Consider the following 130,242-nt stretch of genomic DNA (forward strand, 5'->3'; position numbering starts at 1 on the left):
ATAATTAAAAATCACATTGTTTCATGCAAGTCTACACCAATAGATACCACGTGCTCCATGACATTTTAAATTCTAAACTATAGAGTGAAATCATCCTTACATTGACATCAAAGAGTGATGTTTCTTCTCTTATGCAAGTACAGACTATTTTACCACAAATGCAAATTTAAATTCCCTGCATATCTTTCCTGTTTTCTCATTTATTACCCAGTTACACATTTTGGAAACTGAGATGGAGATTGTTTTTTTGAAAGATTAAATGAGAAAATAAAAATTCATCACTGCTTGAGTGTGAAATGGCTCAAGTCGCTGATAGGTTAATGGGGAGCATTATTATTGTTACAGTTCAACAAACATGTCACTTTGACATAACCAAAGGTGATTTCTCCCCAGCTGGTCATAGGCAGGTGAGACTAAATGTAGATTATCTAAAGAGAATGACTGACATCTGCTGGACAATGAGAGAAATGAAAAGAAAATAATAGGAGTATATAAATGCTCTCGGTTTCAGAATCCTTCAATGTTTGCGATCTTTATACTAACATACTCATGTTAGTATAAATCCTCAGGAATAGAAGGGGCAAAGGAGAACCACGTGCAAGTCTGTGCTGTTGCACTGTGGTGAGTGTAATCAAGGTGCCTTCACCCTAGAGCAGCTATACAACTTCTATAAATAGTACATTTCCATCGCCTGTGAATTGTCTACATCTTACTGATTTCTGTAGTCTGTGGGTTTCCATTAGCTTGATTCTGGCCAGGTCTGTGCAATCAATCAAATGGGCTCTACAAATGTAGGGCCAAAAAAGTAATCAGCATTGATCATTAGGAGTCAGAATACAGTTTAGCCCCCAAAGGGGACCAATCCATGCCATCGAACATTGCTGCTCCGTACCTTAAATTGGGCTTTAACATAGTTCTCATTTTTAAAATGACTTATTAAGGCAGTGAGAGGAGCACTGTTAACGAAGAGCCTACTCTTATTTCACTCAGCTTTGCTACAATTCCATGAGGCTGGTATTTTTAACTCCCTTTTATAGACGAGAAGACTGGACATCAGAGAGGTGCAGAAACTTTCCAAAGGTTACACAGGTTGTAAGGGACAGGGCTGTAATTCATTGTTTAGTTCCACCTGATTCCAGGGTTGCTGCTTGTCACTATGCATGCTGACTCAAGGGACGCGGTAGTTTTCTACCTTCCAATGCCAATACCATTTTACTCCACTTTTTAAGTGTGTAACTTTCATTACAGATGATGGGGACTGCCCACAAACACTGACTGGAGACTCACGATCTGGTCCTGCTTTGGGACACTCGGTAAGCAGGTATCTGGGAAAGAGAGAAATACCTGGAGACCAGCCGGACACACTCGAGAGAGGCCATCTTTCCTTTCTTGCTCAAGTACAGTTTAAAACGTGCTCCTGTTTCTCCTTAGGGATAATGATGGCGATGGATTCATTAACTCCTGAGATCTCTTCCAGCTGTGCATCTAGTTAGGACTGCAGCACAGAAAAACAGACCGAGTGGTTCAGTTCATTACTATTCTGCAACAACATACGAAATCACTGTAATTAGTTCCATATTGTACTCAGGATTCATTAATGGAAAGGAGTGTTATTTTGTAGAATTTTTGTTCTGGTGTATAATACCTCATGGATACTGAAGTGAAAATATGTATTCAGAGGTAGTCTGTTTTTACATGCAAACACTCCCACTCAAGAGGTTATCTTGCCTGATAACTATTTGAAGAAATTTAGCTTCATGTCATTTTCTCCTACTCTTTCAAAAGTCTGAAAATGAAATCTAAACTTTGCCAACAAAGGGAAACAGCTATCATCAGAATGTAAAACACATGCAAAAATGACCAAAAAACTGTTTTATAATAAAAGATCATTTCTATGAATTACAATAGAAAATATCAGATATCATACCAGCTCCTTAAGAAGTTGACAGTGTTTTCAAATTTCTAGAGGTTATAAATGTTGCTTGTTTTACTTCCAAAATGAATAAAAGTAGTCTGAATATTGTTTTAAATATTAACATAGAAGGGAAAAGTCACACAATAGGTCTTCTATAATTAGTCAAATTCTTACGTTAAAATATACAGCCTGTTGAATCCTAAACTCAATAACACCATCTAGTGGAAATCAACCAGAAATGCTACAGGTAATGCTGATTTTCTTTAACGAGTACAACTGCTATTTTCCTAGTGCCTAGCAATAACTAATCAGTGCTCAAAGGACTGGTGAGAACCTCTTTAAGTATTTATTTGCAACAAAAATGTTATTTTCTTTATTGTGTAAACACACTTATAGGATATGCTAAACAATATAACTGATTATAAACATATAAAGTAACCATGGGCTTATTATTGATGACCAACCTCTCATTATACAAGACATTGATATACATTGCTTAGCTAAGAAGTGGCCCAGGTGACATAATATGGGCTATAGAATGAAATGGACCTGGATAAACATTTGCATATCATCACTTACTAGCCAAGGAATACTGGGTTTCAATTCTCTCATTGAAGTATGAAATAGTACTTAATTTGGGGGAGATTTATAAGGGATTAAAGTGTGCATGTGTGTGTGTGTGTGTGTTTGTGTGTGTACCACTCACTCATTCACTTATTTACTAGCAACTGTTCTTGTAGTTTCTTTTATTTTTCACTTCTGTTGCTGTGTGTTTAGCCACGGTAGACTTGCATAAACTCCAGAGGCTGCTTTGTCCTCGGCTGACAGACACTAAACTAACTAAAGCCCGGTGTTTCACCAACTTTTCTTTTTTGCTGTCTCTATTACCGGTGCTTCCTAAATTACCCTCGTCTCGTGCTGTGCTCACTTCTACAGGGATCTGTCCTTACTGCTGTATTAAAAAGATATCCCTTCTTGGACAGGGTAGCTCTGAACTCTCTTCTAAGTTAATTCTGGGTAGTGGTAAGGCCAAGTCAGTGAAGGTGAGCAGCAAACCGGCTTTTTGATAAAGAGTCACCAGAAAGAACAGCCTTCCAGGAAGAAGCAGCCTTGTTACCATCGTCAAGATGAAAGAAGATATAGGCCCATGGGAGTTTCTGCTGGTAACTCCGTAGTGTTCTCATTGTACAGCTTATAAATAAGTTCCCTACTCAAAGATCGTCATCTGACAAGCTGGCATCACTTAATTCACCATATTCTTTTTTAAAAAAATTTTAATTTATTTCCCAGCCTCAGAAATCCCCAAAGTCTGTGCTGAGATTGAGTCTCCAGCTGCCAAGGTCAGGCTCTCTGATTACAAAGATCAGAGCCCCTGCTACCCTCCTAGACATGCTTCATGAGTGAAAAATAAACACGTATTGTTATTAAGCCACTGGAATTTTGTGGCTGTTTGCATTTGCAGCATAAGCCAGCCAAGCCTGGTGGCAAAAAATGATTAAATGTAAAACACATAAGGCAACTCATAAATGCATTTAGCTGGATTAACAGAACTACATTTTAATATGCTGAAAGCAAACGAGTGACGGTATCCCCCAGTACCTGTCTGTTGTGGATTCCCACATTCCCTGAGATTGCTGTATGTGTTTTGTGTGGCGTCTGACTTGCTGACACATCGACTGAACAAAGGTGCCAGAGTCAATAGATACTTCCCCTCTCTGACCCCAACCGCTTCATCTATAAAATGATGCCAATAATACCCCTTGCCTGCCTAAAAGTAGGCTTAATGACCATTGAGGTCCCTTCCAATCATAACATTTATGATTCTTATATACAAAATGGTAGATAGAAATCCCCAATATCAATGCGCTGCCATGTGTGGAGTTGTTTGTCCGTGACAGGATGCACATAAAACGCGCTCCCAAGAAGACAAAACCATCTGGAGAATCAGTGGCTAAAGAAATGGGGTGTTGGGATTAAATCCTGATTTGATTGTTCTAAACTGTTGTTAGGAGAAAAACCATTTAATTCCAATCTTATCAGTGACTTTCTCTTCAGTGCCTTGGTAGCCCTCTTCTTTCTTCTTTCTTCACCTCACCAGCTCCCGACTCTGCAGGCCCCCAGACCCGAGTGGTAACTCACCGCAGTTTCCCAACTGTGCCGCTAAAGTCCTAGATACAGGAAATCAAAGTATAAAGGGAAGAAAGGAAACATTAGTTGGATAGCTATTATGGAAGGGACACTCTGATAGAAAATTTAAATACATTATTTCACTTAATCTCCACAATAACATTATATAGTGGGTATTATTGTAAACAGAAAAACTGAAGCTAAGAATGATTAATGCACAAGTAGGAGGTGCAATAGCCCACGATATTTTCCACTATATAAATACATTATTTCACTTACTCTCCACAATAACATTATATAGTGGGTATTATTGTAAACAGTAAGACTGAAGCTAAGAATGATTAATGCACAAGTAGTAGGTGCAATAGCCCACGATATTTTCCACTATATGACAGAAGGAACAATTAAATGTTATTTAATTTAAATCTTTTTTAAATCATGGGACATTAGCAGATGACATTATAAAGCAATTCACTAAAGAAGAAACACAAGTAGAAAAGAAATGAATTATTGAAATTTTACAATAAATGTATCAATTTAAAAATTAGGTGAATTTTTCCACCAATAGATTAGAAATTAAAAAAAAAATAAAACTAGCATTGGCAAGGGTGCAAAGAAATGAATAAATTGCAGGTGACTTAAAAATTGCCACAACTTCTCTGGAAGGCAACTTGATAATACGTAATGCAAAAAATTCCAAAATATTTTTAATCTCATAATCCTGCTATTTCCTGCCTATGGATTTATCCTAGGGAAATAATTATATATATATATGTGTGCAAACATATGCAAATACGTATAGGCTAGGATACTCATTGAAGTGTTTCTAATATTAGACTTCAAATATCCTAAATGTCAAATAATAAATTGATTATGTTGGTAATCCATATAAATTGATATTGCAGAAGAATATTTAACAATATAGTAAATGAACTTTAGGTTGAAAAATAGTAAATTTTTAAAAATACATAAAACATATATTTATAAATATTTTATATATAACTTCAAATTTACATTTTATATAACTACAAAGTATAACATATAATATATACTATAAATGTACTATAAATATACTTTATTTATTATATATTTATAGTATATATACTATAAATATACTATAAATATAATAAATACTATATACGTAGATGTGTGTATTCAAATGACAAATTCTCTCTTCTCTTTGGCAATCATTTTGGGAATGGGATGCAGCCATATCATGCCTACTCAGGATCAACCCCTTGACCACTGCTCTTCCAGGTTGCATGGAGGCTACCACTTCCCTTATTTCTGGTTATTGTCTGGAACTCATGAACTGTGGTTACTTCTAAACAAGGTTTCCAAGTATACAGTGTCATATGAAAGGGATCTCATTTATCCTTAGAGCTCAGTCTTTCACTCCCTTGACAATATTGAATTAAAAGTATCTGTCAGGGGGCGGAGCAAGATGGCGGACGAATAACACCGCTAGACAGAGGTCTCTGCAGAAAAGACAGATTCTAGCAGAAATTAGAGGAAAGAAGCAAGAAGACGAGCATACAGCGGACAAGGGCCGGAAGGAGGGGTACCTGAACCCCGGGAGACTCCACGGGAGGAGGCTGCGGAGGAGAACTGGAGGCTGAGACCACCGGAGCAGCCCGGAGACCAGCGGCAAGGGTAGGTGGATTTGCTGTTTCCCCTCCCCTGCACTCAGGACTGCTGGAGGGCTCCCCAGTGGGTGGAAAGACCTTCGGACACCAGCCCAGAGACCGCCGCCGCCCGCCAACGGTGAGCCTGTAGCAGACGTGGCACCAGGTTCCCAACTTCCTCCGGGCATCTCCGGGTGCACAGACCCGAGCCGCGAGGCAGGCGCCATATTGCCTCCTCCTCCCCTCCGCCGACCCTACCCGCGGCTGCCCAGAGAGACAATACAGCCACCAGCCGGAGGCACCTCCAGGGAACGGGACCTTCCCGTTTGGGACCCTACACCTGACTCAGGGGAACTCAGACTGTGAGCTCCCTACCCGCCCGCCCTCCCAGGTGCTGCTGGCACCGTGTTCCCAGGAGAACGGTGCCGACTCAGAGGCTGAGAGACATAGACCCAGCTTGGGCTCCCTGTGGGTGAATTGGGACTGGAAATCCTCTCCCTGGTGGGGATACAGTTTGAACTCTGGGACCCAGAGGTCGGACCTGCAGACCAGATCCCCTGCACTGAGGGCTAGCATTGCCTGGGGCACAGAAGGGTTATACGTGAACAGCCTACTGAGGTGTGTGTGCCTCCAGGGGCGGATCGGCGTCCTAGAGGGCAACCCTCCTCCCAGGAGGAGGCCGTGCTCCCAACTCTGGTGGCGTTCCTGTGCAGGGAACCTTCCCGCCGGCATCACAGTACGGGGAGGCCTGGTGGCTTGTGGTCTGGCCTGCTGGCAGAGGCCCAGGAGTAGCTGCGGAGTTGGGGAGGGTGGAAAGAAGCAAGGCCCGCTCCAGACTGCGGATCTCAGACAGCCCCACCCCCACACACAGACTTTCTGGCTGAGCGGGACCATTCCAGCCCCGCCCTGACAGCTTTCCCTGGAAGCAGAGAACGGAACTTTGACCCCTGCTAACGGCCTGAGGGCAGGCTTACCCAACCCAGCTCCGCCCAGAACAAGAGCTGTTAACAGGACACAAAATCAACAGTATCGCCTGTTCCTCCAAGCAAACGCAACCTACTGACAGGGACATCTTGCACAGCCTTTCCATGGCACCCACTGACTCAATATACAGGGAGTGGTCCAATTTCACCCACAGACACCACCTAACGCCTCAGAAACTAAACAAGGTGTGTGAATACCCAAACAATAACCTAAGGAAAGAAACAACAACTGATCGACATGGGAAGAAATCAGTGAAAGAACTCAGGAAATATGAAGAACCAAACGGAAAACACACCCCCAAAGAGGAGCACCAGCCCCCTAGAAATGGACACCAACCAAAATTAGGCAACCAATATGACAGAAGAGAAATTTCGTATGTGGAACATAAGAACACTCACCCAGCTGCAACAACAACTCAATAACCAACACAAAGAAACCACAAAAAGTCTCCAGGATATGGGAAAAGAAATAGACACAATGAAGAAAAGTGTAACCGAACTCCTGGAAATGAAGAATCAATTCAAGGAACTACAAAATACAGTGGAAAGTCTCAAGAACAGGGTAGATGAAACAGAAGAAAGAATTTCAGAGCTTGAAGATAACACCCTCCAATTAAATAAATCAGTCACAGAAATAGAGCAGAGAAACAAGAGAAAAGAGCAAAGCCTACAAGAGCTGTGGGATTATGTGAAGAAACTTAATGTGAGGGTCATAGGGTTACAAGAAGGGAAAGAAGACAACACTCAAGGGTTGGACAAGCTGTTTGAAGATATAATAGAGGAAAATTTCCCAGGCCTTGCTCAAAATCTTGATATACAAGTTCAAGAAGCTCAGAGGACCCCTGGGAGATTCAATGCAAACAGGAAGACGTCACGACATGCAGTCATCAGACTGACCAAAGTATCAACTAAAGAGGCCCTTCTAAGAGCTGTAAGACAAAAGAAGCAAGTAACATACAAGGGAAAGCCAATTCGAATAACATCAGACTTCTCTAATGAGACTTTACAAGCAAGGAGAGACTGGGGCCCCATTCTCACTCTTTTGAAACAAAACAATGCCCAGCCTAGAATATTATTCCCTGCAAAACTAAGCTTCGTATATGAAGGAGAAATAAAAACATTCTCAGACAAGCAAAGGCTCAGAGAATTCACCAAGACAAGACCAGCCCTACAAGAAGTACTTAAAATAGCGTTATGCACGGAACATCATAATAATAACCCACGAATATAAAAACAACCAAAACCCAAAGATATTAAAGGCCAGATATTACAATGGCTCAAGACAGAAATCATAGCAACAACATCCAACCCAACAGAATGATCAGTAATCTACCTTACCTATCAGTTCTCTCAATAAATGTGAATGGCTTAAACTCTCCACTCAAGAGACATAGGCTGGCTGAATGGATAAGAAAATACAGGCCAAGTATATGCTGTCTTCAGGAAACACATCTAACCTGCAAGGATGCATATAGACTAAAAATAAAAGGGTGGAGATCAATATTCCAAGCAAATAGAAGCCAAAAGAAGGCTGGTGTGGCAGTTCTAATTTCAGACGATTTAGTTTTTAAACCAACAAAAGTAGTAAAAGACAAAGAGGGTCATTATATAATGGTGAAGGGCACAGTCCAACAAGAAGAGATAACAATTTTAAATATATATGCACCCAACTTAGGTGCACCCAGATTCATAAAGCAAACCTTACTGGAGCTAAGCAAATGGATTAATAGCAACTCCATAATCGCCGGAGATTTCAACACCCCACTGATGGCACGAGACAGATCCTCCAAACAGAAAATTAATAAAGAAATAATGGACTTAAACAAAACTCTAGAACAATTGGGTCTGACAGACATCTACAGAACATTCTACCCAAAATCCACTGAATATACGTTCTTCTCATCAGCTCACGGGACATTCTCTAAGATTGACCATATCCTAGGACACAAAGAAAATCTCAAGAAATTTAAAAAAATAGAAATCAAACCATGTACCTTCTCAGATCACAGTGGAATAAAACTAGAAATCAACCCTAACAGAAATGCACATTTCTACACAAAAATGTGGAAATTAAACAACCTCCTACTAAATGATTACTTCGTAAATGAAGAAATCAAGACGGAAATAAAAAAGTTCTATGAAGAAAACGACAATGGAGAGACAAGTTATCAACTCCTCTGGGACACAGCTAAAGCAGTTCTGAGAGGAAAGTTTATCTCCATAAATGCCTATAACCAAAAGACAAGAAGATTGCAAATAGACAATCTAATGAAATGACTGAAAGAGCTGGAAAAAGAAGAACAGACCAACCCCAAACCCAGCAGAAGAAGTGAAATCAACAAGATCAAATTAGAACTAAATGAAATTGAAAACAGGGAAGCTATTCAGGAGATTAATAAAACAAAAAGTTGGTTCTTTGAAGAAATAAACAAAATTGACACACCATTGGCTAAGCTAACGAAAAGCAGAAAAGAGAAATCTCTAATAAGCTCCATCAGGAATAAAAAAGGAGATATCACAACTGATCCCAAAGAGATACAAGATACAATTTATGAATGCTACAAAAATCTTTATGCACACAAACTGGAAAATGTGGAGGAAATGGACAATTTTCTAGAAACACACAGCCTCCCTAGGCTCAACCAGGAAGAAATAGATTCCCTGAACAGACCAATCTCAACAGCTGAAATAGAAACAGCAATTAAAAATCTCCCTAAAAAGAAAAGTCCCGGTCCAGATGGCTTCACACCTGAATTTTACCATACTTACAAAGAAGAACTAGTACCTATCTTGCAGAAACTATTCCACAACATCGAGAAGAACGGAAACCTCCCCAACACCTTTTATGAAGCGAATATTACTCTGATACCAAAACCAGGAAAGGATGCAACAAAAAAAGAAAACTACAGACCAATATCCCTAATGAATATAGATGCAAAAATTTTCAACAAAATCTTAGCTAACTGAATCCAGACACTTATCAAAAAAATAATCCACCATGACTAAGTGGGCTTCATCCCAGGGATGCAGGGATGGTTCAACATACGGAAATCTATAAATGCAATTCACCACATAAACAGACGCAAAAACAAAGACCACATGATTCTTTCAATAGATGCAGAAAAAGCTTTTGACAAAATTCAACACCCTTTCATGATACGAACACTTAAGAAAATAGGCATAGAAGGGACATACCTAAAAATGATACAAGCCATATATGACAGACCCGTAGCCAACATCATACTGAATGGGGAAAAATTGAAATCATTCCCACTTAGAACTGGAACCAGACAAGGCTGCCCACTATCTCCACTTCTGTTCAACATAGTACTGGAAGTCTTGGCTACAGCAATCAGACAGGAAAATAGAATCAAAGGTATCCAAATAGGGGCAGAAGAGATCAAACTTTCACTGTTTGCTGATGATATGATATTGTATCTAGAAAACCCCAAGGATTCAACCAAGAAACTCCTGGAACTGATCAATGAATTTAGTCAAGTCTCAGGATACAAAATCAATACACAGAAATCAGAGGCATTCATATACGCCAACAACAATCTAATTGAGAAACAAATCAAAGACTCAATTCCCTTCACAATAGCAACAAAGAAATTAAAGTACCTAGGAATATACTTAACCAAGGACGTAAAAGACCTCTACAGGGAGAACTATGAAACACTGAGGAAGGTAATAGCAGAGGATGTAAACAGATGGAAATCCATACCATGCTCGTGGATCAGCAGACTCAATATCATCAAAATGTCTATACTACCCAAACTGATCTACAGATTCAATGCAATACCTATTAAAATCCCATCAGCATTCTTCACAGATATAGAAAAAATAATTTTACGCTTTGTATAGAACCAAAGAAGACCCCGAATATCAAGAGCAATTCTAGGCAACAAAAACAAAATGGGAGGCATTTATATGCCAGATATCAAACTATACTACAAAGCTATAGTAATTAAAACAATATGGTATTGGCACAAAAATAGGAATATTGACCAGTGGAACAGATGTGAGAATCCTGATATAAAACCATCCTCATATAGCCATCTCATCTTTGACAAAGCAGACAAAAACATACGCTGGGGAAAAGAATCCCTCTTCAATAAATGGTGCTGGGAAAACTGGATAGCCACCTGTAGAAGGCTAAAACAGGACCCACACCTTTCACCTCTCACAAAAACCAACTCACGCTGGATAACAGACTTAAACCTAAGGTATGAAACTATTAGAACTCTAGAGGAAAAAGTTGGAAACACTCTCCTAGACATTGGCCTGGGCAAAGAGTTTATGAAGAAGTCCCCAAAGGCAATCACAGCAGCAACAAAAATAAATAAATGGGACATGATCAAACTACAAAGCTTCTGCACAGCCAAAGAAATAGTCATGAAAGTAAACAGACAACCTACAGAATGGGAGAAAATTTTTGCATCCTATGCATCTGATAAGGGACTGATAACTAGAATATACTTAGAACTCATGAAAATTAGGAAGAAAAAATCAAATAACCCCATTAAAAAGTGGGCAAAGGACTTGAACAGAAATTTTTCTAAAGAAGACAGAAGAATGGCCAACAAACATATGAAGAAATGCTCAACATCTCTAATCATCAGGGAAATGCAAATCAAACCACAATGAGATATCACTTAGCCCCAGTGAGAATGGCCTTTATCAAAAAATCTCCAAACAATAAATGCTGGTGTGGTTGCGGAGAGAGAGGAACACTCCTACACTGCTGGTGGGACTGCAAACTAGTTCAACCTCTGTGGAAAGCAATATGGAGATACCTTAAAGCGATACAACTGAATCTACCATTTGATCCAGCAACCCCATTGCTGGGCATCTACCCAAATGATCCAATGACACTCTACAAAAAAGACACCTGCACTCGAATGTTTATAGCAGCACAATTCATAATTGCAAGGCTGTGGAAACAGCCCAAGTGCCCATCAATCCAAGAATGGATTAATAACATGTGGTATATGTATACCATGGAGTACTATTCAGCTCTAAGAAACAATGGTGATATAGCACATCTTATATTTTCCTGGTTAGAGCTGGAACCCATACTACTAAGTGAAGTATCCCAAGAATGGAAAAACAAGCACCAGATATATTCTCCAGCAAACTGGTATTAACTGAGTAGCACCTAAGTGGACACATAGGTACTACAGTAATAGGGTATTGGGCAGGTGGGAGGGGGGAGGGGGGCGGGTATATACATACATAGTGAGATGTGCACCATCTGGGGGATGGTCATGATGGAGACTCAGACTTTTGGGGGGAGGGGGGGAAATGGTCATTTATTGAAACCTTAAAATCTGTACCCCCATAATATGCCGAAATAAAAAAAAAAAAAGTATCTGTCAGAGTGTGGGCACTCACGTATACAATGTTGGCCAGTGTTTTCAACCCCAAACGATATAATCTGCTGTAGTTTAGGCAGAAAGCGAATATAAATAGCTATCTAGATACTTCACAGAACTGGGAGAAAAGCTGAAGAAACAGTCTTCAGGCTAAGTGCGCAGAAACAATTTCCCAAATGGTACCATAAAGCTGGGTAGAGAAAGCAGTTTTTGTCTCTGCCATGGTCAGAACACTGTTGCTATAGCACTTAACTCAGAGATACATCTTAATTTATTGATATAATTTGTGTCTGCAAATGAGTGTCCGACATTTTGCCTCTCTCCTCTGGTGACTCAATTCTGAATCACTCTCACGTGAGTGCATCTGCTTTGTAGAACCTAAATCACGAGCTGCAGTGAATACTGGCTCCCAGCAAGTCTGAGAAATGTAATGTTACTGCTATAGTCTCAGCATGCTAGGAAGTTGTAAGAATGGGTATTGACATAGTCAATCCACAGTTTCCTTGGCAATCCACACCTTTTATAATACAATACCAATACACATCATTCTCCCAACATTTACATTCACAAGACAACATATTTTCCCCGACATAATGTGACTATCCCTTGTAACAAAAATATGCTCACCGTTCCTGAAAAGAAAGACCCAAAGTCTCATCAACAATCACATTCATCATTCACCCTCCAATTTAGTTATGCTCTCACTCTAAAAATTAAATGCTCTCACTCTGTAAATTATGGACTCAGAGTAAAATTAACAAAAAGCAACACAAATAGGAAAGGGAAAATAGGCAAACATATAACTGATCATGCAAAGAAGAAAATATTGGCAGCTACTACAATTCTTATTTCTGTGACCAGTCATGAAGGCTTAGCTAGTATTTATAATTTTCCTTCTACTATCCATTTGTACCTCAACTGGTTGGGGTTCTTTACCTGCCAGGGTGAACCAAGGCTTCTTTCCTTTGTGTCTCAGCTGATCCTGCCTGTATGAAGTTTCTATATTCCTTTGTTAACTTTTACCACAAGTGCTTAGAGACACCTCAGACAGTCTCCTGGTTTCCAGACATCTTCCTCCCTCTACTACGTATCTGTAGCCATAATTCTCCCTGATAATTAGGACAAATATCCTCAGTCAAAGGGGTCCACAGAAAGATGTGGGGAGGGGAGACCTGGAACTCCCATGTTAAGTCATAGTCATTGGAAACATCTAATAAGTTTCCAGGTCAGAACAATAAACTGGGCCCAGGCAGAAGCAAATACAAATTCTCATTGGAAAAAAGTCACCAATTTAGGCACTTGACATTTTTAAGAGTAACCTCTACCAGGCATGAGGCTCACAATTTTTTTTTTAATTCTCCAATAAACAAGGAGTAAAGTACCACTTTAAAAAGTTCTTCAGATATTAGAATTTTCAGACACAAAATTTAAAAATCACAATGTATAAAATGTTCAAAAATAAAAGATGGAATGAAACAAATGAGCAAGGACCAAGAGGTTCAAAAGAGGGTCAAGGAAATTTTAAAAGAACAAAGTAGACGTTTAAGAAATAAAAATAATAATAATAATTCCATGGGTGCATTAAATAGCAGATTAGACCCAGCTGAAAAGAGAAATAGTGGCCTGGAATGTAGATCTTTAGAAAATATACAGAATGAACCAAGAGAGAACAAAAAGAACAAAATCTGAAAGAAAAATAACAGTCATGTAAGATAAGAGTGAGATACAACATATAGCTAATCAGAATTCAACAAGGAGAGAAAAAAAAAAGGACAGAAGAGAGGCAATATTTGAAGAGATAATTAGTGAGAATTTTCCAGACTCCACAAAAGAAATGAATCGATGGACATAGAAAATACAACTTACACCAGAAAGGAAAGAAAAGACCTTATAAGCAGTCACAGAGAACATGCAGAATAAGATACAATGATTAAACTGACAAATTCTTAGAAGCTAAAGAATATGGTGGAAGATAGAAAAACAGTATCTTTAAAGTGCTGAGAAAAAATAACAATCTAGTATCAAGTGCCCAGCAAACTTTTCAAAACATGGACAAAATATCTTTTTTAATAAACAAAAGCTAAGAGCATTACCACCATCAGTCCTTCATCAGAGAAACATCTAATGGGTGGACTTCAAAAACTGTGGAAAGCAAGAAGTAATGGTGAGTCCAGAAAATGGTAAATATGTAAGTAAAGCTAAAAAATATGTTTGTAGTGATGAAGAGGAGGATGATGTTCAATTGTGTTATTAAGTTAAAAAAAACTAAAGTAATGGACAACAGAAGCATGTAGGTGTTAGCAGATGAATATGGCTAAGATGTTCTACGGTCCATGTTTTGCCTGGAACTTTTCTAGCTGCTGGGAATACAGCAGCAGAAAAAGAAAAAAACCTCAGCTAGCATGGAGCTGACATTTTTAATACTTTACATTATTAAGTATTAAAGGATCATTAACTTCAGAATTTGTTACATATGCATGATCATATTTCAAAGTTAACACCATTTTTTTAAGCAAAAAATGAATAATAAAAGCAAATAAACAAAAGGTTCAATTAATTCAAAACAAAACAAAAAAGTATAGAAATACATCATATATAAAGTACAAAGTAAGAGGGGGGAAACAAGTCCAAGTACATTAATAACCACTATAACCACCTATTTAAAAATAGAATTTATCAGATTGGATTTTAAAAATCCAGCTTTATGCTATTTAAAGTAGACATACCTAACTCATAAGGAAGAGTGGCAAGTAAAAATGGTGGAAACTATATGCTATGTAGGGCCAGACAGTCTACTGTTGCCAACCAGTCTGTAGTTCAGATTGTCCAGAAAAAATATCATTCTTTCTGTTAGTGGGTTATTGACTCTTAAATTTACTCATCTCATTTTAGTGAAAGGGGATTTATTGGCAGTGTGCACACAGAAATGATAAGACTGATTTATTTCTGTTAGTCTCATTCTTAAAGATTTATAATTTTTTTCTGTAACACTGGTTTTTAAGCCTAGTTTCAGTTTATGAGTTTAAACGTTGCTTTCTCTTACCTTACCACTCTCAAAGGTTTAGGCAGTTTTATGCAAGGCAAAACTAAATGAACTGACAAGTGTACAATTATTCTTGTGGGTAATTTTTCTTTATGCTTTTAAATGTTGTAAATTGCATACAGTAGACAGCAATTCTATATAGCTTGAGAGAGGAGACTATTAACACATAGAGCACTAGAACTTGTTTTTACCAGCTAAATCACCAGAGGGCACCAAAGGACCAATTATTAGCAAAGACAACAGGCATTTGAGAAAAAGACCATCACAAAGATCGTACTGTTATTTCCAAAGCCTTTGCAAGAATGAATCTGGCCAGCCTGAAGAATTTCCACTTTGCAAAGGTAATATTAAATATCAATACACGGGCTCAATGTATAGAGTCTGCACAGTGTATAGGGCCATACCACAGGCTCTTCAGTACTATCACTTTTCATTGTAAAAAAAATAATTTTAAAATCATGAAACTAGGAAAATTGTATTGCTGGACACTACTTTCCTCTCTAGTGACTTTACTCATACGCTGGATTAAAAAATATTTCATTTATAGAGAAAATGATTCTCCTGTGCTACTGTACTAACCATTTAATTAATTGAAATGGCAATGCGCTGGGATTATTTGCCTCTTTCTCCTACTAATCTTTGAAAAGTTTGCTGGGCCCAAGTGTCTTTCTTCTGTTGACAATTTCCTTTAATGGTGTGATTTCTAACCAGGGAAACCTGACTCCTTCAGTTCACCAGAAAATGTGTTAGGAGGCCACCAAATATTTAGGGCAAGAGTTCGGATGATGACACAGCGCAGGTGGGCAGTAAATAGCCCATGTCGTTATTTGTAATGGAGAAAGCACTGACTTTGGAGTCAGCTAGACCTGTGTTGGGGACCCCTCACAGTCTGACCTTGAATGAAATTTCCTGAGCCCATGTTTTTGCATCTGTATCACACCTCTGTCCTGTCCCTTGAATGCTCCAAGAATTCTCTTGCCTGCACATCTGGCTGCTGCTATTCCCTGGGCCAGGATTTGTCTTCTACCTGGCAATATCCATATAGCTGGCTCCCTCTCTCATCTCCCCTAGGCTTCACTTCATGAAAGAAGCCTGCCTCGGCCACCTTATTTAAACCAGCACCCAAATACTTCTTGTCTCCCTTCCCTGATTATTTTTCTCCACAGTACTTACATAACATTATGACATGTAATGTAGTTTATACTTTCTCATGTGTTTTTTAGAGATTCTCCCCACTAGACTTTAAGTTCCATGAGAGCAGAAATTGTTTCTTCTTTGGTCACTGCTCTGTCTCTAGCAACTAGAACAGTGCCTACCAAGTAGAAGAGCAATTAATACGTGTTGAATAATGAATGAATCCCAGGAATGTTATGATCGATCATATTGTTTGTAAATCATCTACCACACAAGTAGCCAGTGAATTGTACCTGTTGAAAATTTTTGTTAGGTTCTTAATTTCTCATTGATATTATTGTTCGAACGGACATTTCTTATCCTCAGAATCTAAGTATTATTCTATGAAAACTTAATTGCAATTTTAGGTGTGTGGTATGAATGTGTCATGAAAAGCTCAAAAGATGCTGATATAAATCCAGTATCTTTCATAGGTTCTCCTGGAGATCTTTCACCTCTTACAGAATGGGTCTTCTTTGCAGAAAGGGAACTGACCAGCACAGAAAGACTTAGATTTGGAAGGATTAGCCTCTCTGGCCTCAGTTAGTGAACCCAACCAGGTAATGCAGCTCATCTGTCTCATTCTATAAGCATTTTGCTGACATCCTCCAAGTCTTAGCACTTAATGCAGCCTGAAAAATACTTTACAGAAAGAGACGGTAAGATCATTTGTTGGATAATTTTATCTCTTGTAGCAGCCACACTGTGAACGGCTTCTAAGTTTTCTTTTGAAGTTTGAGCAACGACAAGTTCACAGTCACACAATGGCCAACAGCATTCCACTACAACCAGCTGCCCTAAGCCTAAACACAGAAAACAAGTTATCGGGGTAAGTGAAGTTCCTTAGAGTTTTCACTGAGGGTAAGGATTGATTCTCAGCCATCTGGGGACTTACACTTGCTAGCCCATTGCACCTGTCAGGAGAACTTGGGCTACATGATTTAATATGAAAAGTGACATGTTACCCCTCCTGCCTCCACCCATGTTAATGTTTATTTTTTGATAATCACTGCAATTGCAATACTTTAATTTTGACTCTCCAAGACAACTAGAAAAATGAGTAAAAGCAGGGCCTAGAACTTCCCACTTCAGTACAAAACAAAACAAAATGAAGCCTTCCAAGGAAGTGTAAAGTGTTTCAAAGAGCCCTCTGTATTGCCACAACCCATCCCAGAGTGTAAGCACAGTGTCTGGACCATTAAAGATGCTGAAACACACACACAAATATGAAACATAAAATTGATGTAACTTGAAGAAAGTCTATGGATTGTACCAATGTAAAATTCCAGATTTTGTACCAAACCACAGCATGTAAGACGTGACTATGAGGGAAAACTAGATAAGGGTACATGAGACCTCTTAGTGCTGTTTTTGCAATTTCTAGTGAACCTATAATAATTGTTGTAAAGGAGCAATAAAAGTCTTTAAACAATGAATTTAGTCTCCTTCCCATCTACCACCCTTTTCAAAACTGGAATTATTATTCAATTACTTCCCAGAAATGTATTTCTAAATAGTAGGAATGGGTAGACAAAGGAAATTTTAGGAACTGCTAATAGTCTTATAGGAATATTTCACTATTGGAAAGGTTTTTAAGGATTGTTAAACAGATAAATGGAGAGAAATAAATAAAAATACGATGCATTGATTTTTAAATAAAATAAATATTTAAAACTTGGTAGAAAAAAAGATGTTTGATTTTCTTAGTTTATAATCAAGTATAGAGAGCTGCTGGTGAGTGAACTAGCAATCTTTAAGTTATAAATCATTTGAGATTTCAGGCTCCTCATCTCTTTGAGGTGCTTACTCTTCCAATTAGGTTTGTGACTATTACCTTGACCACTGTAACTTCATGGACACTGACCCCACAGCCTTTCTGTAACAGTAGAGGATTCTGCATTTTTCATAGTTCATAGTTCTCCGAGTATCATGACAATGTTGAACATTTTCTGAGCCCTGTGCTCCCAGGAAAAAGCAATGGTTAGAAAAACAAAACAAAACAAAAAAACTCCCATTTTATATTCTGAGAACCTGCTCACTTCAATGGACTACCTCCCCTGGCATTCTTCTGTGCAAATGAATGTTCTCCCTATTGCAATAGCTGGAATAAAATCATCTATTTCATTGTCTGGTGCATTTTGTCTTTCACACCAAGTTCCATTCAAATGTTTATTATTTCTTGCCTTTCTTATGCCAGATGGCTAAAATAAGGGTAAATTTTTCCATACTTTTCCTGATCATTAATAAATTATGATTTAGCTAAGAAATGGAATTTTCTATTTTTACCGGAATAGAACTATTTTTACTAAATATGCTGTTCAGAGAACGTCTGTCTCTTACATTAAAGACACTGGAGCAAGACTCATTGTTTTGCAGCAGGTGAAACAACTATACAATTTGTTCTACAATTATCTGTAAAAGGAAAAACAAAACTGTCTTTGCCAAGAGGCTTTATATTCTGTTCAGTTGTTTCCCCACTCCTCCTACATGCCCTAGATTTCACAGAAATAAAACCTGCTATGTACCAAGCATGCTGGGAAGTCTTTTCCAAAACATATTTATTTCTCAAAGCAATTCTGGAAGAAAGGTATGATTATTTCTATGTTCCTTTGGAAAGAGCAAAGACTGTATATAGGAAAATTCAAAATCTGGCATCCGCAGCAGAGCCTGAACACAGTCTGTGCTGTTTCCTCAGAAACACAGTCTGTGCTGTTTCCTCAGAAACACAGAAATGATATTAGTGCCTACTTCATAGGATTGTTGGGAGCATTAAATGAGCTAAATATATGCAAAGCACACGTAGTAAAGCCAGGCACATACAACTCAGTATCACACCTAATGCTTGGGCAAGTTACTCTCTACTATGAAACTGAGTATAACTTACTCAAATCCACATAGCTAGAAAGTAGCAGTACCAGAATCCAAACCCAGATATCTCTGATTTCAAAGCTGATACCTTTTCAGTTACCTAGGACCACATAAGCAGGGCAATGAGTTAAAAGAGTATTAACCAATAAAGGAAAAAAAATCTAATAAATTTGATTATTGACTTTTGATACCAAAATGCACCATGAAAAGAGTGAAAGCTTTAGGTTAGAGGACTCAAACTGAGAATATAAAGAAATCCGACAAATCAGTAAGACAAATAAAAAATGGGCAAAACTTTTTTTTTTTTTTGGTAGAGACATAGTCTCTTTATGTTGCCCAGGCTGGTCTTGAACTCCTGGCCCCAAGCAATCCTCCCACCTCAGCTTCCCAAAGTACTGGGATTACAGGTGTGAGCCACGTGCCTGGCTAAGATGGGCAAAACTTAAACAGGCACATTTTACAAAAGAAACCCAAATGAGCAATAAACATATGAACAGAAGTCTAAAATTTTAGTAATTAGGCAAATGTTAATTACAACCAGAATAAGATACCATTGGGCATTCATCCCTGTTTGGCAAAAACTAAAGTCTATAAACCCAAATGTAATAAAGTATAAGGAAAGAGAACTCACACATGGAAAAAACACTTTGGGAAAGTTTGGCAATATGTGGTAAAGATGGTGGTATGAATTCCCCAAGACCTAGAAATATCCAATGTTAGGTATATAAGCTACAGCCATGGACGTCAACTGTGAGGGCCTTGACACTTTATACATGGAGACAGACTGTTTTATGGAAATCAGCTCTGCTCTCATGTGTACTTTTCTAAATTGATCTGGTCAATACTGTGCCCAGGATTGAGGTCGTCCTCCTCCATTTTCGCTTTCACAAAAGAAAGACATACCTCATCCAGAATCTTGCTAAGATGCATTGCCACAAGGTATAAAACCTTGGGAGCAGCCAGGTACAGTGGCTCACGTGTTTACTCCTCGCACTTTGGGAGGCCAAGGCAGGAAGACCACTTGAGGCCAGAAGTTCAACATCAGCCTGAACAATTTAGCAAGGCCACATCTCTAGAAAAAATTAGCCACGTGTGGTGGCAGTCACCTGTAGGCCCAGCTACTTGGGAGGCTGAGGCAGGATTGCTTGAGCCTGGGAGTTTGAGGTTACAGTGAACTATGACACCATTGCACTCTAGCCTGGGCAACAGATGGAGACCCTGTCTCAATCAATCAATGAAACCTTGGGGACAAAGAGATCATTTGATAATTGCCTTAATAAAAGCATCATAAATTATCCCCCCACATCTCTAATTCCATCTCATCAAGAGTTACATTTATTCAAATTTCTAATACACTTATTATTTTGATGAACTGTGTACTATTGATAATTACAGAAATAACTTACTCCAGAATAATTCTTAAACACTTAGAACATTAGGGTTGCAGAACATTTTAGAAGATCAATTTCAATTTATGTACACATATTTGTTGCAAAGTGGTAGAATTATCAACAAAAGATTAGAAAATAGCACTCTCTGAACTTCACCCATTAGGATAAAATTTTGTTAGAGGAGGGGAATGTAAATATGATTGGAAGGAGAAAAAAAAAGTTTTGTTCATTAGAAAATGATTGTATCAAATCATTATGCTATTTATATTCCATTGGGTACATTTGGATACATTTTTTAAAGTAATGCAAAAAAAAAGTAATGAATGCAGCAGTCTTGCTTTGAAATGTTAATATTTACAATATGTCAAAAATTACATCCTTTATTAACAAGATGAAACATTTTCAATGTTTAATGATGTTAAAGATTTTTTTTTTCAAAACTCTCTTATGTGTTATGCAAACAAAGAAAGGTGAATATCCCTTTCCTAGGGAAACACTTACACACACACCAGGCTATCCTGTCTAAGAATATTCACATTCACAGCAAATGTCCACCAATACCAAAACACATAATTTACACCTACCGTGGATTGCTATGGATCACTATATAACAATGGATTAGTGCATAACAATGAAAATTAACAAATTACACCTTCACACAAAAATATAAATAAGTCTCTTAAATCTAATCTGAGCCAGAGCAGCAAGACAAAAAATTCCTATGGTAAGATTCCACTCTCGTTCATAACCCAGCAAAACTAAACTATATTGCTTAGGAATGTGTGATAAATCATCACACTTCTCCTTCCCCATAAGAGGATTCCCCAGTGCCACATGACTTGTACTACTCCCTTGTGGAATCTATATCCCCAATTCTTCTACTTTTGGCATTGCCATGTGACATGCTTGAGCCAATTAAGTGAGTACACGTGATGCTTTGCCCATTCAGAGGATTGGTCCAAGAGTTTCCATCCGTTCTCCGCTCTTTGATGTGCCAAAAGGAACTGTCCTCTCACCCTGGGTTCTGGAATGAAGAGACATGTGGAGTATATCCTAAGCCAGCCATAAACTCTCACCGATGCAAGAAATGCAAGTTTGTTTTTGTAAGCCACCGAGATGTCCCTACTGTTCCTAATGGCAGCAAAGCTGACATAGGTGGTAAACCTTCAAGAAAAGCAAGAAAATGACTACCATGAAAGTGAAGACGGTGGAGAGGGATGAGGTTGTGACTTAGAAGAGGAACAGAGGGTGGAAGGGGGATGGTATCGTTCTGTTGATTTGAGTAGTAGTTGCAAAGGTGCATGCTTTATAATTATTCATTAAACTATATATAAACATCCCATGTACTTTTCTGTATTTCCTTTCCCCCATTAAAAACATAAAACAGGCAAAAGATTAAAATTCACAAGGATTTGATTGCCTTGCTAATCCATTTCAAATATAAATTACTCCATATACTTCTCCTTCTGTTATTTAACATTAAGCATTTATCACTGAGATACTATGAGCTCACTTTTACAGTCAAAAACTCAGTTCATTTATCCTTGGAAAATTTGTCATGGAATGTTCTGAAATGCCTTACATAAGACAAAACACCTGTGTAAACCAATGTACCTGAAATTTATTAATCACACTCTCATTTTTTTATTAATTCAAATCACTTAGCAAATATATATCAAGTATCCTGTAATAAAACAGCAAACGGCCCTCCATCATAAAACTGACAGTCAACATGTATGTATATACATACATATATCAGGTGGCAAAAAGAGCTATAGATTATGATGCAAAGTAAGAAAATAATATTGCAGGAAGAGGAAATAAAAAGTGCAAAGATACCGTAGCAGGAATCTGCTTGGCAAGTTTGAGGGTAAGCAAGGAAGTCAACGGTGACTAAAGGGTGTGTGTGTGTGTGTGTTATATGGTGGTGTGGTTCCAGTGAAACAAACTCTACGCTCCTTATATCAAAGCTATGGGGATCCTGGCAATTTTGATGGGACCTCAAATGTTTAAAATTACCTGCACACAACAAAGTTTTACTCCCAAGTATCTCTGTCAAGTCCAAATATTATGAACAACTTTGGATGAAAGTTGGGCAAATGCTTTGAGCAACATTCACCAAGAGAAATGTTTTGCATATCTAAATTGCATTAAGTGATATAAATAACAACAGGGGATGGAGGGGAACAAGATATAAACTGGGTGTTCCATTATGTAACCTAAAATAAATTAATAAATAAATTCTGGATGGAGTACTAGGCTAGAAAGTTCAGATCAAGTTAACTCTCCTGACAGGTGCTTTAAAACCTAACCCATAAAATCTAATATGCTCACCTTCAGAAAATCCTTAATGTATGCACTACAGAGAAGATATAGAAAAAAATATATAAGATGTTAACACTACTCTGCTAGTATTCCCTGCTGGGATATAGCAGGGGGCTGGCCATTTTAAGCTGGTAAGCATAAGCAGTAATTGACAAGTGACTAGCTATGCAAGAAAGATTCTTGCTTGCCACACATCACATAGTTGTTTCTGAGAAGTGATAGCTCAACTAAAGACGGTATTTCCCAGATGCCTCTTGCATCTATGCAGGGATGTGCAATTTGCTGTCACCCCTGGAATATAAATTGGTGGTATAATACTCTGGGCCAAGCTAATTAAGCAGGTGAGCCCTCTCTCCAACCCCACTTAGCCAGCTTGAAATTGAGGGTTGTCAACCCTGAGGCAGTAGTCACAAGACAGAAGGCACCTGGCTTTGGTCACATGAGGAAAGCTGCCTGATGGCCCACACTGGTTTCTTGTATAAGCAAGAAATACACTTTTGTTTTCTGAAGCTACTGAAATTTTGATGTTACCTATTATAGCACTTAGCATTATTTTAACTAATACAGAATACTTAGTTGGGCTCTCAAATGCTGAGCTGAGAGCAAGTCAGGTAGCAATCAGCCTCTCATAAGATAGTATTCACAAACTTTGTATTCAAAGTATGATTCCCAATTAGATTATCAACAAATTGACTACCATACTAGAAATTTTTTTTCCCTCAGGGCCATGGTGTTTTATTATGAAAATAAAAACTTTGAAAACAAAATGATCCTAATTAAGAAGAACAAAATTGACTTCTATTTAATCCACGTTGTTATAATTAATTTGTCAATATTAATTGTAATAATAAGATCAACAAGTAAGGTCTTCACGAACTGCAGGGTTTTGCCCAGGTTTTGCTTCAAGGCCAAGGACTCGAAACTACCATGAGTGTAGCTCACATGGCAGTTAACGTGTTAATAGTCCTTGGTTGTCTCTGCATATGCAGAGTATTAATAGGACTTAGGGGTTCTTACAGCAGAAGCAGAGGCTGCAGCAGTGGGGCAAGATCCAGACTTCCCAAATAAACCTGGAAGATACCCACACAACTTTGAGAAGACTTCTAACAAAATCCCATTCCCTCTAGTTTATGACTTCGTTTCAGATCCCTCAGTGTATCTCAGAACCTTCCTCTTCCCTTCACGTCCATTAGAACCTTCCCATCCCTTGTACTCACTCATTTACAAGGGAGGTTGCAGCCATTCCAAGCCCCTAACAAGCATAATAGGTGTACCTTACTATTTCCAAATAAACTTCAAGCTCGAAGGAGCTTTGAAGCATTTGCTTTTATGTGTGTAATTTATACACATTCCACTTGTGTATCTGTTGAGTGAGGTTGGAAATAGGCACCTGGGAGTTGAGAAGTAAAAGAGCTGTAGTATCATATATTTGAGACAAAAGAGCCTCTGTTCCTTTCTTCTAAAGGCACTTCTGCTTGTTAGGGGTACACCTATTGAAGCAGTAAGTTTTCTTTCTGCTGTGACACTAATAGGGCAAGTCACTCGGAGAGAGAGGGAAAATGACAAAGGGGTGTGAGGGAAAAGGTGCAAGGATTAAAGAAAGTTCTGCCACAGGATTTCCCAAGTTGAGAGAAAACAAAAACAAAATCTAGCTTACATCTTACATCATCCTTTGTAGAATAAACTTAGGTTAAAGAAACTTACCCTCTAAACCCAATGATTTTCTATTGTTTTGAGGGAGTATTTGTTTTCATTGTCTGAGTTCACTGCTAAGCAAATGTTCTTTTTGAGAAACTTCTATCTCTTCTGAAAGAGGAAGAGAATTTCCACAACTCAGTAAGTTCAGAGCAGCCCTACAAGCCAGATGTGCAGCAGCAGTGAGCCAAACCCGCGATGTGCCCAGGGAGCTGCTCGAGGCTCAGCAAACACACTGGGCTTTCAAAGGGAGGCCAGCTGTATATTTTAGCCCATTTCTTATAACATGCATCTGAGATTTTTTTTTTTTAATCAGGCCTATGTGAACGTTTTCCAGTGTTATTTTAAAGTAAAGCAATTAATATTTTATCACCAGCTACTACCGTTTGGCTCTCTTATCCAAAGTTTGGAACAACACAGGTCACAGACACTGGGGCAAGAACAGCATTTACCTTTACTGGACTGCCTGATTGAGCTTGAAAGGAAAGAGTTAGGACAGTCAGATCCAATGTCACCAAGAGTTCAAGAATGAAAAAAAAGCAGCACTTACAAAAAAGGAGAGTGTTAATTACAGTCCCCAAGGTTTGGTTACATTAGAAACACAATGACTTCATTCATCAATATTTATTGGGCGCCTATTATGTGCAAGTCACTAAGCTAGGCACTGGGGAAGATACAAAGATAAATCTAACAAGACTGCCCTCAAAGAGCTTACAGTCTAGTAGTACAGGAGCATATAGTCTCTGAAGAAGACATTTTAGGTGTAATTAACCTCCCCCCTAGCAAAAAAAAAAACAAACCCTCAAGTTTACTAGACTGTTTCTTCCACTTAAAGTTCAGCAGCTTCACATAAAAAGCATAAATCTGAAAGTCTTTTAAAACGCATACTTTCACTCGTAAACAAAATTCATTTTCATTAGAAAAAATGCTGAATATTTATTGCAATTAAGAAAATCCTCCAACATATATTCAGTATTTTCATGAATTTTTCTTATGAATGTGTATTTGTGAAGTAAACGATTTCCCAAGTTGCATCAAAAATATGCAACAAATTTTTGAAACAGATCTTTTTCAACTACTGGTAGTCACATATGATGTACACAGGCTCTCTGCTGAAAGCAAGGAAAGCTTTTGAAATGGATATGTATTTGTTTACTACCAAAGTTCACAGTTTATGAATTTTTTCCCCCATAAACCCACTGCATGTCAATACAAAGTATTATAAAGTAACACCTCCATTGACGTATACCCCCAAAACCTAAAGCTTCATTATCTCTAAGCTTTAGATAGAAAACAATAATGAAAAATGTTCATTGTCACCTTAAAACCCAGCTATTAATTGGCTGACCAGACCCACCAAAGAACTACAGAATAATTTCAGGAAAAGACATTCAAAATAGCCACTTTCCTATTACATTCTTAGGAATTTCTAAAGTTTTTTGTGATTTTCCTTTCAGCAAAAACAAATCAAATGTAATCGTTAGGGAAATAAAAAACACTGATATACATGTTTGTCTAAGTTAAACTATCAGAGAAAAGTACATGTGAGCACTACCTTTTAAAATTCATTTCTAACCATAATTGTCTTGTGATTATTCTCTTTTCTCAGAATCATTTCTAGCACAGACTTTTCTAATCATACTTAGTTTTTTATAAGTCTGAAGCCTTTTATCTTTGTAGAGACTTCAGAAGACTTCTTCAAACCATTGAGAATAAAGTAGATGATATGGTTATAAAATTAAACATGAGTCAATTTTTTATAATGTAGAATTATGGTAAACTAATACTACTGTGCACACTCAAAAATGAGTTCCCAAGACAGAGGTTCCTTATTCTCATGTTGGAGCATTTTTCTCCTGAGCAGTTTCCCTTAGTTGAGTAAAAACAAAAAACTTTATGCACATTGTGCTAATTGGGCCTTTCTACTTCTCTTCCTCCTCAAACAAAAAAGTGGGCTTTTCAAACATACTGTAACTCAAGTAAATTTCAACATTAATCTCTACCAGACTAACAGATCCATTAGTCACAGAAGTATAGTGAACTTAAACTGGTAATTGGGTCTGGTTAACACAGCAGGCTTACTGTACATGCCTTCCTTAATGAGAACATACCTAATTTTTAAGCTTTCACACCTGGAGATTTTAAGCTTTCATGTCTAGTATTTGTACAAAGTAAATAAAATTAAATTTTCTGGGTATAAAATCTAACAAAATAAAATCAGATCAGTATGTGCTAGTCTTTGAATCATATTCCTGTCTTCACATTACTAAGGTGCTTTTCTGTTCAATCTCATTGCTGAACAGATAAACTTTATAGATGTGTGGTGTAAAACAATCACTATTTAAGTGAACTCTGTCATTTTACAGATAAAGAAACCAAGAACCTTAAAAGTTTAATGAAAAAGATGGGACCCAAACCCAGTCTAGTATTCATAATACTATACCTCTGACCTTTCTGCTGGTTCGAAAAACTCATACTCACATGCTGTGACATGTACCGCACAACTACATACAGGAGCTGTTAAAACGAATGTAATTAAATAGTGACATATTTCATATAAGTTAAATATAAGAAATGTTAGTTATTAACTTAAACTATTCTTAGAAAATATTAGCCCTTTTTGGTTACTGTTGATTGTGTAACTACAGTGTTTGGTCTTGCTTCAAAGGGTAATTGACTTGCAGTTGCTACTTTTAAGGATGTTTATTTGTTCACTGCAGAAAAAAAAATGTTAAATATGATCATATATTCAATCACATATTGTGTATTGAATCTCTAAATTATTTTTACATACATTTAGATTTTCTCATACTTTTAACATAAGCTAAATTAACTTATGCAGAGAATGAAATATTACCTCTACATAAGTTGTTGGCAGCTTGAAAATTAGTCACTTCCATACACAATGGGAAACCTCTTATAGGAATGAAAGAAAGGGTGTCCAGGATAATAAAAAATATGAAAATTATAAGAGAAATTTGATTAGTCTATAATCTGAGGTATAAGAAAAAGGATAAGCTTAGAGAATCAGAAGATCTGAGTTCAAGTTTTAACTCCATTCCTTACTAGCTTGTAACCTTGGAGCAACTCAAGAAATTTCTGGGTTTCAGTTTCTTCATCTGCAAAGAGCTAACACTTATTATGCTTACCTCATTAGATTACTGAGGACAGCATACAATAAAATATAAGAGTGCTTTGTAAATGGAAAAGCACACCACAAATATTACTACCTCAGTAATTATTAAAATGTGGATCTATAAAAAATTGTAAATAATCACCACTTAGTGGCACTAGGCATGCTCACTAGAACTTAGAGGGTAAACCATGCAAACATTTCCAACTTTCAATGGCAATGCTACAAAATCATATAAAGATATAATATAAAGGAATGTTTTTAGAGAGAAAGCACTGAAAGACACACACATTTGGTTGACTTAAGAGACTTTAAAATGAGTTAGTATGATTTACAGCATATAAAGAGGTATTTAGTCTTTAAGTGGAGGAAGTTACTAGTCACCTGTAAGAAAAACAAGCGTTATGGGCATTCCTAAGATAAATGGAATAAAATTCCATCACTTTTGGTTTTTTTGGTAAACCAAGCTTCTAACAAATAGCCATATTAATTTTTCCAGTAATCAAACATACCTGAAAAAAAGAGTTAAAAGAGAATGTCTACCTCTAAATCACATCTAATGGGAACTTGCATGAATGCAAGGCATAAAATACAGAGTTCTTATGACTCTACAGGCACCTTAAAGTTTTAACTACCCTTCATGCTTACATTATATCCCATAGAGAATAGTGGAAATAATACAGGGAATACTTCAAATATATATTTTTTACAAATCCTTTTTATGTAGTTCTTATTCTCATAATACTCCATTCTGGTGGCCTTGTTTTTTCGTTTTATTTGTAAAAGTAAGTTTAAGTAGCCTAACTTTTCCCTTCAAATATGTGTTTTTACCTTAGTTCTCATACCAAAAACAAAAAACAAAAGAAAATATAAAGGAAGAAATAAATGAGATACAATTCATTAAGTATAAAAATATGTTGTTTCAAATTCAGAATAATTTAATAACTCTTCGTTATTTCATATGTATCTGGAAATGGGACAGATACATGTCCTGATCCTGTCACAAGAGGTAGAATTCCAGCATTTGGTACAACGTTCCAAGACAGGGTCAAAGTGACATTCCTGTTTCCCCTATAAAAAAATAAAATAATAGTCAGCAGAAATACTTTTAATTAAAAAGAAAAAAATTTAAATTAAGCACTGAGGTGTCAAACACTTTATTTATAATCAGCCATTCCTAATAGGAATCCTAATCTGCAAAAAGAACTATTTTCTCATGTCATCTGAAATCCAAGGATAATGCTGAAGACACAATCATTACATATACAGGTATCCCAAAATGACCAACATAAACTCACAGCTGCAGTTAAGAGAACTATCAACTAAAAAGCTTAAATGAATAAAATGCAGTAAATGTGAAAAGAGACTTGAGCTCAGAATAAGAAAACAATGATCTGAAACCTAATTCTGTCATTATCTAGACGTGCAAACCCTGACCAACCCAAATCTCTCAGAGTATGAAATTTTCATCTACAAACAGAGAAATTTGGTTTGTCAAAATAACTCTCTTCTACTAATGTTTACCCACAGACTGTTTGATGTCAAAATGACCTGAACGATCACTCATTCTGATTCCTTCATTTTGTATACGAATAAACTAAGGTTTAGAAAAGCTAAGTCATGAGAACCCATACTAGTTTTCTTAAGCAGTATCAACTCCTAGACCCAATGTGCTGCTTCCTCATTAAGGTTTCCCTGACTCATATCCAGAAAGGAGCTCTTTAATTTGACAATCACAGCCCTACTACATATGGGCAAGCCCAAGCTCCTTGTACACTTAAGAGGATGCTGTAGGCATTTATTAATTTGACTGTTGCATTTCTACATTTCACATACTGCAAGAGAACTAACTGTCTTAGATCCCAATTTGTATTTTGACCCAATCTTCCAGTTCAAAGTTGCATAAATACTTCCCTCCCAATTGTCCTTTTACCCTCTAATATTTTTCTTTAAAATAAAAATACATTATATTTTTCTCTCCCTTTGACATCTTATTAAATGTAAAACATGACAAAGAATTGCTCACTTGAGACCATTTCCATCATCAAAGAAAAAATATTTTGTTTTCATATCTTTCAGCAGCAGCTTCGGATTATCACCTCTCAGAACAATCTTGTCCCATAGGACAACTTGGTTCAGAGCCTGTATTAAAATGAAAATTCATTAGATAACTCATCAGAAATAGCATCTTATCATTTCAACTTAAAATTATTAGTAAGCAAATAGTTTGACATGTTAATGAATCCAACTCTGAGGGACTTGCTAAAATCTTAAAGCATACAAAATGATACCAAGTAGATAGATATAAGAAAGGGGCAAACATTGCTTGAAGAGAATAATTCCCTAAAGGAATTCATTCATTTGCTAATTCAATTGTATTACTTAGGGCCCTCACAGTTTAATGTAAGGTTTTAAATTGAGAAATATATTAATAGAAACTCTTAACTGTTTTCCTTATATACCTCTGGATTACTTTGCATGCAACCCATTCTGGAGACCCCAATGCTACAGAACTATAGAACAGAAAGAAAAAAAAAAAAAGAGAAGCTATTAAAGGAGATAAAGTTTTCACAAAAGAGTCACCTCTCCATAGGCTTGTAGATTTTTACTAGTCAACTCAGGTCAAGTATTTTAAATATATAAGATTTATATTCTTTCATAAAGAATACAGTTTTAGATAACTATTAAAATGCTTCTAAATATATATACTTACATTATTTTTTGTTGAATATTCTGCTGATAAATAAAGAAACAACTGCTTAACATTCCAATCAAATATATTCTCCAGATGTAAATAAATTAAGGAACATATAAATCATAAAGCAGCATACAACTTTTAAATAGATCTCAATTTATTTAGATTAATTATCCATTAAGTACTAATACTAAAATAGAAAAAAAGGGACCCAAAAACATACTGAGCAACTAATTTAATAAAATATATACAAGATAAATATACTGTAAAATCTACCCATTCCAAAACCAAAAAAAAAATCAGTTTGAAATTATCAGGATACTCCCCTGCTCATGCAAGCATTATTAGCTGAGATACTTTAATTAATAAGAAAGTAACAAAGAAATCCAAAATTCAGTTTTCTGTAATATCTACTACGCCCAAAAGGACATAATATTTCAAACACATACTAAAATATGGAGCTCTAAAGTATAACCAATCACAACTATTTCAATTTAATAATCTATAAACATGTACTATGCTCAAATAAGGAATCAAGTATAAATAAATTGTACATGTAGCTTTTGGTCACACCCAAGGAGAGATCAAGATGTCTCACTACTTGAGTTACTTTGGTAAGATGGAAACATTTGGCTTCCCTCAGCTTCCCTTGGTGGGTCCGAGACTTTACCAGAATTAACTGTAAGATTGGTGCTATTACTGAGAAATGAGCTAATACTTGAATTTTATTAAGTATTACATGTAATTTGTTAAGTTATTTTGAGTTTACACATTGGTTGAGACACCTTTGGTACATTCTGCTTTTAATAATGTTTAACCACTAAAAATCACTTGTTCAGAATTTAGAAGTCTAGGACAAGGCTGGGCACAGCAGCTTACAGTTGTAATTTTAGCAGTCTAGGAGGCCAAGACGGGAGGATTGCTTGAGGCCAGGCGTTCGAGACCAGTCTGAGCAAGAGTGAAACTCTGTCTCTATAAAAAATAGAAAAATTAGCCAAGCGTGCTGGTGCACACCTGTCTGTAGTACCAGCTACTTGGGAAGCTTAGACGAGGGATCGCTTGAGCCCCAAAGTTTGAGGTTGCAATGAGCTATGATGATGCCACTGCACTATAGCCCGGGAGACAGAGTGAGATTCTGTCTCCAAAAAATAAAAGAGAGCTCTTTACAAGAACAGGTACAATTTAAGTAGTATTAGTAGAAGCAATAAGACTATTTGAAACAACTACAAATAATGAGACTGGTAATATAAAAATATAGAACTATTAGGAAATTTCAATGTATACACAAAATTACTACTTTCACACTACAGCTAAACTCCTTGAGATTTTTTTTAATGACATGAACACTTAAAAGTATACAAAGTTTAGCATAAAACTCTTCTGATGGTGTACTCTTTCCTAAAAAGGTGCCTACAGAACTAATTCTTAATCTACTTTTAAATGCAATAACTAATTTCTAAAAAATTAAGTTGAAAGTAATTCCATGGTAGCAGAGAGGCATATCAGGTTAACTACCCAAGTATACAATTTGCTACAACTGTTTAAACAGCTGCTTTACACAAGTTCAGACTGATCAATCTCCATAACCATTTTTAATCATGGGGTCTTAACAAAGGCAGGTAAGATCAAGCTAGCAACAGCAGAGAATACTGCCAAGTTATTAACCTAAGATCCCAGAGAAGATTAACCTGGCCAGAAAGACCAGAGTTGTCAAAAGATGGGACACTCAAGATAGAGAGAAAATATTCAAATTATTTCCACTAAAGGGACTCTTAATTAAGATCTTCTCACTCTTATAAAAGTCATTATAAAAAGAACTATAATGGCAAAATGCTAATATGGTTTACCAATAATCATTTTGATATGGTCTTTCAAACCGTCACAGATATAATCCATTATCTCCGCTATCATAAAATATGGGTATTTTCTTTGGGCCTCTACATGAAATATTTCTAGGTGGGTAAGCACTGGTTGGTAACATTTTTCCTTCTTTTCCAAATGATCTAATTTTATTTTTTCTTTCCAAAACACAGATTTAGATTTTCTTGTCTAGCTTTCGATCAATTTAATGTTTTGGCGAAGAATTTAAAGTATGTTCACACAACTACTTATAAATCTAAAGTTTTCTCAAAGTGTGAATGAGGAGGTATTAACACTATTTTATTGATGAAAACACAGGCACAGGAATTTCCAAGGTTTGGTTGGTACAACGTGATAGTCATACTATCCCCCAAATCACCAAATAACATGTATCTCATTATAAAACTATAGAAAAAGCAAAGAAATCTTTTCTTAAAGGATATCCGCAGTTATATCAAATGTAATGAATCCCAGATCACTTCTTTCTCTAGGTCCAGTGAAGTCTTCTACATTTTTTCTAGAAGTAAAGATAAAAGCTTTACCATCCTTCAAACACAACATACAATCTTACATAATTCCTTAAAGCGAAAAACAGAATCTTATGTGTACAGGTCAAACAGCCACCCCACAAAGTAAGTGTGAAAACAGGATAAACATTCTACTTCAATATACAATAGGTATCCAGCTATTTTCATATACCTTAAGAGAATCTCTTAACAAAATCTAGGGGGAGATAAATACTACTAAAAGGAATTATAAATACTTTGTGTAAAGTAATCTTGTAGAGTGGGCAGAAGAAAGTTACATATAGGACTGCAAGGTGGTACGTAATAATAAGATATGGCAGTACTGTCATCTGAGGTTTCATTTGCTTTTCAGTTTCAGTTATCTGAGATCAACCTAGTGTAAAAATAGGTGAGGACAGTACAATAAGATACCTTCAGAGAGAGGGAGACCACACTCACTTAACTTTTATTATAATATATGGTTAAAATCGTTCTACTTTATTATGTTATTGCTGTTAATCTCTTACTGCGCTTAATTTACAAACTTTATCACAGGTACGTATGTACAGTATTGGAAAAAAACAGTATATATAGAATTCGGTGCAACCTGCGACTGCAGACATACACTGGGGGTCTTGGAATGTGTCTCCCCCATAAGGGGGATTACTGTAAACATTTATTTGCTTACAAAGTGTCAAATTCACTATGTATTTTTCACAGTGAATTCAAATAACTCTCACATCAAGCCTACCAGTTTCCATCTTAAACAGAAGGAAATTAAGGCCCAGAATGGTAAGAAACTTGCTCCGTCAAGACAATAGCTAACATCTGTTCAGTGTCTGACACGTGCCTACCTCTTGCAACCCTCACGGAGCTGACTGAGAGTGGCAGTGCTGATTTCCACCCATGTCTACACGAACCCTGAACAGTTTCTAACAAACATCAATATAGGAAAAAGAACAAAAAAAAAAAAAAAAAAAGGAGGGGCTCGCCATCTGATGACTGGCTTGTTGGTGATTCTGACAAAGAAATAAACTGAGGTTGAAGAACTTGTTGGAAAATGGAATAGAGCAGAGGGTATGAGAACCAGAAAGAAGAAATGTGACGTATCAAAGGCAAAAGTGCTAGAAGATAAAATCAAGGGCAAACTAGGCAAAAGCGAAAATGGTACTGTCATTCCGAAATTCTATTTTTGGCGTTTTCACACATTTATTCAAACGGTTGGCTCTGAAAGAAAAACAAAACACCCAAACAACAGAAAAAAACCCCGCTGCGTCCTGTATCAGAAGGCAAAGATGCTCAATTCCTTCAGTGCATCCTAACGTCTCCTGCCAACTTCAAAGCAGCTGCAACTATTTACCGCCTTCTGAGGGCGGAAAGACAAAAACTGGAAAGGGAATGTCAAGCAGGACAAACTCTGTGATAAATGGCACAAAAGCGGGCGGCTCGTCCAGCCCCCGGCACCGCCGGGCCGCGGAGCAAGCCAGCCCGCGCCCGCCGGGCCAGAGGCGCGGACCCCGACGGGGACCCCCGCCCGCCCGGCCCGGGACTGGCGGCCGCGGGCGGCGGCGCGGCGGTGCTGTTGTGTTGCTCCCTCATTGGCCAGGCGGGGTGGAGGGAAGTGAGGAACAGGAAGGAAGCGGAGGCGCTGACCTGAGGAACGCTCAAATTAAAATTTAAGAGCAAGCCCGGGAATCTGCGGCGGGGGGTGCGAGTCCGGAAAAGCCCGCGAGGTCCGCCCGACGGCCGGCCCCGGGGGGCGACCGGCCGCGCAGGAGCGGGACCCCGGGCGGCGCGGACGGCCCCTGCCCGCGGCCCCGGTGCTGCGGCCCGGCCCCGGCCCCCGCCCCGCCCCGGCCGGTCCCGGCGCCCTGCCCCGCCGGCCGGGCCTCGGCCGCACTCACAGCATGATCCGCGAGACGTGCAGCCGCACCGGGACGCTCCGGTCTTTGAAGGCGGTGGTGATGAAGCAGCCGAAGGTGAGCGCCGCCATCACGCTCAGCGAGAAGGCGAACAGCGAGTTCGCCCGCGACAGAACCGTGTTCATCGCGACCGTCTCCCACCAGCCCCGTCTCCTCACGCACGGACGCCCGGGCTCCGGTTCGGGCGGCGGACCGGCTCCCTGCGATCCGCGCCGCCTGCGGTGCGCGCGTTCCGGGAGCGCGCGGCGCCGCGGTCCCGCCCCCCTTCCGGTCCTCTGAAGCGAGCGCGCGCGCACCCGCCTGCCAGGACACACCCACTGGGCGGGAGGGGCCGCGCCGAAAGGGAGCGACCGAGCCGCGCGCGGGCCCGCCCCGCCTTCGGGCCTGACGCCGCCGCCAATCAGCGACGAGCGAGGGAGGGGCGGAGGTTAGTCACGGAAGACCCGCCTCTTTCCCTTCTCGCTTCCCCTCTATGCGCTTGGTTCACATGTGGGGACACTGGTCCCTTTCACTCCTTTCTGTGTTCTTTGGTCGAGAGGTGTGGATCTGCAGCTTCCTGATGGCTTGTGTGCCATTCCTGTTTTCATTGAAAACAGCAACAAATCGTGGTGCTTTGGGCTCTATCCTGAAACGTCGTGTTTGGAAGCAGCACTTTACAAGACGCCCTGTCCTCTCTCTCCTTTGTCAAACCCTAGTCAAAGTTAGGACTTCAGCTTTTTTTGAGGGTCTGGGGAAAGGGAGGAAATGAGGCCGCCCAGGTCCCTAGAAGTAGTGAAGTGCACCGACATTTTGCTTTCCACTTCCAACTTCAGTCTGATTCTTACTAGTGCTTTGCTGTCTACGTATAGCTAAAGCTGTTTGAGAAGGTAACGGTTGATGCTACCAATTCTAAATGTTTGCATTTTAACATGATGTTTTCCCGATAGCTAAAAGAATAACTTCCCTAGGTTCTTAGGATGAAAAGACATATAATGGCTGCGGAACTGCTGTCACAGCACAATGTATAAGAATTTAACATTAACAATCCATCAATAAATAATGCAACTAATTCATCGCATTTCCAGTACTCTGAGAGGCTTGAGGGTTCAGCCCGTCCCAATTCCTGACCTTGAGTACCCTGTCTGCCAACACCTTTGTTCCTTTCACCACTAAGAGCTTTTGTAATTATAAACATGGGATTCAGAAGGTCCACTGAAATTATTTTCTTAAAAATTTGCATCCATAAGAAGTTAAGAATACCTGTCCTAGAAAATGGTAGGTGCAAACCAGAAGATGATCAAGATCTAACCCTGATGCTGGCTTATATTGTCTATTGTTGAGCCTTTTCTTCTTTGCATTATTCATTACCATTTTATTAGTTTTCATACAGCCATAGAGGTAGGATTATTACTAAATGGCTCATGTGCTAGAAATAGCCTTGAGAATACAGCACCAATAAGGCAAAAATCCCTGCTCACATGGCATAGAGCCAAGTATGAAGAATGGATAAACTATTGGCTAAGGAGAAGTCCTTAGTTGAGTTTAAAATCTTAGTTTTTGTCTTCCAGGCAGCCACAGTTTATTCAATAAAGCAAATATTTACTGAATGCCTACTGTGCTGCAAGTGAAACAGAGATGTGTACTAATCACTTTCTACACTCATGAAGTTTATAATCAAATAGAGTTAATAAAATAAAAACACATAAATATGAAATGTACAACATATAAATATTAAGGGAAGTTACAGAATAAAAGATGAAGAAATACATCTGTGATGATGTGGGACAACACAGTGTATGCACAATATTTAACATAGTGTCTAAACAATGAACATTAGTTATTACTCTTAGTACAAGATGCCTTAGAATAATGATGCTTATATGGTGATGTCTAGGAACAATATTCCCAAAGATCCGGAACAGCAAGTCTGGGTATATCTAAGAGATAGACAGTATCTGGTCCAGACAAAGGATGTATGTATAAAGGATTAGGCAAAAATAAGCCTGGAAAAGCAAATTATTATAGAAAACCAGGTCAAGAAGTTAGGACTTTATATCAAGGAAATTGCATATTAAACAAGATTAGCATCACTAAACAGGCAGCCATTTATCAGTTCTATGTGGAGAGTTGAGGGGCTGGAGATGATGGCAGTGGGAGAGAAGAAAAGAAGATCTGTAAGAGGGACGTGTCAGAGACAAAATCTATGTGACTTAGCAACTGCAAAATATAGAGTGAAAATAGATTGCGAAAGCATAAATGAAATTAATATTATTGTTATGAAACCATGGTTTTGAACTTGATAGCCGGGAGTGCCAAAAACACGTAATGAACAGATAGGGATAGGATAAGGGATTCTCTCAATCTGTTGTATTTTTCTAATTGTTTCTATGGATTTTCTAGATATTTAATTATATCATCTACCTTAGATACCATTTTGCCTTTTCCTTTCCAGTTATTGTATTTCTAATTGTTTTGTGCATTTTAGCAACCTATTTGCAACATAATGCTCAATAATGGAGACAATTGATATCTTTGCCTTGCTCCTAATTTGAACAGGAAATTTCTTTTCATTTCTCTATCAAGGAAGTTGTTGATTTTGAGATGGAAATGTTTGTTATATGTGTACATATATTAATATCATTATATATTGGGTATTGTTATTAAGGAAATGTTTATTTCCTTATTTCTTATTCTTGTTATATTGAGAGGTTTTTAAAAACATGAACAAGTGCTGAATTATTTTCAAATGCATTTTCCATATCTTTGGAGGTGATCATAATAATTTTTTCCTTTACTAATATGATGGGTTATATAAATAGATTTCATAATTTTGAACCATGAGGCATTGCTGAAATAAACTCCGTATGGATATGATGAATTACTTTGTAATATGCTCTTGGGCATATTGCTAATTTTTTAAAATTTTTGTCATTAGTATTCATAGTGAAATTAATATTTGTTTTTCTTTTTTACTATAACACTATACTCAAGAAAATAAATTTGTAAGTTTTCTTTAGTTTTCTATGTACTAGGATATTTTAAGTAGCATTTGGATTATCTGCTCCTTAAAAATTTGGTAGAAATTCCCATGGAATACTATAGTCTTCTATTTTGATGATTATTCATTGTTAATTCTGATTGTGTATATTTGTGCTTTCTACCGTTTTCATTTATTATTGTTGTTGTTATTATGATGATGATGATTCTTTAGAGACAAGGTCTCACTCTGTTGCCCAGGCTGGAGGACAGTGGTGCAGTCACAGTTCACTGTAACCTCTGACTTCCGGTCTCAAGCAAGCCTCCCACCTAGGCCTCCCAAAGTGCTGGGATTACAGGCATGAGCCACCACCCCCCAGCTTTCACTTATTATTTTAATTGGTATTTTTTCTTTGTTGATTTTTTTCAAGGAACTGACATTTGTATTTACTAATTAACTCTATTATTCCTGTTTTCTATTAGTAATTCATTAATTTTTGCTTTTAACTTTATCAAATTTTTTTCATTCCACTTTTTTTTGGTTTGTTAGCTTTGGGAATTGGATATTTAATTGATATATTTTCAGTTTTATTGTTATGATAATTGCTTTACTGTATCCTAAAATTTCTCATATGTTATATTTAAATTTTATATTTCTCCTTTGAAGAGTTAATTTTGTGTGTGTGTATGTGTGTGTGTGTTGCGCGTGTGAATTTCCAAGAGGAAGGACTGTTTTTCCTTTTGATTGATTTTACTTTATGTATTCAGAGAATGTTGTTTATATATTTTTATTCTTTTTTTTTAATTTCAGAATGTTAAAGGGGTACAAACTATTTGGTTACATAAATTGCTTTTGGGCCGGGTGCGGTGGCTCACGCCTGTAATCCTAGCTCTCTGGGAGGCCGAGGCGGGCGGATTGCTCGAGGTCAGGAGTTCGAAACCAGCCTGAGCAAGAGCGAGACCCCCGTCTCTACTATAAATAGAAAGAAATTGGCCAACTAATATATATATACAAAAAATTAGCCGGGCATGGTGGCGAATGCCTGTAGTCCCAGCTACTTGGGAGGCTGAGGCAGGAGGATTGCTTGAGCCAGGAGTTTGAGGTTGCTGTGAGCTAAACTGACGCCACGGCACTCACTCTAGCCTGGGCAATAAAGTGAGACTCTGTCTCAAAAAAAAAAATAAATAAATAAAATAAATAAATAAATTGCTTTTGCACTGTGCTACATAGTGTGCATTGTATCAATTAGGTGTTATTTTATCCATCCCTTCCTCCCTGCCACCTGCTTGATTTCCAGTGAATATATGTACACATAGGTGTTGATCAATTAGTTCCAATTTAATGGTGAGTACAAGTGTTGCTTGTTTTCCATCTTGTATTTCTACTCTTTGGATTATTGAGGTCTTCTTTGCAGCCTAAAATTTCACTTTCGTGAATGTTCAATATGCCTTTGAAAGGTGATGTATTTTTTTGTTATGTATCTATGAGATCTGCCTTATTAATTATATTATTTATGTCTTTTATATCCTTAGTAATTTTTTGTTATCTTGATTTTCTCAGATTGAGAGAGACGAGTTCAAGTCTCCAATGTTAACATATTCTTATGTTTCTCCTTGCATCTCCTGTAGTTTCCACTTTATAAAAGTTGTTATATTATTTGTCAAGTGAGTATTAATAATGGTTACTTCTTCATTATTAATGGTAGTCTTTAGCATTATAAAGTATTCTTCTTTTGCTCTTAATGCTTTTTGATGCAAATTCTAGTTAGAAACACCAAAATAGCAAAGAAGGGGATTGAGATTGTTATTTACCTAAAATGAAAACTACAGACCTCAAATTAAAATTTAGGGCTTTCAAACTAAATATCTTGTACTCTGATCATTTCTATGCAGAACCTAGTGGCCATGATGAGGGAGCAGTTGGCTTGCTTTGCCAACACTTGAATAAATAGTGGTCAATTTATAGTGGGGAAAACATATTTGACTGTATTTCTGAAGGACAGGAAGAGCCCTAGATTAAAGGTCAAGTTTTGATCTTCTTAATTGTAAATAATTATTCTTCGGTAACATCCAGCTAAGAAGCGGAAAGAGGAATAAATCATTTTATGAGGAGATACTTTAAAAACTGTGTGAACGTGAACAGTTAAGCTGTTTAAAAAGGGGGATAAACCTAAAGAGAGAAGCATTCTCATCAAATATATTGTTGCTAGGAATATCTAGAGAGTTCACAAAGCACCAAGCTACCTAAGGAAGTTCCTGCAATGGAGCAAGGTATAGATCTGGCACATTAATGACCCAAACAGTTTCAGAAAGGGACCATGAATTATACTGTCTATCAATCATGGAGAGTCAGGATCATGTCTTGGACATTATTTTTTTTTTATCCTTCAGTGCCCAGGACACTGAACCTGGACATAGCAGACACTCAAAAAAAATTCTTAACAAATGGAAATACCTTGAATTCATAGACTGTGATATTTTTAAAGAAATTTCCATGGAAAGAATACATGTCATGCACAAGAAACAAACATTTAAAGTGTAAATTGGTAAAAAGGTAAAGTGTTTAAAGCTAAATTGGATACGTAGGCCAAGGACAAATTATAAAAGGCTTGAATGCCAGGCTAGTGAGTTTGAGTATTATTCAGGAGACAAAAAGGAACCTTTGAGGAGCTGCGCCCATCAGTTGTGTGTAATGACCATGTAGGCTCTAAATCAGGCGTCCTCAAACTATGGCCCATGGGCCACATGCGGGTATTTTTGCCCGTTTGTTTTTTTACTTCAAAATAAGATATGTGCAGTGTGCATAGGAATTTGTTCATAGATTTTTAAAAACTATAGTCCAGCCCTCCAACAGTCTGAGGGACAGTGAACTGGCCCCCTGTTTAAAAAGTTTGAGTACCCCTGCTCTAAATAGATAGGAAGTTCCTTAGGGAGAGATAAGACTACCAACTTGTAGACCAGGTGAGAGATTAGTGCAGTAGGTTTTTGTTACTGTTGTTTTGGTGAAACTTATTTGGTTAATTATTTTAAAAAGACCCATAATCACTCAAGATTGGTAAATAGACTATGCCAGTGTGATAATTCTAGGAATCTTCTGTTTGTGAATTGTTGGGAAAATAGGCTAAGAGACATGAAAGATTTCAGGAGTTTTTCAGGGCTTTGCCTTGAAGGAATTTGTGGACATGTTAGTTCACAGAATAGAAGCTGCTTCCAACAAAGACAGGCATTGTCTGAGGATGTCTGCAGCAACATTTCTTCTTTGCTGCCGGCCATCGCCTTGAGCTTTTTTACAAAGTAGAAACTTGGTTTGGGTCCTTGGTGGAGAAGCTAATTAAAATGCCTGCCCAGCAGATAATGTGTAGCTGGAACTATCCTAGACTTCAAGGCTATTCCTGCTTCACTCCTGACTACATGTCTCTGTGTTTAGGAGAAGTAGATTAGAGAAGTACACAGACTCAGTGTTCTCATTTTATACATAATTTGTATGCTCAGCCAGGTCTGTTTCTAAGTTAGGGCTTAACATGCTTATGTTAGAAAAATTTTGTAACTATCTATTCTTGTAGAAAGAATTAGGTAAGGTTCCCCTGGAAACCTCAAAGAATGAGCTGTACACATAATTCTTTAACAAAAGACAACTATTTGCTGTAACAATAAATACTGATGTGGAATTTCAGTCGGGGCCTCACAGCTCACGGGAATGCTGGAGGACCCCTAACCTCCCCCATCACTTTAAACTGCACTTTGTGTCTGTCTCAATCATTTCTCTGTGTATATTATTTCTTTCTTTCCTATTACTTCCAAATCCCTTTTGACGATCCTGCTTTGGGGTCTGTTTTGCTGGGAGAGTAGCTAACTCCCAGCAGTGAATCTCTTTGAAAAGAAAACTGAAAAACATAAAACAGGAAAAAGAAGTTAAGCAGAAGGAAGACCATTTTTTGTCTAGCACATACCAAAATTCCAGACTTCCAAAAGAAAAGCAGGTGTTTGGCATAAAGCACATTGTTTCTGCAGTTTAGTCATGGTGAGCCACTCTTATCACTCAGGGAAAGTTTTCTATCAGTGTAGGTAACTGTTTACCAGCCAAGTTCATAGACGCCAGCCAACAGCCAATCTTGCAAGCAGGTCTTTCTAAGGATAGATGATAGCTCAGGCTTGCTGTAGTAGTTTAAAAACTCATTGCTTTCAGGTCATTTAATTTCTACTAAAAGTTTTTCCAAGAGTGATTGCAATAGCACATAAGAAATTTAAGAATATATTTTAGTTTGTGTTACAGTACATTCCATTCATTTATTTTCCTTTTTTCTTACATCAATATTGCCTGTTTGGCCCTAAGCCCTTCAAATGAAGCTAATTTATTCACACAGTAGACCATGGGAAGCTTGTAAAAGCCACTGTTAGCCACAGACCTCCATCTAATATTTCTCCAAACAGCTTGTCTTCCATACTTTTGTCCTCTCATCACTGTCACCCTCTTGCACCTTGGCTTTGTGCTCTGATTCTTCATTCCCATATCTGCTCTCCTTTCTCAGATTTGCTTCTTGAACCTACTCATTTGAGCCACTGTTTCTGGCCCACCTATGTGCACTTGACCATGAGCTTGCTTGAGAAGTTAGCTCATGTGTTCACAGCTGCCTGCCCACATGCACAAGTCAGAATAGTTTCTTGAGCATCCTTAGGTGAGGTATCAGAAATTATACCAGACACCATTGGTTTCTGAGAATCTATACCTCACTCTCCCAAGGAAAACAGACAAGAAGATTCTCAAGACGATCAAAGACATCCAAAAATGACTGTAATTCTTTGGATAGTTTAGGCAATTAATATTTGGCTTCACTGTTCATATTATCTGGACAACTATCCTTTTCAGGAAAGTGAGAGGGTTTACCTGGCTCCTGGTAAAGCCTGTGGCATTCTTTTAGTTGAAAAACCAAATCAACTTTTCTCTCTTCCTGGCTTCTTCTGACTCACCTAGAAACTCACTATTGAAACTATATCTCTAATATGCCATGGTGGACCTCTGGTCACTGGAGAATCCAGGTTCTAACATGTGTCACTGCACATAAATTCCAAGAAAACTAGTCCCAGCCGAGGTTAATGGGCCTACAAAAGAGCTATCAACATCAAGGCTAGCTTTAGGAACATATGTGCTACTTGGAGTTGGGGCAGGCCCCAGTCATAATACATTCAGACAACTGAAACTCTAGAATAAGATGCAGAAATTCAGGTCATACCTGGTGAGGTTAATTATCCTCTTTTACTCAGTTGAATTCCCTGTATTATAGAAAGCTTCTGGATACCCACTGGCAAACAATGCCAGCTATATCTGGAAAGGAAATAAAAGGGGGAAATGATTGTGGGAGCTGTGTAGAAAAGAGTTAAGGTAACAGGCCTCAGGCTTCTATTCTTAGAAAGATCTGCTTGCAAGGTTGGCCCTTGGCCAGCATCTGGGAACTCAACTGTACACAGTTCCCTGCACTGAGGTGAAACCTTCCCTAGATGATGGGAATGGCTCGCTGGACCTAAGCTGTTTGCAGAAACAATGTGTTTATGCCAAACACCTGTCTTCCTTCTTGGAGTCTGGAATTTTGATATGTGCTGGGCAGTGGGTGCCTGTGTGACCACTCCTCAAAAGAAAAACAAAACAATCCTTGAGCACTGAGTCTCTAATGAGCTTCCCTGGTTGAAAACAACTTCACACATGTCACAAATCCACTGCTGGAGGAATGAAGCATGTCCTGTGTGGCCCCACTGGGGAAAAAAACCTCTTGGAACTTGTATCTGGTTTCCTCCAAATTTCTCCCCCTGCACCATTTCCTTTGCTGATTTAGTTGTATATCCTTTAGCTGTGATAGACCTACCTGTGAGTGTGACTACATACTGACTCCTGGGAGTCCTTCCAGTGGGTTAGTATTGGGGGCCCCCGACACAAGGACTATCTCCCATTTCATAAATTTCCATATTCAGAATGTCTCAAGGATTCTTACAGAACCTAGGGAGACTTAACGCATTCTATTCTGTAAGAAGAGGGGGAGTATTTTTTTATCCCAAGTCCTATTGATAAAGTCTTTATTGAGGATGCTGTGCTGCTCACACATTTTGACCCATTGCACCTTGATTTCCTTCTGCCTGGCACTCAGCCCTTGCCTCCTGCCCCTGGTTCCCAATGACCATCTCAGGCCCGACTTGCAATGTTGACTCACGTGGACGTGTTTCCTAGACTCCTGACCTCGAGGAACCTGCTCAGCGTTGATTCCCAGTGTTATTCTTCCACAGGCAACCCCAGAATTGGATGGGTGATGCTTTTCCTGCTTAATCTTAACCACTGAGTTACTCAATAGCTTCATGAGGTCCTCTGACCTCCGTGGAAAGGGAACAAAGCAGGCAAAATCCATCATTGTAGTCAGGTATATTCTTTGTGTGGACCTATTGCCACTTCCATGTTCCTTATTTATGCATATGAGTCTGAAAAGAATTTAAAATCAATATATAACAGAGAAGGTTAGAAGATATCATAGGTATATACATTTTACTACTGAGAATACCTACAAGGATAAAAATCCATATGCAACTCTATTTGCATTTCTATTTATTTGCATTTGGTAATTCAAAAGAAAGTACAAGGAAATATCTGAATTCTTCATATTTACTTAAAAGATTTATTCTGTAAAAAATATTTAAAAATAAATTTATTAAATTTTAGATTCTAGGTGTATCTAGGTGTATTTAGATTCTAGGTGTAAAAAATATTCTAGAAATATTTTTTGCTGTTGTTGTTTTGTTTTGTTTTTTTCCCCCAAGTATTACCTTTCTGCAAATCTTTATATTTGGAAGACAGTAAAAAGTACCATTCAAGGCTGGGTGTGGTGGCTGACACCTGTAATCCTAGTACTTTGGAATCCAAGGAGGGAGAATCCCTTGAGGTCAGGAGTTTGAGATCAGCCTGAACAAAAGCAAGACCCCAGCTCTACAAAAAATAGAAAAATTAGCCAAGCATGGTGGCTCATGCTTGTAGGCCCAGCTACTCTCAGGAAGACTGAAGTGGGAGGATCACTTGAGGCCAGGAGTTTGAGGTTGCAGTGAGCTGTGATGATGCTACTGCACTCTAGCCTGGGTGACAGAGCAAGACTGTTTCACATACACACAAAAAAAGTACCATTCAAATGATGTGAATATACTACTAAAACTTAAATTCTTGAGGCACAAATTCTGCTTCTGTGGCTTAATCATCTGTTACCTTGTGGGAGTCATTCATAAGGTATATGATATTCTACAGTTAGGTAGGGAAGAAAAGAACTTGTGGCCTGGCATGATACCAGATAATAGATGCCAAAAAATGATCTTGCTGTGAGCACCGACTCTACCATATGGGCAGGCAAGACCCAGGGTCCAAGCATGGTGCAAGGAGAATTGTGATTCAGGCAACAATTAGCACATGAGGTCTGAGTTATGCATGAACCCTGTGGATGTCTTTCTGCATTTACGTTGTTCATTTGTGTAGGACACGTTTCACTATAAGTTATCATATTTAGCAGATGGTAATTTTTGTCAAGATTTTCCTGGAAGAGATTCTGAGTGATTCTCGACATGATGATCCTTAGAATAAAGCTGTGAACCAGTCATTTCTTCGTCATTTTCTCAAACGAGGATAAAGAAGAAGTAATATTTAGGCAATCCACAAGCTACATTTCTTCACGTTCAATCCTCACTGAGCCTTTGCACATAAATGTGGACACAGAAAGGTGCACATGTGACACATTCACTTGCCTCTGGTTTAACAGCTTAGAGGGAAGAATTTACAATTCCTCTACCAAGCCTAGAATTAATGTTTTAAGGCAAGAATTATTTCTTATGTAGGTAACACATTATAAAAGTTATAAAAAGGTTTAGGGAGAGAGTTGTTAGAATAAAACAGGTAGATGATGGAGATCTAGGGATATATCTCGACTATTTGCATTAATTCTTCTAGAAATAATCCTTTGCAAATCTTTTCTCAAAAGTTTCATTTTCTAGGCACATAATCTTGACATATTATGTGCACTAATTGGGCTTAATTTTCTGATCATAAGAGAAGAATTCAGTTTTGAGAAACTTACAACAGAGGCAATACCCAGGCATTAGGCTGGTGAATGGAAATCAAGCAAGGTGTGTCTATTTGGGCTATGGGTGTGATTAGTAGGTATGCAGGGCAAGACTCCCAGGGAACTAAATTGAATAATCTGACAATTTAGAAGCAGAGACCGTGGCAGACACTGAATCCTATATAAGGTGGGGGTGACAAGGAAGGGAAGTGGAATGGGAAGGAAAAATTGCACTTTGAGGGTACAACACATGGCTATTCCCTAAGTAGGTTTCGGGAGCAAAGCTGTCATAGCTGGACTCCCAAGTTCTAGTTGAAGATCTTTGCTTAACTATGCTGAACTCCAGGAGCATGAGGCTATTGATGCTGTTCATATCTGCCTTGCCACAGTCAGAGGTGACTAGACAGCTTCAGAATTTAACCTGTAGGTTGGAAGGAGAAATCAGGAAGTCATGGATTATAGTCATAGATAAACAGAGGACAAGAGGGAGAAGATATGGGGGTGGGAGGGCTGACATAAATGCCTATTTTTATTTCCATTTTAAAACAAAATATTCACGAGTAGGTGAGATGAATCAATCAAATTTCAAAACATTTTTTAATACAAGGATATTTGTAAATCTCAAAAATACTCTTATGCATGTAAAAAATGAGTTGTTTTTAATTCTCACAATTATTCTGTGAACTTTATCAAATTTTAAAAATCTGTTTTCAACCTGTGTGTGATATTTAAGTTACTCATTCAATGAGTACCATCATTCAATGAGTACCATCTAAATGCAAATGATAATTCCAAAAATTTCAAATTTAAATAATTTCCTATTATTGAGTCATTGCAACTGCTCATTCTGCATAACACAGAGCAGCCTGTAGTATATAGCTCTTGGCCACTGGTCATTTGATGCATTTTCTGCCTGCATTATATAAGTTATCTATCATAACACTTAGAATAGTGTATGCCCTCAATAAATGATACCTATTAAGTATTATCATTGCTAAAAGTCAAACGATTTTATCTAAACAAATATTTTGAAAGATTTATACATGTTATCAATGATCAGTGTCATGGCGAGACATTTTTTCCCAAGCACCTTTATGTGGTAATTCATCACAGATAGGACAGAGCTCTGAGATAAATAATACAATCGCAAATTGCGTTAACGATGAAGTATACTCTGAGAAAAGCGCTCTTGGCCGACTTCATTGTTGTGTGAACATCCATAGGACGTACTCACTCCACCCCAGGTGGTGTGGCCTGCTAGTCACCTCGGCTCTGCGGTACAGCCTGTTGCTCCCAGGCTGCAGACCTGCACCGCGTGTCGCCATGCTGAATAACACAGCGGAAAGTATTTGTGTATCTAAACATAGAAAAAGGTACAATAAAAACAAGGTATTATAATCTTATTGGACCACTATCCCATATATGGTCTGTCCTTGACTGAAATGTCATTTTGACTGTCATTAAAAATTAATGTCATAAGTGTATAAACAGATAATAGTGAGTGTATGAGACAGAAAGAAGACTTTAGAAGCTTGTCTCCAAGTGGAATGTAAAAGAATTTAGACATTTTCTGCAGGTATTAACTTATCAATTATTTAATTTATTTTCTATTACCTGAATAAAAAAAGAAATGACAGGTTTGGGGGCTGTGGGATGGAGGGTATGAAAAAAAAGGAAATGTATCCAGAAGCATGCCCTCAGGAAGAAAACTACGCGCCTAAAAGCTAGGTGTGAAAAGTTGTGACTAGGGTTGCCGTCTGCGGACAGGAAGGCACGGTCTCCAGGGTTTGGGAAGACATGGCTTGACGTTATGAGGTGACAGAGGAGACTGTTGGGACTGCCCTGGTCCCACGTGGGCACTCGCCACGCGTGCCACCTCTGAGAGCAGCGGCACAAGCCCGGAAGCTGCCGCCGGGACTGACACCTGGACTGACACCTGTGCCCGCAGCTCTGCGCCCGCTCCTTTGAGGACCAAGGCACAGCTCTACGCAGCCTGAAACTCACATCCGAGGTCCCGCCAAAGCTACCATGCAGATGTTTGATGCGGTTGAAATAATATTAATAAATAGTATGTGACAAAATCCTTCGGAATAAAGGAGAGCATGGCTCCCCAGACTGTCCTTCACGGTTCCTTCACGGGGCGTCAGTCCTACCTTTGAGGAGAAGTGATCTCTCCGAAGGTGTGAGGCCTGTTGTGACGGGTGCCACTTGCTCACGAGCCCGTGGTGTGTGCAGGCCGTGTGCCGCGCCTCACGCGTGCACTAGGCGTGCCAGAGTGAGCACAGCAGATCTGGTCCCAAAGCCCGTGGCTTACCGTGCAGGGGAGGAGGGACTTCAAACAAGGCACAAGCACACGATTCACACTTGTAACAAGGGCTGTGAAGGGAGAGCAGAGGTTACCGAGAGAGAATAGCAGAGACTGAGTGTTTAGGAAGCCTACAGGGGACTCAATGAACACGCTTTCAGCTACAAGGAAGAGAAACTCTGAACGGGAGTGGCTTGAACAATAACCAAACGTCTTCTTTCCCAGGACAGGACGGGGGAGAGGTGGAGCGGGTTTTGCAGTTGGTGGATTCAGCGGCTCAACCGTGTCCCCAGGTGCACTTGGGTCCTTCTTGCTCTGCTGCCCCCAGTACCAGTTTCCTTTCAAGCCTGTGTCCAAAATAAATAAATAAATAAACGTTTATTTCTCTCTCACTTAAAGATAGCAGCAACTGGGATTACTGGGATTACTGGCGCTCCTGTCCACACGGGCAGAGAGCGAAGGAGAAGCAGCTCGGGGACTAAGTCCTGCCGTTCGGTCCCGTCGGGCCACTGTGGCCAAAAGGCTGCGTGGGAGCTGGCTGCCAGCGTCCTTACCTTCGGTTTTTTTGCAGGGCTCTTGCATGGCCAGCTGGAATTGCACTGCTCAGCTTTCCCAATAACTGGGTGTGGCCTTGTGAGTAAGTGTTAGCAATGAGAGGTAAGTGGAAGTCATTTGTGTAATTCCGGGCTAAATCCCTACCGGGAAGGATTATGCCCTTCCTTGCTCCTCCTTCTCCCAGCCGCTGCAATGTGACAGTCTGCAGGTGTGTGCTGAGATGACAAAACAACGTGGACCCTGACTGCCTGACAGCCCGTGGACATCCCCCTCCTCACTTCTCTTAAATGAGAAAAACAATGCACTTTGATTTTGTTCAAACCACTAGTCAGGAATGTTTTCTGCCACGTGCAGCTGCAAACTCATACCCTCTCCTTAAGTCCTTGCCCAGGCGGGGGAGCCCGGCGGGGGCTGGTTGACTTACTCCAGTCGGTCCTCTGCAGAGGATGTGGTTCCGGAGTTCCCGAGTGACAGCGGTGGGGTGAGGGACGGCCACGCAGAGTCAAGGTGCCGTCAGGGAGGCAGGGGTCGGGGGGAAGGTTGCCGAGTGACTGGCCTGCCGATCGAGACCACGACAGAGCTTATTAGCTAGCCAGGCGAAGAGCCGGGGACGATCGAGAAGGACTGAAAGTGTGTGCTGGGTCTCCGAATAAGATGAGCCTGGAGGTGGATATGTTCAAAAAACAGAAAGAAAGTCTGGGTGACAAATGACGGGGGGAAACAAGAAGAAGGGTCAGATGAGGCGGGGCCTTATTTATTGCTAAACTGCACATCCGTGTTTGCCCAGAGCTGTCCCGGTTTACCCATGTTCTCCTGGAAAAAATTGTAGCAGCAGTACTTTTCACTTTCAGAAACGTCCTGGCTTGGATCAAAAAAATTCTCGCATTATACTAGGAAGACAGCTCACGTTAAGGAATTTGGACTTTATTCCAAATACAGTGGGAGTTGTCTTTTTCCTCATTTTGTATTGGTGTGGCTTTTACAGCTGGCTCAAACTTTACCTTTTAGCTACTCCCTTGTCCAACATGGAAAATTCTTCCTAAATTGCCTCCAAAGGTTATCCAGCCTCAAAAGAACAGATGGAAGCTCATCTCTGCCTTTTCTGAGTCAGGTGACGTTCTCTGTAAGATCGCTCCTCTCTGCCTGGCCTTCTTATCCAGCCATGCAATCAGGGCAGAAGTTGCGATCTTGCTACGTTGTGATAAACTATATCGCCGTGTTTTAAATATTCTAGCTTGTGGCACTTCTTCCCAAGTCTTTTCTAACTTATTTTGCCTGATCTTATATCCATCCAGTCTGCTGAAAATTCACCTGCCATCTGCTTTGTGATTGAGCAAGATACGGAACCTTTCCCGGGGCCTCTTTCCTTATTTGTAAAATGGAGCTATTGATACTGTTGCCTCACGTAGTGGTCTGCTTGGGCTACCGTAACAAGATGCCACAGACTGAGTGGCTTAAACAACAGAAATTTATTTTGGCACAGTTCTGGAAGTCTGAGATCAAGATGCCCTCAGGCTCAGTCTCTTCCTGGTTTGTAGGTGGCCGCCACCTCCCTGTGCCCGCACATGGCCTTTTCTCTCCGTGCACACAGAGAGACGGGGCTGTCTCGTGTTTCTTCCTCTTCTCATAAGGACACCAGTCCTGCCCGATTAAGAGTCACTCTTGGCCGGGCGCGGTGGCTCACGCCTGTAATCCTAGCTCTCTGGGAGGCCGAGGCGGGCGGATTGCTCGAGTTCAGGAGTTCGAAACCAGCCTGAGCAAGAGCGAGACCCCGTCTCTACTATAAATGGAAAGAAATTAATTGGCGAACTAAAAATATATAGAAAAAATTAGCCGGGCATGGTGGCGCATGCCTGTAGTCCCAGCTACTTGGGAGGCTGAGGCAGGAGGATCGCTTGAGCCCAGGAGTTTGAGGTTGCTGTGAGCTAGGCTGACGCCACGGCACTCACTCTAGCCTGGGCAACAAAGCAAGACTCTGTCTCAAAAAAAAAAAAAAAAAAAAAAAGAGTCACTCTTACGATCTCTCTTAACCTTTATTGCCTTTTCATAGGCCATGCATCTCCAAATACAATCACATTGGGGCCAAGGGGTGAGGTGACAGGTGCAGGCAAAGGGAGAGAAGACGCCAGCAAGGTACCAGAGGGAGAGACATCTGTGTCACTCTGTGGGTGATCTGAGCCACGGGCAGAAAGTACCATTAACGAGAGTGTCCCAGACTGGTTCTGGCATGTGAAAATGGGCTAACAAAACTTTCATAGAGAGACTTGCTTAACAGAGCTTAAATTCCTTTGAGATACCTAGATTGCAAGGAATGGGATGGGCTGAGGCCCTCTGCTATGCAGATGAGAGCTACTGTTAGGAACTAACTCTTAAAGGTAATAAACCTCCCTGGGGTCCATGTACTGGTGAAACCTGGGGGACCTTCTTGCTATTATATTTCCTTCTAGCTAAAAAGCTGTTTACCATTTATGTGAAGGATATGAAGAAAGAAAAAGAAGTGGCGTGGTGCAGACAGATCTCAGAAGCAAGCTGTAGTCTTTAAGAAAAGGGCAAGAAGAAGCAGCTGAACCAATACCAGAGATGCTGTAATAGCTGGTTTTGATAACTGTAGCTGGACAAGTGCATTAAAATGCTATGTAAATTAAACACTCAGCAGCTTTGTGGCACAATGAAAAATAGTAGGCATCATCAAAGCATGTTTACCAATATAGAAGTATACAATATCTGTATGGCATGTTCATTTGGGATTCAAAGAAATAATCTGAGGTAGGAGGTTGTAGAAAATGATACCTCCTTTCTAACTTGTTGCATTCTATTATCGATATTTTAAAGTTTTTGGCTACTTCATATGTTTACCATTTTGTGAGTCATTTTGCTGCTCACTTGCATAGTGCATTTTCAGATGTTGACTAAACCACTACTATTATTTTAAGTGGAGCTATTTGGTAAAGACCTCAAAACAAGAAATATCTATTAGTGTCTGTCATTGTTGCCTAAGTAAACCCAAATATTTAATGATTTCAAATGATTTAAGGTACCTTTTTAGATAATGTAGTATAAGAGTAGCTAAATTGGCATTTTTATTTGTAGTCTACATTCAGCCCACACAATGCTTTTGTTCAATGTGTTATCAGGAGTAAATAAGATAATTTGGAAACTATCATATGTATGCTAACAGAATTATTCTTCCTAAAGAAAACAGCATATTATTAGACTGGGCAAAGCAAAATATAACAATTTTTCAATTAAACCAGGCACCTGAAAGATCAGGAGTCTGTTTTATAGGCCACGAAACACTGGTGTGATGTTTCCACTGTGTTTTTCTTTCTAATCTGATTTGGGGTTGTTACGCCAGAGGGGATTTGTCTCTGTGGAAGACTGCTTTAATGAAGACTTGTTCATCATCTGTTTTATTGCTGCCTAACACAATAATTTTTGGTAACAAAGAAGAGAACCTGTTAAAAAGAAAGTTGCACAGTTGCGGGCAAAATCTGCATTACTATTCAAGGGATAGAGCCTTCTACTGGCAACTCTAGTAGATTCTCTATTCAGAAAGTTGCTTTGGACGATACCAGAAGGACCAATGCCAGTTAGCCTACTTCTGGAAACTCGTCTACTGAAAGATTAACAGTAGAAGCTAAGAAAGCAGAAAGCCCCGAACTCCAGCATTCGGAGTTTGCTGACTGTGGTTAGTGTATGAACAAGTCCTCTGAAAAGATTTCTCACTGCCGCTGATTTATCTTGGAGTTAAGTTATTAATATTTGAGAACCTTGTGGAAGTACAAAAGAAGCATTTCATTAATACTATTGGTCATTTTTAGATCTGACACACTATCAGTTAGTCTCTTATGCAGCAACCCTATCCAGTGAGCTCAAATAATCAAGGATAGTTTTGTTGAAAATCTTTTTAATATCTGACTTTGCTGTAACTGATTTATTACTGAAGATAATAGTGCAGATCTCAAATAATCACTATGCATAAGGAACATTCTAAATCAAGCATACACAATTCTTTAGTTCCTGCATTTTTTTTATATTATATTTCACTGGTCAGTGTGTATTATTCAGTGAAACACTGAGTACATTGATGATATTATCAACAGAACCTAACCAAGAGTGAATATTTTAGATCGTTGATTATGGTGGACATCTATCATTCATGAAGACATTTTTTCAGTGATTTCTCCATGTGGTGATAGTTCCCCACATTGTACATTCTGCCTCCCCAAAGCAGAATAGACAAAAACTACGTTCCCACCTCTCCCCCTGCACACGGTACTAGTAGATTACATGCACGTGACTTGCATTTCACCAATCACACAGGGTTTAAATGAGCCTTCGATTTGACTGGCTACATGAGAAAACAGTGACCGTATTTGCAGGCTTGAGTGTTTCTGAGTTTAAGGATAAGTGAAGCGCTTCTGGAATCACAGCAGAAGAGAGCAGTTTGCGTGGTCATTAGTGGTAGCAGCATGTTCTATCTGTATGAACATGCCGACATATCTGTCTGGCATGTTCACTTGGGATTCAAAGAAATACTCTCAGGTAGGAGGTTGTAGAAAAAGATGCCTCCTTTCTAACTTCATTCTAAGTTAGATTCTAAGATCAGCGGTTCCCAACCTTCTGGCACTGGGAACCGATTTCATGGAAGATACTCTTTCCATGGACTGGGATGGGTGGGAGGTGGGAGGGATGGAGGGGAATTGTTTCGGGATGATTCAAGAGCATTACATTTATTGTGCACTTTATTCCTATTATTATTACATTGTCACTTGCCACTTGTTGATGGGGTTTTGATATGAGTCTGCAAATGATTGATTTGTTCTGGTCTCTGTGCAGTCAAACCTCTCTGCTAATGATAATGTGTATTTGCAGCTGCTCCCCAGAGCCAGCATCACCGCCTCAGCTCCACCTCAGATCGTCAGGCATTCCATTCTCATAAGGAGCTCACGACCTGGATCCCTGGCAGGCACAGTTTACAGTAGGGTTTGCGCTTTTATGAGACCCTAATGCCCACCCCCCTCCCACCCCCGTCCGCACTGATCTGACGGGAGGCGGAGCTGAGGCGGGGATGCGAGTGATGGGGAGCTGCTGTACATACAGGTGGAATTTCCCTGGCTCCACCGCCACTCGCTTCCTGCCGTGCAGCCCAGGTCCTAACTGCGGGCTGGGGACGGCAGTTCTAGATCACAGCACAGGTGTGTAGGTCTGGAATCAGATGAGGCAGCCTCTCTCTTACCAGGCCCGGTCTATGGCGTGGTCTTGGGAGGTGTCCCTAAGTCGGCCTAGGTTAGGTCCACCTGTGCTTCCGGTGATCGCGTGTGCTTCCTAGCATCCCTTAGGAAAGCCCGTTCTGCTCAAACTAGCTGGCAGTGTGTATACCACATGGTAATCAGGAAACTAAGTGAAAAAGAATTGTTAAGCCAGAGCTTTATACAAAAATGTTTCAGAAAGTATGTTTTAGGTTACTGCAAAACTACTCTAAAAATAACTCCTAATTTTTATGGAGCTGTTTAATTTCTACTATCTTTTATTCCACAGTCATTCAGAAATGCAGACTTTCTGTAATACCTATTTAAAAATGACTTTTTGTGGCATTAGGCTTATCAGTATAAAATTATTTTCTGGAATATCAAGCCATTATTGACTTCCGAGCCTGTGCTAGTGCATTATAATGAGCATGAAGCATGTTTTCTTACTTTCAGTAATTCCGTTTACAACACTGAAGCTCAGATTAGCTACCGCGTGCCAGATGGCAATGGATTGGCAATTATTTATTAGGCAAACACCATGTAATATACAGAACTAGAATATGTAACATAATCATCTGTGACTGTGTTTTTCAATTCCTACTGATTACATATTTCTGTGGGGATAATTTCTAAAATGAAGCCCAAATATTATTTCACAAGATGTTTAGAGAATTTCTTTTCTTTGTACTTTCTTTTACACAACTGTATACAAACTTTCCAAAGCAGTGTTGAATTCAGGTGCTCTAAATTTTTGTGCTATCTTTTTGGTGTTGTTCTTTGATGCCTTCCTTTCTCTCACTATTCAATCAGTCACCAAGTTCTGTCAATTCTAAATGTATCTTGCTTTTCTCAGTTTCTACTCCCATTAGCTCAGTCCCAGCCACCATCATCTCACTGGTATTACAGTAATAGCCTCCTAACTGGCCTTCTGATTCTGTTCTTGGCCTCTCTAAATCTAAACATACCAGGTAAAGTGATCCTCTCTTGCTTTTTATTAAAGTCTTGCAGTAGCCTCCCATTAAACTTAGAGTAAAATTCCATGTACTTATTGCAGTGTTGCAGTTTGGGTTCCTCGGGAAGTCAGCATGTGGGAGATGGATTAGGGAGCTTCAAAGGCAATTCCAAAGAGCACCCACAGCGGAGAGCAGTCAGCGGGAAGCGCCATCAGCAGTTGGGAGAGTAAATGCTTCCGTTTGGAGGAAAAATCCAGGCTGTGCATTGCAGGCTCTGTACGTGGTCCCTGCCCACTTCTTCAGTACAGCCACGCCACACTCCCATTACTCATGCTTCAGGCACCAGGAAACCCAAATCCCCTCCCGCCACAGGATCCCTGCACCTTCCCCCCGCGCCTGGAATACTCTTCCCAGCCCTTCACCTGACTTGCTCTCTCAGTCCTCAGCTCTCTGCTTAAATAGTGCTTCCTCCCAAAAGTACCCCCTTGTTTCCCTAATTGTGGGTCACCAGTGTTACTCTTCATCACAACACTGCATTCATTTCTTGCATTGCACTCATAAGTCTTTATTTATCTTTCAAATTATTATTATGTGACTTCTTCGCAAGTATATATAAGCTCTACGACAAAAGGGAAATCAGCTTTGCGGCTTTCTAACATGGTGCTGGCACATAGTAGGCACTTGATAAATTTTTATCAAATGAATGAATATAAATCTTCAGCACACATTTTTGCGTTATGGAAGCTTAATGATTGTCCAGTTCAGACTGATCAAATTGCGTATCAGTAAGACAGTAACAATGATTTTAACACTAATCATGTGTCAGAGCATCCTTAATGTTATTACTAAAAAGGCAAAAGTTATTACAGCAAACTGGCTTACTAGAAAAGCACAATATTGTTACCACTCATTATAACAATGACTAAATAAAAAATGGAGCCCTTCTTGCTAATGGGTTATTCAGGGACAGGACTGAAAAGACAAAAGAAATGGATTGCAAAGAGAGCCTGACGTCTAGGCATGGGGTTACTGGAAGCGTATCTGGTTGAAGAAAATTTAAATGATAATCACCTTACAAGATTGTATCACACAATTATAAAAGGCCCAAACAGAAATTTGATTAGGGAACTTCTCAGACATTTATTGATGAAACAGATCAACACTCCATTAAGACAAAATTTGTTTTGGCCAAGCTGGATGTGAATTGATAAAGTATGTTACGAGATAAAACTGAGTAAGCAAAAAGCCTCTAGATTTGATATTTATATATAAAGCTTCTAAAGTGGCATGTTTGGGGATATTTATTTCAATTAAACTGCCACTAAACATAGCAGCCTCTTGTTTCACTGAGACTTGATTCTATGTTGATTCTTTGCTGTCAGTTTATGAGGATGTATTTTTATATCTACATGCCAATGTGAGAGAGAAAAAGGGGTTGGAAATAATATTTATGATCTGTGACTGTCCAATAATTATCATTTTTACTAGTCACAGTAGTCCCAAGAAATCAAAGCTACTCTTTTTATTCTTAACTTTTTACAAATAGTATTTATTTTGTTTGTTTGTTTGACTATGGGCCCAATGGTAAAATTTCCATTTAGTGTTTGAGCCTTTTGATTCTCTGTTGCTTTAAGATGTAAGAATGTAACTTCCATGAGGACAGAGACTGTCCTATCACTGTATTCCCAGTTAACGCGCAGAAGACCCTTAATGAATATTTTTTGATTGAATAATGAACATCACAGAGATTCAAGAATGGAGTTAGATCAGAATCCTTCTATAACAATAAAGGGAAATTTCATTTAGAGACTTCTCTTTTTTCTGCTTTGTTTTCAGTGCTACTCAATCTAGCAACAGAAGACTGAAGTGCAAAGAATCATTTTCTGACTCTTTATATATATTGTGATTGTTTTTTAAGCTCTACTGAGAATCAATGCTGATTTTCCTATCCTATGTATTGAAGAAAATGATTCAAGTGTTTTTAACCCCCTTTCTTTCAAAGGACTTGGGCATAACCATGTTAATGAGATTATTGTTTCACCGAGTATGTGCCACAAAGCTTTAATTCCTTCATTCTTCTGCTTGTAGAATGCACTTGAAGTGTCAAGATGATACTGAGCATGGTTCCTCTCCTATTCTGCCAGTCCTTTGAGGGCTCCTACACATTCCCACCATCTAACATGCCTCTTTTGAGGGGAACGCATCTTCTGAGCTGATGCGTTTTCGAGGTACAGAGACTCAGTTAGTTGGTATCTCTCTCCGCCTCCGTATCGACTTCCCCTCTCTCCTGCCCCGGCAGCAAGTGCCAAATCTGATCCACAAATGTGTGGAGAAAAATCCGGACGTGCTCACCTCAGCTTTTCCGTTCTGCATTCCCACCTGGCGGGAGCTAGCGCCTCACCTGGAGGCGTCCTCCGCTGTCCCTCAGGGGCAAGCCCTTCCCTGGGCCAGGGGCCACCCGCTTCCGTCCAGCACCGCCTGCCACGGAGGGGATGCGTTTTCCTGATTGTTACAGTAAACGTAAGAGTCAAAGGGAGGGTGTCCTGCACCTATTGGTAATAAAGGCGATATTTAAACCTTCATCTTCCTATCTGTCTTCTTTCTGTGGGAGGATAAAAGGTGTTATTTGCTGGACTCCCTGAAAACTTGACCATTTTGTAACATCACCCCAGATATCTGAGAAATAAGTTGTAAGGAACGAAACCCAGCATGGAGTGATCAAAGCCTGGGCTTGGGGCTTGGGCTTTCATGAGTGGGCAGGGATGGTGACCAGGTGCCAGGGCTGCTTAACCTGTAAAGATGCCAGATACGGTAAATTCATTAGCACCAAAATTGAACTCTTTCTGTGAAATTTCTTGTCTTTAAGTTGAAAATTGTTGATGCTGTACAGTTGGCATCTTTTGACAAGACAATCTGGTGAAGATAAAACCCACATTTTTTCTGCATCCAACTTCCTACTCTCAGATGCTATTGAATTTCTGACTTGGCTTTTGGAAATACTAATACTGGGTTGTAAAACTGTGATTTTTTTCCTGGGATAGGTGCCAGCAGCAGAGAATTGGCTTGTTTTCTGTATTTGTTGGGTAAGGGGCCAGGGTTGTTGATAATCTCATATGTCCTACGAGCTCTTTGAACTTCCTGATAAATGAGGAACACCAGAGACCTGGCATTGAGCTAATGCAACTTTTGATGCCCTAATGAGATTACAGTCATTCGACTGAGAGCCAAGGCTGCGTCTGTTGTAGGAATCCCAGCTCCGTCCTGTCCCCGAGAATTCCTCTGACTGAGGCTGAGTAAGAAATTAGGGAAGTCATATTTGGATCTTCATTTAGCTTAAGAATTGTTTTAGTTTGGTAATTCACAAGAGCAAGTGAATTTGGTTTTAGACTCCAACTCCTTTCTATATTAACATGCTAAAGGATTTTTTCCCTTTTTAAAAAATTTGAAATTCAACAACATCTGGAAAAATTCATAAAACAAATGTGTATTTTAGCAAATTATTATGAAATGATCGCCCAAGTTCAAGAAATAAGACACGGCCCCATACCTTTCGTTCCTCTTGCCCCCCAAAGATGACTACTAAGCTGGTGACCACTATTATGCTATTAGCACTGAAGCAAGTATCCCTAGTCACATGGGTCACTTTCACCTTTATATCAGTGGGTCCCAACCTTTTTGGCACCAGGAGCCAATTTCATGGAAGACAATTTTTCCATGGATGGGGGACGGTGTGAGGGGGTACGGTTGGGGGAAGGGGTAGAGCTCAGGTGGTGACGTGAGCGATGGGGACGGGGAGGGCCTGTAAATACAGATGAACTTTCGCTGCCCACCCCCCACTCACCTCCTGCTGTGTGGCCTGGTTCCTAACAGGCCGCAGATCAGTACTGGTCCTTGGCCTGGGGGTTGGGGACCACAGCTATATATGAATTTTATATAAATTAAATTATATAATACTTTTTTTATTTGGTATGGGGAAATCATTTCCTCAACATGATGTTTATGAAAGTGAAACATATAGCTGCACTTTGTTTTCATAACCAACTAAGTGCCCGGGCCTGGTTCCCCGACGGTTTGGCTAAGCTGACGCCAGATGGTGTCTGCTGGGCTGCTAAAACCGTTCAGCCTCGGTGCCAGCAGTGCAGACTGAAAGTGGACGTGGCGCCTCCACTCGGTGGATGGAATTCAGTTACACCCTCGTAGCTCTGGCCAGTACAGTGCTCCTTCTGATGAACCTGGTTATATTTGTTATATTTGATCCTTGGGCTGTTGCCAATGACCTAGCTGTTGGGTCTGCCACTTGGAAAACTGAAGACTGGCAAATTAAAGACTGGCACTCCTTGTTGGGGCCACAAACTATGGCAACAAAATCACAACTACCAAATGAGCCATCTGTGTCACTCATTTAGATACCCATGGTAAGGCCCATTCGGATGAGACCAATGAGATGAGGATGACTCAAGCTGCTAACTGAGTCTGCACCACCCTGTTTTTTGCAAATATTGCAAATATCGCTGCTGAAATTCATCATCACACCGGACATGGCCACATACCCACCTTCATAGACTGGGGTTGAGCAAAGGAGTGTACACTTTTGCTTGTTTCAAAATATTAAAGGGGTTCAAATGTTTTTGTTACACGGATAGCTTTTATAATGCTTTAGTTAGGGCTGTTAGTGTGCTCATCACCCGAATGGTGTTCATTGTACCCGTTAGGTAGGTTTTTACCCCTCCCCTTTCTCCCTTTTGATTTCCAGTGACTTTTTTTTTTTTTTTTTTTTTTTTTTGAGACAGAGTCTCACTTTGTTGTCCAGGCTAGAGTGAGTGCCGTGGCGTCAGCCTAGCTCACAGCAACCTCAAACTCCTGGGCTCAAGCGATCCTCCTGCCTCAGCCTCCCGAGTAGCTGGGACTACAGGCATGCGCCACCATGCCCGGCTAATTTTTTATATATATATCAGTTGGCCAATTAATTTCTTTCTATTTATAGTAGAGACGGGGTCTCGCTCTTGCTCAGGCTGGTTTTGAACTCCTGACCTTGAGCAATCCACCCGCCTCGGCCTCCCAAGAGCTAGGATTACAGGTGTGAGCCACAGCGCCCGGCCTCCAGTGACTTTTACTTCCCTCTATGCCCTCTTGTGCCCATCAATTAGTTCCAACTTATTGGAGAGAGCGTGTGGTGTTTGTTTTTGCATTCCTGAGATACCGCACTTAGGATAATGGTCTCCAGTTCCATCCATACTGCTACAAAGAGCATTACTTCATTCCTTTGTATGGCTGAGGAGTACTCCATGGCATACATACACCACATTTTGTTAATCCACTAATAGGAGTCTGCATTTTTGTTTTTTTGTTTTTTTTTTTTTTTGAGACAGAGTCTCGCTTTGTTGCCCAGGCTAGAGTGAGTGCCGTGGCGTCAGCCTAGCTCACAGCAACCTCAAACTCCTGGGCTCGAGTGATCCTTCTGCCTCAGCCTCCCGGGTAGCTGGGACTACAGGCATGCGCCACCATGCCCGGCTAATTTTTTATATATATATCAGTTGGCCAATTAATTTCTTTCTATTTATAGTAGAGACGGGGTCTCGCTCTTGCTCAGGTTGGTTTTGAACTCCTGACCTTGAGCAATCTGCCCGCCTCGGCCTCCCAAGAGCTAGGATTACAGGCGTGAGCCACAGCGCCCGGCCGGAGTCTGCATTTTTGATGCAGAGGCTGTCACTGCCTCACACAAGTGGCTCCTGTCAGATGACTCATTTGTCTCCCGGTGAGTAAGGCTGCATGTCACGGGGTGCACCTTTACCCATTCCTAGCACACTGACTGCATCAGACTTTGACCCTCTCCTGGAGATATCAGTGGGTCATGACTCACCACCGTTAGTATTTTTTTCTGTTTATGAAATTGTTTTTCCAATCTGTCTTAGTCCATTTTTGCTGCTATAATAGAATAATGCAGACTGGGTAATTTATAATGAACAGAAATTTATTTCTCACAGTTCTGGAGGCTGGGAAGTTCAAGATCAAGACGCCGGCAGATTTGGTGTCTGGTAAGGGCCCAGTTTCTGCTTCCAAGACAGCGCACTTGAACACTGCCTCCTCCAGAGGGGAGAAATGCTGCTCCTCACATGGCAGAGGAGCCAAAGAGCCAAGAGAGAAAGCCCCCTCCTGAAAGCCCTTTTATTAAGGTATTAAACCCACCAATGAGGTTGGAGCCCTTGTAGTCTAATCACCACTTACAGGTCTCACCTCCCAATATTGTTACATTGCCAATTAAATTTTGACATGAGTTTTGGAGAGGACAAACATTCAAACCATAGAACAATCCAATCAGCTAACCTTTGTGGCCCTTGAAACTAATCCGTGACACGTATTCAGCTTTCTGGACCATTTTCAGTCTGACAGTGGTGTGGTTTTTATCACAAAAGCAACTCAACAGTCAGTGGTTAGACAAGGGATTTTTTTTTTTTTTTGAACGTAAGGTGACAGCAAAATAGACAAGGGATTTGATGGACCCTCCATGCTCCCTACAATCCACAGGCATCTGATGTTGTTAAGCTTTGGAAAACTCTGGATCAATATCTTTCATTGGTTTTAGAAAATTCTCAGCCATTGTCTTTCTAAACTTTGCTCCTGATTGTTCTTTCTTTTCTATCTAGGACCTCCATCAAATATATGTTAGAGTTTATAGTTTTGTCTTATATTTTTCTCGTCCTTTCTGCTGTCTCTTTCATCCTGGATAGTTCCTCCTGACTTATTTCAGAGGTACTAACTTTCAATTACATCTCTCTGCTGATACACCCATCCATGGAGTTACTACTTTTAGACACTGTTTTTCAGTTACAGGATTTTTTTTCCCTTTTTATTTTCTTTGCTTTTAAATCTGTGATGTCTTTTTTAAAGATTCCAGTTTTGTGCTGAAACGTTGAGGTTTGGCTTTTATCTTTATGAACTTAGTAAAATATTTAGTAAAATACGTATCCTTTTTCTGAAAATTTCACTACCTGGAATACCTGTGAGTCTGTATCTGCTGCTTGTTGTTTGTGCTGGTTCACATTCAAGTTGATTATCTTTTTGTGTGTTTCCTTATTTTTGAATGAGTGTTATACATGTTTGAAAAATATGTATAGACATAATTTAAGGCCTAGAGTATTACCTTCCCACAGAGAGTATTGTTTCTTTCTCTCAGATGCCTACGGGTACCAGCAATCTCCAACCACCTTAAACCGACTTCAGAGACTGAAATTTCCTAGACCATGTAGATTGCAGTCATTGAAAGGGGCCAGTTTACTTCTGGTTCATTCTTACTCTTAGATCTCAGCTCCTTTGCACGTCAAGCCGAAGTGTGCAGCACTTGATTTTACCATGGTCCCCAGTCTTGGTCGTCCTTGTCCTGCAGCTTTTATTTCTCCTTTCCCCAAAAGACTGTTAGAAGGACTGCGATCCCTGCCATCCCTTCCTCATAGGGAAAGTGTTCCTGGGCAAAAGTGGTCCCAGATTCCATGCTCTCCTTTCTAGATTTTTCTCTTGTCCTGAATTCTTGGTACAGAGATTTCTCACTTTCTATATAGCTTGTTGATGCCATTAGGAACAAGGTTTTTAATATTTCATCCAGAAACTTTTGTTGTCTGCAACGGGAGGTTTGTTCTATATTTAACTAGCCTGCCATTGCCAGAAATGAGGATGGATTTATTTTTTCAGTGTAATTTTTATTTTATTGTGATATAATTCACATAGAATAAAATGCACAGATTTAAATGAATATGTAATGAAGGTTTATTTTTTTCCCCAAAACTGTATCTTCCCATGTTACTATTGTTCAAATAAAGACAGATGATGTTCCCATTTTCCTGGAAAGTTATCTCATTCCCCTTTCCTATCCACCTTCTACCTCACCTACCCCCAGAAATCAGTCTTTTAATTTCTAACATCATATATTTATATTGTTGACCTTAAACTTCATATAAAAGAAATCACATAACATGTACTCATTTGCTCAACATATGTATTTGAAATTCATCCATGTTTTGCACATATTAGTAGCTTATTCCTTTTACTGTTCAACTGTACTACCTTACATAAATACACCATTGTTAGTTCATTTCTCCAGTTCCTGTTGATGGCAATTTCAGTTGCTTCCAGTTTGGGTTCATATGAATATATTCTTTATGAACAGTCTCAGGATTCATCCTTTGAATTTTAATTCTTCATGGTCAATAAGAGGCCATTCACATTTAAATTGAAGGCATAAGCTATATTATTGGAATTTTTTACACTGAGCTACACAGCAAGCTCCATAATCCAACTTAGTCTTCATCAGTTGGCTTTAGCTGTTGTATTTTTTAGTTATTTGAAATTGTACTTATTTAGCAAATTCTTATAAAATGCTTAGTATGTGCTAGACAGTGTTCAGAACACTTTGAAATGTTGACTTGTTTAATAATCCTGACCACCCATTGAGGTAGTTATCATTAGCATTCGCGTTTTCCAAATGAAGAAACGGAGGCCCAGAAAGGCTAATTAACTTTCTGGGGTTGCAGGACTAGAAGTAGGAGAGTAAGGATTCACACCCAGAGACTCCGGTTCCAGAGACAACACTGCCTCTCTGGAGATATTCCTTTGTATGGGAGCAGGGAACACCTCCAACACAGAGTCACCCACCTAAGGATAAGTAACGAGGCCCGTTAAATACACTGCAGGTGTTCTTTACAGTCAGCCAAGTTGTACAAATATTAGGCAAATACGAAATGTGCTTGTGTGAGTAGGAAGGTTGTTAAGCAGAAGGGACACACTACAAGTAAAAGATGGGGAAAGCACACAGTTTAAATACTCATTGACCCCCATCAACTCCTCACTAACATTTGCTCACTTATTCAGAGAGTGATCTTTCGTTTTCTCCGGCGTAGGAGTTGTCAAATTCATGAGACAAGCATATGAGGGGATAAAGAGTGCCCTTAACTTGCTGGTGTCCCCAGTGTTCTTGTGGGGCCTGCCTTCCCTGGCCATTTAGGAAAAATCCTGATCTTGCCTCCCTGTGCCTCAGTGTAGCATGCATTCATCTTTGTCCTTGCAAAATGTTTTCAAAGCCCAGGCTGCCTCTGGTGATGTTACAGACGAGGCCAGGTGGGGGCGCTCCCCAGAGGACACTGCCGTGAAAGTTTGATGAGCTGAGCTTGGAGGCAGTTACCATGAAAACATAAAGTCAAAATGTTAACTGGAAAGAAAAATTGCGGCATGGGAATTGTTCACACAGCAAGTGAGAAAGACAAGGAGAGAACATAAATGCGAAACAGATGCTGAGGTTGGGGGTCAGATGAAGGCTCCTCTTGACTTTTTGTTGATTTCAAATTCTGAGCGTTAGATAAAAAAAAAGAACAAAACTAATTGCAAAATTGAGAGAAAATCTATTGTTTAAAAAACTGGATGTTTTACTTGCTCTGAGCCCAGAGGGATTCTGCTGGTGTCGAGTTTAAGAGGGAGAGCACCGTGGTTATCTGCTTGCTCAGGGCCGTATGCCCAGGGCCGGGCAGTGCCCATGCCCGCCGAGTGCTCAGGAAACGTGAGAGAGTGAAGGAGCCACATCTTGACTTGCAGAGCAGCGGGCTGTGGGTCTTTAGGAGCAGTAAGCTGGAGCTTTAGTTATTACTGGGGCAGGGAGGAGGGGCCTTGTTTATTATTTTAGAAATGGCAATAAAATCAGGGGCTCACCATTGAGGAGTTGTCTTTAAAAGGAAATTGAACAAAATGCAGGGCAAATCCTCATACACCCTTACAAGTCTGCGATATAAATGTTACCCTGTTTTTATAAGTGAGAAAACAGGCTCCTAGGGATTATGGAACTTGCCCACGTTCACACAGGTCATAACTAGAGTAACTGGGACTTCTAAACCGGTTCTTCCAAAGGCCTTGCCCTGGCACCCTCTGCCAACATGCGTGATTATCCCGGACATACGTACTCTCATGTACAGATGCTCATCAGAGCAGACGCCTGGGCAGTAAGGTGGCCACTGAGGTCCCATAGCCTTTGTTCCACTACTGACACCACTTAAGCTAATTCGTGGGCTGGATTAAGGTCACAGTGATATGAAACAAAAGCGTTTTGCCGTTGCCATTCTTATTCTCGTCACCATTCTTATTCTCGTTGCTGTGATCACATCTTCAGGTAAACTTTCGCAGTTCCAGAACTGTGGTTTCTTAAACCAGGAGCCATCAATGCCAGTGTGAGATCAGCTTTATTTCTAAAACCCACAGTTTGGGAAGACAGCAGATACTGTGGGTTTAACCCTGACGACATGGGAAGTAGACGCTTTTATCTTGGAGCTCTTCACAGATGAGGAAGTGGGGGCCCAGGCAGGTCACCCATCTGTCCAGGATCACACAACCGTGGTGGAGGCAGGACTTGCACTTAATTTATTTTCTGCTACACTGGGTAAAATACTTAATGTTAGAAGAAGATCGGGTTTTTAGTATCCTTTTCAGATATTGTTTTATCTTCTGAAGCTCAACAAGGAAAAGATGAGGCTGGCTCATTTTCCCTCCTCCATTCACAGGTAGAAGAATAAACCCTGCCTCCTCCTCACGGGGGGCAGTGATGTAGAGGTAAATCAGCCAGACACTGCCTCCTCCAGGCAGTTGACCTGTCCCCCGCTTCCGGGTTTATGTTACTGCCTGCGAGTGCGAAGGTGTGGGAGGGCGCCTTACGAATGTCACCAGCTAATGCACGAACGGTGCTTACCTGGCGTCCTCCAGGACGGGGGCTCAGGGGGCTCACAGACACAAGCCAGAGGCTGACACGGTGGACCACAGGACCGCGACCCCCACAGCCTCCCCTTTGTGTTCTAAGGCTTCCCTTTCCCATTTTCCGTGTGATGGGAGCAGGGTGGGAAACAGAGCTATGAAGAAGAGAACTAGGTCGACTGTGCAAATCTCTGGGGAAAGATGGACTATGCGCAAGTATTGCTCTCGTCACATACAGAGTATTGGACTGATAAGTCTAATAAAGATATGTTCACAATATGAATGTTTTCTCTAAAATTCACAACCTGATTTAAAAATATATAGATTTGAAAGAGAATTCACAAGGCAGTACATCTGTTGTTAAAGAAATCATAATCTTAGGGTCCTAAACAGGGTCATTCACAGACCCCAATTTTATTAACCAATTGGCCACATTCCAGGCTAAATGATGTATTTTACCTCTTAGAAGAAATGATAATCATTAGTTTCTAAAAGTGTATGAGAATGCTGATCACATTGCCATGCTGGAAGTTCTGGAAGGATCACTGTGACATCAGTTCACTTCTAACATAGCCCATGCTTTGGATCATCAAAATGATGCTTTAGTGAAAGATTTCCCTTTAAGCAGCCTTTTAAGTATATGGTTAGTTAAAATGAGATGGTTAGAACAAATTCTTAATCACAAAGGATTAGGGTGGAGCCCGTCAGCTTCAGCCCGGTGACATACACGAGTATTTGACTAAAGGCTATTTATAATCCACACAGGGCACAAATGCATGCTGTGGATGCCAGGGTGAGGTAGAGTCAGGGGACAGTGGGTAAATGAGGCAATATGAAAGTTTCAACACTAATGTTTGACCAATAACCTGAGAACTTCAGTGAGAAGAACCTGGGTGGAATCCTAGTACATCCACTGCAATTATGTGTGATCTCGTGCTAATTATTTACCTTCTGTGAGTCTCTGTTTTTTCATCTGTTGTACAGAGGAATAATAATACCTACTTTATAAATCTCCAGAAAATATATCAGGATTTTTCTATAAAAAGTGATAGAAACCCTCCATTCAAATTGGCTTAATTAACAGTAACAAAAGGGAATTTATTGCTTCATATTACTTTCAAATCCATATTATTATCAGAGCCAACTGCTTTGGGTACAACTAGCTTCAGGTGATCAAATGAAGGCAGGTAGCATGACGGTGCCTTTCCAAATCTTGGCTCCACTTTCCTACGTGTTGGCGTAATTCCTGGGCAAGCTATTTCTTTACTGTCAGTGATAGCGCCTAGCACATTTAAGCTTAGATATTGCTCTCCTAGCCTCCCCTTTCTGAAACTCTAGCAGAAGTCCTAGAAATATCCTTCATTGGTAGTTTGGTCAAGTGTCCTTCTCTGGAGCCAGGAGATCAAGGACATAGACTGAGTTTAGGCAAAGTATTATCTTTTAAAGAAATTCTGGCTTTACCAAAAGAAAACCACACACACACACACACACACACACACACACACACACACACACACACGAAAAGAAAACACTACAAATCCAAACCAACAACTTCCCTGTAGTAGATAAAATGTCTAGAACGGTGTTTGGCACATAATAGGTATTTAATAAATGTATGTTAATAATGAAAAAGAATCTATTTTTTAAACCCTCAAATATGCAGGGCTACCAGCTTTTAGAGAAGTTTCCTGGACCACACGTACATGACTAGATCCTGGTTAACTTAAGGCAACATATGTTGTTAGGACAGATCCCAACATATGATATTTGATGTGACTCAATTGCTAGGATAGAGACTATTCTGTGTTTTGGAGAAAGCCAGGGATTTTTTTCCCCAAAGAGACTGGCTGCAATCTAAGTTAATGGCAACATTTTCAATAAGTATCCTTTTTATGGATTATCATAATGCTAGCAGAAATTACTTTTGTTCCATTATGCTGGAAGTATGGCTAGAGACCAAACACAAGAATTTGTTCCCAAGTATTACAGTCTAACAAAATAGGTCTCACCCAAACTTTCCCCAGCCAACAATATAAGTAATACAAATATAAATAATAATTATTATATGATTTTAATCTCTTGGATAGTTTATCCTTCATTAATAACTAAGGATATCTCACAGGAACCTAAGGCATTAGCACCTGTCTGCTGTGACTATGTTAATTGTCTATGTCAGAAGTCTTATGTCATAATGTCTAAGTCTATATCAGGAGTTATGACAATGTGCTTTGGTTCACCTTTATGAAGTGTCTATTTCCATGAGTGTGGCTTTTGGGTAAGTGAAGATAAATTAAATAAATCTACTGAATGGAGAATAAGGCTAAATTCCATCATTAATTCCCTTTTAGGATTTCAACTAGAAGTGTAAACTGCTGCTTTTATTTCATGTTCCCATATATTCTAAACATCTAAGGGCTTCATTTGCCTTGTTTTCTCATGAGTGTTCATAAAAGAAAAAAAATGAAAGCTATGTTTTCAATGTTCTTTTAAGTGCAATAGAGAGCTATTTTAATACCAATAACAACTAGGGTGATGTTTTCCCTTTCGTTTTATCAGCCATCAAGGATCTTCAGGTTTGGGAGTAGATAACTTTTCTCGAGTTTGCATTCATTGGGTACAACCTTGTTGCAGGGCCGAACATTAGCAGCCTTGCCTTTTGAAGTGTGTCCCTGTAGTTTTGTTTTTTTGGAATATTGGGAATAAAAAAGTCCATTAGAGCCTTTAAATTTATACCAGAGAAAAAGGGATCACATTTCTTTATTAAAGAAAAAAGAAGGTCACTTCTCTGGTGTCACTATATTTCATGTATGTTAAGGTTTAACAACCAGAAAGCACTAGAAACAGGCACTTTTTTTTTTATCATATCTCATTGACATTTTCAGTCTAACAATTTGAATCAGTACTGTAGCTAAGTCGAAACCATTTAGCCCCCTAATCTCTGGAAATGAATTCTCTCTTTTACGAGAATGTAATGGCTATCTGGTCACATTTGAAAGTCGTTTTCATATTCAATTCCTAAGTGACATGAAACTAAGTCCCTGAACACAATAAAAAAAAAAGTGCCAATTCTTGTAACACCTGGGAAACAGAAAGGGAAGGGTGAAGCAGAGACTTAAAAGTAGAAAGGTCGGGAGTCCCAGGGGTCAACCTCATAGTCTCCTCTCTGATAGCTGCGTGGTGGTGAGAAACAGAGACAATACCTGGAAAGGTGACAACAGGAGGAAGCCAAGGAGACTTTTTCCTTTGGAAGTTGCTTTAAGGATCATCCGTTTATCACGGATGCCCTGATGCCCACTCCACTGTCTTATTAAAATACTGAGTTAAGGTCATCAGCGAACTCCTTCTGGCCCAACCCAATGTTCTTTTCTTTATTCTCATCCTTTTAGTTCTTAATCATGTGACCCTACTTTGAACACTTGCTCTCAGTGTACTAGCTCTTGGCTGCCCTGTTCTGCTTCTCCTCTGTTGTTTCCATGGCAGCCACTCTCCAACGCTTAGCTTTGAATAACCCAAAAGTATCCACCCCACTGTGAAACATTCCTCCCTTCTTTTATTCCCGCTGTTGAGCACACACAGGGTTGCATCTCATTTCATCATCATAGCGTGAACATAGCTTACTCTACTAATTTAAGTTCCTGATTAAATACAATCGTAGATGGATATTTTATGTGTGAGTGTGTATGTGTGTGTGCATATGAATCTGTGTGACTCTGTCCCCATCTCTGTGTACATGAGTCATATTTGCTCAATCAGATTGTAAGTGCTTAAAAATAGAAAGTTTTGGAGGCCGGCTGAGCATGTATTTTAGTCAGAACTATGTTCAAAGAGTGCTGTTCCTCATAACTAACCTTTATAGGTCACTAAGGGTCTCTGAGCCCAGATTTCCTCATCCTTACAATGTGATTAACAATAATACTCACCCCCCTGAAATGGAGTAAAATAGTAAATGTGTATATATATAGGCAGATAGCATATACTGGACTCTCAATAAATAATTTCTTCCTGTGTTTTTAATTTCTCTCACATCACCCATTCTAGTAACACAATGCTGAGTTCAATTTCTACACTTTGAGTTGATTGATTGATCTAAACTGACAAGATGAAGGAAGTTGGGATATATTAAGCTAATCAACCAAATCTCTTTACCACATTCTCTCAGTGTGGTAAATTATGAAGGCATTTATCTCCATAAATCACTTAAATGACTCATCAATATTTTATTTTTCTAAGGAAATTCAAATGCCAGGAAAACAGATGCACAATAATTTTCATGTGGTCACGTGTCTTTTAAATACTAACAGAGTTATTTGTGGTGTTATTTGGAAGGGTCTATAATATGAAAAATACAGCATCTAATTTACATTCGATGAGTTCACTTCCTACGACCTATTTTATTCGGCCTTAATTTTTATTTAGAACCAACAGTCTTAGAGATGGTAAAATTCGCTGAGGGAGAGTGTACCAACAGAAAATAGAAGTGGGAGTCAAGGGATTTATAAAAATAAAACCTGACATCTTGAGATAAAATTCTCAATATTATACAGTAGTATTTTTCTGTTAGTAAAACTGTAAAGATTTAAATGCAGCAGTAATCACTGCATTAAATAATACAGCCTTAGTGAAATGAAAGAGTTTCTTAACTGCAAAGACTCCAGGCTCCCGATTAGCTGACGTGGAGATAATTGTTTATAAGAGCGTTTACTGGTAAAGTGAAAGGAGTGAAAGAAACCTTACACGGGCACTTAGACGTGACTAAGGCGGGTTTTGTTTCTGATTCCAAAGCCCCGGAGCGGAAGTGTGCGGTGACTCAGAGCACGGTGGCAGGCCAGCTGACCACGACACACCTCTCTCCAGTGTGTAGTCAGGCGCCACCGTGCCAGAGGGAAGACTCACTGGAGGACCATCGTCATGTATTGACTTACGTGGCACAACCTCACCACCGATGAAAGAGAGGAACACTGAGTTAATTCATCTGTGATACTTTGAACTTAATTTTCACGGATTCCCAAAGCACTTAGGAAATGGCACACTGGGTGGAATCAACATCTGCTCATCAGCGAGTATCCTGCCTTGGAGCACGATAACAAGGGCCATTTTATCATAAGGGGCTTGGCAATTCCTTTTTAATATATTGATCTAATTTGTTTTTCTGGGAGCTACGCATTCGCCGGGGAAAGAGGTAGCATGCTTTATTTGACCCATTTATTTTATAGCAATTTCTCCCCCATTTTCGCAATGTGTCCTGTGTATTTGTCCTATCAGGTAAGCTACACGGCATAAAAAGTCTACACCAAGGAAGATAAGCACACAACACGTACCAGTATGACCAGTCATTGACAAGCTCCTTCATTCCAAGGAGAGCCACTTCGATTTTCTTATGTGTTTGTTATTATTTGTTATATTGGAACTTTCAGATGAATTGGGAAGCAACACAACAAATATCAGGCCCACAAACCTGTTCATATAAATACATAAACAAACTTCCTGTAGAATGACATATTTTGTATTTTGTCATATTGGTTTTGGACTAAATGCCAAAATGTTGCCACTCTACATCATTTTTCTTAATAATTTATTTCTATTTTATAATCTATTATATAATCTATTTCTCTTTTAAAATGTAGCTTGCCTGAGGATGCCCACGGATCCACTTGCATTTTGTTCATGAATATATCAGATTAGGGTTAAAAAAAGATTATAGACCTAAGGAACCTAAGATTACAGACCTAGCATTTTGCTTGGTTTTGGATAGTCTTGGTGAGACACTTGTGTTTACTTGGTAAATTCACCTGGTTATGCCACCTCCTCCAGGTAGCCTTTTCTAACTCTTCCCCACCAGGATTAGTTAGTTCCTCTTTGTGTTGTCATGATACCCTGTTTTTACCTTGTTTTTTATTTATTTGATTTCTTGTCTGTTTCCTCCTGTAGACTATGAGACCCTTGTGGCAGGGGCCGCTGTATTCATCTTTGTCTCCTCAGCATCTGGCAAAATGTCTGACATATGGCAGGTGTGTCAAAAATGTTCACTAGATGAATGAACAGTGTAAAGTTATCAATCCATGATCTTCCAGCCTAACCACTTGTAAGAAAAATAATATTTTTTTTTCTAACAACAGTGAAGACAACATAATCATTGTCTAATTTGATGAGTAGTCATGAAGATATAAGTCATGGACTATTTGCTGATTTAGCACCTGGCCTACAAATAGTACAGTACCATTTTAAAGCTTTGACTCAGTAGACTTAAGTTTACCTTGATATTATGAATATCATTTACATTGACAATGGGGACCCCACACACAAAATCTTGAAATTGTTCTTGATAATTAGATACAAAAAAGGAAATAATATACACATACATGTCTTATTTATTTATTTATTTATTTTTACTTCAGAATATTATGGGGATATAAATGTTTTGGTTACATGGATTGCTTTTTTACTGCTTAAGTCAAAGTTATAAGTGTGTCCATCACCCAGGTAGTGTACATTGTACCTGCGAGGTATGATTTCACCAATCCCTTTCTCCCCTGCATAATTTCCATTGAATTTACTTCCATCCGTGCACATGAGTGCTGATCAGTTAGTTCCAATTTAATAGTGAGTACATGTGGTGTTTGTTTTTCCATTCTCACAATGCTTTATTTAGGATAATAGTCTCTGGTTCCATCCAGATTGTTGCAAAAGGTATTAATTCATTTTTTATGGCTGAGTCGTATTCCATGCTGTACATATACCACATTTCATTAATTTTCTCATGAATTAATGGGCACTTGGGTTGATTCCAAACCTTTGCAATTATGAATTGTGCTGCAGTAAACATTTGAGTGCAAGTGTCTTTTTGATAAAATGACTTTTTTTTTTCCTTTTGTAGATATCTAGTAGTGGGATTGCTGGATAAAAATGGTAGGTCCATTTTTAGTTCTTTGAGGATTCTCCATACTATTTTTCATAGAGTTTGCACTAGTTTGCAGTCACACAGTGTGTAAGTGTTCTTTTCTCTCTGCATCTGTATCAGCACCTACTGTTTTGGAACTTTATGATGAAAACCATTCTCACTGGGGTTAGGTGATATCTCATTGTAGTTTTGATTTGTGTTTCTCTGATGATTGGTGGCATTAAGCATTTTTTTCATACGTTCATTGGCCATTTGCCTATCTTCCTTTGAAAAGCTTCTGTTCGCGTCTTTTGCCCACTTTTTAATGGGGTTGTTTGATTTTTTTCTTGCTGATTTGCTTGAGTTCTTTGTAGTTTCTGGTTATTAGCCCTTTATGACACGTATAGCATGTGAATATCTTTTCCCATTCTGGAGGTCGTCTATTTGCTTTGTTGATTGTTTCCTTGGCTGTGCAGAATTTTAATGTCTGGATTTTGAAATTCAGAGCAGAGGGGTGGAGTGTCATTTTATATTGAGAATGGAAAGTCAGGAGTCTTGCGACACGTGACGCAACTGCTTCCATGGAATATTTTCAGACCAATAGGAGTTTGCGAAGAACTTTTATGGACAGTATAAATATTTTGAGCTGTAGGCATCATTACCAGCTGACATTTTCTTTCCTCAGGACCAGCTGTTCGGGAGCATCCCGGACTGGAGCCAGGCACATTTGAGACTTGGATCTGACGAGAGACTGCCGCAGATTCTTCTGCAGCAATGTCGGTGTTAGAAGAAAGCCGGCCGTTTGCTCAACAGTTATCCAATGTCTACTTTACAATACTTTCTCTTTTCTGCTTTAAACTTTTTGTGAAAATCAGCCTTGCCATCCTCAGTCACTTCTACATTGTGAAAGGCAACCGCAAGGAAGCAGCAAGGATAGCAGCTGAATTTTACGGAGTAACCCAAGGACAAGGTATGTTTATGATAATCCTCTCTTGATTCAAGTTGAGTTTAACTATCACTTGATCCACAGTGCATGAAAACATCACGTGTTTTCTTTATGGATTGCTTCAAAGTGAATATTTTGTAAATTTTTGTTAAGGAACATACTTGTAACTCGCTTCATGGCTTCATGAAAAAGAAAATTACTTTTTTTGTGTAAATGTTTGGGATAAAATCAAGATATCATTGCAAAACAGATTAATGGAAACATACCATTAAATACATATATCTATATTTTCTATTAAGAAACATTTAAGAAGCTTAACCATTTGATTTGCCAAATCACAGTGTTAGAGATTAGTTTTAGAAGTAACTGATAACACTTTATTTATCCTTTAACACCTACTTGGATTACATGATTTTAAGTCAAATGTTTCATTATAGATAAAAAACGCTTGTTATTAAAAAGAAGATTTCAAGATTTTGTTTCTCACAACTGTATTTTAATAAGATTAGCCATTTGATTCTAAAATAAAGCACAAATAATGAATATTTATAGTATGTGTTTTCCTGATGGAATTATTATTGCTTTGCTCAGTTTGTGAGAAATTGATTGTAAGAAGATAGGAACATAATTAACAAATTTTATATGTGTGCAGCCAAGTGCATCCATGTTCCTTAGGATAAATTGAAGAGAAACCAAATGAGAAACAATAATTTTAATCATAGACTTTAAAAGTTGTAAAACCACTTACACTCCATTAGACCAATATCCTGTACTATAAAAACAATTCATATAGTCTTAGATTATCATCTATTTTATAGTCTTAGACTATTATCTGTAGTCTATAGATTCATTTCTGATTTGAAATCAGCAGATATTCATAAACATTTTACAGTCCAAATACCTCTAAAGCAACTTAAATTAGCAGAATTAAAATTTATTGTCACACAATTAAAGAATGTCAATTTTTTAAAAAGATCACTTACAGTAGAAAGCTTGCCTTCTTAAAATCTATTTTTCTACACTTTTCAATGTGTAACATCATTCATTTTAAAATCTAGATTATTCTATCAATAATGGAAAGTTGAGTGAACGTGGAGAATCTTTCTTAGTGCGTGAGGTAGATAATGAGTACGTTTTTCCTGAGGAAGATTGCTCTTGTGACAAGTGAGGGATTTATGCACTCACTCAACATGAGGAAAATTTGAATACTCATATCAAACTCTCTCAGGGAAGATGAAATCTCAAGGAAATAGGTGGTATTCAACTCTTTACCTACCAGCTTCAGAACAGGTATTTAAATGTGACATACATATTAAATTGTGACATAGTTGGTATCTATGTGATCCAACTATAAATAAACAATTTAGTTGATAAATGGAATATTTGTGTACAAAACAGCAAATGCAGAAAACTAAATTTTAAAACAAAAGTTATGTGTCTAGACATAAGGCTAAACGGATTATATGATCATAAAGGGGTAAAATTTACCCTCACAGGCTGCCTAAAGCTCATTCCTTCATAATCAAATCTTGTCTACGTATTCTAAAAATTGCCTATTAAAACATGAAATACTGGCTAAAAAGAAGAAACCTTTTTTTATGGGTTGACAAGGGTTTCAGAGAAAGGTATGGAAGCTCCCTTTTGTACATGTTTACAAAAACAAAACAAAAACACCCGTCCCTCTGTAGACTGATCTTAGTGTGCTTATGCTGGGAAATCATGAGTATACATGTAATGGCTTCCATGTTCCCCTTATTTTATGATTCTATCTTAAGATATATTAGAACTTCAGGATTTTGTCTCAAGAAGAAAAGAAAGAAAAAAACAAAATCAATACTTACTACCAGAAAACACTTTCCCTGGAAACATAAACTGTGAACAAAGTTTTAAAAAACTTTGTTTTATGTTGTGTCTAATGTTATATCTATTTAACAAAATGCTCACCTCCAATATCATGCATTTATCTACATATTGAACAATAGAATATATTATCATAATTTTAATTCAATGTAAGCATAATTAGTCTCTGATTTTATTTTAACATAAGGAGAAAAAAATCAGGTATCTTAAAAAAACTTTTCTTATTCTTCTACTTCTAAAAGTTAATTCTTCCTTGTCGACAAAATTATTGCATTCTCCATTTTAACACAGCTTTTTCTTTTATTTACTAAAACTAACTTATTTTTATCTGTTTGTATCTTTATAATTAACTACTGGGGCTTCATTATCTTTGTTTTATCCAGCAATATCTTCCTTCCTGGGAAAGATTATCACCTTCATTTCACTTTGAATTAGGTTTCTCATTCCTACTTTCAAGACTTAGCCAAAGTGCTCCCCAACATTTCTGATACAGAGTTGCCAAATTCCATGAAATAAGAGATGATGTGTGTATTTTCATGTCTTTCATAATCACAGAGGACCCTGTTGACAACATTGAATGTCTTCCCCATGAGCAGTAGTACTTTGGTACGAAATAAGAGAAACTGTTAATTTTCCAAGATACTATTGCAAATCAGCTCATTGTATTAAACAAATGTAGAGTTTCTTTTTTTTTTTTTTTAAAGCACTTTCAAATAAGGCTTGAGACCAGGGTATGATTACACACAAGAATGCTGAGAAGCTAAATGGTATTTAAAATAGCTTAAAATGTTTCCTTCTTGATCCATTTACTATTTCATTAAACTTTACAAATCTGTCTTATCATCTCTGAAGACTTTTGTCAACCCACCATCAAATTGAAGGGGGCCTGTTATTTGCTATGCTTTTCTACATAACTACCTCCTGTATGGTTCTTGCTGCTAAATGTCCCAATTACAGTCTCTGTATATCAGAGGTCTAGTCTATTTTTGAAGTTAGCACTATGCTTTGAGACTGATTGTGAAACTAACATGAGTTGAAAGGTGTTTTCAACTGTAATATTAAACAGCACAGAGAGTGAATGAGGATGTGGAGGAATATGTTAATTTGGAATCATTCTAAAGGGCTAGAAGAGCCCTCAACTACTCATATCCCAAGGACACTTCAAGAGGCAACTCCTCTCTTCCGTTACAGTCAACACTTTTTAAGTTCCATCTCGGACTCTGAAGAATTTAGCAGTTTTACCTACAAGTGGATAGGGCCAATTCTAAGCACTTATGTTTTTGAGCACTGTTGATATGAAGACACTGAAGATATAGGGTACATAAAAGACAAACTGTATTGTTCTCATCCTTAGTTTGTATTCTAATTAAGGAGAATAGGATATTTTCATATAATAATCACTTTCCAAAATACTAAATGCCAAATGGGTCCAAAGAATGAAAGGGTCATTTTCAGATGTGGACTTTCAGAGATGTCTGAAAGGGGAGGCAGCCCCTGAGTTGACCTCAGGGATGAGCAGAGGCACGGATTTGTGGGTGCACATGGAATATCAGGGGATAGTAGATTTGGCTGGAGTGGAGAGTTCATGTGGTAGAAAAGTAATAATAAATTGGGCCCAGATATGAAAGAATTTGAGTGGCAGGCTAAGCAATTTTTCTGACTTGACTTTGAAAGCAGTAAGAGTCACTGAAAGTTTCAGGGTAAGTGAAGGTGGGAAAAATAAGAAAGGAGGTGTACGAAATCATACTTTAAGGTAGATTTATATGGTAGTAATCTTTGAAGTTGGACAATGGAATATGTTTGAAGCAGGTTGACCAGTTAGGACCTTTCCATAAAGAGATAAGGACCTAGACTGATTTGGTGGTGAAAGAAGAGAAAAAAGAAAGAGTGAATCTGATAATGCCACAAATATAGCACTGGCACAGAGAGTAGATGTTATCTTGGAGTAACCGAGTGTCTCCCAGGGTTAGATAATAACATGTCAGTCAGAAGAGGGGGCGATTAGCCACACCGGCCAAGTCTGCAGCTCCCAGCCAAGGCCACACCTTGGTGGTGGACCCTCAGTGGCGTGGCGTGGCGTGTCTGGTGGGTCACCTTCCTATCTCTACTGTGAAATATCAGGTACATCAGGAAGTAATAGAACTAAATCTGAATTCTAGTCTTACATTTGACTCATTTAATATGTTCTCTTTGTATCACTTTATTTTTAATCACCAAGAAGCCTTCTGATTACGATTTACTCCCCACCTAGACCTGCCCACAAAAGTAGAATGCGCTGGCTTCCCTCAAGAGAATTTTAGCCCATCCAACATTTATAGTTCTTGTTGTAATTGAATACATTTGCATCTTCATATCAATCTTCAAAATTGTTTGCTCTTTGACCTGTAAGTCTGCTTCTGAGTTGTGAATTTGCTCCAGTCTTGCTGATACATCAGGTTTCTGAGCCCACAAGGCCATGGACCAAATTTTGGATGGTGGGAGATTTATCGGCTTGAGAAACAATCTAGTGACACTTGTGTGAGACTGACCTAGTCACGTGCTCCTTTCATGGCTGAGGCTTTATGTAGACTATAGAACGTATGGAGAACCATTGGCTAGACTATCTGTGCTTGTGATTCCAGAAGTTTTGTTTTAAGGGTGACATTAAGCATGCAATAATTTTTTGTTAAATCTGTGGTTGACACTTACAAATAGGACATAGTGTAAACATGCCATCTCAGGTTGAATAGCAAAAGAATTTGTCATTTTTGGAAAACAGTATATAACCTGCATAGGAAAAGCAGCTAGAATTTGATATAACATCTTTTTTCTTGCCATTAGTAAAATCCATCCTAGGTTTAAAACCAAATTTAGGAATTTAACTTTACAGCGGATGCCAGCAAAGTGCAGCAATAATATTCATGATACCTATTTCTGAGGGGCAATGTATTTCACATGGTTTTTGATGCTGCTGTGCAACTTGTGCATGACAGTAGTGATCTTAGCAACATTTCTCAGCATCACAGCAATGAAAAATTTCAGGAGGCAAATCTTCAGGATGACTTCTTTAATGTTTTTTATTATATAAAGGTATAAAAATATCCTGACGATGTGAGAGTTTTTGGACACATTTTTCTATCCTTAGGTGGAACAACTCTATGTAAGAATAACTGAAATCAATAGAACTGGTCTTGCCTGACAAGATATCACATTATACTCAAAGTTACTACTAAAAAAAATTTAAAAAGAAGGTTTCAATTTTGTCCACAGTCTCCTATTTTTCAGAAATTCCAGAGCACGTTTTTTGAAAGAAATAATTGTAACCCTGCACATTGAAAATGGAATCTGGGAACAAAGTTCCAAGTTTAGAAATGACTTTGTGAAGTATTTATGTATGAATACCTTCCTTTTTCCTCTGTGTCTTAGTTCATTTTGTGTTGCTATAAAGACATACCTGAGGCTGGATAATTTATAAAGAAGAAGGATTTATTGAGCTCATGATTCTGAGGGCTGGTGAGGGCCCCTGGCTGTTTCCATTTGTGGTAGAAGGCAGAAGGGGAGCAAGAGATCCCGTGGTGAGACAGGAAGTGAGAGAGAGAGAGAGAGAGAGAGAGAGAGAGGAGAGAGAGAGGTTTGGAGGCAGGTGCCAGGCTCTTTTTAACAACCAGATCTCTCAGAGACTAACAGAGTGAGAACTCACTCACCCTGAGGGAGGGAGGGCATTAATCCCTTCAGGGGGCATCTGTTCCCAGGACCCAATCACCTCTCATTAGGCCCCACCCCTACCATGGGGATCAAATTTCAACATGAGGTTTGGAGGGGACAGATATCCAAACCATAGCAGTCCATATTTGGAGAAATATGTAAAATTTGGGAGTTAACTTGACGCAGCTTGTCACTTTGGAGTTAAAGCTTAAAAGGGATTAGTTTTCCTAGAATTATTCTTCTCACACCTTTTTGTTCCTCTCTTCCTTCCTTTAGTCATTCAATTACTTGCTCATTTATTACTTCCATCATATTAGACTTACACAATGTTTATTTATGTATCTCCTAAGTCAAAGGCACTGTGCTAGGCATTGAGGATAAAATATACAAACTAACTACTGGCTCTTTCCTAAAGGTCTACATAGCTTAGCGTAAGAGAGATGGATAAGCACGTAATTAAAATATATGGCAAATGCTATTTTTTCAAGGCTCCAGAAAGTGCTATGCAAGTACAAAGGAAAGAATATAGAGCTAAGAATAGTTCTACCTAGGATATGTCAGTTAAATAAAAGCTGTACTAACAATATGTGTGTTCCACAATTGTGCATGTATCCTTATTCATAATGTTTACAAACTTCCCAATTCCCTGCTTTGATTCCCTATTAATTTTTTCCCTTCTCAATTTATTATTTCTAACTCACATATCTTTTACCTAAAGCTCACAGTGTTGTCATTAAAATAATTTATTTTCAGGAAAGCAATAAGTTTTCTCATAGCTTATCTGCTAAGCTCTGTGAAAAATGAGAAATGTTTTGGTGAAAAAAATTCAAAATAGATTTTGTGTATTTTGATAGGCGACACTGATATAGTCAGTCCACTCTTTTAAATTTTTTATATAATAAGGATAGTGAAAGAATGAAAACTAGGTCTTAGCTTCCTACTTCCCAATTTTCTCTTTTAGAAGATGGTAAATTATTAAAATAAGTTTTTTTCCTTATTGACACAACTGATATAGTTTTGAATTTAACTCAGGCTGATAAATACTGAGATACTTACACTATTCCCGGCATGATGTTATGTGCTCCATGTACATATACTACTGTGTATATATATTTTAGCTGTATCTAGTATATAACTAATATATAACGTATGAAAATACATAATATATATGATGTATATATCGTGTATAATTTATATATTACATATGTTGTATATTGTATATATTTACCACATATGAAAGGTGACTTGCTTTTTTAGTAAAAGGAGAAGACTTGGATGGGGGTACGCAAGACTTGCACATGCAAAATGCTGAACAGTAAGCAAGTAAAAAAGTCTTAAGGTGCTAAATTGAAAACAGTCAAGTTTTGCAGTTGATGTTCTCTTGGATGTCAAGAGGCGGAGAAACTGAGGCCAGCTGAGAGGCTGAGTAGGCTCTTCATGGGGAAGGCCAAACCTAGAACAGAAGTTCAAAGGCAGAATAGATTTGGTTATGTAGAAGGGAGATGCAACCAAGCTGAATATAAAGAAAAGGAGAGGAAACGTTTAGAATGGGGAACCAAACAAGCCTGGGTTCATCTGGAGCAAAGGTTCAAGTACCGACATTAGAGATAAAGGATACATAGCTGAGTGGCTGGTGCCGATGGGGAAGGGGAAAAAAAAAGACACATCTCAAAATATACATCCCAGAGTAAACAGTTCTGAGAGTCACTAACTAATGATGGAAATAATTACGGCCGTAAGTCTTTTGCAGAATCCTTGGTGTATTGATTTAATATGTCATTGTGTGTATCGCACGAACTGCCTCGCAGAGAAGATGAGACTCCTCCTTGGCATTTGCCCAGAGCAATCCTTACAGTGGCTTCCTGGCGATTCCGTGGGGCCCTGCAACAGTTTCAGCACATTAAGCTCACTTGCCAAACTGGAGAGTAGAGAAGAAAGACTATTCCCAGTGACTGACAAACCATGTCATTGAAAGCAGGTGGAGCATTTGGAAGGCCTTTTGCTCCGCAGCCGTCCTCAAAGAGTTAAGGGGGTGGCGTGGGGCAGAGCGAGAGAAAGCGCCCGCTCCCAGGCCGTGTAGAACTGTTGGCATTTCTTCCTCACCAGCTGCGTAGGGAACAAGCCATTTATTCTTTCCAGCTTTTCCTCAGCAACACGACAAAGCAGACCATTGCCTTTCAGACTGGCAATGCCTGAAGAATATCAGGTCAGGGAGGGAGAGGATTAAAGAGTCTCACAGATTGTCAAATTGTTAGTACCGAAGGAATCTTCCAAGTGGTCTGTAATTAAAGTCCACTCTGAAATTCAGGTGAAGGGCAAACATACACTAGAATGATTTTTTTCCTCAATTCTCTAATTCCCCATTGGTTACTACGAGGCAGGATTTTTAAAATTTGCCTTCTGGGTAGATTTAAGATTTTTCCAGATGGGCCTTGGGGCCTCTGGGTTAGAATTGTGTGAGGGACAAGGCTCTCAGGGTCCCCTCTTCCCTCTTTGAACAGAGAGAGTCTACTTTCATGATTCTTTGTAAATTGGGCTTTAAAAGAAACCTTTCTTCAAAGAAGCAAATAAAAAAATATTTAAAAATAAACCTCTTCACTTTATTTAAAATGTTATTTGTTACACGTATCTTCATGGAACCTAACCATCCTATAATATTATTCATAACTGAATATCTTTTCAAAATTCTTTCCTAGGAATTAGAAGAGCCCCAAACATGTGGGGCCCGTCAGGAATGTGTATAACTATGTGAAATGGCACGAAGGCATCCTTTCTCCATTGGGGCAGCTAAAATTTCCATGTCACTATTACCTACTGAGTAAAATAGAAAATTTCAGAAATACATATACTCTTTCCAGAAGGCTTATAGTCTTAGACTACGGGCAGAGTACAAACAAACTGAAATTTAACGCCGAAATGCCATTCATGTTTTTAAATAGAAGCACTGGCTCACCCCAACTGTCAAGGGTGTGGCTTGATTTAAACGAACACGGACGATGATAAAATTGAAGGCCCATCCATTGAAAATCTACACTTTTACCATCATAACCCTGCAGAGTCTCTTGTTAGTAAATGGAATGAGGTGAGGCCGCCAAAGTGAGAAAGGAAGCCATCCTTCTTCTAAAGAACACTTCTAAAGAACACTTCTCAACACACTACAATGGCAGTTAAATAATGGCTGTGGAAGCCATGGTGACTTTCTGAGTGAGTCAACTCCTCAATAACAATTAAACACATCTTTGATTAACTACTGAGGAGATTTATGAGCACTTTTGTTTTCCAAACTCTACCTTACTCAGTGGTGAAACGATGACTTCTAACATCCATCAGGTGAAAGTAGTCAGCCATGTTTAGAATGAAATGATGCACCAAATGAATTATTGAGTTTTGGAAGCTGTGCATCTTAGCCACCTTTTGAACTGGGATCCGGAATAGTGAATTTGAAAAAGGAAAAAGTGCTAGTTGCTTTGGAGTTCACATACACAGATCACAGCTCTGTTTGGTCTGAGAGAGAATAAATACTTCTTCAGAGTAACTCTCCAAGAACTCAAAGAAAAGGAGCTAAAGAAAAATCTGAGCCTCTCTCTCTTTCTCTCTCCCACTTTCTGTAGCTATGATGAAATGCCCATCGATCGAATAAAATATAGTGTAGGAGATAAGTCTTATAGCTACTTACCGTTACTCTAAGAAAGCAACAAAACAAGACTAGCTTGGGTTGGAGAGAAAATCTCCTGCATAATAAATGCTAAGTCCTAAAACAATACTTGCATGTCTAATTGGTAGGACACTCCAAGTTGGAGAATGAAAGGGTAATCTGTTTAAGTAAACTCAGTATCTAGAGTCTACTGGCCCTGACAATATTTTCTTAAAAAGAATATTTATGAAAGTTAATTGAATTCAATGATTGAGATTTTTATAATTTTTAAAGCTTAATTTTAAAATGTACACACAAATGACCACAAACCTGATTCTATAGCACTATAATGAATATTTGATTATCTTATTACTTTTGAAAGACAATGTATTTAAATAAAAGGGACAAAAATTATATAGTTTGTAATCAAACTAAAGCTTCTGAAGTAAACTTGTGATTCTTGCCAAATACCTAAATAGAGACCGAATTATAGCAGGACTACCAGGAAAGTAGATCTGTCAAAGCTGCTGTTATTCTGGAAAAGAAATTACAGTTTGCTAGACAAGAAGTCACTTGGTCCATGAAATAACTATGGACAGCATACAGGAAAAACAATGCCTTGGATATTGAAAAAAGTGGGCAAATATTTGTAGAATGAATTAAAAAAAACCCATAAATCAGAGAAAATGGAGGTCAAAAAACACATTGCATATAGCATAATGATTTATCTGGACATAATTGTTCTATCACGGTTCTAGCACTTTCTAGCTATGTGACGTTAGGAAAGTTGCTTAACACCTGTAGACCTGTCTCTTCGTTGGTAACATGGAGATATTGATAGTTACTTCAGAGGATGAATGTAAATCTTACATGAAGTATACTTTATTACCTAAACCACTTACCACAGTGTCTGGCTTGGCTAGCACTCTATAAATGTTAGCTCTCCACGTTACACTTTTGAAAAAAATTCAAGAACAGCATTAGAATTGCCCACAATTTGGTAACACAGAGAAGTGTCAATATGAAAGGATAGTGAAATTATAATAAATCAAGTGTGTTTGCCAAACAGTTGCTACAAACATATCATGATACCAGGATGTGTCTCTGCAGCAGGTGTTCTATCCCAGCATTGTGTTCACTGTGTAGGTGGACAGTTTCGGAACTTAAGTGGTTGTTTTTATTTAAATGTCAACTTAACCACAATCAGCTGAAGCTCTGAAAGGTTTAGGAAGTCGTCAGCTTTTTCAGGTAGTAGCTGGCAGAAGCAGGATTCCAACCCAGATCCCACGGGCTGCCGGGCTGTTCCCCTTAACCAGGGGGTCTTCCCCTCGGAGTCTCTCCCACAGAGTGATCACAGCGTTGGTGGCAAAGTCAAGCCTCACGTGCGTGGGCCATACTCCTGCTTTGTCTATTGCCCCTTTCCATATGGAAGGGAAGATACTAGAGAATTTTAGCTATTTGAAAAGTATATGTAGCACCAGATTTGCCCAAAATGAGCAGTTCATTTTGTGCCTTAAAGACTCAAGATATCCTTATTATCCAGAAACTCTCTGTGATCCAGGTCACAAAAGAAAGCAAGACATTCTGGGCCGTTCCACAGGACCTCAGCAAAGCCACGCAGAGTTTGGCTCATGGTGACCAGGACCTGGTTGGGAAAGCTGGTTCAGAGCTGGGGTTTTTGAAATTACTTGCAGAAATTTCTTCTATGATCTTACTCTGTCCAAGAAATTTTTCTCCACAGAAATTCTTTAGACAGAAATCTTTTCCTGGGCAAACTCGGTCAAATAGTGGGTCACCACAGCTATATTGTAAGAAAACCTGGGCTGTTCTGTAAGGACTCTGTGATGAATTTGTCATAGCATGTTGCGATGGTGTGGTATGGCAAATTCCTGGTTACTCTTTTATAGCAGTGTCGTGGAAAGTGTCAAAGCTACTTAACCTCCCCCACACCAAATCATCGGATATTAACGTCCTTTGCCAAACCAGCCTTCTTAAAAGCCTCTTGTCCTTGTATTTTCTTTTCTCTTAATCCCTGGCAGCTGAAAAGGAAAGACAAAAAATAATGACACCATTAACAGTGAAGAGCTGAGTCAGCTAGCTCAGGGATTTGGCTTTTTTTCCTTTATTTTCTCTGCCCCTTTCTGCCAGCTGGTTTCTCCAGGAATGACCGAATCATAGGTTTTCAACTACAAATATCTTACAAGAAGGTTTTTCTTTTTCCTTGACGAGAAAAAAGAAAAGTGAACCATTTTAATAAGCAGATTGTGTCTAGAAATGAAGATGCAGAATTACTTCACAGGATCACTGCAAGACCTCAAACTCCGAATCATATTTTAAATTTCCTGGAGTCCTATGCACAGGTTTGCAAAGTACTGTTCCAAGAGCTGTGGCTTCCAGGAACACCTGCTCCTTCATCAAGCTGATGCAAAGGCTAGCGGAAGGCAACTGAGCCTGTATTCAGAAAATAACAAATCACAAATAATGATTTTTGTCTTCTCTCTTCATTATGAGACCATTAAACCGAGTCAACGCCGCTACTGGCTTGAAAGCCTCACAAAGCCGAGATTTGTTTCATCCTCAGGATTTAGAAAACCGCCTAGCACATGGCAGGAACTTACTAAATAGTCAAAGAAGGGAGGTATAGAAGAAGAAGAAGAAAAAAAAGAAAGGAGAAAGTGAGGGGATTCAAACTTAAGGAAGTGGGATTTATTATCATCACCACTTTCAATACAGGGTGGTGCCTGTTCTCCTTGCGCCTGAGCCTGGCCGTGCACATGCACTGAACGCCGTTGATGGACAGTGACTCTGGGAGTTAATTCTCAAAGAGCAAATGAAGACAGAAAGCCAATGCTGCCAGAGGTTGAAAGGTTGAATCTATAAGTAATGCCTTCCACTCCTTCTTCTTAATCAGCCCTCCTGTCCCTCTTCCCGGCTTCTTTTAGCCTCATGAAATTGGCACTAGCCTCCCGCACCCCAAATAAAAAGAACCTTTTATATGTTTCTTTCTAACTAGAGTCAGTTAACGGCCGTTAATGTATTCCAGTATCTTCTCCATGTCTTTCGAACTTGAACGTTGCTTTTCTTTCAGTAAGGAACGCTGCTCGTTCGCCTTTCGATTTTCCATTGTGAGTGAATACATGTTTCTTCTTAATATTTTAAGCTTTCTGAGCCACTCTAAATATTATTAAAGGTTGTTTCTTTGTACACTTAAAATCAAATGCTCAAGACAGTCCTTTAAAGGGTGGACTGCAAACAGAAAGCAACACAAACACCGTCTCTGGGAATTATAACTGACAGGGTGATTGCTCTCTTTTTTCTGAATGCACATCAGAAAATTATCAGGTGTTAGAAGGCGTTACGAGAAGGGATGTGGCTGAGATAAAACTGAGAGTCAGCACCTACTGAAAACAGTACTCCTGGGCTTTAGTTCTTCCCCTGTCCAGACACGCTGTAAGAAATGCCGTGACCCAAGTCCTCTGGTATCTGTTTTAGTTACTAGTGGTAGGAATGATTAAAACAAACAACAGAAATCTTGCCCTGCCTGTGCACTCGGCCGGCTTATCCATACACAGGCAGCGGAAGATCCCGCAGGGAGGAACGCTCTGTCTCCAGTGTCAGGCGCTCTTTGCCTGTCGTCAGTGTAACTCATGGGAAAGAGGAAGCGACAGCCGGGGCCACGGCGCGTATGGCCCCTGTTTGGGGGTACTTGGGGAGAGGGAGAGTGGCACAGGGACACTGGAGCCGTTCTGTCACGTGGATGTGATGCCACCGCGGTGTGATTTGAGGCCAGCACACCTGGGACTCCCGACTTTCTGTGCTTTCTGCTCTTCAGGTGAACTTCTCTGCAAAGACGTTCAGTTGTCACGAAGAATATGAACATAAAACACCCTCACTGCTGCCCGTGCCTAAACCCCCCACGAGCACACGGCTTGTGGTGGTAACACTATTTGCGGCCAGAGCCGCGGCAGGGGAAGGATGATGTGTAAAATTGCTCTTCCATTAAGCCCTCGTGCGGGGTGCGGATCAGATTTTCTCCCCGCAGCTGTTGTCCTCTGCAGACTGGAGAACACAGGCTGCTGACTGCATTCCTCTAACGGATTTGTGACTCTTTTTTAAAATTTCAAGCTGGCAGTTGGTAGATAGAACCGCGTGTGAACTAAGTGGGTGAAGAGAATGAAAAGACCAGGAAGGCGTCAATAATTTAGGAGAACACCCAGTTTTCGCTCACATGCCAGGGGCTGTTCTGAACGATGTTATAAACTCGCTTAATCTTCACAAAAGCCTTATGAAGTAGGCGCTTTCGATTATTAGAACTGTGTTTGCCTTCCTCATTTAGTATTCCTTGGTTCAGATGTGTTTGCCGATGGCGTCAGGTTGCCGTGTAGTGCTCTGGGAGGAGCGCAAGCAGGAAGCAGACCCACCGTCTTGGTTCCAGTCTTGCTTTGCGGGGAGCCCTGGGGGTGACGCTGAGGGTACCACCCACCTTCTCTCCACCTCAGTGTCTTTATTTGCGAAATGAAGGAGTTAGACAGGATCAGTGGTTTTTGAATCTTTTTTTTTAAAAAAAGCATTTACCCTTTCTTTTGGGAGGATCTGGAAGCTCGATTTGCAAAGCTGGTCGAGCGGAAGCTGCCCTGTTTGAAGACAGCCCCGCACCCGCACCCGCACCCGCACCCGCACCCGCACCCGCACCCGGCTGGCACGCTGTCAGTGGCTCTATCGAACCTCTTTGAAGCCCTTTGTAAATCACCGAAGTAGCTGATGTCTAAATCCACTTTCAGCTCCGAAATGCTGCGATTCTTTCACGTTATTTTGACTTTTAGTGAATCATCATTTTTTCTGCCAGGAAAGCTTTTAGCACAGAGAACCCCAGTTATCTCTTGTGGATTTATTGCACCCATGACCTCAGCCACCCCACCGCAGAACACGGAGGGCGGACTCCACTCAGCTCCTCGGAACAACTGCTGCGAGTCACCAGACGGTGCGTAATGACAGTGGTTTTAGAGCTTCCTGTGGCCTTGCAGACCACACTCACTTCCTTTCACGGATCACCCCAAGGTCACTGGAAGCACGTGGCTGTCCGGCCGCTCCGGGGTAGCCTCCACAGCACACTTTCTCACCCTCGCCACCGCGCACACTTCGAGGACGAAGAGAAAGTCCCCAGGTCACCTTGGGTGCTCTGTTTGTTCCGTGCAGGTGAACAGTTACTCCTCAGCACAAAAAGGAGAAGAACGAGTCTCTTACTGACCTCAGGTGTAGAGCAGATTTTCAGCAGGTGGGGCAGTCAGGGCACAAGGGAGTCCCCACAGTGCTGCAGTCTGCAGTGAAGGACGTCAGGGTAAGAAGAGCCAAGTGCTTTCTCAACACTTCTCTTAGCGGGGTGTTAACATTTTCCGTTAACTTTCTCCGCTATTTTAAAATCTTTTTGTCTGGGCTCTTTTTGTAATGTATATTTTCTTGATCATAAAATACACCACATCTGGGAGAAAATGGACGCATTTTTTTTTTAGAGAGAGTTTAACAAAATACTCTAAAACAGAAACTTGTACAACCACCATTCAAGTTAAGAAATAGAATATTCTAGAACCCCAGGAGCCTGCAGGTACCCCTTTTCAATCAAAGCACCTTCTCCACATCTCACAAAGACAGGGTGACTGACCTTTATAGCAATCATATTCTTGCTTTCATGATACTTTTAGCTCTTATGACTATGTCTTGAACTGAAATGGTTTCGTTTAGCCTGTTTTTGAACTCTGTATAAATTGAATCATTCTGTACAAGTTTTTTTTCAGGGCTTACTTTTTACACTGAGCTATATGATAAAAAAAACTTAAATCTATTCGTATCTGGAGTTCATTCATTTTCAATACTGTAAATTATTAATACATTCTGAATTTTGAGTAACTATGAGTGATATTGCTATAAACCTCTAGTACAAATAAGCTTGCATAGCTCTAGGAGTAGAATTTCCAGGTTACAGGGCATGTATATATTTAGTTTTTCAGATAGTGCCACACTGTTTTCCAACATGGTTGTGTCTATAGTGAAACTAGCAGTGTACGAGAATTCACATGTTGTTGGTATTCTAAATATTTGCCAATCCAGAAGGCATGTAGGGGTATCGCGTATGGTTTAATTTTCATTTTCCTGACTAAAATGCCATTTTCATATGTTTGTTGACCATTTGTGCTTCTTCTTTTGAGATGTGCCTGTCAAATATCCTGCCTTCTGTGGTGGCTTCGTGCTGGGTCCACTTAGTTATTTTGCAACTGCCTCCCTTTTCTCTGCTGTTCTGAGTGGAGATTGGCCAGAAGAAAAATTAGTATAAGATTTGGATGGCAGCATGAAGACGCTATCATTGCTACACTCTGCAGTTTGGTGTAGGACAGTAGGTGCTACTGCTGCTTGCACATGTCACTGGTCACTTAGCAACATCCAGACGTACAGCTGGTCCTACTCCAACCAGATATCCATTTGACTTCTTTGAGTCCCAGACCAGGTATACATGCAGTTCCGTGGTAAAGGACACGAGCGTCTCCTCTGGTCACTGACATCATTGAGGATGGGGATGGACACATCCCCGGTTTTTCCCACAGGGTCTAGTTCTTCTTTGCTCTCCCCAGACCACTTCCTCTCTCACTGCCAGCCAGGCAGCCTAGGCTGATGTCAAGCCCGACATCAGATGCAAAGACAGCAGGCTTGTAGAGACCTCCCAATCAGCTCCTGCAAAATGTGGAAGGTAAAATCGGTATAACCCATCCCTTATTCTGTAACATTCACAGTGATTGCACCTTAACCAATACATTACCAAAACAAGAAAGGAAAATTATAGGCAAATCTCATAAAACATGAATGCAGTTGCAAAAATCTTAAAATATCAGCAAACCAAATTCAGCATGAGGAATCAGCTTTCTAAGAAATCTATTATGACAGATTTTCCTGTACTAAATAACACCATGACCCATAAATTGAACAGAAAGATTATATTCTATACCTTGCTTTGGCAGAAGAACACAATCAAACCTGTGAACGTGATCTTGGGATTGTTTTGAAGCAAATCCCAGACGTATCACCTAATCAATAGAGAGAGTGGATCAGAGGATGACTGGAAGGAATGTGAGGAGAACGGTGACCATCACAGTTTTTTTTTCCTAGCTTGCCTGGGCCTTTGGCTCAAGAGTGATGGTATTGGAAATAAATGAATATGGACATAGTCAAGGGAAATTTAGGGGGGAAATGGACAGGAGGAAGTAATGGATTGCAGCGCACACTTTTGGCAACAACATTCGAAAGCCCTGCGATCATGACAATTAAATGTGTCAAGGTATTTTCAGATTAAGACGTTATAGTGTACTACTATATGTTTAAGAAGTTACCAGTTCTGTGTCTATTAATTAAAAATTTATCTGAGGGAAGAGTTAGGTAAAAGTATTTCATTCAGCCCAGCAAACCTGCACACAGGAACTGTCATCTGGTGTATTGCCACTCGCAAGACCTTCCAGATCCCAGGGATTGGCGTAGGATAGTCAAGAGATCTGTGCTTCTCGAGTACGGCCGCTTTAAATTGTTCCATAGTCTGTGGCTTCCTCCTGACCCTCTATTCTTTAATTCCCCCATTTATAACATTAAGTGCGTTCTCTCTCTAAATTGTTTGACTTTTACATGAAAATAGCTGGCTGTTATACTATATTACGTCAACCACCATTCATTTCTTAATGCAGCCAGTACACTAACCCATGACATGGGCTTGATACATGCTTTAGTTCACAGCTCTTTTAAGTCTCTGTTTCTCTGTTTTTGTTTGTTTATTTGCTTTTGTTTGGTTGGTTTCTTATTCTTTTTGTCTTATTTTACTTATGAATGGGGAAACTTACTAGACTGTACGCCAAGAGCTGTTTTATCTATACCATAGTCACTGAGCTACTACTAATGACCCATGAACATTTGTTGGGGTTTAACAGTAACTGAAATGCTTAAAAGCTATAAGTTTTTAATTTGCTTTTTGACTTTATAGATCAGTATAAAGACAAGATCAGGTGAAGGAAGCATGAATGGTGTGTTTATGTTACATCATGTACTATAATAGTAAGGAAAATGTCATGATCTAACCTTAACTGAGGGCAAGCTGTGTACCAGGCACTGTTCTGATTTACGTATTAATTCTGTGGAATTACGTATTAATCAGAAATCCTGTGATGTAGGTACTATTGTTATCCCCATTTTCCAGATAACGAAATTGAGGCACAGAGAAATTAACTAACGTTTCCAAGGTAATGCATTTAGTATTTGGCTGGGCTGGGACCCACCTTGGGCAGTTTGATCACAGAGTTAAGGCTCCCAACTACTATACTATATTGGAATGAGAAGTTCTATTTGTGGCTCTACTGTGATTTTTTAAATTAAATGTAGGTAAACTGCTGATGCAAGTGAAATTTATAAAAAGTAGCTACATCAATGAGAGTTTAAAATCTTTTATTTCTGACTGAGCATGGTGGCTCATGACTGTAATCCCAGCACTTTGGGAAGCTGATGCAGGAGGATCACTTAAGGCCAGCCTGGGCAACATAGTAAGACCTGTCTCTATAAAAAATTTTTAAAAATTAGCCAGGCCATGGTGGCATGTGCCTGTAGTCCCAGCTACTTGGGGAGGCTTAGGCAGGAGGAGGATCACATGACCCCAGGAATTTTAGGCTGCAGTGAGTTATAGTCACGCCACTGCACTCTAGCCTGGGCAACAGAGTGAGATCCTATTTCTAAAAATAAAAAAATAAATAAAATCTTTTATTTATATGCATCACAGTTAGAAAAATTTTAAGGCAGTATATACTTTCTTCTAAATATTATGTTTAGCGGAAGTCTGCAGAAATGTCAATTCCTGTTTTTAAAAATAGAATCAATATGTTTGATTAGATATTTCTTGTTTAATCTTTTCTCCTACAACGGTGTCTTTCTTTTTGATATCTTTCCATTGTTAATATCACAGTTCACCTGCTAGCCAAAGAATTTCAGGAATACCATGTTAAGAATAACAATAACAACAAAAATAATTTTTGCCTTCTTTTTCTCCAAAATTCTGTTGCACTTAATAAAAACCTTAGTCATGAAAATGTACTGTCTGTGGTCATGGCACATCCTTTTTATTGACAATCACTGTTTTAGGGTGCTACCTATGATTTATTTAACTTCAGTGAAAAGTATATGTAAATCAGATATTGTATGAACAACGAGAGCAGTTAAGGGGCCATCCCTGAAACTAGTTATGGGGATTTCTGAGTTTGTCATGACTCTGAGAACCTTTGACTGTTGACTTTGACTGCAAGGGTTGCTTGCAATGATCGGGGTTCACACAGTTCTAAAATGCCTCCCTAGTGTTTAAGGTCCAGGTGGGCAGCAACTGTCTTTTCATCTTTGTGTCCCCAGCACATAACACATGGTAGGCACCTAATAATACTGAGTGAATGGGTCCATGAAGGAATGACCTTACACCACCACATCCACTCATACACAACTAAAAATTAATATACTTTGGTACTTAGGGTTTATGATGGTCTGTCATGTTCTTAGTATTTAGGCATGTTATTTATTTGTTTGTTTGCTTATTTATTTTTTTTAGAGATAGTCTTGCTCTGTCACTCCAGCTAGAGTGCAGTGGTGTCATCATATAACAGCTCACTGCAACCACAAAGTCCTGGGCTCAAGCGATCTTCCTGCCTCGGCCTCCCCTGTAGCTGGGACTGCAGTTGCACGCCACCACACCTGGCTAATTTTTCTATTTTTAATAGAGGCGGGGTCTCGCTCTTGCTCAGGCTGGTTTCGAATTCCTGAGCTCAAGTGATCCTCCCGTCTCGGCCTCCCAGAGTGCTAGGGTTACAGGTGAGAGCCACCAGACCCGGCCAGTTAGGCATTTGAAATTAAAGTTGTACTTTATTATTTTCTTTCTGCATGTAGAAATTATCTGTGTCTTTCTAAAAAATCATTAATGTTATTCAGTATAGCTTGAAATATTCCCAATTCAGGAACATCTTTTCTTTTATAACATTATAGAAGGTATTTTAAACATTTTAAGAAGTTTTTAGCTTTCGATATTAACAAACATTTGAGTATGATAAAAATCATCTTTAAGTAACAGCTAAAAAATTACTTTTCATTGTTGATTAAGTTTCCTGGACACTGGGGAAAGATACACTTTTCTCAACAGAAGCCCTTTATCATTTTGTTTCAGGATGTACTAAAAATATGTTTTGGGAAAACATATAATATTTAATTGGATTTTATATCATACTTATTGTATCAAAGTTGGTAAAATTGAAAAGACCTCCTTATATAACATTTATTCCCAAAGCCTTACACACACATGTTAATAAAATATTTTTCAACGTAATTCTTAGGCCCTTCTGTTATATGTGTGGTTTTGTAATGATCTCGAAGATATTTTCTGTAATTGTGATTTTTCAGGCCCTAGTAGCCTTTCCTAAACACTCACTTCTAACCAAGAGAGGAGATATCATGGATTGACCACATCTGTAGGTCTCCCAGCAACCTATATATAAGAAGCGAATGACCTTTGAAACAAAGGTCAACTATTGGATAACAATCACTTAATTTGTCCCAAGATGCTGATGTCAGCTTTGCACTCAGACCTCATCTGGCCTCATTCACCACCATTGGCCATCAGATCTAGGTATTCATGTTCAAATATAATAGTATAAAAAATTAAAATGGAGCAAGAATAGGGCTGAGAGATGACTCTTGGGAGTTGTACAAATGCACGGCCTTGTAAAGAAAGCCAAAGCAATGTAGCCACTGAGGACTGAATCATGGCCTGTTCCAGATGCATCTTTGCAAGGATGAAAATTTGGCTCTCACAGGTAGAAGAGACTCTTGAATATCTTTGTGATGATTTAAGGTGAAGAATTATATCTTGCACTTGGGAGCACTTGCTTGTCTGGACAAAACAAAGATTCGTTTTTTTTGAGTTTACATTTGTGTCCCAAATTTAGGTTTTAAACTTGTCAGATGGTGATCCCACTTTCTAGTTTTTCAGAATTTCTTGAAAAACTTTATTCAGTCTGAACCCCGCCTTATGTGACTATGTAGATTTCTGTCACGATGCCTCTCAGATTTCAACTTTCCAGCTGGAAGTTTCTAAAAGTATTGAGATTTCTGTCCTGCAGAAGAGTTTCCGTCTCTCTGACGGTTTCCAGTTTGCTTCCCTCAAACTTTTCCAGCTTTGTCATCACTGTCCCAGCTGAGGACTGGTGATCACACCAAGCATAGGTCCCTGTGTTTTCAGGCATATTAGCACTAGTTAAAATGGAAATAGAATAGCTCCTGGAGACGGAATTGCCCTTGTTTCATATGCTATATCCTTTCTAAAAGGCTTAAAATTTTATCTTAGTCTTCACGGATAGTAATTTTAGGCCATCTCTAATCTATGGTATGTCTTAGATACTTTTCCTAATAGTCCAGAGTCCATTATCTTCTATAGAATATCATTTTTATTATTTTCCCTAGGTTTTATCTGGCACTCGACCTCTTTAAAGCTTCTGCCCGTTCACAGGGCCTAATGGTATCCTCTAATTTATCCAATTTGCTTTTGCATTTACACTAGGAAAGCTGTTAGGTTATTCCATATATCTAGAGACTTCACAGTGCTCTTTTATTCATACAATTATAGATACCCAACATTTAAATAATTCTGTCCCCAAACATGCCCACCCATTGTGCATCCTTTTTCATGAAATCCTAAGCTCAGCATACCGAGCACGTGCGGAGCCCACTCAATCCATTCAACCTCTTGTTCCTTACTTCGTTTTCTAGCGAATTAACCATAACATGTTCCTTCGATTCCATAGAGTCATCTTTAAAAATTGCCTTTGCATTTGATCCGTTTTAAAGTTTTGAAAGAAGAAAGTAATGATTGTTTTTCCTTGGTGCACCTGTAGGCCAACGTACATGTGAGTTAAATAAGTGTGTGGTTACGGTCAAATACAATGACTCCTTTTTTTCCCACTGCACTGGAAATTTCTTTATCATCACCAAGGACTTTAAAAAAGTCTTCTTAAAGTATTCCCTGGAATTCTGTATTTGAATTACTCTTTAAATCAACATTTTATTTAGTGCCCACTGTCTAAGAGGCGCAGCGGCAGGTGGGTGAGGTAAGGGGTGTGCCCGTTCAGTCCCTGCAGTCAGAGTGCACAGCCTGGCAGGGAGACAGACAAGGAAAGAGGTCATTATAGTACACACTGTTCAAAATTGTATCAAGAGCAAAAACTGTTCCAATACTCGTAATAAAGCTTCCTGTATTTATTTTACATTAACAAAAAAGCAAACAGCTGAAAGGTCATAAGCTTAAAATTGAAATTCCTTTTAATTAATTTAATTTTAAACAAAATTAATTAAACTTTAATTTTTCACTTTAAATAAAAATTAATATTTATTTTTACCATATGGTTTGTATAGATGATCACCGTACCCTTGTAAGTACAAACTAGAAGACAAAGAGCCAATGGTTAGTGGGCATTGGTTCACGTAAATATATGGGACTGAATAGGGCCTTTCAGTCTTTTCTAACGTCACCTGGGAATGTGCCACCCACACAAGTAGCCTAGGCTGAGCTGGCTCTGAGTTTCAGTTTTATTGGGACGATCTGGCCGCTTCTGTGATAATATACTACACCTAAACCTCATATACTACCTGTCCTCTATGGGGTTAGTCATACAATCTGATCCTATTCAAACTCCACATTTTATAGAGAAGGAAACTGAGGTATCATTAAGCTACTTGTACCAGGTCACACAAACAGTTGGTAGGATTAGAACTTAATTTAAGATAAGGAAAAGATATTCTTGGTATTCACCAGTGACAGGTCTGCAGTAAACATTGACAGCGTCATATGGCAGCAAATATTAATAGGGTCGTTCATGGGAAACAATTTTGCTTATGAAGTGTTTTTTTCTCCTACTTAACTTGTTACATGAAGTTACATGAATACCCCCAATAATTTTTTTTCTTGTATGTATCAACAGAAGGTAGAGCTTAAAAATTAACGATAACATCTATCTTTATTTGTCACCATATTTTATCAAGACAGATCCCAATATGTTAATACCCTGTAATGTGATCACCAGCTCAGTTAATCCTTGGAGTCCTTTCATAGTTCAGTCACTGCTCTTGACTTGATGGTAGACCGTGTGCCTTGTTCAACTTTACATGCCAGCAAAAAATGCCAGGCACATGCTTGGTTTTTCCTCCCATCTCTCCAGCTACCCTTTCCTCTTTAGCCTTTTAGGGTGAAAAATCTCAGCAGTACTTAAATTGACTGCTGACGTCTTTGGGTTTAGAAATGACCTCTAGAAAAATCACAACAGTGGGCTGTGCCTATATAAATAAGAGGGCTGTGATTTTGCACTGAAGCTGATTCTAAACTTAGATTCTTACAAAATGAAAACCTGAGCTACCTACCAGCTGACCCAAATGCACATATAATATTTATTATTGAGGATGAAGGAGAAAGACTAATTACTCACTGGTCACTGCTGAGCTTTCTGGTTGCAATACTCTGTCTGCAGTCATTATCAACGGGTGATTTTACATTTGATCAATTTGTAGGTCATTCAAATAGACTTTCATATTTTAAACATAGAGCTCATTGTAATTCTCTTTCAACTAGGAAAAGCAATTTCACCCATTGTTTACTTCTATATTACACAAATAGTTAAATACTTCCGGCTGCAGCAAGTCTCTGCTTTAAAAATAGAAAATGCTACAGCATTTCTGGCCCATGCCCCGCACTGCACCCTACCAGCCCTGCTTCAAGGGTTTCTGCACGGAGTTCAGTGTGGAAGCCATTCTCCAGTTAGCACACAGGAACCTTCATGAAAGTCTGAAGGGAAGGGGGAAAAAATAGAAATACAGACGCTGATATTTCTTCTGGCTAGAGCACTTGCACTTATGACACCTGGTTGTCACAGACAAAAACATCAACCAAACCATGTCCGCAGATATTGCTGTTGAAAGGAACTGCGTTAAGCAGATCCTCACCAAAAGAAGGTTAGCAAGTAGAGAGGAATGTTCTCCTAAACGAGATGCTAGCTGGGGTATTCTGACCAGTCAAGGTTAGTACAGCAGCCATTTCAAATCTGTTGATGTCCTGAAATAAACTATATTGACCTGTTTTTGCAAATACTAACCCTAAACTGTGAGTGCTTTCCAGAATGCAGATTGAAATGTAAATGTTTGGCATGGCAGAGGACGACGGGCACTGTCTTCTCACCTATTAGCATATGGAAAAATGCATCTGCTGACTCATTTTTATGACTGGGGATCAAACATGATGGCGAACGCTGAGACTCTGGGCTGTTTACCTTTCTGTTTCAGCAGGTGTTTCTAAGTTGGTATGGAAACAAGGAAAGATGCTATTAAGCAGGAAAAGACTGTTTATAGGCAATATGGAAATTTTAAATCATGTAAATTAGACCATCAAGAAAGAGGACGATTTAGGCAAGAAAACGAATAGAGCAACTTCCTTAAGGTGCTATGACACAAAGTTATTCATATTAATAATAGAAAAATATGAGAGGTGTAAAAGAGAATGAGCACAGTATCAAAGAGGAGCTACATGAGGGAATTATTTTTAAAATGAATAACCCATACATTAGCATAAATTTTAGTAGAACACCAAAATGGTCGATGATAGACTTAAATTTTGGGAATGCAGATGCAGAGATAAAATGACTCCCTCCCAAAATCCTAAGTTATATTTACTGCGTAATAGTTGGAGTTTGAAAATTACTATTTATAAATGACTATGAATATTAAAAACACATAAAGCATATTTTTAAGTAGGATGAAATACTATCTTTTCTTTAAAAGACTGAGAAAGCAACTGGATCCCTCCTCTCCATGCCAATGCAGTATAATTAACAATAAATTGAGGAACATAGTAGCGTGGATAAAAAGTGGTTCACTATAAAGGAGACAGTTTAACAAGTCAACTATTTATTGAGTGCTTACTATGTGCTAGGGAGCAGCAAGAAATAGTCTCACCACCCTTGTGGTGTCCAGAAGAAATGCAGACAGTTACTACAGAAATAGAGTCCTGTCGTTTCTTAAATGAAGAGTAAACTACCTACCTATGCACTAGACCACAGGTATTAGCAGCATAGTAGAGTTGGGGAGATGGCAGACATAAAAAGTAAGTAAATTAGTTGACCTGGATGAGTCTCTCACGTATCTCTAATGTGGATAGAGGCTCTAGAGGAGGTTGAAAATAAGCTACAAAATCATCTAAATATCTGATTTGGTGTAAAGGCATAACATTTTTAGACCATCTTCTTTGACATAGTTTAGATATTTGAAAATCTAATAAAGAAGAAATATCCCATGCTTTGATTAAAAAAAAAAAAGGACAAAAACTTTCATTAGATTTAGCTTCAAATTTTCTCAGCACTGTTAATGAGAGTATAAATAGGACTATTCTTACTGGTGATAGTTTGATGATATGTATTAAAATTTTAGAAATTTATCTTAACCAGATAATTAGACATTTTCACAAAGATAAGTAATAGTATTGATGTTCCAAAACTCAAAGCCACCTAAACATCACTTAATAGATGATTAACTAAATAATGGTACAGCTATACAATAAAATATATTTATTTTATAAAATAAAATAAATAAAATATATTTTATTTTATATATAATATATATTTTTATATATAAAATATATAAAATAAAATATATTTATTTTATAAATATATAAATTTATATATTTTATAAATATATAAAATAAATATATTTATTTTATAAATATATATCATAAAGTAGTCACTTAAAATGTAGAACTGTATTTTTTGACATAGAACAATGATCATGAGATATCGTTAAATGAAAACAAATAGGTTAAAAGCAATATGAGTACAATGGCTATATCTTGATCTAAAAATAAGTGTGTGTACAGAAAAAAGTTGGGAAGGAGATACACCAAAATGTTTGCAACGGTTATAATTTAGAAATAAGCAGTATGATATTTTGTGTTTCTTTATCCATTTAATGTACCACTTTTATAAGCAACAAGACAGTAGAGCTATTGTTGCTGGAATTGCTATATTTTGGTATTTCAAATATACATACTATGAGAAAATGTAGGAAACAAAATTGCACAGTTGTTCTCATTTTTAGAGGTCTCATTTCACTTGTCTAGTTAGTCAGTTAATTGTATTTTTATGGATCCATTATGGATTAATAGTCCACTAACTACATTGTGAGGTCTGTGGTTGATAAGAGAATATTGCGTCATAACATTTCACTGGACATTCGAAAGAACTGAGTTCGCTTCCTGGCTTTGTCAGTTATTGTTTAAAACTTAAGGCAAGTCATTTAACCCCCCCTAAGTCTCAATGCAATAGAAATAATAATATTTTCTTTAGTAAGGACATAGTTTATGGCAGACACTTCTCACACAGGCCCATTTGATCCTTTTGATCCCCCCCCATCTTAAAGATGAGGAAACTTGAGATTTAGCAATTTAAAGAAACTTGCTGAGTTGCAATAGCAAGTGTGAGATAGAGGCAGGGTCCCATCCAGATACATCTCGTTCCACAGCCCTCGCTTTCAACCCTACTTGATACTTACTGACGTCTCCTCCCATCCTCTCCCTTAGAGCTGGTGCACAGGCTGGAGCAAACGCAGGCAGGCGGGAGCACAGCGGTCTCCACTCCACAGGCTTCCCGCCCCGAAACCTGCAAAGGCTGAGCCCATTTTATCCTTTGTAAAGAGTCCGGCAAACCTGTTGCCTCCACACCATACTTTAGGCATGTGTCTCTGTCCTGAATGTGGGGACACAAGAGCCCCAGACCCATCTTGTTCCTTGAGGTCTTGTTAACTCTCAGGTACACATGGCCGCAGCATGGACCTCAGGTCCTGCTGTCAATCGGGACCAGAACCAGAAAAATCTGTCTCTTTTCTCTCACTCGCCTTTTGATCTCCCTCTCTTACATGCTCCCTCCCGCTTATTCTTTTCTATTCTCCCACTTACCCTGCGAACGCACCTTCCCCCTACCAGAAGCTTCCCTCTTAACCTAAAAGAAACTGTCTTCAAGCCACTTCTGCTGTTTCGACTTCGTAACCTACCTTCCGTAAGCTGAGCAGGAACAACGGGGACAACAAAAGCACAGCTACCCCTCCTCCAGTCACTGTGCAACACCAGAAAGAGAAATTGGCAGAGGGAAGATAATATGCAAAAAGAAAAAAATTAGTTGTTTGGGGGAACATATAAGATAATCCACTTTAGCTTAAGTAGAAGGTATGTAAAGGTGTTAAGTAGTAAAAAATAAAACAAAAAAGGAAGCTCTAATCCATATTGTAGATAACCTCTAGTTCCAGGGTAAGAATGTCAGACTACATCCGCTCTGGAGCCCTTCCAGTTTTTGAGCCTGACGAGTCCCAGAGGTGCTGAGGCAGCCCCGCGCTGTCGTGCAGGCGGGCATGTGCACGCGGTGAGGGGCTTGTCTGCCAAAGGACGGGTTGGGGGGAGGTGTTCAAACTTTGCAAATGGCACTGTGTGGGCTGGCTGGGACTCTAGGTGCTTGTGGAAGTTTAACTCTGAGGCACAATATGGGCAAAATGGTGAAATAGAGACTGGAGTTAGGAAGACCACTTAGGAGGCTGTTGTTCAAACTGAATTGAAATGGAAGTGGACCATACCCCTAATTCATCTCTGTGTAGCCCCGGCATCTAGAGGAGCAAAAGTTGCCCAGCAGATCATCATAGATGTTTAATGAATGAATGAAATGGTAGATGGATGTGAGGTGCAAGATTACTGCTTAAGGAAATAGTCTCAAGACTCATGGATGGGGAAGGGAAGAGGCTTGGCACAATTTAAGAATCAATTAATTTAGGAGTCAGAGCACCCACGCTCTACACATGTGACTTTGACTCTGTGACACATGTGACTTTGAAGATTCATTCGTCATTCAACAAATATTTATTGATGAGGTATTGGGGATACAGCAACGAACACAATAAACCAAGTTCTGTTTTCTAAGATCTTACATTGACAACAGGTTCTAAGAAGAAAAGTAAAGCAGGGAAAGGAGACAAAGAATGTGTGGTGGGGAAAGGACAGGGAGGGACTTTTTAATGTAAGATGGTCAAGGAAGGCCTCCTGCAGAAGGTGGTATTTCAGGGCATTTTGAAGGCAGAGAGGAAGGAGTACTGCAGGCAAAGCGAACAGAGTCTACATGGCACATGGGAGGGAAAGCAGGAGGCCAGTGTGGCTGGTGAGGGTGATGGCTTCAGGGAGAGTGGTGGAACCCGAGGTCAGAGGCTGGAGAGCCCGTAGGTAACAACAAAGACTTCGGATCTGACTCTGAGAACGGAAACCATTGGATTCCTTCTGACTTTGAAAGGCTTGCTGTGACCCCCATGTTTAGTCGTCTATTGGAAGGGCATGGGCGGAAACACCCAATTAGGAGCATTTTGTAATAAGTCAAGTGAGGACAATGGCGGCTTGGACTAAGGCTTGGCAGTGGAGATTGAGATACAGTCAAAGTTTGGATTCTATTTGAATGGCAGAGGCTGAAGGGCTTCCTGGTGTTGGCCTGTGGGGTGTGAGAAACAGAGGGAAATTAAAGATTATGCAAAAATTTTGGGCTTTGAAGCACTTGGCTATGTGGAGTTGCCATTTTGCTGATAGGGAGGAAAATTTAGGAGTATCGAATCAAGAATTCAGTCTGGTACCTGTTAAGTTGAATTGCCTATATAGATATCCAAGTGGAGAAGTTGTACAGGCAGCTGCAACTATTAATAAAAGTCTTGAATGTAGAGGAGAAGACCGGTCTGGAGATATAAAACTGGGGTAATCAACATGTGGGTGATATTTATATCCATGGCACTAGATGAGATCTCCTCAAGAGTGAGTGTGGACGGACGCAAGGGCTGAGCCTGGGATGACGAGGGTGCTGCACTTAAGTTTCACTGGCTTCCTGGTGAATCTGCCTCTGTTGTGAAGATGATTGTTGATTTAAAATTTTATAGCGAAGGGAGCTATAGCATGCATTTCCATTTTTCACTGGAATGGAAATGTTGTCCGGAAGTGTCGTGGCTCCTCACCTCTCCTCGCAATGACGTCCCTGTCTGGGATGTGCGGTGCCCTTCTTCTGCTGAGAGCACTGAGGAAGAGCGGGCGTGGCCAGACCCAAAGCCTGTGGCCGAGGCGGCTCGCAGACAAGCGCACGTCTCGCTTCTGCCCTCGGGATGTTCTAGGGGCAGGCAAAGACTTTTTAAATAATGGTTTAAAATGGTTTTACCATAGCCACGAACAGAGGTCTAATTGTAGTGTTTTTATTTCATTGCAGGGCACATACTGTAGGGAGAAAAGATAAGTCAGGACCAGCAATTTCTCAAATAGAGAGGAGTGATGGATAAGAAAAGGCAATTTTGAAAATATTAAATAAATCATATTTTCAAAACCTTTCTTTGTGGAGGCCAACGGTCATATTACAAGGAGCTTAGAGCTCCTCAAAATGGCCGAACAGAACTAGCAGATGACAAGTGATATATTTTTTTTTCTTTTTGTGCCGATAAAAAAAAAAAAAAAGCTATGAGTCGGATTTATCTCAGCAGTGGCTGGTGTGAAGTGCCGTGGGGAGACGGTGATTTAGGTACAGTATTGACACTTACAAACTATATAGATCTGAAAGCGTGAATTTTTTGCTCTAGTGAAGTGGTGTTTACAAAACAGGGCAGACGCTCTCCCTGCAAATTAGATACCAGATGTCTGGGAACTAGTGTTGCGTCTAAATATAGTCAGAGCCACCTTCTGTGCAGCTAGCGAGAGATCATAACAGTAGGCATTTGATTAGCGTGGTGAAAGTCGTAGATATTTTATTAAATAATTTCACACTGAATAATTTATCCTAAAGAGTTAAACTGAAAATTTCTTTTTAGTAAGGATTGCATTGCTTTTATCTTAGACAATTCAAGTCTAACTCAATTATGGAATTATTATTAATTAATAGTTATACATGAAGATAGTTATATTTTCTTTGGTCTTGAGAAAGCTCATAAATCTTTCTAATATAAAGCATATCCTTATTGAAAGGTAAAATATTTAATGTTGAATACATTTAAATAGAAATTTGTAGTTGCTAAATTTCAGATTTTAAAACAAGAGAGGTAAAGACTTAGTTCAAAACAGAAATTGGAACATGATATACACTGTAGTATCCTTTGATTCTCACATGTTACCAGATTAATTATGGAAATTCTTCTAAGCAATTATAAGGAAACAAATGAGGTGTGGCTGCTTGGAAGTTAAGTAAGCAGAATTCAAAGCAAATGAAAATATTTTTTTCCTCTAGTGGCTTGCATGTCCTAGAAATTACTGCTTTAATGGATTGATGTAGCTTCATTTCTTACTTCAGAAAGGAAAACTGTAATAGCGATTGTTGATTATTGGCTTAAATACATTTATAAATCATTCAATGGCTTCATACCGTTTACTTAAGCTGACAGCATTGAAAATATTTTAGTCAATAGATGCTGTTATTTATGGCTCGAATTTCCCTAGTTTGGGGGGGGAGACTGTTCTCTAAAATTCTTATTAAAATCTCCTTTATTTTGATACATAGGTTCATGTTTAGCCAACTCACAGGTAGTATTTACTGTGCATTTCTATAGTAGGCACTTAGCATGTTCATTTCCAATCCTCCCTCAATCCTGCTTCACAGACAGTGCTGTTCTCATTTGATGAAGGAAAGGAACCTCAGAAAGGTTACAGGACTTTAGGGAGGCCACCGTCCTGAGCTGGGACGCAGCTCCAGGCCTGCCTGGCCCTCAGTGTCTTTTTCCTCTGTGAGCATCTGGCGCTAGACTTCATCTCCTTTCTCACCTCCTCTCCTCCTTCTGCGTCCACCCCCCTTCTTCAGGGAACAGTGAGAGACCGCAGGGTCCTATACCGACCAGCAGAGCCCAGTTCATCCCGTGAAATGACAGGACAGTGCACTCAGAAGCTTTTGTCCCTGACCGATGGGCCAAGGGAATCCCTCACCCAAAATTCTAAACCCATTTCTGCAGAGTACCATGACATTTAACTCCTTTTCCCTGCGAATGGAGGTCGTCTTGATAGAAATACTAGCAAATGCACATTCATAAAATCTGGCTTCAGTTCTTTTCCTCCCCACCTTGATGGACTTAAGTTTTGAGGATAAAGAAAATGGCAGTGGGGACAGAAAGCCAAAGTGACAGACTGGTGAGGAACTTGGGGGATGGGCTATGGGAGTGGTAAATTCGGATATGTATATTTCTTTTATTTTGGCTCTTGTACAGCCTGTTTTCTGTTTCCTTCTCTAACACCAGTAAGAAGTGCTGAAATTGCTCAGAAGACTGATACAGTCATTGTGATGAACAAGCACATTAGTATGCGAGGGAGACGGGCTGGCTGGTAGGAATATCAAGTGCCCTTCGGCTGAAAATATTGTTAGCTTTGCTGCCCCTTAAAGGTCATCAAAACGTGCTAGAAAAGAAAGAGTCCGGAATGAATCCAAAAGGCTTATTTCTCTAGGCTTTTGCCAATCCCGACATCTGGTGTATTGTCATGTCAACTAGTGACAATGGAAAAACAGGCAGCGTTAATGAGTCGACATCATATAATTCAGCATGTGTCTTTTAGAGATAAATTCAGGATAATAAAATTAAGTTGTTATACAGGAGGGAAATCCTGATCATTATAAACATTGTAAATGATTATTAAATATGAATATATATTTAAACATTGGTAAACTAAAACTTTATTAATTTACTACTACTTTGCTGATGAAACTGAACATACACTGTTACATATGCAATGTGTATTTACTTATGCAATCTATTTGGAAAGTTAATATTATAATTTTCATATTTTCTTATTTAAATATTTACAATGAAAATCAATGTATGTTCTCAAGTTCTGTCAAGTTTCACTCTTCAATCAAGTTATTTAATGATAAAACAAACAGATGCATATGATGTTTAAAGCATCAGTTTTCATCTTAGAATCTGGAACTTGAAACATGCTCTTTCCCCAAGAGAATGTGATTCATGATGATAACTTTTGCATTTTACTTAATGAGAACACAATGTTCTAATTTTTTATAAATTATTAGTTTGCCACCAAATTTTGTCCTATAAACAAAAATTTATTGATATGCATTGTTGCAATTGTGTCTTGACTATATAATAACACTCTTGCACCTTGGAGAGCTGCAATACACAAAAGCAAACAACAGTAACTTATTTCAACTGAAAACTCAAGAATTACATGTCTGGCTTACCAATTTTCCTAGATAAGCAAGAAATAATGATAGGTAGAAACTTTTTATCTATTTGTACAGAGAGGAGACATTTAGTCTTCTATTGAGACTTGTAATGTTTTTAATTTAAACCTCAATTATCATTGTTCTGCCCACTCAAGATAAACAGTAGCACAAAAAAGTGGGTGGGCGTTGTATCATTTCCAGAGCATACTCAGGGAGTTGCTTGTTTTCCTTCTTCTTTTTATAAATGCTTGGTAAGATTTAATTTCCATTGCCTTTTTCTCCTGAAGTTACAGTGCAGAAGAAATGCAATAAAGGGAAATCTGAATGAAACAGGCTGTATTTTTTAAACTGTAAGAGATGAGGAATAAAGACTGTGTACATAATTGAAATTCTCTGAATAGCTAAGAAATAGAACCCAATAGGAGAAAAGTGTTTTTAATTTTTATTACACTAAGTTAATGACCATTTTCCACTAAAATTTAGAATCCTATATAGCTTTTGGCTCCCGAATTTGAGTTATTTACTTACATTACAGTATTTCATTCACACTTTCCTAAGCTATTGCTATAGAGTAGGGGTTCTCAAACTACAGCCCACCAAGGGCATTTATCCAGCATGCCAGGTGTTTTTGCCACTGCTGGCAAAAACCGACTCTTCCCGGGGCCACAGTGTGCATGTGTGGAATGTGCGCCGTGCTCTCCAACGGCCTCCCACGGTCTGAGGGACAGTGAACTGGCCTCCTGTTTAAAAAGTTTGAGGACCCCTGCTATAGAGTCTTGTTGCAGTAAACCTTATCAAGCAACAACTTATTATTTGTGCTAAGGAGGAAATGAAACAAAACTGCTGTTTAGACTAGAGACTTTAATTTTGAAGAGGTGTTAGAAGGAGAAATATAGCAATGAAATTAATGACAGCAATAAAATATTCCCGCAGAAATGTACAGTATTACCATTTGCTACAACGCCTTGCATACTATACTGTGTGAGTGAGTGTGTGTGCTTTGAGAGGCAGGGTTACACAGAGGGAAAAGTATTGATTCTGGAGTTGGGCCATTTGTAGCCCTGCCTGGACTGGGTTGTTGTAATTATTCATTAATCTTACTCACAGGTAATATTAAGAGATGCCCTAAGGGATCTCATGTAGTCCAGACATACTCTTCCTTAGCTTCACTGTGGAGCAGTAGTCCGGTTTCCCCTTGGTAGTCCAGGTCTCTGTCACCCCAGTCAACACCACAGCTCCCTGCTGAGCTTGTTGACACAGAGGCGTGAGGTGCCCAAAGAGCTGGGCGGTGGTCTCAACTTCCAGCTCAGTGGAAGCATAGTTGTGTCTCCCAGTGGAAACATTTCTCCCCCTGGAACTAAGACCTCTAGGCCAGCAGAGCATAAAGTCAGGAAGCAAAAATTTTGCTAGCGGGTCACTAGAGGTGGTGGTGATTAAGGGTAATTCCGAAGGCGCCATGAGTCCGGGGTGGGTCGATTCCGGAACATGCATATGGCTCTCCGGATTTGGAAAGTGCACGCTCAGGCCCTCCAGATAAGAATCAAATTTCCTAGTATGTGCATTAGTATCTGGGTCACCTTGTTGAACACTGAGTGAGAATAATTTATATTACACAGGAATTGATTGTGTCTATTAGGATTTACTTCGACTCACAGATTTTTGTTTTCCTTTTTTTTTTTTTGACAGGTTCCTGGGCAGATCGATCACCCCTACATGAAGCGGCAAGTCAAGGGCGTCTTCTTGCTCTAAGAACTTTATTATCACAGGTAATATATTACATATAGCTTAACATACGCCTCCTTCCCATGAGCACAGAACTTAAAACATTGTCAAAGCAAATCAATTCAAAAATAATAAAATTACTTACATTTTACTAAGGCCCTATTATTTTTAACTCATGTCAGGCAAGTCAATAGTTAATAGTTTCTGGTTTATCTTTGAAAATTCTTATTAATGTTTTGATATAATCATATGTCTCAGAATTTCAAATTCTCATACAGTGTATTTGTTCATTGATAGACATTTAAGCGGGTAGTAATTGGATTTATGTAACGTTTATTAAGCAATCTATATATGCTTAACTCTGTGCAATGAGTACAGCTGATTACAAACAGATCAGTAATAAAATATCCAAAAAGGAAGGGGTAATCAGACCAGATGCCAACACAATCTTTTTTTTAACATTATGGTTATCTCTACTATGTTACGGGGAATTGCCTATAAAAGCAATAGGCCAATTATTTCTATACTTACCTGTTCATCAAGTAAGACTCCCCGGAGAAAAAAATGAAAAGCACATTCCTTATTGAACAGAAAGTTCGAGAACTGTGGCTTGGGCCCGTGCATTGTTTCAAGCTTACGATGTGATTCAAATGTACACTCAGATCTGGAAGTCATTGCTCTCGTGTTCCCAGTGTCAAGGAGAGAGGAGTTTTCTCCGAGGGCTGGGAAGGAGGGACAGGTGGTGTTGCCTAGTGTAGACAGCACTGCCCGGGACGCCAGACCCGGCTCCCCAGACCCGGCTCCCCAGACCCGGCTCCCCAGACCCGGCTCCCCAGACTGGCGCCGCAGGTGAACCGTAACCTATCCGAGCCTCATTTTCTCATCTGTACAATGAAGATGTAGGATTGAGATGCTCCCTTGCGATAACCATGTGGCTGTTTTGTTTTGCTCATCACTTGATGGGGGCAGGGGGCGAGAGATGAAGAATCCTGTGAAAACGTCAGTAATTGCTAAAGGGCGATTCCTCAGAAAGGGTCATGCGGTCCTGCGAGAGAAGAGCAGTCTTAGGGTATTTCTCAGTGGGTCTCTCCTGTCCACTGACAAGCCAGCCCAGGAGGGCAGGAGGCTGCCCCCAAGCCCGATGGACCAGGGAGTCTCACCTTCTCAGACGCTGCTGTTAGCTGGTCACTCTGTGTGTCGCTGTGGGATTAGCTCCCCGAGTCTGACTGCTTGCAGGCCAACACAACATCTTTGAAAGGATAATTAAAACAGGTCTTATAAATTGCCAGTTGCTAGTGACAAAGATTTGGGGAGTATATCTATTTCCTTGCCTTCATTTTAAGATTCTTCACGTCCCTTCTGGTTTTACATATTGTGGTGACCCGTAACATGTTATGAGGATTTGGCTTTGAAATTCTTCCTACTCATGTGCTCAGTATGACTGTCAATAGACGTTAAATTACCAAAGATATCAAAAGGGCCAAGTATCCCACATCCTAGTAATATTGAATTATTTTAGTCTGATATTATGAGTTTATTTGGACTAAAATGAAAAATTGCTTACTTAGTTTTGATTGAGTAATGATACAATAAAATCTAACATTTTCTATATGCTGGGCATTGTGATAATATTTACATACATCATCTTGCTTAATTTTCATGAAAAATTAAAATCTAGAAGTTAAGGCATTTGCCCAAATTAAAAGTTACTGCTTGAGGGAGCCAGACTTCAAACCTAAGTCTAACCGAATTTACAGGTCAAAGTTCTTAACCACTAGCATGTAACTTCATCATACCTACTTAGTTACAAAAATCCACAAAGCAGTTTACTATAATTTACAATGGCCCCACCCCCACACAGTAGGTGCACAGCAGGTGCACAGCAGGTGCACAGCAGGTGAACAGCCAGAGAGCTTCATTTGTGTTTGCAGCCGCTCCCTACTGCCCCATCACCCCCTGAGTTCCACTATCCAGATCAGCTACACTATCGTGAACTGTATAGTTATTTCATTATATATTACAATATAATAATAATAGAAATAAAGTGCGCAATATATGTAATGAGCTTGAATCATCCTGAAACCAGCCCCCACCCCCACCCCCATCCCCAATCCCCTGCCATCCTTGCAAAAATTGTCTTCCATGCAACCAGTCCCTGGTGCCGAAAAAGCTGGAGACGGCTGATTTAGAATATTTTTCCCCCAGGCTGGGCTGATCCGTTTTAGAGCCCCAATCAAAACAAGTGATTCAACCTATAAACAATCTTTACTTCTATAAAACAAAATACAAAATAAAGATTCCCCCCTCCCTCCAAAAAAAATAAACCCATAAGAAAGAAAAATTTAAAGAAAACATGCCGGGCCGGGCACGGTGGCTCACGCCTGTAATCCTAGCACTTTGGGAGGCCGAGGTGGGTGGATTGCTCAAGATCAAGAGTTCGAAACCAGCCTGAGCGAGACCCTGTCTCTACTAAAAATAGAAAGAAACTAATTGACCAACTAAAAATATATATATACAAAAAATTAGCCGGGCATGGTGGCACATGCCTGTAGTCCCAGCTACTCAGGAGGCTGAGGCAGGAGGATTGCTTGAGCCTAGGAGTTTGAGGTTGCTGTGAGCTAGGCTGACGCCACGGCACTCACTCTAGCCTGAGCAACAAAGTGAGACTCTGTCTCAAAAATAAATAAATAAATAAAAATAAAGAAAACATGCCGGAATCTATTGAACATAATACTCGAGGCATTGTCAGGTCTAGGCATGATGGTGGTACAGTAACAGAGCTAAGGAGTTTTGACAAGTGATTCACGCTGTGGCATTTGGACTGGCCAGTCCTGCTAAACTGGAAACTGATTGCCTTGAGGTTCTTTGATCTTTAAAACTATATCGCTCTTCAATGACATCAGTAGAAATGATTTTATGTAAGTTTTTGTTCACCTTTCAAGATTACCTATGTCACATTTAGGGTTATAACGTGAATGCCGTAACCATAGACCATGTCACGCCGTTGCATGAAGCCTGCCTCGGAGGTCACGTGGCCTGTGCCAGATCTCTTCTGGAAGCAGGAGCTAATGTAAGTGTCTTTCAAAAACATTATCGGTTTCACATCTACTGATCGAGAGCATCAAAGCTCTCACTTTGCTCTTCTTTCCTTTTTTCTCAGTAGTTTTCAAAAATAGCAGAATAAAAATAAAGCTCTTGAATTGCCTCAGCCTTCTCATTGCACTCTAAAAAGGATTTCCAATCATTGCATAAATGGGAAGCGTGCATAATCATATAGAACATTCTTTAGGTTATCTCCTCCTTTTGCGACTCTAAATAGCAATAGATGAACATCTTTTTGCCTATAACATTCGCCCATATTTTGGATGATTTTTCCTTAGAGAAATTCTCAGAATTAACCAATTTTAGCAGTTTAAACTCGCAAGTCACAACCTTCGTCACCATTACATTGAACTAACTCTTGTTTGATACTCGGGTATGTATTTTTTTCATGGTTTTCACTAGTTGTATGCCCATTCCTATGAATTATCTGCCACATCATATTTCTCTTTCTCTTAAAGTGTTAAAGCGTTTCTTATTGGCGTATATGAGCTAAATATATTTTGTCACATTTACAGCACATGTTTCCCCAAGTATTTCTGTTAGCAAATTGCATAAGATCTGAAAATACGTAACTAAGCCAGTTTATCGCATATGATTTAGGAATCTCATTCTTAGAATTTCTGGTTTGGTTTAGGTGAATGCCATCACGATAGATGGTGTGACTCCCTTATTCAACGCGTGCTCGCAAGGCAGCGCAAGCTGCACAGAACTTCTTTTGGAATATGGCGCCAAAGCCCAACTGGAGTCATGTCTTCCATCTCCCACACACGAGGCTGCCAGTAAAGGTAACTTAGCTACGGGAGTAAGTGCCCAGGGGGAGAAAGTTCCTCCTGCAATGTGCAGTGCTCCGTTTATCTTTCGATGAATAACTCTGCAGGGAGAAGCATGGGCTGGTGCATACAGGAGATGGCCATTAAATAAACTCATCTCTACCTTGTGTTGGCAGGTCACCATGAATGCCTTGACATCCTGATATCCTGGGGTGTAGATGTGGACCAAGACATTACTCATTTGGGAACACCCCTCTATGCAGCTTGTATGTCACAGCAATTCCATTGCGTCTGGAAGCTTCTTTATGCTGGTATTTTCCTTTAAAACATCTTCCATTTCGCCCATACACACAAGCAACTATTTATTTCTCTAAATCAGCTTCTTTAAAACTGATATCTTATTGCTAAAAATGTTCTTATTACTGTATAGCATTCTCACCTATACAAATATAACCAATAAGAAAGAACTTCATTCTTGTCCAGTCCACTTCATAGCTCACAGATGAATACATAATCCTTATATTTTGTATAGATAGCATTGGCAGACATTTGAGGGTGTAATACAATCTGAAAGCCTTACTTATAAAAGATCATAAATTAAGAGCTTAGAGTTTGAATTTATTATTACCAAGTACCTATTTATCTGGAAACAAATCCATCAAAAGAAATTTTAGGGATAGTAACTGTTTAGACGATGTTATCTTCTATCAACCATAAAAACTCATGTTCTTGCCTAGACTCTACTTTCTGTCCTGGTTACTTGGGAAGAATTATTGCCCTTTCCCAGTTACTGGAAGCAAAGCAATTCCTCAAGGTTGAGCTTTAACCCCCAGAGAAATATTCCTAACCTATCGAGACCATAGTGGCCTCTTCCACTGCAGGACTGGGAGCTGCGTTAGGATATGGACTACGCCTTTTTCTACATCATCTCCTGTCTCTGCCATGGTTCCTCCTCCTCATGTGATAGATGCTTAGAATATATGTAAAATGAGTAAATGGATTTCTATGCTATTTATTGTTTATGACAGCCATTTGAAATTAAATTAAAGCCCAATAAGAAATGGGCTTTAATTTAATATATACTATATACTATATATATATAAAATTTAATATATACTACCCTTTTTTGTGCTACTCACATTATCTTAGCTAAGTTGGAAACTTCTTGCAAGCAGGGTGTGCATCTACTATTTCCTTCCCATTACATCTACTGTGTTTCCCCGAAAATAAGATAGGGTCTTATATTTATTTTTCCTCAAGAAGACACCCTAGGGCTTATTTTCAGGGGGTGTGTTATTTTCCCCTTAAAGCCTCAGCTTGCAGTGCGCACAGGATGGCCGGGACCTGACAGGGGGAGCCGACCTTGTTGGTGGGGGCTGCCCGCATCTTTCCGGTCACCTCTGGGATAGTAGCTGTCATGACGGGGCAGATGAGAAGGGCTGCTCGTCTTCTTTACCACTCCACGACGACATGCATGGGTTGTGCAGATGCGCTGCGTAGCCACGCCCATCACTAGGTCTTATTTTCAGGGTAGGGCTGATATTGTGCAAATGCTTAGAAATCCTGCTAGGTCTTATTTTATGGGTAGATTTTATTTTTGGGGAAACACAGTAGTAAGAGTCTTAAATATCAATCAGCTCTGTCAATAACTGTTGCCAGATTGTTTATTCTCTGTCCATGTTCTTCCGTCAATTTGGTTTATCCAATAGAGTTTATGCTCTATCACCTTTCTTTAGTTTGCTAGGAATATTAGTTTTTCCACCAAACATTTCTTATTGGGCTTTAAAAAAATATCAAAAAAGTACTGTTAGTAATTATTGATTCGTTGTTAGTTTCAGGCCCCGTTCCTCCATAAAATTGACATAGCTAACGTTTATGCTTTCTCTATGGACATTTTGCCATGGTATATAATTTTCCCACCAAACCTTTTATATTTGTTTTAAAAATATTGAAAATGATTACATTTATTGAAATTTGAAAGCAGCAGGAGGGCCATGAAGGGACGCTTAATATGTACTACTTCCTAAAAGACATCATTAGTTTTACAGATAGTATCGGAAAACAGAGTTGAAAAGAACTTATGCCTTTTTATTGGTAGATGTTTATTGGTGTTGTAACCACTTATGTACTAGAAAATCAGATTATTATTTTTTACAATATGAAACAGCATTTATTCATTGCGCATGAATCAAATGACCGCCATATGTGAGGTTTTGCACTAAAATAAAATAACTATGCAATAGGTAATTTAACAGGTAGGACTGTGTTTTTTAAACCTAAGCATTTTTTAAAAATTTACTTTGAATGCAGATACTTTGCATGCTCAGTGTCTTTATATATTTATTAACTTAAACTACATGAGTGAGAAGTGGCAGAAAAATCTATACAAATTTTACCTAAATAGCTCAAAATGTCTGGATTTGTGAGTTTTGCCAGCAATCAAAGAGCTCTATTGCCTTAAAATAAATGAAAAGAATAAGAGCAAAAAGCTCTCAAATATTAATAATTCTTACAGCTGTCAACCATGATGAAAATCCATAGGACTGATCTTAACTGTGTACTGTTCATAATATTGACATTAAAGTGATTACTTTTGTAATCATTTAAAAATTAAATTTTTAAATTATATTTCAAGCATACAGAAACGTCTTAGAGAACAATGTAACATGTATATGCACCCGCTTCATATGTACTCAGTTTTAAGGTTTAATAGATATATATGTATATACGAAGCATATATATGTATATAAGTATGTATGTACCATATATGTATAAAGAAATAAATCATTACAGATAGAGTTAAGGTGCCCTTGTGTCTTCCTCAATTGCCTTCCCTTTCTTCCCCCGCCAAGATACCTAATTTATCTAATGATTTTTGTTTATAGTTATCATTACTCCCTATGTCCCCATAGGTGCTGATGTACAGAAAGGCAAATATTGGGACACTCCACTACATGCTGCTGCTCAGCAATCCAGTACAGAAATACTAAACTTACTGCTGGAATTCGGAGCAGACATCAATGCCAAAAACACAGAGCTTCTACGACCAATAGATGTTGCTACGTCTAGCAGTGCAGTGGAAAGAATATTGCTTCAACATGAAGGTGAGAGGAACACGTGTGGAAAATTATATGCACAAATATATATTAGCCTAAAATAGATGCAGTCTATAGACTTTTTGTTGGCATGTAAAGTAATAGTGGCATAAAGATTGGAATTATTTTTGTGAAAGTAGGTGATTTTTCAACCCAGGTTCTATCGATATAGAAGATATCATGACGTTTTTAATATTCCTTTCTCGTCTTACCTAAACTATCATATTCCCTTGGTTAAATATATTCAGTTTTTGTTTTGACAAGGCATGATATGGAGTTCTGATATAACATTTGCTAATTTATGTTTGGAAACATGCCCCATTTTATAAGGGCATGCAGCTTCTAGAACATGTTGACGAAAAATATAATCAGGAAATATTTTCACATTTAAGACTTTTGTTCTAAAACAGAATTTCTTAAGCACTATCCAGGAACTAAAATAAAATTTCTTTTAGCCTAAATATTAAAGTTAATTTGATGAAAAATATGTAATGTTTAACTTTCCTCTTTTAGTGCATAACACTTCTCAGGGCTTTTAATTTGTATTTCCTTTAAAAAGTAAAATTTACCTGAGGCTTTAAATGGAACAATAATTTCATAAGCCTAAGGATTACAATGTTTTAAAGAACAAATATGGACTATATCTCAATGTTAACAAGATCTCATAAATAACAGCAATATAAATGCTTAAATTCCCCTAGTATAGTGGTCTCATACTATCCTAGTTTACTACAAAGCATGGGAGATTTTTTATGTATCTTACAACATATAAAAATTTATTTCTATTTTAATTAATGGATACTGTCACGTCTTCTTGTAGCTACCCCAAGCTCTCTGTGCCAACTTTGCCGACTGTGTATCCGAAACTACATCGGAAGACCAAGATTGCACCTTATCCCACAGCTCCAGCTGCCAACATTACTGCAGAATTTCTTACTGTATCGATAAAGTAGTAAAATAATTCTAAATACCTAGAAAATCAAAAACGTCTATTTCATTCGCTTAATGAAAATTTTGTATTAAAATATGCTAATGATGGGGTAAAAGTGGTATGCGATCACCCAGTGAAGCAGTGAAGTATCAAGTTTCATTATAAGTGTATTAGTTAGGACTATTGTTTTATGCATTTTTATTGTTTTTGGAGCATAGCATACTTATAATATCCATATATTTGTAGCTATTCCAATATATCCTCTTGTTGATTTAGGGGAAACAAATAACGAAGTCTTCATTTTACGATTTTCTTTCTGAGTGGAAAACATAGAATTCTCACTAAAATTATGCATATGATATGGTAAAAGGCCTATATTCTTCAAATAATAGGTTCACTTTTTAATTTTGGCTACTGTAATTGGTTACCTCTGTTTCTGATAAATAAAATATGATTATGGTTTAGAAAAGAACAACTAATATGCTTTTTGAAATCAAGATGACTCTTATTCAGGAAATCCACTATGTTGAATGTGTGCTTATCATTATAAAGACCAATTCATAAAGATAAATTGGCCCTTCCCCTGCAAAGAACACATAAGTCACCTCTCCACAGTAAATGGACCTATAACAGAAACTGGTGAGACTAAAGGTCTCCCTCACCTGAAATGTCTAGAACATTGTACACCTGCTAAGGCTACCTTAAGACCCCCTTGTTCTCAAGAGTCGCCTCTGGAGGTTTTTTGTCCATGCTTTTATGTATATTCCTCTAGCCTTCTTCCATTTCAGAAATTGTCAATAGCTAGTGATATCTGCTGAAGAAAATGAACTTCATATCTGATTGACAATGAGGCCTGGGAACATTTTTCAGTGATCATCAGATCAGTCCAAGGCTATAAAAAATGGAAGATAAAATACTCCTTAAATTGTGGAGTTTTTAAAGAAGAAGTGCAACTTAGCACATTTAGAGAACTTAAAAATTTACCCTGTTTATAGACCTTCCTACCATGCTTCCCTGAAAATAAGACCTACCCATAAAATAAGCCCTAGCAGGATTTCTAAGCATTTGCACAATATCAGCCCTACCCTGAAAATAAGACCTAGCGATGGGCGTGGCTACGCAGCACATCTGCACAACCCATGCATTTCATCGCGGAGTGGTAAAAAAGACCAGCAACCCTTCTCATCTGCCCCATGAGAGCTCTACTGCTTGACATGAGAGATTGGGGCTAATGGAATCTAAAGGAAATAGAGTTGCAAGAAGTTCAGGATGGAATTCCGGGTTTGGAGAGTTATGATGATGTTCCAGAAGAAGACGACTTAATTATATTTGAATAAATGTAGAATGTTGTACCGTACTTAAAAAAAATAACACATCCCCTGAAAATAAGCCCTAGGGTGTCTTCTTGAGGAAAAATAAATATAAGACCCTGTCTTATTTTGGGGGAAACACAGTAGTAGTGGTGTTTCTAATTCCTTTTACACAAAGCAAAGGTTCAGAGTATTAGTATTTACAAGTACTAACAAGAGAGAGTTGTATAAAAGAAGATATTGCTGAACTAGTCCTCTGTAAGGACTGTGTTTATTCTCTTTAGCTTTAATTGTACTTAAGTGAAATAGGAAACATAATAAAATTTTGTGCCTTTTTTTTTAACTCAGATTAGATGTGGGTCCATTATGAATTTAGAAATCAAATAATTAACATATGACTCTGCATAAAGTAAAAAAATTGATGAGTTTTACAGATCTATTACATTTTGATAAAGTAAGTATTTTGACCACTAGTTTTGACCCAGGGCCTATTTTTCTCTCAGTTCTGGCTAACTTCCAGAGATTATGGGAAAATAAACCGTTTTTGTATATAACTCCAAAGTCAGTAAGTTTGCATTTTGGAAAAAAAAATCAGGTGTGATTAAAAACATTTGTTTAGATTTTCAAAACTAGAAAATAAGCTGTGGCATGTTTGTTAAACGCTGTAGTCTACATGGCTAGGGACTTTTAAATGTCTGTTTTACAGAATATCTCATTCTAATATTGGTAATGAATAATGTGTGTTATGATGTATTTTTATTATTGAATGACTTCGTTAAATAATCAGATATTAAAGCTGCCTTTTGGTAGAAACAGGTTTGTGCTAGTAATTTCCCTGAGCTAGAGGTAAAATCTTAGATCGTAAGAGTAAAGCAACACATCTCCCTTCATTGCTTGTGCCAATATGAGAAGTATCAAATATTAAAATAGACACTTTAAAATTTCAGCATATTTGTACCCTGTATCTTAGCTTGAGTATGATTGTCTTACCAAAGGAGTATTCTAATTTAAAAGTATCGTATATTTGTTATTATATTAAAGTGTGATTATTATCCATTGGAATAAAACACTTTGTGCTCTTCTAGTTAGTATTTTATTTTATAATGAAAGGTAATGGAGAATATGATTCAATTGCACTAATTTTTTTCACCACCCATTTCCAAATCACTGAATCACGAGCATTAAGAGTAAAGTAGTGCAGAATAAAAATAGATACCTTCGGGGTCCTTCTAATCCTAAACATACACATACATATACACACTAAAGAGCAAGGACAAAATTCACCAAAGGCAAAGAACAAAAAAATGTACTATTTGACATAAAAATGAAGAAATATAGTGAAATAATTGCTGTAGGTAGGCACTGTTAAAATATTTAGTTTGGAGGAAAAAGTATTTATCTTCCATTATTTTTATAACCACGGCAATATTTGATGTTCCTGAGAAAGTAAATAGAAACATGTGTTAAAGAAGGTCTGCATGTATCTATTGCTGTGGCTATATCCATTTACAAAGTAAGTTTATACAAAACTTTAAAACTTACCCTCTCTTTTTGATTATTCCTACATTTTTACTCTAATTTCTCTATTATTCTTATTATCCTTTATAATTTAGCTTATTGTAAGGCTTGCCTTTGATTTCAAAAACCTAAGAAAACATTCTCAGATGTTCAAAATAAATGGAAGAGAATTTATTCAGAAAATTCATTAGCTCCCCATCTACTCCGCAGCCTTATATAAGTCACTGCAGCTCTGTAGCTCCCAGTTTTCTCATTTGCTTAAATGATGGCTTTCTTCCCAGCTTGAGTCCTGTGCTCTAATTCCTTGAGTCTTTTGATACCTTTGGGAGTTCAAATACATTTTTAATTTTGTTTTTTTAATGAAAACCTTATATTGTGGGTCCACATTTTATAAACCACATATTTAGGTTTGCAAAACGTCAATGTTGTTATTCTAAACAGAACTTAATTTTGATCTCGAGCTTCCCCTTCCCCGAGGGAGATCAGGCCGTTTCTGAGCAAACTCAGTCAAGTCCGCGATCTCTCAGTCTATTCAGGTAAACTTTTCAGATGAACTCGGGCAATCCGAGCCTCTCTCCTCTCACTCCATTTCTTCCTGGGATGGCACCTAAATCCTGGAAGACTTCTGCGAAATCTACTCTTCAGAGTTGTGCGTCTGCCAGTGTCTGTCGTCTGGGAGACTGGCAAGGCAGTGAGGAGGTGACACAAGGCCTTTGCATTGATTTGATGTATTGATTCTCCTAAAACTCATCTTGCTTCCTTGCCTTTTACAAATGTTGTTCTTTCTGCCTGGTACACATCCTACTCCTGCCTCCATCTTATAACTGCTGAACTTCCACCAATAATTAGCTTAAAAATCACTCTTCCAGCAAACCTTCTTCACCTTCCCGTCTGGGTTGTACACACCCATCTATTCATTTTGGAACTCTGTGCGGGCCTCTAACGGCATTCATAATGCTATGGAATGCACTTTAATTTGCTAGTGTGTCTGTGTCATAGACTCTGAGTTCACCGTAGAACTTGGCTGCATCATACGTATAGCTTCCTCCTCATCGGTCAAAGATTCCTCTACATCTCCTCCCCATTAAGGGCCATCATGTTTCCTCTTCGATGAGCTTAAAACATCAAAGTTCTTTCCTTCCCTGCCCACCTGGGACGTGCGTGATTGTATGTGGAAAGCGAGCATCCTTTCTCCCGAGAGTGAGAATAAGAGAAAGGAGACGCTAAACCAAGTCAACTGCTTCCTTAATCGTTCTCCTCGTTGCAAAGACTGAAGTTAAGGACTTCACTGATGAAGAGGGTGACACTATTACCCAGAGTAGAGGCACATGAGGAGTTAGGAATCCCTGATCCAGGTCGTTTAGAACAGTTACCACTGAGCTCTCCCTTCCTCACCCTCCACTGGGCAATGTTAGATGACAGTCCCTTCCACAATGAGTGAAATGTGGGACTCGGGGTTAGAATGCAACCTAAATTCTACGGTCAGACTAGAATGGAGTTCTCAAGGACACTATTAAAAAACTTTTTAAAATTAAAAAAAAAATGAAGCCACCCCAAAGTTACTCATCTTCCCTGAACAATAGATGCCTTAAAAATCTGTGTCACCTCCAGGCCCTGCCAAGTCCAGCAGGTGCAGAGTGGATCATGAGCCACTCCCTCCACGGGCGGTTGGGCATGTCCCCCTGGAGCAGACGGCAGGCGGGAGGGTGGCTGGTGGTGTGGCACGAAGAAAATTGGAAGAAAATTGGGACAAAAGGACGCTCTGATGTAAGGTACAGGAAAATAAATACACCGCAAAGCAGTTAACAGAAGGACGTGAGACATAAACAAGTGCTATGAGACGGGAATGCCGTGGGCTTACGGTTGTGAAAAAGAGAGATAGAGACCCAGACAGCCATGGATTTCTAGTGATAGTGGCTGCCTTCACAGGAAGAGAGCAGACTTTTCATGGACTTTCCTTCTGTGCCTGCCTGCCTGCCCGAGGCAGCCCAACCCGCGGCCGGTGGCCACAGCTGCAGGAAATAGGAGACTCATGGAGCCCTCAGAGGTGGCAGGAAGAGCTGAGCACCAACATGGGTCCTCTGGGATGTTAGACACCACTGTTTTCCCACCAATTATTAGGAGAAATAAATCTAGTGAGTCTCTATTCTTTGAAACAAAAAGAGGTAACTAAAATACACACACATGACCAACATAAAAAGATTGAGTTGCAAACTTCCACATGTCCTCAGACGAGAAGACAATCCTGCTTGGATACACCTGCTCACCTGCTCTTAAGGCAGCGCATGTTGCCAATGGAGACGGAAGCCAGGAGGCCTCTGTCAGCACCCGTCCTCGTCAGACCAGACTCCAGACAACAGTGCTAAAACAGAGAGTGCCAGGCGAATGGTCACTCGCAGCACGTCCAAAACATTCATGCTGAAGATGGGAGAAAACAGGGATAAAAATACGATATAACCCCTTAGGGAAATCCTTATATTGGCAAGGCGATGACTTTTTTCCTTCTGTGCTAATCCCATGTGGTCCTTCCTATAAAGGCACATTCCAGATTATCTGAAAGACAGCCCAGCGGGGACCCTGCTCCCATTACACAAATGCTCTAGTTACGGATCTGGTAAGGTCTGGTGCCACCAGGAAAATAGGAAGATAGTCTTAAGGTCTGCAGAGACAGATGCAGAGTTTTATCTTTTTTTTTTTAACCACAGCTCTCATGGTTTATATTAATAACGTCCGCTGTTTGTTCTCCTTCTTCATCTCTCAAGGCCAGATCCACCTGTAGGGGCTCGGTTCCAACACCGTGCGCCCTCAGTCCCCACCTTCTGCCCTCAGGGCTCTGAGGGCCTCCCTCTTCCAAATGCTTTGCAGGAAACAACACTACCTGCCCACAGCAGCAGTTTACCTGGGGACCCGGGCCGCCCACTCGGCAGCACATTCCCGCACGTGCGAGTCCGTCTAGAGCAGACAGACCTTCTCCCTGGCCCGCGCGGACAGTCGGACCGGCAGCTCTTGCTGGGGAGGCTCTGCAGTGCACTGGGGGGTGTCCAGCCGCCCCCCCAGCCTTTGCCCACTGGATGCGAGTGCTCTACCCCCTACCCCTAATTGCCAGTACCCAGCCCTGCCACCCCCCCTCCCAGCTTATGACAGCCCAAATGTCTCCAGACATTCCCAAATGTCCCCTGGAGACGAAGTTGCCCCACTGAGAATCACGGACGTAGAATAATCTTTCAGTGACCTTGTTAGAGTGGACATCACTCCTCTGACATGCAAACACCTGATGACATATTTGTGGTGTGCAGAGGGGTCTTCAGGGACATTTGGATTTTCAGTGTCACCACACAAAAGGAACAGTTACATAATCGGTCCCAGGCATGGAGCCCTTCTAGGTGCGGGCCCGAATGGGACTGCACAGTTTGCACGCCCAGGAAAACAGCCCTGCAACTGAGTCTGGGATGGACTTGGACACTCGGAAGCTGGTCTAGCTTTGCGACCTTCCTGCCAGCTTGAGGAGCACATGTCCTTTTAAATTCTCTTTATTGTCCTGGATGCAACTATTATATTACACACACACACACACACACACACACACACACTTCCACACTGCCCAACGACAAACAGTGATTCTTGGGCACAGACAATTCAAACATATAAGGAGAAAAGGAAATATTTTCCTAACTGCCTCATAATTTTTCAGGCATCTCTCTCAAAGTACAGTCCGCAGTTCACATTGTTATGTTTCAAATTATCATGCAGAACCACATTCATTGCGTACGTAATGCCACACAGCCTTAGACAAGGCATTGCTCCTTGCAAGAAAGAACTTGATTTAAAAAGCCAAATGGTCTCAGTCTGGGGGAACGGAAGGCAGTTAACTGTATCCTTTCAGTTGCATACTCCTTGAAATAAAACGAAGGTATTGAAAAGAATCTCACTAACTTCCTTTGTGAGTTGCACGTGAGTAGGAAAAGTGACATGATCAGCACACCCACACATGCCCCTGTGGGCACACCAGGCTGGACGTGCTGCCAGCCCCCCCGCCCCCCCCACACACAGAGGGGCCCCTGTTTGCTTCACCAGTCTGTGGTCATCTGGAAATTGTAAACTTTTGATCACTGAGCCCGACTTTGCCCTGCACATTATGCAGCCAGTCTTAGTCTGTTGTACAATTGTTCGTACACCAGTAAATAACGTTCATGTGGAGAGAGGTCTTTCTCTTGGGTTAAGTCAGATACGTCTTAGGTAGTTCCTTGACCCTCTGCTAGAATGAGAGGGCGAAGGCCACGCCCACAAGGCAAAAACCAGCACCAACCTTTCTCCTTTCCTCCTTTCTCCCTCTACTCTCCTGAACCCTTGGTGGGAAACTGCACCGAACCACATTATATTGGATGACTACCTGAGGGCCAAGGGCTACGGGAGTAGATTCCACAGTAATGCACACGGTAATTCCTCCCATTCTTGTGTGCATCCCTTTGCCCGGTGACTTTCTCTCTGCCTCCATCAAGAGGTGGAGTCTGTTTCCCCATCTCTTGAATGTGGACAGATCCTGTTTCCTCCTGTGACTAAGAAACGTGGTAGAAGTGATGTTGGGTTGATTTTGAGCGTAGGCCTCAGGAGACCCTGCGGCTTCTGCTTTTATCCCCTTGGAAGCCTGAAACCACTGTGTTTCAGGCCTGGGCTAGCCTCCTTAAGGAGGAGAGGCCATGTGGAGAGAGATGCCACCGACAGCCAGCACCAGTGGTCAAGTATTGTGGGTGAGACTGTGGAGACCACGCAGCCCAGGGTGAGCAGCCGGGTAACTGGAGCCACATGAGCGACCCCAAGCAAGACCAGCAGAGGAACTACCTGAGCCCATCCCAAATGCTGCCCCATATCCCTGTCCCGCCCGTAGGGGTCACGTGTGTTTCTTCACGGCTCATGTGCACAGGCACTGACAGCTTTTGTTCCAGATGACCTTTTCCACGGTGTTTATATAGTGAAGATAGAGATGAGGATTCACAGGATAGAGACAGTGTCTTCCCTCAGAGCAGAATGCAGGTGTGTTTGCTGACCGGTATAATAAAGATAATGTCTTCCTTCAGAGCAAAGATTTGGAAGGTTCCCTTGCAAGCTTAGTATTCCTCAGCTGTGATGGAAGCCCACGGTGTGGGGAGCTTCCACCCGAGCCTTTCCACAGCATTCTGCAGTGGGGGGCAAGACAAACTGGCATGAAGACAGAGCTCACGCTGCCACCTATGCTGTGAGTTATATGAATAGATTCAAGGTCTCGTGTCTTCTGATGGCATCCGCGAAGCTTTGGCAGGCTAACTTCTTTCGTTTGCATCTTGGGGAAGAAATGTCATAGCTTTCACATTTCTCAGCAGTGTTATCTCCTATTTCAACCTTCTGAGTGATAGGTAAGGAAATACTCCCAGGGAAAGTTATCCAAATCTAACCTTCCCTCACCACATAATCGTGACAAATACAGACTTCTCTGTCTCTGTTACTACAGTTTATTCTGTAGATCTATGGCAGAGGAATGTAATCCAAATTGATCACTTTTCAACTAAGACTTACTGCACACCGATTGCACACAAGTTGGCGATGTATAGACAGTAAATACTGTATCATAACACAGTTCCAGCAATTTGCAAGCTCTTGTGTCATTATCTTTATATGGAGAGAAGTACCAAATATGTAACCATACAATATATCTAAGTTCCAGGCCTGATTCTGACAATTTTTCTCTGTAGGGCCCATTTTCTTCCTTTTGGTCGATGATTCTCAACCTTATCTACCTCTTTTATCATTTCCTTCATCAATTCTGTATTTTTAGAGATTTATCAGCCAGGCACTGTTACATGTTAGGCACATCCTGTACATGTTAGGTACATCCTGTATGATCTTTTGGATACACAGCACACTCCGGTAGGCCTCAGCCTGGACCTGCTGGGAGGATGATACACCTGGGAAACGGGCCTTTCCCGTTTGGGCCTTTCCCGAATGGGCTTCGCCCATTCTCAACAAGCAGGAGGGAAAGTGTAGGGGTTGGTGTCAATCACCTGCACCTTGTGGACAGAAAGTATGTTTCCAGAGTCTCTAGAAAATTGAAAGACGACAGGATGGTTTGAAAACTTTCATGAGCTTCCACAGGGAGCTTGTTGAAAATGCGATGGGCTCCTCATCCTGATCAGGCATGGTAACCACTGGATGGTGTGCTAGGTGCCTCTTCCAGGAACCAGAGGACGGGAAGAGTGGCTCTCTTTCTGGGATTAATGCTGGGTACCTTTGATTAATCTGTGTGGCTTTCTTTATGCAGTGAAATTTGTGCATCCCACTTGGTGACATCACCGTGATCCTAGTGACAATTACACACTCTTGTATTTTGAAATAGCAAAAATAGGCTAAGGACCAAATACCACCAACCAACTCTTACTACCTTCAAGTGTCTGTAGGGACTTGTGGCTCTAGAACAGGACCAATGGGGATGGAGCACCTCAAAGTCTTCTACTTCTCTATAATAGTCTATTAGCTATGAAACTGCATGTACCTCCAAATGAATATTATATCATATATTTTTTATCATTATACATCAAAACTGGCTTTCTTGCAAGTATAAGCCTACCATCAGCAAGGTGATGAAACTGCATATCTTAATGAATTTTAAATTGTGATTATGGAAGAATATAAAATAAGTTTTTTATAAGCGATTACATAGAAGTCTCAAATTTTTAAGAAATTGATGATTCATGTACTATTGCTTTATAGAGTCCAAATAGGGATATAAAATATTTATGTCGAAATTTAATGAATAAATATTCACAGTATATAAACCCTATATTCTGCTATCTAGACTGAATATTGAAAGAAATGATCAGTATTTATGATAGACATCAAACTTACATATTAAAAGAAATGTGCATACTTTATTCTACATTGTCTTAATATATTTCTCATTTTAAAAATTCTTTCCCATCTTTAAAGATATTGAAATCTCAGAGGGACCCAATCATTGTACTTCTACCTGCCCAACTCCTGACCAAATTGAAAAATAAATAAAAGGCATGCAGATTGAAGCCAAAATGTTACCTCAATATGGACACAAGCCAAAACTGAGGACATAGCTCACCGTGAGGGCTGAGTAAACATTGGAACTGGCTTCAGAATCAGGAAGACGTATCTACATACCCACAGGTCAAATTGTCCTGGGGCAAATCTCCTCTAGAGTGGCACAGCTGCCTCCGGTGGACCAGAACACAGTGAATTTCTGCTCTCTGCACCCAGCAATTGCCAAAGTGGAAGGAAGGTGGAGCCCAGGTGAGAAGCCAGTGACAATCATTGATGTTGATGGCTATTTGGTTAATACAGAGGTTAGATGGGTCTTAGAGAATGACGGCAGATTACTGTAAACTTGATCAGGATGTAACTCCAATTATAGCCCTTTTTCCATTTGAAGTGTCTTTACTGGAATCAGTCATCACAGTCCTTAGTAACCGTTATGCTGCTATTGATCTGGAAAGCACAGTTTTCCCCTCCATAACAATCTGCAAGAACCGCCAAGAGCAGTTTAGTTTTGTCTAGCAGGATCAATAATACACATTCATGATCCTGCCTAGGGTCAAATCAATTTTCTTGCTCTCTGCCACAAGATTGGTAGAGATTTTTGAGTGTCTTAATGTCTCACAGAACCTTGCACTAGTCCACTATATCGATGATCTCATGCTCACTCGGCCTGATGAACAGGAAGAAGCAAGTTCCTTCCATGCCTTAGAGAGATGTGGGTGAGCTAGGGGTAGAGGAAAACCTCACTGCAGGGACTGAGCAATGTATCTATCATTCAGCACCCAGTCAAGAAGACAGAAGTAATTCTGTGGACTAAACAACTAAAATTGTATACAGTTGACCCTTGAACAACACAGGGGAGAAGGGCGCTGACCCTCTGAGCAGTCCAAAATCCATGTATAACTTTTGATTCTCCCCAAATTAACTACTAATAGCCTTCTGTTGTCTAGATGCCTTACTTATAACATAAACAATTGATTAACACGTTTTGTATATGTATTATATTAAATATTTTTACAATAATTAGTAAGATAGAGACAATAAAATGTTATTAAGAAAATCACAAGGAAGAGAAAGCATATTTACTATTCATTAAGTGGACATGGATCATCATAAAGGTCTTCATCCTCCTTTTCACACTGAGTAGGCTGAGGGGGAGAAGCAAGAGGAGAGGTCGGTCTTGCTCTCTCAGGGGTAACAGAGATGGAAGAAAATCCATGTATTAGTAGACCAATGCAGTTCAAAGCCCTGTTGTTCAAGGGTGAACTGTACAAGGAAGTGGTTAAACAGATGTTGAAGAACTGAAAAACTAGAATGGGACAGAGTTAACACAGAGACAGAAGTTTCAGGAAACAATTGCTACCCCTAGGGAAGAAGCTGACGTTATAAGAACCTAGGACTTAGAGGACAAGCCCCAAGACAGACTTCCTGAGGAGGGGGTGTATACAGCTGGTGCCAATACTGCAGGAGCTCGGAGGAGCATCCAAGAGTAAAATGTGGGTCTTGGACTTCTAAGGAGGGCCACTTCTCAGTGGTTGCTAAAAGCTCTGAGAGAGTATGATGAAACTTGCTCAGGAGTGCTAAAAAAAAAGTTGGAGAGTGGAGCCAACTGCCACTGCCAGGTGAAGCTTTGTTGCTGTGGCGACACACGGATATGAACAGCAAGCAAAGGACAAACAGCAAGTCCCTTCTCCGTGCCTCTGGCTTGCTGGTCTCTCTCTAGTGCCCCCTATTGGCAGAATTTACCACACAACCAGCAAAGGAAAAGTCACACGGCAGTTTCAATTCCAGCACCCACAGAGTAGAGTATAGAAGGATGTATTTGTAAAGGAAGTGTATTTGCTTGACAATTGGCACATTTATTACAGAAAAAAGTTCTCACTCCTTAGCAAGACTGTTCAAAAGTAAGCCCCTATCTATAGCCCTAATCTACCTGTCTAGCAATTATAACCCCGGCCCCCCAATCTTTGGCTAGTCCTCATGCTAATGTCTAAATACTTCCTCTAACACTAATGGGTTATTTGTTATTTCATAAAACTGATTTCAAAACTCATATATTGATGCCTTTGCACAATTAGTCATTCTGAGTGAAACTGCTCCCTCTTCATCCAATAGATTGCCCTTATTATCTTAGAAACAATAATTTATACTTACTGAACACATTGTACAGCACACTGTTTTAGACTCTTGACATATTTATTTCATCCTCACAACTCCCTGAGGCTTATCCTATTTATTTCCATATTTTACAAATAAAAAGTTATATAACTTGTCCAAAGTTACATAGCTAATAAAAGGTAGAACCAGCCCTTCAAAACCAGTCTTAACCAATCTAAAATACTGCTTTATAAGATCCAAATCAAAGGTCACCTCATCAGAGAGGACTTCCTAGACTATGCCAGGCTAAAATATTTGCTTCCTCTCTGGTGCTAACATATTTTTATCATGGCAGAGCTTTTCAATGTATGTAATCTTTTCACTCATATTTATATCTCAGTATCTCTTATAGTCTACAGTACACAGCTGTCCAACAGACCTTCCTGCAGTGATGGAAAAGCACGGTATTTGTGCTGTCCAGTATGGCAGCCACTAGTCACATATGGCTGTTGAGCAGCTTAAATATAATCAGTGCTGCTGAATTTGTTTTATTTTAATTAAACTTACTAAAGTTTAAATAGCCACATGTGGCTACTGGCTATCATATTTGATAGTAAAGATCTAGTTCCTCAAAAAAGTTCATAGACTTAATAAATCATTCATTAAAAACTTTCTTAGGCAAAGAGAAAACACTTGTATAGCTTCCTTTTTGTTTTTTAACCATATAGAGAGCATATTGGTTTACTTTATTAATGAACATATATATGAATTCAACAAAATATTATATAGCACTACTATCAATATCCATCCCATACTTTTGTCTTGCATAGCATATACCCACTTTCCACCTTAAGCAATTTTTTTGCTGTAAAAATTATAAATGATTTTAATAATTTTGCTTGTGTGAATATTTAATTAATAATTGCCTATCCCCATTCTGCAGTTGTTTTCATTAGTTTCCTTGCATTGTTCACGGATAAATCCATTGCCTAGCAAACAGGAGGGAATCAATTTTTGTTGGATTGATGAAGGAATTAGGCATACTAAGGCATCTTGATAAAGTTTGAAAATCTAACCTACAAATTGTTTTCAGATATTATGTAATTTTATGAACGCTTACTGTTAATGTAGTCATTAAGGAAACAGGTATGTTAAATTTTGTAGCCAAATATTCATTTCAATTTCAAAAATATTTTTTCCCCTGTCTCTTCCAATTCCCAAACAAAGACTGTCCCTGTCCTAGGGAGGCTTCTCACTCTACTCCTCGAAACACTCGACTGAAGACAGGCCATTGGCTGCGCAGAGACCACAATATTTAAAATACAAAACTTATGAACAAGGAAACAGAAGAAAACAGTAAGAAGCCCAAATTGGTTAAGAGTGAGGTCAATAAAACTGAGGTTGAAAGCTCCACCCAGGATTGAAGCACTCCGGACAGCGCTCAACGCCTTCGCTGCGCGAACTTCCGGTGCCTCCCCCGGAGCTGCGCACCCCAGAACCGCCCAGGGCGCCTGCGCCAAGGCTGAGGCCCCGCCCACCCGCTCTAAGGCCCCGCCTGCCCTCTGCTGTTGCCATAGAAACACAGAAACCGCCATGGCTGCCGCCGGCCAGGGAAGGCAGTATTTGACACAGCCGGCGGCAGCCCTAGTCAAGTCATCGTCACCTTCGCCACAGCCAGCAGCTCGCATCCGAGGGAAGCCTAAGAAGTGTCTGGTCTATCCGCACCCCGCGAAGAGCTCCCACCTGTCTCGCTGCGTTCTGCGCTGGCTCCAGAGTCTGGATCTCAGCTTCTTCCCCAAGAACATCCACAGGTGCTTGAGCCGGCCCAGGCCCCTAGGAGCCCGCACCGGGGGTCCGCGCCCGCCTCCTTTCTGCCACCTGTCCTGGCTTAGGTGTCTGATCTAGACCCTCCACCAACTCACCACACGCACATACACGTGAAAACACCTCTTAGGGAGTGAGGTTTTGAAAAACTACGATGAAGCAGTTTATTAATTTATTTAATCAATCGTTAAATTGCAAACTTAAGCTAAGACAGGATGCTTTGGGGACTGCACAAATATTAAAATAAGCAAGGCTTTTGTTCTTCTGGGACATTGGGCATTAATATTAGTGAGGATCAGTTTACCCTTAGTTAGAGATGGCATCTAGTTTGAGGATTATGAGGGATTTTAAATAGTTGCCTTAAGTGTAGCCACCCTGAATGTAATTGGCAGTTAATGTTGGCTCTGGGAATGCCAACTAAATTCTATAAAAATTAAGGCGATGAATCTTTTGCAGGAAAAATTCTTGTTTAAGGTAGTCCCTCCTTTACCAAGAACACCAAGCCCCGCAGAGAGTGCCTGAAACCACTGAATCCAATTGCCATTAGTTGGAACACACTTCTGTTCATGTCTTTCACCCACAAATGTAATGCTTTTTCCATCTTAATCAAGCACTTATCATGCACTGTACCTGTAACTTTTGCTGTTTGAGATGTGACGGCAAAACTAGCACGGATTTTTCTTCTTCGTAACTTGAGAGATATATTCATTTTTTAATCACACATTTTAGCAACCTCAGCATACAATTTCCCCCCCTTTCCTTATTGAGAACTTTCACCTTTTCACTTAAAGAAAGCACCATACAACTTATCTTTGGCACATCAGGATTGCCAGCATCACAAGTTTTCTGCTTTGGGGCTGTTATGAATTGAAATAAGGGTTCCTTGAACACAAGCACTGAGATACCATGACAGTGGATCTGATGACCAAAAAGGATACTAAGTGACTAATGGGTGAGCAGTGTTTATAGCGGAATAGATAGACAAAGGGAAGATTCACTTACCGGGTGGGACAGATTAGGCGTGTGGGATTTCCTCACACTATTCAAAATGCCACACAATTTAAAAATTATGAATTATTTCTTGAATTTTCCATTTAATATTTTCAGACTATGGTTGGCTGAAGGTTACTGAAACTGCAGAAAGCGACACTGTGGATAAGCAGTGACTACTAACTTCAGTATTTGGTATTTCTTACAAAGATGCATCTAAAAGTTTAATGTGCATATGAATCACTTGGATATCTTGTTAAAATGCATATTCACGGAAACTAATAGTTTGAGTTCATAAAAAGAACACCCAAGCCTTTGACGTGTATATAATCTTAGCAAACTGCTATTCCATAGTAGGTTGTTCTCAGAGCAATGATCCAATAAAACTAGTATTACAAGATACATTGCCAGCATGGAATATTAGATTGGTGTTAATTAATTATAAACAATACAAACTGCATAATTAACTACACTTTATATTATTTCCTTATTGTTACGGATCAGGGATTTTTCAAATGGCTTCCTGATTGCAGAAATATTCAGTATATATTATCCCTGGGAACTTAAATTATCCTCCTTTGAAAACGGAACTTCATTAAAAGTCAAATTAGATAACTGGGCACAGTTGGAGAAGGTAAATTAGCAATAATTTATACTTTTAACTGTTAAAAAGTTTGTTTTAAAAAGGTGTACTTCTAATTTCTTGGATCTGTGTGTATGTGTGTGTGATTATGTGCTAGGATCCATTGCTACTGAGTTGGCAGTTTGTTCTGTATATCACAAAGTTTAGTAATATCCAATTGTTTATGTCATGAGTCATCTATGAAACAGCATATTCATTTTAATTAGCATGGAATTTAATGATTTGTTTTCTTGCTGAATATTATCTTTTAATAATTAATGTGTTAAACAAAGAAAATTAGTTGAGAGACAAAAGGGAGATTAAAGCAAATACATAATAATTGGAGATTTTTATAAAACTTCTTATGATGAAAATATTTTTTCTACTATTAAAGTTCCTGGAAAGAAAAAAAATTAAATTACCTAAAGAACTAATCCATGGAACAATTCATTGTAAAGCCGGAGTACCTGA

The 130,242-nt window shown here is 39.3% G+C and overlaps 3 protein-coding genes across 7 annotated transcripts in view; 2 read left to right on the top strand and 1 right to left on the bottom strand.

The window, feature by feature from the left end:
* Nucleotides 1-25,129: 25,129 nt before the first annotated feature.
* Nucleotides 25,130-34,931, bottom strand: SPCS3 (signal peptidase complex subunit 3). The gene is made up of 5 exons (XM_076010710.1): nt 34,619-34,931; nt 32,650-32,725; nt 30,367-30,441; nt 29,680-29,795; nt 25,130-28,724 (listed from the first exon to the last, which is right to left on the bottom strand). The coding sequence occupies exons 1-5, from the start codon at nt 34,759-34,761 to the stop codon at nt 28,592-28,594; spliced, it is 543 nt and encodes a 180-aa protein (XP_075866825.1). The 5' UTR covers nt 34,762-34,931; the 3' UTR covers nt 25,130-28,591.
* A 13,684-nt stretch (nt 34,932-48,615) lies between these two features.
* On the top strand, nt 48,616-116,766 carry ASB5 (ankyrin repeat and SOCS box containing 5). 5 transcript variants are annotated; one of them, XM_076010712.1, is made up of 9 exons: nt 48,616-48,631; nt 71,385-71,464; nt 73,019-73,303; nt 106,442-106,521; nt 109,440-109,547; nt 110,214-110,364; nt 110,526-110,660; nt 113,262-113,453; nt 114,265-116,766. In XM_076010712.1, exons 3-9 carry the CDS (start codon nt 73,108-73,110, stop codon nt 114,390-114,392), a joined length of 990 nt encoding a protein of 329 aa, XP_075866827.1. In that variant the 5' UTR covers nt 48,616-48,631; nt 71,385-71,464; nt 73,019-73,107; the 3' UTR covers nt 114,393-116,766. The 5 variants fall into 5 exon arrangements, with proteins under 5 accessions (XP_075866827.1, XP_012626174.1, XP_075866826.1 ...); XM_012770720.2 differs by lacking the exon at nt 48,616-48,631 and adding an exon at nt 67,696-67,731; XM_076010711.1 differs by lacking the exons at nt 48,616-48,631; nt 71,385-71,464 and having other exon boundaries at nt 72,972-73,303.
* Nucleotides 116,767-127,918: 11,152 nt separating this feature from the next.
* Nucleotides 127,919-130,242, top strand: part of SPATA4 (spermatogenesis associated 4) — an 8,526-nt gene continuing 6,202 nt past the window's right edge. Inside the window, exons 1-3 of the mRNA XM_012770719.3 lie at nt 127,919-128,146; nt 129,654-129,783; nt 130,166-130,242. The exon at nt 130,166-130,242 is cut by the window's right edge and continues 42 nt beyond it. Coding sequence (XP_012626173.2) covers nt 127,929-128,146; nt 129,654-129,783; nt 130,166-130,242 — 425 coding nt within the window. The 5' untranslated portion in view covers nt 127,919-127,928. The remainder of the gene's footprint in view (nt 128,147-129,653; nt 129,784-130,165) is intronic.

The sequence above is a fragment of the Microcebus murinus genome, chromosome 15 (assembly GCF_040939455.1).
Source record: "Microcebus murinus isolate Inina chromosome 15, M.murinus_Inina_mat1.0, whole genome shotgun sequence".
Classification (NCBI taxonomy): domain Eukaryota; kingdom Metazoa; phylum Chordata; class Mammalia; order Primates; family Cheirogaleidae; genus Microcebus; species Microcebus murinus.

Excerpts from the sequence above, each read along its gene's own strand:
- SPCS3 (XM_076010710.1), bottom strand. The coding sequence starts at position 34,761 with ATGAACACGGTTCTGTCGCGGGCGAACTCGCTGTTCGCCTTCTCGCTG. Across the intron at positions 30,442-32,649 it reads CATTTGATATAACTGCGGAT|CTGGAGAATATATTTGATTG; the intron begins ATCCTTTAAGAA and ends ATTTATTTACAT. Across the intron at positions 28,725-29,679 it reads GATGATGGAAATGGTCTCAA|GGGAAACAGGAATGTCACTT; the intron begins GTGAGCAATTCT and ends ATTTTTTTATAG.
- ASB5 (XM_076010712.1), top strand. The coding sequence starts at position 73,108 with ATGTCGGTGTTAGAAGAAAGCCGGCCGTTTGCTCAACAGTTATCCAAT. Across the intron at positions 110,365-110,525 it reads ACACGAGGCTGCCAGTAAAG|GTCACCATGAATGCCTTGAC; the intron begins GTAACTTAGCTA and ends TTGTGTTGGCAG. Across the intron at positions 113,454-114,264 it reads AATATTGCTTCAACATGAAG|CTACCCCAAGCTCTCTGTGC; the intron begins GTGAGAGGAACA and ends GTCTTCTTGTAG.